Source organism: Lytechinus pictus, chromosome 7 (assembly GCF_037042905.1).
Source record: "Lytechinus pictus isolate F3 Inbred chromosome 7, Lp3.0, whole genome shotgun sequence".
In the NCBI taxonomy this organism is placed as follows: domain Eukaryota; kingdom Metazoa; phylum Echinodermata; class Echinoidea; order Temnopleuroida; family Toxopneustidae; genus Lytechinus; species Lytechinus pictus.
The window spans coordinates 4,823,143-4,955,000 of NC_087251.1; the positions used below are offsets into that span (position 1 = coordinate 4,823,143).

Below are 131,858 nucleotides of genomic sequence, written 5' to 3' on the forward strand. Positions count from 1 at the left end.
AACCACAAAACGAAAAGAAAATCGGTCATTGTAACTAGTATCCAACCTCCTTGTCAAGTGATAATTAAAGAATCATTAGAGGATGGCTTGCATATCAACATACAAAGTATACCAAAGAGAAAAACATGACAAGCGATGGGCGATTGTTGAATTAATGACCATTATCAGATATGTGGTCTAGAGGCGTGAAACAGACTGCCTAAGTTGGACCAATCATTAAAGTGAACCAATGAAAGCGATACAAAGTAAATAACATTTTGATGACTTCACTTCGATTGGACACATTACATTGAAGTTACCTTCGACGCTTCTTGCTTTTTGACTGAGCTATGCTTTGTATCCGTGTCAAGTAAGAATATCTTTTTTTTTCAAAGGCAGTTTGATTAACCAAAAATTACCTATTGCAATCATCGGCTTAATTGTGGTTACATTGGTAATTGTAGTCTCTGCATCTGTTGATAGGAAACGGATGAGCCAGGTTTTAACGCCATTATAAACCACCTGTATATCAGAAGGTATCAGATGGTATGGATGGGGGATCGCCCCCCCCCCCCACAAACGACAGTCACAACAGTGCAACCGATTCAAGATCGATCAAATTTAGTACGTTATTACCAATGACACACCATCGGTCAGGTTTAGGGTAGATTTCGTTGGTATGACTAATATCATCGTTCACATAGGAAAGGAACTATTCAAAGTGAATCTTTAAAGATATTCAATTTTTGTGACAAAGTCAGGGTGAACAAGATATTAATGGAAAATAGACATCGGCGAATAGGAAAAAGAAGAAAAGCAACACAATGGCCTAATATCTCCGTTCACAAAAAAATACCAGAGATTTTGATTTCTTTCCGATCATTTTTTTTCGCTAAATGATGAATTTGTATACCCCATTTAATTTATTTTTTATTTGAATCCGATGACTTCTCCGACCCCCTATTATTGGTCCTAGATTCCAGTCATATCCCCTCTATAAGGAATAGTGAGTGGTATAGGTAGGGGGTATCGCTATCCTCTCAATTACCCAAAGGTGTGAAAATCCTTCGCTCAGCCACATTCATAAACAGTTTTACAGATTGTAAGGCGTGGAACATGGCGCCTTTCCACTCACTCTTATAAGTCTGGCCTTAATTATCCTATAACAATGATACATGAAAAGGTAACATTATCAGATGGATCAACTTCACTGAAGGCATGTATGTTTAGGAAACGATTATGGGTTGAGTATAGGCGCCAGGGTGTCCCTGTTAATAACTTGTAAGAAAAGATGATGATAGTCGAAAATATCGTGGCGTCGAATAGAAAATCGTGTGTCATATATTACTTTAAAACTTTTAATAAATAGAGGACAATAAATGCATTAACCAAAGATCGTTAGTAGAGTCTGCTGTGAAACATTATAAAGTTGATTCATCTGGAGAGTATATCGGTGTTCTTATTCCGGTTTATATCTTTAAAAAAATCTGCATAATAGACACTTGTATAATTATGATTGTGTGTTTGTTTTGGGCTTTTTCTATCTTTCATCTGTTTGCCCCCCCCCAAAAAAAAAAAAACTTTCGTTGTTAGAACAAACCTCTAGATCTTCAAAAGTATCTGTCTAATGGTTTTGTGTCTCTCTGAAAAATATACATCAACCAAAGTTCGTTCGTAGTATGATAGATCGATTTCTAAATTCACCCTTGCATTTTCGCTGAATTGATAAATTCATAATTATAAAAACGTAGTAACCTATAATAATAAAAATACATACCTATCAATTTTTCCTTGTTTTCCTGTCAATTTCCAATACTGCTTCCTTTTTTCAAGAACTCAAATTATTTTTCTCTCTTCGTATTGCAGTGTAACAATGTCGACTTTATAATGTGTTGTATAAAATGTGTTCTTTTGATTGTTTTGTGTATATATGTATTGTGCAGGGCCCTGGTTGACAACAGTGTCTAAACCACTGAACAGGTTACCCTGGGTAAAGAAGACAAATAAAAAAATACATGGAGATCATTTTCTTTTTCATCAACAACCAAACAAATATTTCAACATTTTACTGTCATGACTTTATTTTTACATATATGCCTATTTTGCTACAGATGTATTTAAAATTAATGGAATGATAATATGCTGAAATACAATATTCATACGGATTTGGAAAGAAAAACAAATACTTAAACATGGTTCTAACTATTTTCTTGTCCAATTTGATTATAGAACAATGGCTGACTGGCATATCTCACACAAAATTATAAATAAGACGAATGTATTTCACCTAGGGAATCCTTAATTTATTTTGCTATTAGCGTGGAATCCTGCAGTAAAAAGTGTATAATCAGGATGTATGGAATGAAAATATACATTTAAAAATGTCAGTATAAAGGAGTTTCAATTACTTTTTAGGAATTTTTAAGGAACCCGAATGCGTTTAAAAGATGTGAGTCTCTTTATACTTTTTTGTAATACAATGAGAAGAGTTATTCCCCGTGTTTGATAAGAAAATTCTTTCTCATTTTTTCACGAATTTATCCATCGCATCGTTATTTGGTTTTACATCGACCCATTGTCATCTTGAAAATTCCCAAGTGAGAGGGTTGAAATCATATTTTGGATTATTCTTCGAGTGGTTCTCTTTGCGAAGTTTAGTTTCTCGGAGTGACTTGTGCTCCGTCAAAAGTGGAGACGATGACAACAAGTTGCAGTAGAGTGAATACCTATCCTAGTCAGAAGATGGCGCTCTTGATCGGCATTGGCATAATCATAGGGGTCATCCTGTATGATGCACTGACGTACATACCCATCGAATTTGAAATTCTGTGCGAGCATTACACATATAGCTCTCTAGAAAACCTTTTTGCGGTGGAGGGGGGGGGGGCGCTGTCATCTTATGTATCCATTCAAGCTAATTAGACGCCCATGCATCTTGTTATTGGTCAGACGTCCATGAATCAAGTTTAGCACCGTATAGCCTGAAACACCAAGTAGGAAAATTCCCCATACAAAATGCTATAAAAATGCAGGGAAATATGAATTATATATATATCCTTGTATTCTGTCTATTCCTGGTTTCATGCGGTGGGGGTGAAACGAATAGGAATAAAATATATTGGATAAAGAATCAAAGAAAATGATAAGAGAGGGGATAGGAGCCACATGTATAGAATTGCCGGAGTATGAAATTATGTGAATTCTAATCGTCACCATCCTCATGAACTACAAACAAGTCTGTTTAAACATATTAAATTGGAAATCCACCCCAAGAAGAAGTATATTCGAATATAAAGAGAAAACACAAACAAGCATAACACTGCAAACACGATCGAAACTGGAAGTAAAAAAAAAAAAAAGTTGACATGTATGTGGTGTGTGTGTGTTTCTGTTAATGGCTCGTATTCTGAACATTAGTTTGATTTAAACTCTGGTCTAAAGTTGTGGTTTAACTATGGATGACCAATTGTTACACAAATATCTGACAGTACAGGTCAAATTACCACCTCATTTTACTCAAATAATTCACAATTGTCCTAGAATAATGAATAATCTGTATTTAAGGCTCGGTCACACCACCCGAACTTTGTTGGAGCGTTCATTGTACGGAGAGGGGGCCGAATTTCGACAACGCTCGTCACCGCGAACAAAAAAAGGGGGGGGGGTCGAAAACACGGGCGTTGCCGTAGCGGTGCACCGCTGAAACCGACGTTGCTTTAGCGTTGGTTTAACGATAGCTAGCGGTAGCGAGCGTTGGTTTAGCGGTGACGCGAGCGCTGATAGAGCGGCGTTATGTGCATGCGGGCGTTGGCTCGGCGGGGGGTTTGCAGTTGGTTTAGCGGCATACTGCTTTTGACTACGGAGCTGAACGGATCGCTTTAAGAGCAGTTCTGATAGATTTTTTAGAGAAGTCGATAGTTGAAGTTCATAATGCCACGTGTCACGCTGATTCTGCTGCTGGACTAGCGTACCAATTTTAGCAAGTCTCCCAGCATCCATGGAAGTACAGTTATAATGTAACTTTGAGCAAATTCGATACAAAATTAATGAGGACTGCACTCAACGGCAGCTGGATTCCAAATGGGCTCCTGTCCAATTTTTCCCCGTATTTATTGCCAAATTCTGGTCCCGCTCAGACACCTCCATACCAACACCAAGCCAAAGTTCATCACCGCAATGGATCGCTGCTCCAAGGCCCGACGCCGTTCCAGCAATCCCGTGTCCGGTCGTAAAACGCTTACAACCGCTCAACCAAAGTTTGTGCAACGTTTAATCACCGCCTGGGCAAAGCTGGCGAAGCAGTGGTGGTCCTAGCGGACTCAAGCGTCCACGAACTTACGTCTAGCGGTGCCAAACTTTGACTGGGCATTGTTGGAGCGGTGGTGAACTTTGCCGGAGCGGGAAATTGCCCGCTCCTCAACGCTAGCAATATTTTGTGCAGCTCAAATCTTTCGGAGCGGTAGGAGGGACCATCAGCGGTGGCCGAGTGTATACGGCGTTGCCTTAACGGGGGCTAACTTCTGTTAAACGGTGGTGAACGGTAACGAGAGGAGATGATTTTTTCACCGCCCTAGGAACGCTCCAGCAAAGTTCTGGCGGTGTGACCAGGCCTTTAACATTGAAGCATGAGAAAAGAGCACGGTAAACGTAAAAAGGTTGCAACATAATATTCGCATTTTTAGACCATGGCCTAAGTTAAACTGAAATTTAGAACAAAGGAAACCCATATGCAGGAGAATGTCTTTGATGGGCGCGCAGGTGCGGTAGCGTGAATTGCGTACATGATTTTCAGACCAGACTCATTTTATTCATCTTTTTTTTTGTTAACTGAAAGTCGAATTTGAAAGTCAATATGGCTACATTAACTTTGACCGAATAGAAAGAAATACGGGTCGTCATAGCAATCCAATTCAGGAATTTGTTATATCGGCAGTAATTTTTTAAATGCTGAATTTAGTTATGATACTACATTACATTTCGTCACTCGTGTTGATTGAAATATAAAAATAATGATGTACTCAAGACCACCAATAATATACCTTGATTATGCATATTTTTTTTAAATGTTTCTTTAGTGTACTAGTATTTATTTCAATCACGTTCTAAAATATTCACACTCATCTTTAAACAACTGTAAAGACAATTTTGTTAAAACTATTTTAACATTATACATGTATTGTAAATACAAAAGCTTTCAACCCTTATGATCGCATTGATCGATCTATCTGTAAGCCAGAAAAAAGATAGATCGATAAATGCAATCTTATTTACTGGGTTGAAAGCCATAAATTGTAATTACAATACAATGAAACTTTCCCAGCAAACCTATTTTGGACATGATATACAGTAAAAATTACAAGATAACAGTAACACACATTGTGATAATAAAAGAGCTAATATTTACAATTTAAAGGAAGGGTATGAGAACTTCGTACATTTAAATAAGATGCATATGTCTATCTAGTAATAAATCTAGAATAGTCATGTTATTTTAAAGAAATCTTAATAGGCTTTTTAAAATTGTCATAAGAAGATGTAACAATGCAATATATTTTATGGATAGATGAAATAAGCCTTAGCAACCCATCATGATTAAGGATGAGTCTAATAACATTTCAGCTTGAAAGAGGTAGATGAGGTAGATGGTATATTATCTGCCCTAATTATGATAATACAATAAATAATCTGACTATTTGAAATTCAAAGACGCATTTCTTTCTGTTTTATCATGAAACTTACATTCATATTCATAATATTGTGTTCAAATTTTTACAAAATATATTCCTAAATTTTAAAATGTTATGGGACGTGGATGTTATCTGGGCACTTACATTGTGGATATCAGCCAACTTTGTCAACTTAGCGACCAAACAACGAATACCATCAGATTCACGTAAATATTTAATCTCAGCACTAATAGCGAAATTCCTGGCAATAATCATGACCTGTCATTGAGAACCATGGATAGGTGGCATACGGCATTCTCTATATTTTACCGATGAGGGCAGTATTATGGGAATACAGAATTAGTATAAGCAGATATTACCAATTTTTGCAAGATGTTAATTTCACTTCATAAAACATTTACCTGTTAGATGCATGCTTATTAAACTCTTAATATCAACATCCTATAGTACGAGCGCACAGTGCATTTTTTCTTGTATAATAAATAGATTGAGGCCCGCCCGTCACCTCTGGATTTGTCAATGAAATTGATTGCCAATATTAAGTCTTTAAACATTAAAGTTGTAGCTCTAGTTAAAAACCACTTTCCGGCTTTCGGTCACAACTTTGGCGAATTCGGTCGTTTACATTAACAAGGCAACCATTACTGGGCAGCGTTATACCATCTAATTAGAAAAGATCCTAAAAATGTAAAACCGTCAAAGTTAGCAAACATATTTGGCAACATTCAAACGATGAGACCTATCATAACGGCCGCTACACACTTTTAACAGAACCTAATTATTCATTGGCATACAGATGTGTGTGTGTGGGGGGGGGGGGGGGGGCTTGAGGGCCACACAAATTTCATGACCAAGAAAAAGAAAGTGATAAAAAGAAAGAAAAGGGAACGAAAATGGTGAGAAATTATACGACTTTCCGAATGATATGCCAAAATCTATAACAATATTAGGGGTTTGTACTAAAAAAAAAAAACTTTTTAGCTCGCTCGCATTTTTTAAAATGATCCCCCGTACTATGCAAACTGTAAATTGTATGCTCTTCATTTGACGATGAGAATTTGATCCAATGGTTTGCGTTTAAAATCAGGAACGGTAGCATCTTTAGCAGGGTAGCCAACGGGTAGAAGTAGTAGCACCTTTTCATTAACTGGTCTGTGTAGTAGAGCACGCAGTTTGGGTCCAGCATTCATCGGGGTGCTTGTTAGAGTAACCAAACCAGCATTCTGGAGAGAAAACAAAATATTCATAAGAAACATTTTGATGGTCAAATTACATATAAAATATGGTTTGTAACCCTGTGTACCCTTTTGATTAAAATGTTTAAATAAAAAAAAAATCCTTGTAAAATTCAATATAAAGTGATTAAAATATGCATTCAGCTTGAAAGCCATGGTCCAGGTCAAGGCCAAAGACCAGGGTCCCTTTTATAAAGATTTGTTAATAACAAATAAACTATTTCTATAACAAACTTACCATCAGCCAATCAGATTGAAAGATTTCCTATCTAAATAACGATGGCGCCGCCCCTGAGAAATGTTTTTTTTTTTCAGTCTTCGGGGGACAGTCAAGAGCATAGACTTATGTTCATACACATCAAGGCATTCCTGAACATCAATATGGTTATCATATCGAGAATACTGGCAGTCAGAACAGGCCAGTAAATTACAACATTACGTAGGTATACATAATCAGAATCACTCCCGATTTTCTTTGGTGGAAACATTTTACCTGAATAGCAGCGAGTAGGAGTCCCACAGATATGCCCGCACTCGTCTCATGGTAATAATGCGTCTTTCTTCTTCCATCAGCTCGAAACCCATATGACTGTTAAAAACAAACAAAGGTAGAAGAGGGAAATTAATAATAGCTCATTATCGTGATTATAATGTTCTTTTATAATCAAACAGTAGACATTGGCCTCCATCCCCAAAATAAATTATTCCATTGGTCAACTCTTCTGAATTCCTAAAAACGTGAATCAGTCAATCTACTTACACCAACCATTGCCAATCGTCACTACTCAACTCCTTTATTTTATGAGAACGAACAGGGGTAATATTATCCGTCTTTCATTCATACATTGTCTCTAGATAATGATAATGATGCATCTTGTCTACTTCAAAACGTAGCACTTTAATTATTCCTGGTTTTATACATTAGGACCTACTTTCAAATGATGCCTTCTATTAATTTTGACAGTTTTTACCTGGCACTTTCTATAATTTACCTGTTTGAAGACAACAATGAGATAAGGAGCAGTCTTGAGATATGGCTTCCTCCATGAAGTTCCTACGCTTTTGAGATCATCAAGCCAGGTTTGACCCATTCTTTTCTCGTAATTAATTTTTTCTTCTGCTTCAATGATCGTTGCTATCTGTTCTTTGAGATCTGTATCTTTCACAGCCACGAAGGTCCATGGTTCCGTGTGCGCCCCACTAGGACCAGTTCCTGACAAAAGTAAAGGTGTACATTATGCATGGTGACTGACGATCATGATTATGAAAATAATAAGCAGTGGCGTACAGACTCGGGGCTTGGGGCTCTTGAGCCCCCAAATCTTTCACGACCAAGATATAAAAAAGTAGAGAAAAGGGAATACAAAAGAGGGAAATGTGATATCATTTTTTAAATATCATTTCAAAAATATGCCACAAAATTTGATGTTTAAAAAAAGAAGTCGAAATTTTTGCTCGCTCGCAACTTTTTGATAACTTTTGCCCGATACGCCGTATCTAGCCCCTCAATTTTTTTTACTCATTATGCTACTGCTGGTGAATATAGGATGGACAAAATATAAGAGGCGATTTGGATGTAGGATGTGGAGGGGGGGGGGTAGTGGTGAATGTCCATCGATCGTGCCTTTGCAGGTGAGCTGTTTGTCAGTTACGCACAACATACACGGGACTGGTAACCTTTTCTTGCGCTTAAGTAGATTCTAAATAAATCAACTAAAAGCTGAAGTCAAATCTTTTAAGATTAAACGAAATGTTGTTAACAAGCGTTCGAATGCTGCTTTGTTATTTGTCAGTATTTCATTTTAATTATAGAACGCTAATTCAAATTATGAAATTCTGAGTATCTCAATTAGCATGAGAAAAGATCTCCGGTCATCTGTAACTTACAACAGCTTTATGAAATGGCCTCAGGACACTTAGGCAGATAAAATCGTCGCCACCATTTTCCTAAGATATGCTCACAAAATATACAAAATATCACAAACTTTTGCAAAGGTATGTGTTTCGTAATATTATCTGATATTAATTTCGAACACTGCCGTCGAAGATTACCGTCTGGTGTTCCGGACCCCCCCCCCCCACCGACATACTTTCCTGGATATTGCCTATCTTCCTGAATCGCACCTGCCCATATAACGATAACGTTTGTTCTGACTTTCTAGGCGAAAGCTGTTAACTGAGGAGGTCAGCGAAAAACAAAATACCAAATTATTTATTAGCAAATCTGAAAGATATCACTTTATATAAATTGGACAACAACGTTTAAAAGCGTGGAATATCATACTGACTACTACTACTACTAATGAAGATGATGGTAATAATAATGATAATAACAACAATAATAGTAATAATAATAATAGTAATGATGATGATGATAATAATAATAGTAATAATAATAATAATAATAATAATAACAATACTAATAATAAGAATGATAAACAGAAACTATAATGATAACAATCATAATCATCGTGATCAGGTGATAACGATAGTGAGTTCAATATTTATTTATATCATTAATATTTCTGCTATTACTACTACCACTGCTATTTATACTCTGATATTGGTACCGTTTCCACTTGTACATGCACTTCTACCTCTTATTAACATGTGACACAATAGTAATTCTTGAATTTGTCTCTGGGCATATTTAAAACTTCTCTGAAAATCATTGACCTGATCGTAAATGCAAATTGCATGTTCTGCCCAAACCCTTTCACATATGCATTTAGGCCTACATACCTGCAGTCCTTATAAGATTCCCAATGACCGCTGCTGGTATTGGATCTGTAGAGAACATTCGTACGGAACGCCGTTGATTCATGTCGTGGTAAAATTTCTCTGACCGCTGCGTCATCTCGTCGTCACTGTAACGCGGTAAACCATACGGTATGTGACGCCCTCCTGAGGCCAGTGCTTCCCAGTCAACGTCCACATCATTATCTGGATTAGACGAGTTGAAAATCAAGATACATAGGAGGATGAAGTGACGAAAAAATGAGGGTGAAAGACAGGAGGGAAAGGTCAGCCGCAGGAAGAAAACAGAAAAGAAAAAGAGATTCGGTATACATTACATGATGAATATTTAGTCAAATCAGCACTGTAGAAGTAAAAAAAAATTACAGCAGTAACATAAAGTTATGAAAATGGGTTTTAAATCTTAGTTGCTCCTCCATACTCTGAAATTTTTGTAGTTGCAGATCATTTTAATGATTGGGAGTACGCGCCCCTTTCCTCATCGGCTGCCGTCTCAACAGCAACAAAACGAAACAAGGAAGGAAAAAGTAGAAAAGAAGAGGGAGAGAAATAATGCAAACACGTATAACAGTGCTATAATCCATAGGCCCTGATCCACAAGGGAGTGAAAGGCTGCGACGGGACACGACGCTCGCGCCGTGACGCTCGCGTTGCCTGTTCCTATATTTTTATACAATAGGAACGGCGCTCAAAGCTTTCCGTTTTCAATAAAATACTTCTGCTCGTGCTTCGAGCTTTTCAATATTTTGTTTAGTGAAATACTCATCTTTTAGGTATGAATATCAAAGATTTATAGCTCGCGCTTCGCGTTCACATTGATGAGATGTGTATGCTCTTCAGGTCAAAATATAAAGTAAAATAGTGAGATACTCTCAATGAATTACTACAAACAATATTTAAAATGTCTCTTTTTCAATTCAGCTCGCATATCGCTCACGCAATATTTGATAAGTGGGATACTTGCTAATGATGACAAAAAAATGCTCGTCTTTTAGGTCTAAATATCAAAAGATTTTAATCGTATATACGGCTTGCGCTCGCGTTTCTTTATTATTTTTGTTCGGAGATACATGTACGTATCCTCTTTATCATGTCTCTATATGTCTAACAGTGCTTAAAACCTTCCTATTTTGGTTCAATATTACATGGAAATGATAATAACATAAACATTTTTATGAGATACGTGACACGATTAAAACAAGTCCTCAAATTGTGTCCAGGAATGAATATCAACAATTTTAGCGCTCACTTTATTGAGATGCGTTTCCTATCATGAATTTCTACGACAGTCCTTTGAAATTTTAAGTTGTTCATGCCAATATACCTAGATATCGAATGACTCACATTTTATATTTTGTGGCTCCACCCAGTGGTGAATCAAGGTAGGAGCATATCTGGCCCGTGCCCCCCCCCCCTTCAGTGCCATAACAAAATAATTATTGTTAGGGGAATATGTCGTGCATACGCAGTTGAGGCTCTTTTTTGTTTGTTTTTGCTTGTCAAATTTTTATTGACCATTGATTTTTTAATCACCATTGATTGGGAGTGACCTATTTTTTGTGGGGGTGGGGGCTTGTTATTTTTTTCTGTACAAATGCCAGTCCCCCCCCCCCCCTTGGAAAATCCTGGATCCGCCCCTGGCCCCTCCCATGCTGCGACCCATATGATACGCCTTTGGTAGCAATGTTCCATTGACGGCACTGTGCTATTGGAATTTCTGTGTTTGTATTTGGATGTGAACATTAATTTTGTCACTTGACACTTGATGCTTTGTAAGTAAGAGGAAATTGTGTTTCCAATTCCGCTCCCAAACTCTAAAAATATATTTTTAGTACTCATAAGAATAGACAGACGGATTGTCAATTATTTCTATGCATCAGATCTGAAATCATCAGTGACAGGAAATATTTAGTCAAACAGTGGCATACGTGATTCGTTTACATAGCATTCGTAGTTTAATGTTTTGTATTAGTTAAAAAAGTCACATTCTTTTTTATTTTTATTTTTAATTTATGTTTATGTTCAGATGTTATTTTAATGTTCACACCCCTCTTTGTTTCTTTTAACTTAATTTCTATTCTATGTTTTTGGCATCACTACAAAGTGCATACAGGGGCATAGAAACGGTTTTTAAGAGGGGGTGCTGCATGGTCTCTTAAAAAAACATGTTTGACAAGGAGAAAGAAAGGGTTTTCACTCCAAAGTGAAGGTGGTTTTTATCATAAAAATTGAGAAAAAAATTGCTCCCAAATCTCTACACAGCATACCAACCTTATTTCCAGACAGATCATTTGGGGTACCCCTCTTCCAAAGGCCATGAGTTCAGAGTTTACTCATATGCTGTAACTATCTAATGCTGTCACAACACATAATGACAGCTATCAATTGTGTCGTGGTTAATGAGTTTGCCATGGGTACGAATATTGCTCAGGTCATGTGATGGTGATGTATCACACGATCAACAGGCTACAGTCACACCGATGAAACCGACTTCAAACAGACCGATTGTATGTCATAGGTGACACCGTATAATAGCTTTGATCGGTCTGGTCCCGTAACACAAAGGTTAGCGATATGATCGCTAATTTGAATCAACAATATTTATTGGTTCCTAGTCAGTCTACGAAACAAAGTGCGCTTGCAACGATGATCTTGATAGGCCAATTCATTTAACGATTAATCGCTTACCTTTGTGTTACGGGGCCCAAGTCTCGATTTCACCGGTGTTACTTTGGCATTAGGCCTTGGGACATGAAAGGTGTATTCATGTTGGCATGTATGTACAGACATTGGTCCATAAGCTAGTCCTGATAAACGAGGATAATTGATTAATTATTGCCTTTTAAACATGATCAAGGTCAATTTAGTCAGGATACCCATATGGGATTCGAATTTCTAAAAAGTGGTCGTTTTTTTTTACTTTCCAGATTTATGGGCGGAGATAGTGGAAAACAAAGCCCGTTGGTATTGGTTGGTTATCATGGCCAGTCATGTAAGAACTTTTTGGATGTCGTTCCACAAGTTCTACATTCATGTAGCATCTGAGCAAAGCACACATTTTTTCTACTGTTTAAAAATTGACTGGTTTAAAGATGTTGCAATAAATAAAAGGTGTTCATTTCAAAAAGTACAGTTTCCTTCCTCATTACTAAACATGCTAAAGGGGGCACAATAAGGGGGCATAAAATGACAGTGGTGTACAACTTTGGGCTGGAAGAGGGATGTTCCCATAAACCCCTATATGGATCCGGGCCTGTGTGTCGAAGTTTGGTATATAGGTTTGTAAATCTTTGGAACACTTGATCATTGGATGAATTGGAATTTAATTAAAAATGCTCCATTATTCAATCTCGTTTAAACCCACAAGTCAATGAATATTAGATGATTTAATATGAAACCATAGTTCCGTAACAACAAGTGAGTGGATAAGTTCACAATGAGATCATGACTGATGACAAGCGAAGTGTGAGTGTGAGCCACTTTATTAACATTCGAATTTTACAGTATAGTTATTGAATTGTGTAACACAAGCTCATGAAAAGCAGTATAATGAATCTTTATTTTTTTACGTTAGTTTGAGTCGATTATAATGTTCATCTATAAATAGATATCGTATGAAATCAGTTAGCAATTTCTTAGTATGCCAAGTCAATGGGGGGGGGGGTAAAAATAGCATTTAAAAAGTTCAATTTTCTGCGTGGAAATGTTCGTCAATGTACATGTAAATTATGTATTGTATTCATGACTCACGACAGAGCAAAGATCAAATCAAAGATCGTCTCCTTTTCATGTCTGAACGATAGGACCATCCTTCATGGTTAATAGTATATTTATTTCCATTTCAATGTGAACAAAGTACAAAGTAAGATTGATTAAGCGATCGGCAGAAGAAAAAAAAATATGTCCAATGATTTGAGTTATTCCAAACCAAATTAAACATAAGTGAACTCTTAGAAAATGTAAATAGAAACACGATTGTATGCATTTTTTGGTAGATGTCTGAATTAGATGCATTATTTGACGTTTGGCTCTCTTTAACATAATGAATTGCTCTAACCTCTTCATTCACATCTTTTCATCGAAATAACAATTTAAAGTATTCACTTTAAAATGAGCACCTAGAACAAGAAATTTCCCATAAACACAATCGTTTACAGAAAACTTCCAGAGGCCAAAAGTGAATTCAACGTTGATGCAACAATTACTAACATAAAAAGGTGTGTTTCGATGTTATTTTTGTATAGACTCCTATTGTAAAGGCACGTCAAACGATAACAACCATGACAACTCGTGTGAAAATTGTTTTACTTTTCTTTCATAACCTCCGGCCAGATTCATGAGAAGTTCGCACAGGCAAGGGTCTAATGGCGTCAATCACACACAAAATTTACACGTTAGGAGAGTCATTATTTCCACATCAAACTTATATTTCAAAATATTCAATATATCTTTCCGTTTTGAGAGTTGTTCTGAATTCCCCTCTTTACAATGACATAAAAAAGACAAATATTTGTTCATGCTTGACCTAACACTGACAATTCATAACCAGAATGTTACAAAATTGATAACGGTCTTGTTGCCAAAACTGAAGGAAATTGATACAATTCAAGTAGCAGTCTGAAATTGAGTATTTACTCCCAATTGAATGTTTTACTCCTTGTATTCATGTATGATGCTGTTGGAAGTATATGTCAATTCGTTATCATGAATATATTAATAGGCCTATTATTTTTTCAGCTATTTATGCCTATTGAGTGGAATGTAAACAAGGAATGATTATGGATTTGACTGAATTATCAGTCTTTGTACTTCACGTTTTGGACTACAGAAACTTTCGAAAATGGGCAGAGAGAAAAATCAAAGAACATGTTTATTTTCTAGGGGATATTGCTTAAAGGATATCTGTTATACTGGAAAAACTATAAATTTGGCAATATTTTTCTTGACTGAATGTCTGACATGTTGATTTGATATACGTACGTTGAGTAAAATGTCCGGTCAACATGATGGTCAAATTTTCACTTAAATGACACTTAGAGTACATAATTAATCCTCAATCATGCAAATACAAATTAAAGATAAATAAAATAGTGCCACATAAATCATATATACAGCACAGGCCCCCAAAACACGAAATGTTAAATCAACAATTAAAGGTATATCATGTATATGGAGGAGTGACAACCTTTTCTAAATGTTACATTTTCCACTTAAAATTGTTCGACCAAACAATTAAATTGTTGGATTCAGCTTTATGCAAGGTTGGATATAACATTTGGAGAAGGTTGCCACTCCTCCAACCTTTCAGTTGTTAATTTAACGTTTCAGTTTTTAGAGTGGATCAGCTCATTTTGATTGTTGGTACGCCTCCTCAAATCATCGTTAAGATACAGGAAACTTTCGGTTATTTATTAATATTTCAAATATCCTGCATATTTAGAAACTTAATTTGAATAGACTTTCCAATGGTGATGCATTGTTCATTTTTCTTATGCACCGTCTATATACGCAAAACGACGACATTGGCATGTGATCTGCCCGACGACAGATAAAAAGAAAACTTCATAATTTACATATCAACTAGGTATGTGTAGTGGCTTGGTCTTTTTTCGAAATAATTTCATGAAGGTAAAAGCTTGGGGTCGACATTATTCAAGGTAAAGAAAAAGGATTTGAAAAATATAAGCATTTTTACTTCCTACAAGGTGAGAACAGGGGCGGATCCAGGATTGTCCAAAAGGGAGGCACATTTTCCCTAGAAAAATTAGACAAGCCAAAAAATAAAGGCCTTCACTTTCAAAAGGAGGGCGGGGAGCACACATCCGTTTTAACGGCATTTTTACATTACAAATTTTAATTGTGCCTCTCAAAGGGGGGGGGGCACAGCCGGCCCGTGCCCCCCCCCCCCCCCTTGAGAGGCACAATTAAAATCCACCAGTGGGTGAGATCATTAAAGGGCATTATTCCGCTGAATACTAAAAAAAATTGCAGCCTAAATGAAACTTTTACCAACCTTTTGGGGTGTAATCTTGCACCCTAAAGTGTCTTTTAAGGTGCATAATAAATGAGCACCCCAACCCCTAGGGTTCAAATTTGAATCCATATTTCTCTGTGAGTACAAATCAAACTGTCATTTTATTATACGAAACTATTGTCTTTTCAAACTATTTACATACTTGGGGGTGTGTATGTACTTTTGCATGATAAAGCGGAGCTCAAATAAACATTCCTTAATTTATGTCACGAGGGTCCAAAGTCATGATCGAGCAAAAAAAGTATCGTGGAAGGTTAAACCATGGAGCTTATCCTTCATTGAAGTTTATAAGTTATAAGGACTCCGGTATGCCAAGAAACTTCTCAATGGTCGTGCAAACGTAACATCTATTGTAACAAATAATTGTATCAATGATGGAAACAAAATGACTAGTGACATATTTTCATGCATATTGAAAAACAATTAAAAAGATATGAATTTTGAAATCTAAACATAGCATCTGAAATGAGATTTTGTACCAACCCCCCCCCCAAAAAAAAAAAATCCAGTTGGACCGATATGAACACGAAGTTTTTCCCATACCGTGATAATAAAGTATGAAAATGTATGAAACATTTTTTTTTCTCCATCAAGAAGAATTCTTTTACTATAGGCTACATATTACCCAAAATTAATTGACGAGGAAATGAGGTTGATCGCCTTATTCTCCCCAAATTAATGAACAGCATAAAATTAGCTCGAATTTTGCTAAAATGCTACCAATTTCTTTATAATTCTGCTATGTTTAAGAGAATTTTCAATTTTGAGTTATTTGTCGGGTGTAAATCAGTACTGTCCATCGGGATGTTGAAATCTCATAGTCCTTAAAAAAGGCGTGCATCTTTATTGCCTAGACCAATCTTCAAAGGGTATGACATTGTCTATACAGTATAGAGATCAAATAGAAAAAAAATCTACTAGTAAATATTGTTCGCTTCTACAGTGCGTATAAAAAAAAGTTTACACTTTGAAAAAGCCCTGGGAATTAAAAAATATACAACATGTGGGTAATTTATTCACATATAATCTTGGGTTGGGTCTCATCTATCCAATGGAAGTAAAAGTTTTGACAGAATGATATACTTGAGTGAGCACTGTCCATTTTTGTAAAGCTCGCAGAAATCTGTTTGCGCAGAAATGCTGGTTTTCACGCTGTGTCAAGGGGAAAGGGCGAAATCAAACTTACCCTGCGAAATATTTCTCATAAAATTCCCTTGCACTTTTAGTCAATTGAAATAAAACGGATACATTCAAGCATTTCGTAACAATTTTGCCACCCAAATTGAAATTTCAACACGTAGTAAGCACAACCTTTACCCTTTTTGTGCCAGCTGGATCTGAGGACTTAACTGAATCTGAACAAAAACTTATATCAGACATCTCCAGCATTTTATCACTAGGTTTTTATCATTTAAAATGGGTTTACATTTCATTTTTCATTTAATACTTGTTTCTCCACACTTTTTCCAAGCTTGACGATGATTAACAAAATGAAAATCAAGCCTTAGCCATTTCATGTAAATCACAGCTCAGTGTAAAGCAAATATCGTCACGATGGCCTCGGTGGGTGGGGGAGTGGGATGGGTTGCAATGCACTCTTCGAAGTGTTTTGGGCAAGGAAACAAGTTAAAAAGGGTAAAAGATATCTTCAAATTAATTTTATTAGCTAAATTCCACGTGTTCTTCATGATTAAGGTTACTTTTATTCACATAACTATTTCAAAGTAAGTGGTGCTCACTCAAGCGGAAATATTTTTCGACAGTTATATCGTCATTTGCTTAAATGGATCTGTACTAATTTTAGAATGTGGAAAAATCTTCAGGATATTACAAATGTACAATTTTACAGGATTTTTTCTAAGTGTAAACTTTTTTTTGATACGCACCAGTGTTGTATAGATGAATGTTTGGATTTCATCCCACATAGAAATTCTAGAAGCTCTATTTTGTCCCGTACTTAGAACCTTGTAAGATTATTTGAAGAAGAAAACGGTTCTAGTCCTTTAGAACCGCTTTATTATTTCATGTGGGGGCATCGTGGTCTAGCGGTTATGACTCTCGTCTTTAAATATTGGTTCGAATCCTAGCCATGGCGTGTTTTTCAGCAAGGAATTCACCCACATTGTGTTGCACTCAACCCAGGTGAGGTGAATGAGTACCTGATAGGAATAAATTCCTCGAATGCTCGAGTGCCTAGTATAGGTAGCCGAGCTAAAGCCGGGAGAATTGTTTTCAGAACTGAATTGGCTACCCTGGTTAAATATACCATTATTAATAGTATTGTTGTTGTTATTATTTCACAGGGAACCCTCCAGGTTCTTAATACACTTTATAGGTTCTTGGTGTAAAGAACCCTATACAAAATTGGTTGTAGTACCAAAAAAGCTCTAAAGGACATTTTACACTCTTAAAAAGGTTGGGCAAAAAAAGGCCAAATTTTTAACCATCACTTGGCAACATACTGTCCACAGGGGCCGCGGAACGGTTTTCAAAGTGGGGGGGGGGGGGGCTGACCATGCAAAAAATCACAATCATATGGTCATTTTTACGTTTTTGTAAACGGTTTTGGAAAAATTGGGGGTGGGGGCTGAAGCCACCCCAGCCCCCCGCTTCTGCGGCTCCTGGTCCACACAACTTTTGTTAAAATCTGCCCAACTTGGGTAATAAAAACTAATAATAGGGTAATATTTATGGTCAATTGGATAATAATTGCCCAGAATATATATATTTTTACCAACATACATTACCCAATAAAGTGGACAGTATGTTGCCCAACATTGCAGAACCCTTTATCGTCCTTAAAAAGTTCCAAATACGGGACAAAGGAAGGTTCTAATAAGCACTTTTTTCTAAAAGTGTATTTTTTGCGTCGGAGCCAGAAAACTCGATCTGTCTTTACGAGCATGATCTTTGGCTACGGGTGATCGCTATTTATAATAGCTAATCTTTACTACGATCATCTTACGATGTATTATAGTCTGCGATGTAGGGGACATCTAGAGGTGGCTACGAGCTCGATTTATCGTACCTGCTTTTATTTGTAAGGCCTCTTATAAAGGGACAAAGACAAGGCCATACAGAGGCTGTAATGAGATTATTAACAATCGTATGAAGGTCGTGAGGAGATGCAAGGAAGTCGTACGTTGCCTCGAGGAGGGGGAGTAATTGATGGGTCTCCGGTTTGTTCCCTCACTCCTACGCAAGCATCTAAATAGAGTAATCATGAATTTTTAATGTTGAATTATAACGTTCACCAGAGCGATAGGAGAGTCTAAAATTTGCTCGATTTTTTGTATTCTTTCTAAAAATCATTAGTAAAGAGTTGTCTTACCTCCAGTGTCGTCAACATCGGTTGGTTCGCACGATTCAAGTTTCGTTTGTGCATCGACAAGGCGATCGATGTCTCCATTCGCAACAGAGCGTAATTCAGCAACGTTGTTATTTTCTTTGACAGGGTGATCACAGTTCTTTCCCAATTGTTTGGCTGATCGGGACCCATCTCGATCACGGGTTATACGTACAAAGCTCGCTACGACGAATCCAATGATGATGGCGAGTATATGCGACCAATAGGCCGACAGGAATGGCGCGTATGTGTCAAACATGGTGTCAATCATGAGACGAAAACTGGAAAAAATAATCAGCTCCCAGACGGAATCTCTCAAATAATCGTATATTTGATGGAGGTAATATTGCGAAGATGTTGTATACTTTGTGAAGTGAAATAATGCACACGCCCAGATGTCGACTGCTTCACAGCCACGTTCGGTTTTAACTAAATTGTTCTGTTGAGAGCAAGCGGAACGAAAGATCCGTTGGCCCTTTCTCAATGCTTCCATGCAACAATAGGATTTACGGAGCACGTTATTGACTTGGTACTACTATGACGTAAGCTACAGCAGAACATCGCATGCCTCTTAATTATTGGAAGCAGAGGTGCTGGGGTGCTGAAACACCCCCAAGATTTGTCTGATTTGATTCGTTTGCCTATAATATGTATCACCCCCTGGAAATATAGGGTCAATGTGCTGAAAAGTAGAAATTTAACCAAAATCACCTTCATTTGGCATTTTCAAGCAAAACTCAGGGGAGCGTTTCATAAACATTTCCATCCGACAAGTTGTCAGATCTGATAACTTTCCTTGATTTTGATTGGCTGAGAAGCACTGTTACTATGGTAACTGTCAGATAAGACAAGACTTGTCGGATAAAACGTCTGACAAGTCCTTTCATGAAACACTCCCCAGCACCCCTCTTAAAATCGTTCCCAGGGCCCAGCGGGAGCTGAAGGGCCCCCGATAAAATTGAACCAAGATGGGGGAGGGGGGAGCAGTGTAAGATTATGATTTGACTGGAAACCAGCTAAAGTGTGAATATTTTTTTATATGCCTCAAATTGTAAAGCAGGATTTGCCTATTGTTAGAATAAGCAAGTCAAATTATCTTTAATATTGATGATCACAATAAATATAAATTATTAGAAATCAAATTTTGAAAGACTAAGAATAACTACTTGCATACAAAAATTTCCGGAATATTTCCGGGAAGTATAATCGGTTTTGAATCTTTGCCAGTCGTAAGACTGCTTATACCCAGTTCCCACTTAATCGTGGAGTAATCGTGGTGATGTTATCGTGGCTTTCGTAAAGGATCGCACGAAAGTGGAAACGAGGTATAGACCTGACTACGACTAGGTCCGATTTTAACTTCAATATTTGTAAGTAGTTCCCACTGTCGTGATTTGAGCCACGATTGAAATCGTGGTGATCGTATCAGATCACGGAGTCAGTCGTAGCAATCGTAGTGATTGTAGAAATTTTTTTGAACTATTCCATTTTTTTCTACGATCAGCACGATGAGCTGTCAATCGTGATAATCGCATCACAATGCATTTGAATGCAAGAGAACGTGACAAAATACCTCTACTCCTTGTTTTAAATCGGGGTGATCTTAGCCATCCTGAGACAAGTTTAGTGTGTATTATTTCATTTGGCGACCTATGAAGAAGGGTAATTAAGGATCCCTCAATATGTTTGTATTTTTTGTGGGGGGGGGGGGGTGACTACGTCAAAAATGTATATATACCTTTCTTTGTTTTGGAAGAGGAAAAGGATTGTTTGCAAATTAAATTTCTGATTTTCAGAAAGAATTTTGAAATTTGCATTGTTTTATCATTTTGTTTGTGGTGGTCGTGGATTTATTTATTCATTTTATTATTTATTCAATTCTGTTTTCTTCAGACAGGGTGATCTCTTCAGTACATAAAAATCTGCTTTTCGAAAGAGCCCTATATTTCATTTCTTTAATAACTATTCTTTTACGCAACCCAAAACATGTTTACGCTTGCACAATAATGGCTGGTGCATATTCGGAACCATCTTTGAGATGCTGGACATTCCATACCTAAAAGCCTACGCAAGAGACTATTATGTCTCCAGTGGATATGTTCTCAGAGTATATCTGAGACCAGGTGAGAGGGCCTGTCTAAAGTTTTCCCTCTTAATTAATGGGGCCATCCCATGGCTCATGGGAAGCGGGGGTGCTGTATAGAGTTTTAGATCAGAATATCACAAATTCTGCTTGCGCTTCGCGCTCACATTATTAATGTAAGAAGATTACAAATTATCCATCCTTTTCCTGATTTACAAAACATGAATGTGTCCCGTTTTTAGGTCTGAAATCTCAATTTTGTTTCCCCTCGTGCTTCGTGCTCGCATCATTATACCTATCCTGTTCATGATTAGAAAAGTGCTTAGAATGTCCTGTATGTTTTTAGGTCTGAAATCTCAATTTTGTTTTCCCTCGTTCAATATTCAATTTTCAGGATAGAATTCGTGAATTCTCAAAAAAAAATTAGCTCGCGCTATCTAATTATATGTCTATGTTCTTAATTTTTATAAGAATAAAGCTAAGAAGTGATCTTTGAGGAGAGATATCAGCCCATTGAAAATATCGTTCCCAGGACCACTAGCGTACCTACGGGGGGGGCAGTCTGCCCCCCCCCCCTGACGAGCTTGAAGACCTTTATTGCCCCCCCCCCCTGACGAGCTTGAAGACCCTTTTTTTTTTTTTTTTTTGCTTGTCAAATTTTTTTCTGGTACGAAATCCTTCATTTGTGATTGAAGACCTTTTTTTTTTTTTTTTTTTGGCTTGTCAAATTTTTTGGCGGATGGTTTTGCCCCCCCCCCTGTGAAAAATCCCAGGTACGCCACTGCCCAGGACATTGGGCCATCCTCTGCAAAACTTCACCCAAGAGCTGTGGTGTTAATCTTGTGTAATTCTGGAATGCTACCCGACCTTCAAGAGCCCGGAGGACTGGCCCAAATGTTCTCTGTGTGCCATGGACAACCCAAAAAAACTGCCTGACTGCAGATCTCCTGACTTTCTGTGGTTAGTGTTGCTGTTTGTTTTGCTGTCATCTTCCTACACTCCTGCCATTATGAATGATTGTAGGTCATATTATTCATTATTTACTCTATGGAAAGTCAAGAAAAGAATGAAGGCTATGGCCACTTGGATTTTATTAATATCAGTCAGTCTCCAGATGTAGCGCAATTCGTAATAACTTTCGATCCCAGTCCGCATCATTTCGTAACAAACCACAGTGGTTCGTAATGGTCGTATCCGAAAGTACATGCACGTACCAGAAAGTCCTAAATCAGGTTTTCGATCGTGATGTTCGTTCGTATCAGATCTTTACCTAACCGCGTACTCAACCAGGACTATAATGTATTCGATCATATCTGAACGAGATACCAGATCGTAGCACCTGAAAATGAACAATCGTGACCATATCCCATCCAAGCGCATTAAATCTTATCCATCAGTATTACCTCATATCTCAACGTAAAATTATAGATAATTTGACAAAAAAAATCTGCGACCAGCTACGAAAGAACATTCGTATCGCGAATCTTGACAGTGGGAACTATGTTTTGTCATAAATTAAGGGGTTTCCATGTTCAAATCAATTTTGTGTACTTCCCCTTCCCGTTAAAAATAGATTTACAAAATCAAATATCAGGTTACAATTACTGTAACTGAAGCGAGTTTTTAAATTTGAAAGAGAATAATACCGTATATCATGTATAGACACGATAGAAAGGAAACAATATTATGATATTATAACAACTGTGAATTTCACTGTCCTATTTGTGTACTGCGTGAAGAAACGATGGCTGTGACAACTTGATAAAGTGTACATGGCTAATACCACTGGCAAAGGTATTTCGTATGACTGTTGATATGAACAAGATGTGTATAATTTAATTTTACACATCTTTATCGATTAGCAGTTTTTGCTGCATGAAGAAATTTAATTCAAATTTTGGAATAATACATACCGTTATATCTCCCAATGCATTTAGCTTGAATATCATTTGAATTTAGAGAATTAAACCATCATGACCATAGTGATAACGCTGACAATAAAGGGAAATTATTCAAAGCATTGCAAATGAAATAACAAATAAACATGATAAACAAACGAACAAAAGAAAAAGTGAATAAATACAAAATTATTAAAAATTACCTGTGCAATTTATTACGATTCTATGTTTAGAAGAAATAAAAATGCGGTTCTAGATCGGTTGCTTTTCAAACGTTTTCTGCTTATTTTACAAAAGTATATTTTTTCTTTCTGATGAATTACGATTATGATTACTACCATTGACCTTCGTGCTGAAAAATATTGTAATGTTTATCTTTGCAATTGGCTATATTCAACAAGTGTTATTACAGTAAGTGGGCCCTAACAGCATGTTTTTTTCCAACAAGGTGTCATGATATTTAAATCAATTCATCATATTTCATCTTATTTTTTTTTAATTTCAGCTAACCATATAAAAGAAACGGAGCAAAATATTAATCCTCCTTCATCATCCCTTGATGATTTGACCAGGTTTAATGATGAGTGTTTCAAGTTGATCAATAGAGGGCGGCAAACCCCTTTCTATCCTGTTTTAAATTAGGCTGAAGTCAAGAAAACTGGAGGAACAAGTCAATAAAAAATAAAGAGAAATGTTGATTTTTTTTTTAATAACATGTTTTTACTATTAACATCAATATTATAATTATCATTATCATTCTCAATAAATTAAAAGGCATCAGTAGAAATTGGGATTCTTTTTAAACAAAAAAAATTAATTTCATTTATTAATTTCATTACTTAATCAAGATTATCATTCTTGTTGTCATTGTCATTGTCATCATCATCATCTTGATTATTACGACGACGACGACGATGATCATCTTTGTAATTTCCCAAGAATAGGAATCAGATATTACACATGTCAAGGCCGGATAGATGCAGAACTATCTTATCTATCATGGACGATATTTAAGCTATAATACAAACTCAGAATAATCATCAGCCGTCAACTTCCCATGCAAAGGTTAGCAGAACACCCAGGCGGTAGCCCCAAGGGCAGCTGCTACAAGAATATCCAGATCTGTAGGGATGTTCTCCTCTGTAGATACATAATTATGTATAATAGAGTTTGTTGTAGAAAAAAGGTGTATGGTGTATAATTATGTAGGGGATTTAAATAAATATATGTTTCTATCCGTTAAGAGCGATTGTATTTTTTGTAATCGGATAATGTAAGGAAATAGTTTATATTAATGAGTAATATGGGGGGCATTGTCAAAATAATTCTAAAGTTTGCTAGACATTAACTCTATATAGAGCTAAAGTGTGTAGGTATACTTTAAAAGGGTCTAAAATTTAAAAGTCGTAGTTGTGATTTGTAACCACTTCTCGAGACTACATCTCCCCAAGTGCATTTAGGAGTATTCAGTAAACTATAGGTCACACGGGCCTATTAACAACGGGAAAGAAAAATATATTAATTCGAGCCAACCCTTCTTATTAAAAAAAAATATTTTGATATAGCTGATTGACAAAGTAGAATATGATTGTCCCTCTATCACTGATTCTTTGGAGGGTAACTACTGAACTTCCTTTCCAAAATTGGGAAGAAATATCTCCAACTATGGAACTATATTTGGTGACTGGCGGAAGGATTATGGCGATTTTACTGTTTCAGGCGATGGATTTAATCCCTCAGGAGATGTCTTCATGAATGCCGATTTATTTTTAAAATCGAGGGACCCTTTTCTGGTCAGATATGGACTGTCCACAGAGATATATCTCTATGGGATTGTCAGATATTTTTTTAATCGGCTGCTCACAAAGTTAAACAATACCTTTAATCTTCCCAGAATACCCAAAATGCCTCCCAAAATCCAACCGAATTCCATCGGAATACATCCCAAATGTGGCCCGAATGAAATTTGTTGTGGTCACATTCGGGAGTATTCTGGAGGGTATTCGGCTGGTTTTGAACATTTCAAAATGAGCTGAATTCATGAATAACAATAATTATGATTACAGAGTAAATAAAACAAAAATTGTAATTACAGGATTATATCAAAACTTAGTCTACTTGCAAGATATATCTCATGACATGGAAGGTAATATAAAAAAGAAAGGGAGATAGCACTGCCGGGGAGAGGGAGAGAAAGAAAGTGATTGGGAGAAGAGGAGAGAAAGAGAGGGAGAAGGTGGAGAGAGATGTGAGAGAGAGGAGGAGTGGTACTGGAAAATAGAATGAGAAAATTGAGTAAAAGAGAAGGAGGCTGGGGAGATTGGAATGAAAACATAGACGTAAAATATATAATAGTTTATCATGATAAACAAAATACATACTAGGCACATAAATATTCTTTATAAGATACAAACAGAGATTTCCACATTGTGATGCACTCAAACCACGTGAGGTAATTGGGGTCCGGTATAGGAAGTTATTCCTCAAAAAGCTGTGCGAGCACCGGAAAGCCGGGGTAATATCATGAATATAGGAGCGCCTTGAGCATCTAACAAGGTGGATACGTGCGCTATACAAATTTTATTTATTTATTTTTAATTCTCATTAAAAACATTCAACATGAGTATCATTAATATAATCAAATATTTCAACAAGACAATAATTGCAGTCATTCTAAACTTACATGTATGTTTATACTACAGATTAACGATGGAAAGCCCAAGAATAGATTATAAAAAAAAATAGAGAAAGAGAGAGGGGTATACATAGCGAAGGGTGTACAAGAAAGTCATAGAGAGAGAAACGCGGACAGAGGGGGGGGGGGTGCACGTACACAAAGTATACTATGTATATTAAAAAGAAATGGAATAAGAAGGCATGTTGATATGGTACCACCGAGATGTTGGACCACTGGACATGTTGGAAGACAATCAAGTGACAATCGCAGTGTGTGATTAACGTAACGTTTTACTACTTTTCCAATGTCAAATCAAAATCAGTTCCCAAACTGGAAAATTATGAATACGCCCCTGACACAATAATGTAGCTATGCTATCATAATAATTGTATCCCCGAGTACGTCCAGTCCGACACGTATTTTGTGACCGATAAGGGATAATAATATACTTGTGTCTGTGAAAACTATTTGAAACAGACTTGCAGAATCTCATCCTACACAATCCTACAGTGTGAAATCGTCTTCACATTGTAAAATCTGAGCATTTCAACAGTGTGAATAACATATCCACCCGGGATATCCACATAGGCATGATAGTCGGCCATAATTATGTCAACACGCTGTGAACAGTCATACCGTCGAGGTCTCCACATTGAAAATAATTATGTTCACACTGTTGAATTTGAGCATTTTAACAGTGTGAATTAAATTTTCACATAGTCCACACTGTGAACACACTGTGATCACACTGTGTGACACTGTGTTCTATTCAGCAGAAATCACCATGAGGATTCCCACGAACGTCAAATTCTGCATTCTGCATCTGTTGTCGCCGTTTAGTGATATTTTTAATGTATCGGGAAAGACGAGTGGAGATCAAAGTGAAGAGCTCTTCTTGGAACTCTCTGAAACTGTTGACAAATGAAGACACGGCGCCAAGGCACATGTAGAGATAAGTGAAGATAAAGATCTGGAACAAAAAGAAACATATACAATTTTAGTCAATTACAGAGTGATTTTTCGTCGCTCACACCACTTCCAGAATGGATGAGTCAGATCGGATTGCTTTAAAATGATGATTTCAAAATTTGGTCTGATGGCAGCTTAACAAGATTTCTAACACACAGGCTTTATGATATTGTCTCTGGCGAAAACTGCTTCTGTATAACACCTGCAAAACAATGGACCTACTACATAGGTTCATGGCAAAACATATCCCTAACCATAATCCTAATCCACACATCTCAAACTCTAGCATAACCATGATAACCCTAATCTTAACCATATTATGTATAAATTAATACAGAAGCATCGACGTGGGAGCTTATATTGGCCATTTCTGATGGTAGGACTTCGAGTTTAAAATCACATGACCCTAACTCTGCAATAGCACTATTTCGTATTGTCCAACATCCCATGTATATAGGCCTACGTTCCTGGAGAAAAGTGTCAGAACAATCAGAAGCAGGCTTAGGTAACATCATTGGTCTAGTCACATCATTTACCCCTAAGATCAACATGACTTACTCTTAACAAATCCAGCTGAAAACCAGAAATTCCTGAGAAGTCTGGTCGAATATCTCCGAACCCTATGGTGGTCACAGTCTCAACTATATAGTAAAAACTGCTTGTGAATGTCCAGTTCTGCTGCGTGAAGTAGTATGCTAAACTGGGCGGGATGAGCATCAGTATGACGATATGATATACCAAAGTCATATCAGCAGAAACAATCCCAATTTTTGGACAGCGCTTTAGACAGATCTGTAGACTCATACTGATTCTGTTGAGGCAGAGCCTCTGGAGGATTTGACCCACTGAGCCAATTAAACTCCATGTAAGTAAGATGCCTACGACAGCGTAAGGCATGCAGAAGATCTGAGCCAGTCCCGTACGTGGAGAACAATAACCAAATCCTGAAGAAAGTATAAAGACGGATAAACAAACCCTAAAATAGTTATCATGGTTCATGAATATATATAGTTGCCTGTGGGGTGGGCATAACTCAAGTCTTATTTCATTTAAATGACAATTTGAATGAATATTAATCGCAAGGGCCCCAAATTACAACATTAAAATTTTCGGTTGACTATGTCCATAGGTTGACTGATAATAGTATACAAATAATGAATGTTTATGAGTGCAATGGACAGAATACTTCATGAGGTGAAAGATGAAATGATCCATTCAACGAGGCGTAGCCGAGTTGAATAGATCATTCATTTAATCTTTCATCGAATGAAATATTCTGTCTATTGCACGAATAGAAATAACATTCATTATTTGGTTTTTATATGACAACTAAAAAAAGATTCTTTTTCATATGAATTTTGAAGCAAAATATGCTCATGCGAGCTCGGTCTTTTGATTGTCGCGTACATGCGTGCTGCAAACACGAGTGGTCTTACTTGTAGTGCCTGCAGTCTCGTTGCGCGCGTGCAATGGACAAAATCGTATGGATTCAAAATTGCACGGTTGATGATGTCATTGTAAAATGGGATGAATGATGATATCAAACAACCAATCAAGTGACAAGGATATATATTGTAACGAAATGAAAGGTTTATTGAATGTTCAGCATGGTTTCGTAACAGTGAAGAACGTAGAATAATTTTTAATCCATGTATATAGTTGCATAGGGAAATTAAGTAATCGTTTGTAATCGATTATTTAGGTATTTTCTTTAAAATGTGTTTTTAAGCACTATTTGCTGAGAAATAACGATGTTTACAACTGTATGATTATGTTAGATATGTTTTTTAATTATTTTTCACTGGTCTGGTATTATATAGTAGTGTCAATTACCATTGCTGTAGTTGAAAAGATTTATATTACAACCTTAACTGTTTTTAAAAGATGATTAAATTTTATGGCCTGACAATCTCCCTCATCACTCGTCGGGCGTAAGTACGCTCAATTTTAAGCCCTGCAGTATGTTTGGCAGAAAGAGGTTTCTGAACGAAACTCCGTTCAATTTTCATTGGAACCTGCCGTGACAAGATGAGCACGATTTTTTTTAGTAAAGTTATCATATATCAGAACTGAATGCCTTGCTTCCTGCTCGTCGTTATTTTGTTGTATGGAGCTACAAGTATGCATTTTTCGGAAAAGCAGAAGTACAGACTAGAGGAGTGAGAATACTGACTTTACTGAGATACGGAAAATGCTGAATTTACCGAAAATAATGAATTTACCGAAAATAATGAATTTACCGAGATACTGAGAATACTGAAATTACTGAGATACCGAAATACGGAAATTTATAGGAAAACTGGACAACTGCATATCAATGTATCCAGTCCAAACGTATTATTTTAACCATGAAACTTTAGTGTGGACACCGTAATCATATCTCCTTGGTGGATTTTAAATGAACTATGTCCATTTTTAAAGTAACAGCAGTCATTTTAGAATCCGTTTTTTGGAAGCCATTTCGGATTTTCAACATACTGGATGACCACTGACCGTCCTTGTACCTAATTTCCTGACTTTTAAAACCACGGTAAAGACATCAAAATCATATGCCCATGACGGATATTACATGAACTATGTCCATTTGTAAATACCAGCGGCTAATTTTTACTATTTTTTAAGCTACCGTGGACTTTAGGACATAATTGTCCACCCATCGTCCAGGCTGATCGTCCTTGGAACTTATCCTAATGTATTGTTTGACCCATTTAACCATGGTATAGGCACAAAAACCATATTTCCGGATATTGAACAAACTATGTTTTTTTTTTTAAGAAGCAACAGTATTTTTTACTCCATTTCTGGAAGCTATCTTGGATTTTTGAACATACCAGACCACTGACTGTTGTCCCAATGTATTATTCAACCATTGAAACCATGATCTAGACACCAAAATCGCATCTCCCAGGTAGATATGATATGAGCTATGTCCATTTTAATTATTAAAAGCCATTTCAAACATAATATAGACCACAGACAAGCTACAGCAACACTAGAAACAAGGAGACAAAAGGGGCATTAGTGAATATATAGAGAAGACCAATCAGGTTAGTGAAGGGGATGAAAGAAAAGGAGTAGGCAGACACAAAGGGAAGTTCGTGTAAGTAAGGCCAGTAAAAGACCTCAAATAAAGAGGGATTAAGATAATGAGGCAGGCAACATCAAACATGATCTGGAACAAAACAGTGTTAGAGGGTATGAGGAAGAGATGAATAACAAGAGAATTAGTGAGAGGTGGGTCAAACAGGTTACAAAGAAAGGCATAATAAACTGGTGCATAAGATAATGTGCAAAAGACATATAAGTATATATGATAAAGCATTAAACAAACTAAGAGAAGAAGGTAAGTGTAAAGATGTATCTATGAGTGATATGTATATAAATATATCCAAAAAAGAAATGTATATGAACAAATATAAATACACATATGGTGTAACTGATATTGTAATCCGCTATATAGGTGTGACGGGAAAAAAACATAAGACTATATGTAGTAGGAAAAAAAAACCCTGTATATGTGAAAAAGAGGAAGCAAATTGCCTAAAAAGGTAAAAGCAAATATAGAAGAGAGGGGGTGTATTATGAAGAAACCATAGTATACATGTAAATAAGCAAATGTGGTAAATCTAAAAGAGGTGAGTGGAGAAAAAAAAATATATAATAATTATTATATCGCCTGAATAAGGAAGGAAAAATTGGAGCTGAGCTTGTATGAGATATGGGAGGAAAGTAGAGGAAGAAACTATAATGTAACTATTCAAAAGAGATGAGAGGAAAAATATATGTATATATAAATTGAAAGTGGATAGGAAAGAATAATCAGTCGTTCCTTATTTTAATTAGAAGAACAGCGTTGAGTGTGGTTTAAGTTTGAACACTCACCATTAACATAGTCAATTTCATATATCTATTTTCATTTCCGATTCTTCATTTGTTATCCGTGAGTTCACTGTATCACGCACAAATCTTTCGCCTTTTATTAAAGATTTCCGTGCAGAGGACCAATAAGATCGGAATTTAATAATTTATTTCTGCCTTGTCTTCGGATGAGGCTTACATTCATGTAACGAAATACATAATTTAAATCAAACAGCGAAGATATGGAAGATATCAATAAATATTTGTAATTAACTGCGAAATTATGTTTCAATGTTTTAAGTTACCGACCGTAATATGATGAATAACATAACAAGGTGGGTGAGGCGGCTGGCTATTTTCATTGGAGGCACACGACTTGAAGTGACGTCTTTTTTTCCTCAAGTGAATAGGGTATTATTGAGTATTATTAACGGCTCAGATCTACTCTTTACAATCATCTTTCTTCTCTTTCCCATTTTATTCGTCTTTTTATTTTATTTCAATTTTTTCTCGTCTTCCCTTGCGTTTTCACAAACTGAAAAATCACGGGGTTGGGGCAGGGTGTCACCTTTGCCACTGTAAAGTGTATCGCCGCATCTGCTACTTTTTGAACTACGCTTCTCAGCATCAGTTTGTACATTCTACATTAACTAGATTTCATGCACACACTGCCCCCTTCCAGCTCTTAAGTTAAACAGTATGGCCCATGGCACAGAGTTTTGTTTACATTCATTATGGTGATATCACACGAGTAGCCTACAACTCCCCCTTTAACACTAAAAATATACGCACATTCAAACATATTTTTTGCTCATTCTGATGATAGGACATAATTATAATCCATGATATGATGTTGAGAAATGATCTGTATTACATGTCATCTCATAAAACTGAACACTGATCTTGCGATATAGACTAGATAAAAAATGGAAATTATACACTAATTGATGGGGAGGTTGCCTTATCTTATTTGTAAGTTTAAAGCTAAAAATATATATACTTAAACATCATTCTTTAGGACTACCCCTACCTGGCCCCTACACCCGTTAAAATTCCGTCTATGGCTCTTGTCAAAAGGAATAGGATTTCTAGTAAAACGTTTGTTTAAAAATCAAAAGAAATGCTTCATTTTACTTTATTTGAAAGACTATAGAAGTCGGAGAAGAGGCCTTTTGTATATAAACGTATTTTCGTGATGTTTGAGTAAATTGCTTTGGAGTATGCTTGAAAAGTCTATGCTTTCCAGTACATTCCCTTTTCATCTTCATCTTATTGTATTTCGTTTTAATTTCATGACCATTCTTAGACTAGAGACTCAACGAGCTTGTATCATCATGAATCTTACCAACTGTAGTCACCACTGTTAATGCAAAGAAGTAAGTGTGTTTTACGCTCCATGGATGGTCAAAATAAGTTTCGTCGACCGTTCCTGTGCTGAGTTGGGAAGAATAAGGATGACCACTCGAGTATCCCCCTTCTCCTATGGCCGTGGTCACGATCCTCATCATCTCAGCAACATCGTCCTCCTCAATGCAATCATTTTCTGACGAAAGTCGTCTGAGTGCTTCGTGAAAGTCTTCATACGCCTCCAATGCAGTCTTACGCTCGAATGTGGTAAAAATGACTGCTCCAACAAACATATATGCCAACACGATTGCAAAAGTAAACCAAATTATCACCCATTTTGTCTTTTCCGGTGGCGATAATTTCCCTTTGTCTTCATCTTCATCTGAATTGTCTTCAGTCTCTCCTCCTATACCACTTTCTTTCTCCCCATTTTGACCGTCGATTATCACGATATCTGTCATTATTTCTAGTCATCATCAACTACTTACAGATCGAAATGGAAACACGAAATCACGATACAGTCCATCACCACTAGACCAAACATAAAAAGAGGTGTCAATTTATATCAACTAGCTTCTCTGTACATTATCACTTGAAATACTACCAGCGTTATTACGTAAGATCACCTAACTTCAGAGCTCATATAGAAATCCACTCCATATTATACCTCTTTTGCAACAATAATATTAATATGCTGGTGGCCTACATGTAGTTACGTATTTTCCAATATCTGTCTGATAACCAGATCAAACCGATTGGATTAAGTATATACTAGTGGTGGATCCTTGATTGACCAGGTGGACAGTCCACCTGGTCAATAAAGGATCATGGACTAAGCCAATGATCGACATCAAGGTCAACTGAATCTTTGAGTGTGAAAAATACCCACAATTGCACTGCCTCATAATCATGTAGCCATGGAGGTATTTGAAATAAGGTTTCGAAAATTTCATCTGTACAACTCTTATAGCAACATGCCTTACAGGACCGACGGCAAATATATATATATATATACATAAATATATATATATATACATATATATATATATATAATGTGTATATATATATATATATATATATATATATATATATAGAAACAAAAAAAGACTTAATAGAAACGCCGTGAGGAGACATAATCTTCCCAATTTTCGGTCATAGACCTTCTTCAGGGATGAATTTATTAAATCCAAAACAGGTTGCATCATTTGGTGATGGTACCAACGCGCAATAAATACAATGCGCAACAACATAACTAACGCGACAGGTGCATTGTTAGATGATATTCTGACGTAATGAGTAAAGTCCAGGCAACTATTATGACGTAGAGTAAAAACGGCAAAAGAGTCTATCGATCCATCGGTAAAGAAAGAAAAGTTCACTTGGTCTCAGGCATTGGGAAGGCGAGGGTCCCGAGCCGGGGTCCCGAGACTGTAGATCAGCTTCTCTTCTTTGCGATCCGTCTCACGGTCGCAAGGGATGGCAACGCATACCTGTAGATCGTTGATGAAATGTCCAGGTTTTGTCAGATTTTGGGGAAATTTATCAACACAGATTTTGGGGAATATATATATATATATATATATATATATATATATATATATATTGTAAAGAAATGGATGAAGAGAACAATGGTAGGCGTAGCTTAAATCAAGGTTCCCCAGAGCTATCTACCCTTTGGAAAAATTGGTGATGCCGAAAAAATGTCTCTGCCGGGAATCGAACCCGGGCCCCCAGCTTTGAACGCCGGTACCTTAACCACTAGACCACAGAGACGGGTTAGTGGCTAGGGCGACCCCGATCCGATTGACCGTCAGATAGACAGATTTTCGACACTATACCAATTATAATTTCCTTTGTCGGGTGAAGGTGGGTTTCGAACAATGACAAGCCGCCATGCTTCAGCTGGATCAAAGCTATTGCTTTGATACAGTACACGTATGGGAGAAAGTATACAAATGTGTAAAGTTATACATGTACAACAGCTTTGGCAACTCTTTTATTTAAATATTGTAAAGAAGTGGATGAAGAGAACAATGGTAGGCGTAGCTTAAATCAAGGTTCCCCACAGAGCTATCTACCCTATGGAAAAATTGGTGATGCCGAAAAAATGTCTCTGCCGGGAATCGAACCCGGGCCCCCAGCTTTGAACGCCGGTGCCTTAACCACTAGACCACAGAGACGGGTTAGTAGCTAGGGCGACCCCGATCCGATTGACCGTCAGATAGACAGATTTTCGACACTATACCAATTATAATTTCCTTTGTCGGGTGAAGGTGGGTTTCGAACAATGACAAGCCGCCATGCTTCAGCTGGATCAAAGCTATTGCTTTGATACAGTACACGTATAGGAGAAAGTATATAAATGTGTAAAGTTTTACAAGTCCACTCCCAAAAATGTACATACATACATAAACATGTATATGTTTATATATATATATGTATATATATATATATATATATATATATATATATATATATATATATATATATATATATATATATATATATATATATATATATATATATATATATATATATATATCACATGGGGGGGGTGGGCAAGACGACCCAAATCATTGGGGAGTTGAAGCCTTGGGGTTAGACCTGGGCGTTGGGGTTTTAGTTCTTGACCACGACATTAGTTATCTGTATGATACGATATTGGGGTTTTGCCATTTCAACCAGGGGACCGTTTCATGAAAGTTGTCAGCACTGACAAGCCTGTCTTTCTCCAACAGTTACTATAGTAACAGTCAGAGGACAGAGCTTCTCAGCCAATCAAAAGCAAGGATTTCACTGAAATAGTCAGCACTGACAATTTAGATAGTGCTGACAACTTTCATGAAACACCCCTTTTACCTTGTTCGGGGAAATGTATGGGGGTGGGGTTGGTGATTGGCCTCCTCCTCGCATTATTATTTCAATTTTAATTTGCGTTGTCTCGGACGCATTGTTCGTACGAATGGTTAGGTAGGCACTTTTGATGACAAAGTACAGCGAGGGGTGATAAAATGTCCAGCTCCTACGTCACTATCCATCCGACGGCTCGCCGATGAATATTCATTAGATCGTGGTCGTGTGCATGTGTGTGTGTACAATACCGAGAGTGAATAACCAAATAGAGTTTTCAAATGGTGTGTGTGTGCATAAAACAACGTAGGAGTTTATAGTGTAGAAAATAAGTGTTTGATGAAGTTTTTACATAAGAGGAAATAATATAAATATATGGAGGACAATGGAAGATGAGGTGAGGCAAGTGTGCAGTGAGGGTTTTTATCAGAAGAGGAGGTAATACCATGGGCGGAAATCCCAGGGGGGACAGGGGGGACGTGTCCCCCCTACTCAAAATAGTAGGGGGGACACAATATCAATTGTCCCCCCTACTATTTTTGGTCTTTTATGATTGGGACGAGTTGGGACAAGATGACCTTATATACTTTTGGGATAACCTTTTTTTATTTTGCTTGTCAAATTTTCCCGCCCCTTGTCTCCGTAGGCGGACCAGGGGGCCGAGGGGCCCGCCAGCCCCCTACCCCTCCCCACTCTTGGCGGACCGAAAAAAGAAAAAAAAAGGAAAGAAAGAAGGAATAAAGGAGGGAAAAGAGAGGAGAAAAAGAAGAGAAGGACGACGAGTGCATAAAATACAAAACACATTTCACCTCGGAAATCAAACTTTCATTATGTTGTGTGATTTACAAATTGATTTTTAAAAAGTGCTCTGTAAAAATGTCAGTTTTATGGTCTGAATATTAACATTTGCTGCTTGTGCTGCGCGTTCGCAAATTTTGATTTATCAGGTACCTATTATTTTCGTGTATTTCATAAAGTTTTCAAAATATCCCTGAATAGGTCTGATTGTTAAGACGTATCAGCTAGCGCGCTGCACGCTCGCGTTTTGATTGGCGAGTTATTATGTTTCAATATTGATTATACAACAAACTACTTAAAATCCCCTTTTCATGACAGTTTATCAAAAATTTTAGCTTGCGATTTGCGCTCGCATTAATGGTTAAAAATATATTAACTGATGCATCCTATTCATAATTACAAAAGTGAAATGTCCAGTTTTTATGCCATAATATCATCAGATTTCGCGCCCTCATTAGGCATTAATAAATATGATATTAATTTAATAATCAAATTGTCCCTTTTGTTTCATCTCGCTTAGCAAGAGGAATAGGAAGATAGAAGATAGGAAGATGTCGTAAGGATGTCCCGGTCCTATGTCAAAACTCGGAGTAATAATAATGAAAATATCAGCTCTTTTTTAAGTGCGATCCATATCCACCTTCAATTTTCTACAAAGTGCTTCAAATATAAAGCTGAAATTTTCAGATCGGAATATCAAAGTTTCATGAATTTCATGATGTATTTAGAATGCCTAGATTCTTGGTCTAAATATGAAACACGCGCGCGCATGTTTATTCAGATACTTAACTTGTTCTCTTTTTAAATCATTATCCAGTTTCAGATGACAATATCAAAATTTTTCTGCTCGCACTTTGTGCTCTTATTATTAATGTAGGAAGACCCCATATTACTCATCCTTTTTATGATTTACAAAACATGAACAGAGTGGCCCATTTTTAGGTCTAAATCTCGATTTTTTTTTCTGCTCGCGCTTCGCGCTCGCACCAATTATTAAATTATATAGCTATCCTGTTTACGATTACGTAAACTGATTAAAAATTTCCATTCTTTCTTTAGAAAGTTCAAAAATTTTCAGCTCTCGCTTCGCGCTCGCATTTTTTGATTGTTGAAATATGTAACGCCTTCATGGCTAAGTGCAAGCAGTCTTTGACAGTTACCTTTTCAACAGGTTCCAGTTCAAAACGTGTATAAAAATTTTCTGCTCGTGCTTTGCGCTCGCATTATTAATACTCATCCTTTTCATGATTTACAAAATATGAATAGAGTGTCTCGTTCAGTAAATATTATAGGACTAAATCTTGACATTTTCCGCTCGCATCAATTGTTTACTTATATACCTATTCTGCTTAAGTTACAATTCTTTAGGTGAAAATGTAAAAAAAAAAAAAAGCTCGCGCTTCGCTCTCATTATTTGATTGTAAAATGCTACTTTATAACGGGTATCTTTTCCATCAGTTCATTTCTGCTCGCGCTTTGCGTTCGTAGTAATTATTAAGTTGCATACACATCTTTTTCAGGATAACAAACATTGCCCAGAATGTTCAAATTTTAGACAAAAATACATAAAATTTCCAAAAAATTAGCTCGCGCTTCGCGCTCGCATCATATAAATAAGGATTATGATATTATATATTAATTTATAAGAATAAATCTAAGAAGTGACTAATGAGGACTACCCCTTCAAAGAAACAAACAAAAATCATCTTCGAGCTGCCGATCGGGGAAAATACGGCTGAAACAAATTTCGCCCCCCCCCCCCTCTTGGCGAAGGCTGGATCCGCCCTGTGTCCCCCCTACCTTTTGGGAGAGATTTCCGCCCCTGGATAATACAAATATATTATGGAGGACATGAAATGTAAGATGAGCAGAGGCAAGTGTACAGTGAGCTAGTTTTTCAAAAAAGGAGATAATACAAATATATATGGAGGACAATGTAAGATGAGCTGAGGCAAGTGTGCAGTGAGGTTTTTTCGAAAGAGGAGATAATACAAATATATATGGCGGAGGACAATGTAAGATGAGCTGAGGCAAGTGTGCAGTGAGGTTTTTTCGAAAGAGGAGATAATACAAATCATGTAAGATGAGGTGAGGAAAGTGTAGGCCTACGGTGATGGTTTTATAAAAAAATGTATAATAATAATAAAATATATGTAGAGGACAATGTAAGATGAGATGAGGCAAGTGTGCAGTGATGTTTTTTCAAAGATTGTATAATGATAAAATATATGTAGAGGACAATGTAAGATGAGCTGAGGCAAGTGTGCAGTGAGGTTTTTTCGAAAGAGGAGATAATACAAATCATGTAAGATGAGGTGAGGAAAGTGTGCAGTGAGTTTTTTTCGAAAGAGGAGATAATACAAATCATGTAAGATGAGGTGAGGAAAGTGTACGGTGATGGTTTTATTAAAAAATGTATAATAATAATAAAATATATGTAGAGGACAATGTAAGATGAGATGAGGCAAGTGTGTAGTGATGTTTTTTCAAAGATTGTATAATGATAAAATATATGTAGAGGACAATGTAAGATGAGATGAGGCAAGTGTAAAGTGAGGTTTTATCCGATTTTGATGAAATTTTCAGTCTCATGAACTTTAAGACAAAAATGTAATGAAAATAGGCTTATGTGGCGGTAAGGCAAGTCTCAAATCATATGGATTAATTGGGGGCCAATTTTTTTGGAATGAACTTAACATCTCGAGCCGAGTGCTTTGAAGTTTGAACCTCCTGCTTGCATGAATGAATTTTGAACCTTTCCACTCCCAAAATATATAAAATCTCTTCCCAAAAGTTGCAAATCTGATAGAAATAATTGTTTTGTCTTTTTAAAACCAGAATATGCAAAACAATTGTCTTAATATTTTTTCTTAGTCATGTTTCACCCAAGTCAGCAGGAAAACTATGGTCCCAGAAAAAATTGACCGAGGCAAATTTACGTGGGCTGGTTCAACTGTAAGTGTCGATTTTGAAAAAAATCAAAAAATAATATCTTGTCAGTTCATAATACTCATTTTGTCGATAGGAGTCCATTCAAGGTCAATAATCATAACTGATATTAAGTGGAAAGGCTATATCTTTTCCTTGCTGATCTAGCATGTCATGATCTTTACCTCTGTCATTTTTAACTCTGCCATATTTACCCGGCACCATGAAATTGAATACCAGCCCTGAACCTTATCATCATTACCATCGATCACTTTCAAATATACCTCACACCATTTACATCATCACAAACTTCAACTCTCACACTTTGAGTCAATCAACTTAACACTCTCATGCTTGATTAATAATTTTCTGTTGTAACGGGACGCACACATTATTACTACACCAAACTGTGAGAGAACAACAGCACTTGAGTCATAACATTATGCCAAAATACCACTTAGTCTTGAATTTATTAAATTAATCAAATTGAAATATATATGACATACTGTTGCACAAGTGGAAGCTACGTTGTCATGATAAGAATAGTAATAATAAAATTCAGAGTATATAATTAGCCATAGTATATTTGATTGACTTATACTTCAGGTTTATGTAGCTATACATATTTCAAGTAATTGGGTTTTTTTTTTTTGGGGGGGAGGGGGATTGTCCTCAGTGATAGTTGATACCTACTGTGTGTTTGGCCAACTTTAATTGGTAAGCATACATTGACTTAATTTGTAAATGATAAAGTATATAGACCGTGCACATGTAAAGAAATTAAGTTAAAGAATATATAAAAAAAAACGACAACAACAAACAGTATAAATGCATAACAGGTAATACAACCTATTTGAACAAAAGAACTTTCACAATTTGCAAGCACTACATTTGACAGTAAGCTGAATCAAATAGTATAATCTGATATGGGACGGAAAGAGATTATATGTCATAACGCTTGAAAGACAATCTATTTATATGTAATTAATGGTAATTACAGGACCACTAAGTTCTTCTACATCACGGCTTTATATATTGTTGATTTATCAAGTTGTGTAAGTAGGCCTACTGTTACAATATCAGTTGCCTGGTTGAGGCAAGATTAATGGTTGTTGTGATTAAATGAAATCTATAAGAGTTAGATAACAAAATAAATACAAAAAAATACCAACAGCTAGGCAACTTTTTTTTATTTTTAATTTCATACACTATGTGTGTTTTTTTTTTCTCATCAAAACTAAATGTGACCAGCCACCCAGAATCAACAATAAGTTGCCATGGAAAGTTTTTAGTAAATAAGCACAATAGTTTTTAATAAAAGAAAAAATATCAAAATTTAGTTAATCTAAAAGGGTAATTATTTTTCTTTATACTGTCCAAATTTAAGGTTGTAAAAGTTGAAGACAAAAATACAAGAGTTTCTTTGAAAACCATTGCTTAATAGTTTAAGGTTGCATATTACACATCTCACAATTGAGTGAACCCCAAATATCGAACCTTGTTTTCTCCGAATTCGTTGAAGCTCTCACCAAATTTCCTGCATTCAATCAAGTACTTAAGAGGGACATTATTGACCTCAATTGATATATCATTTTAAAGCTCATGATGTGCTTGTTCAAGATGCCATGAAAATCTTCAAATTAATATATGGCATTTATTGTTAGTTTTAGGGTGGCTGGAGACATATAGCTTGTCAATTGCATAAAACGATCAACTTTTTTTACAAGTGACCCACATTTTTCTCAAGTTTTACTTGATCATTTTATAAACTGACCAAGCCATGGTCATTTGAGAGCATAAGACTATCAAAAGAACAAGAAATCATGACCAAAGTTTAATGTGTGGTAACAGATGCATGTTAACAATGTTTCTACACCGTCTCCTAAGACTGATGTATAGGCAGCAAAATGGTTGCAAATTTTGTCTAAAATGGTATGAGGACAATTAACAAAAAAACAAAATACCAAATAAAACACTATACACTAATGGCATAGAATCTTGCATGGAATAGTTGTCACAGAATAATGATCAGCCTCAAAACTGATTACTTGATAAAACCTCACCGTACACTTGCCTCATCTCATCTTAAGGTGTCCTCTACATATATTTTATCATTATACATTTTTTTTTTTATAAAACCTCACCGTACACTTTCCTCATCTCATCTTACATTTTTCTCCACATATATTTATATTATCTCCTCTTTTGAAAAAAAACATCACCGTATACTTTCCTCACCTCATCTTACATTGTCCTCTATATATGGTTGTATTACCTTCTCTTTAAAAAAAACCTCATTGCACACTTGCCTCGGCTCATCTTACAGTAACATTGTCCTGTACCAGTGGCATACCTAGGATTTCCCCCGGGGGGGGGGGGGGGGCAAAACCGTCCGCCAAAAAATTTGACAAGCAAAAAAAAAAGTTATCAATCACAAATAAAGGATTTCGTACAAGAAAAAAAAATTGGCAAGAAAAAAAAAGGTCTTCATGCTCGTCAGGGGGGCAATAGAGGTCTTCAAGCTCGTCAGGGGGGCAAAAAGGTCTTCCAAGCTCGTCAGGGGGGCAGGGATACATCTTTTGCATGGGTGGTGGCTCATCGGGGGGGGGGGGGCAGACTGCCCCCCCCCCCCCGTAGGTACGCTAGTGTCCTATACATATATTTGTATTATCTCCTCTTTCGAAAAAAAAAAAATCACGGTACACTTGCCTCATCTCATCTTACGTTGTCCTCTACATATATTTATATTGTCTCCTCTTTTGAAAAAAACCTCAGTGCACACTTGCCTCATCTCATCTTACATTGTCCTCCACATATATTTGTATTATCTCCTCTTTTGAAAAACCTCACTGTACACTTGTCTTTTCTCATCTTACATTGTCCTCCACATATATTTGTATTATCTCCACTTTTGAAAAAACCTCACTGCACACTTGCCTCATCTCATCTTACATTGTCCTCCACATATATTTATATTATCTCCTCTTTTGGAAAAACCTCACTGCACACTTGCCTCATCTCATCTTACATTGTCCTCCACATATATTTATATTGTCTCCTCTTTTGAAAAAACCTCAGTGCACACTTGCCTCATCTCATCTTACATTGTCCTCCACATATATTTGTATTATCTCCTCTTTTGGAAATACCTTACTGCACACTTGCCTCATCTCATCTTACATTGTCCTCCACATATATTTGTATTATCTCCTCTTTTGAAAAACCTCACTGTACACTTGCCTCTTCTCATCTTACATTGTCCTCCACATATATTTGTATTATCTCCTCTTTTGAAAAAACCTCACTGCACACTTGCCTCATCTCATCTTACATTGTCCTCCACATATATTTATATTATCTCCTCTTTCGAAAAAACCTCACTGCACACTTGCCTCATCTCATCTTACATTGTCCTCCACATATATTTGTATTATCTCCTTTTTTTGAAAAACCTCACTGTACACTTGCCTCAGCTCATCTTACATTGTCCTCCATAATATATTTGTATTATGATCTCCTCTTCTGAAAAAACCCTCACTGCACACTTGCCTCACCTCATCTTCCATTGTCCTCCATATATTTATATTATTTCCTCTTATGTAAAAACTTCATCAAACACTTATATTTTCTACACTATAAACTCCTACGTTGTTTTATACACACACGCACCATTTGAAAACTCTCTTTGGTTGTTTACACTCGGTATTGTACACACACACACATGCACACGACCACGATCTAATGAATATTCATCGGCGAACCGTCGGATGGATAGTGACGTAGGAGCTGGACATTTTATCGCCCCTCGCTGTACTTTGTCATCAAAAGTGCTTACCGAATGGGTAGCCTCGCAGCATGTCCGCTTACGTGTGCAATCCCGGTGGCCGTGGTTGCTAAATAAATCTCAAAGTAAACTAAGGTCGAGTTCTGTTGATCAAGAATGGCAGAAAAGGTATTTGAATGATGTGTAGCCTACTAACGTTAACTGTGATAATACATATGTTTTGTCAAATTACTAGAATGTTCATAAGCTTCCTAGGACCTATATAAACAACAATCGACACAACTCAGTCTCAGCGCGAGCCGAGCGGCTAGCGGAGGACGCCAGCCGGTGCTGCCCTGTCCTGGTCAACGTGCGGTACCGTACCGGTGCTCGACCCGGGGCCGGGTAGCCAGGCGGCTTCTAGAGAGTAAAAATCATTTACTAACGTAAGGTCACCTTACGTTAGTAAATGATTTTTACTCTCTAGAAGCCGCCTGGCTAGGGCCGGGTAGACAGCTAGCTTCTTGTCGAGGCCCTGGGCCTGGCGGCTGCTTTCCCAAGACCCAAGCGAAGCGAATTAGGCCTGGCGCAAGCCAGGGCCTCTTGACATCTGAGCTGAAAAAAAGTGAAATATATATTCATGAGGAACGTCTTCCTAATGAATATACATGAGTCATGATAAATTACCGGTCACCTAGTTAACCAAATGTCAATGAAAAAAAGTCAAAGCTGTTTCGTCCGGGGTTCGGAATAATATTCTGCAGGGGATTCATTTAATTGTGGGACACTATAATAAAGGGGATATAACCAGCAAAAAAGCCAAAATGCTACAAGTAGTGGTACTAGTACTTAGTCTTGAGGACGCAATGATGATGACTTAAAATCCTGTCATACTTCTTCATTATTGACGTCTTGAACAGCCTCAAGGCTCAGGCGCAGGCCTTCATAATGAAGTTCATAAATCAGAATCATAGTCTATAGACATGTAAGAGAACGAAGTAAACAAAGATGGATTTCCCTAGGAAATCCATCTTTTCATAACAGAATCGCGTGAAACACGTTTATTTTATTAATTTCTACGCCTAATGTGTAGGATTTTTTTTTAGGAAGGTTTTAAAAAATGTTAGATAAAAATGTAAAAAACTAAAGGTTTCTTACGTTACCTAACTGATGCAGCGTAGACCCCTCGATCCACATGTAAACGGAAATACAATAGCGTCGACTAAAATTTATTACGTAATTATAAATAATTGGTATAATACTAAAAATTATTTATAATTACGTTATAAATTTTAGTATTTGTAAAATAATAATTTTTATCTATAAATTGTTCTTCAAAACGGCATTGCTAGCCGGAAGTACGTCATACATAAGCGGTTCAAGGGTCGACGCTATTGTATTTCCATTGTTTACATGTGGATCGAGGGGTCCACGCGGCATCAGTTAGGTAAGAAACCTTTATTTTTTTACATTTTTATCTAACATTTTTTTTTAAACCTTCCTACGCATTAGGTGTAGGAAGGTGTAGAAATTAATAAACGTATTTCACGCGATTCTGTTATGAAATGATGGATTTCCTAGGGAAATCCATCTTTGTTTACTTCGTTCTCTTACATGTCTATGAAGGCCTGTTCAAGACGTCAATGATGAAGAAGTATATGACAGGATTTTAAAAGTCATCATCATTGCGTCCTCAAGACTAACTACTAGTACTGGCCGTAACAGACCCATCACCGCCCCGAAACTGGTCAGCCGCTGGTCAGACTCGAGTCATGGGGAAGCAACTCCGCTCCAGCATTCCCTCACTGCCCAGCGGAGATCGATAATCGACGCATAGTGGAATCGCATGAAATATTAAATTTTTTCCATATCCTGTTGGTAGATTTACTAAAACATCTCGTCCTTTCAGTGCAGATTTAATTTCATTTACTTGCAAATCCTTAAATCGGTCAATATTCAGCATTTAAGAGGCATATTCAATGCTCTTTGATATTTCGTCGTCACTCTTCGCCAAGAATCCATGGGTCACCATTCAAGATGAGCTCATGAATATTCAATATGATGTCATAGCAGCCCGCGCTCTCATTGGATGATTTTCACTGACCAGTTTTGGTCGGAATATTGGTAAAACAATAAAAAACAAAAGAAAGTCTGGAAATTCGGCTCAGATGTCAAGAGGCCCTGTCTCGCAGCGCTCTGCTTCGCTAGATCGCCATGTTCGCTCGGAAAGCAGCCGACAGGGCCTCGACAAGAAGCTAGTAGACAGCTGGCAGCCGTCTGTTTTTTAACATTTTGATTTTTTTATTTCTCTCGTACACAGACGGCTCGCTATCGTGCAGCCTCCATTAGAGAGTTAACGATGCAAAATCCCCCTGACGGGGCTCATTGATTTTTGTCTTTATTTCATAAAAATATAAAAAAGAACTGTACCAAAATAAAGATTATTATTCCGTTTTGGCCTGAAATGCACCAAAACGGGAAAAAGTAAACTTAAAAGGGGGAAAAAACAGTGACTTACTTCGGCTGTCGGGCAACTTCACTTCCCTGTTTTATCCGAACTTAATACATAAACATATGGCCATTGAGTCCCTGTACAGATCGAGCTAGAACTTTGGTCTCTGTATTTGGTGAATGGAGCCAACGGAGTTCAGCAGAACAGCCAACATAACAAAGACCAAAGCTTTTGGTCTAGGCCCGGGTAGCCAGGAGGCTTCTATTTTTAATACTTAGACCAAAAGCTTCGGTCTCTCTGATATTGGTTGTTTCGCTGAACTCCGTTGGCTCCACTCACCAATTACACTACAGAGACCGAATTCTAAGTTCTAACTCAATCTGTACAGGGACTCAATGGCCATATGTTGAAGTTCGGATAAACCAGGCCAGGGAAGTGGAATTTGCGCAACAGCTGAAGTAAGTCACTGTTTTTTACTTTTAAGTTTGGCATTATCCACTCACACACTGCGAGGTTAGTATACTTTGCCGACTTCGCTTAACGCTTTGCATCGATTTACGTGTAAGATAGTTATTGTGCCTAGTCTATAAATCGAGCACCCTCTTTAGCTCAGACGAAAAATTTGGGAAGTTGCAAGCTCGCTCCGTATTTTGTCAACGAGAAGAAAAATCAACGCTTAAATGACGCTATTTGAGGGATATTCATCACATAAGGAGGAATTGACTTCACATCGTTCTGTAAGTTTCATAGGAGGACTTGATCCTGTAAATCCTCTTATTAAATTTGCTGGATTTTGTTCCAATTTTGCCTGCGCTGTGCCTTCAATTTTCCTGTACACGGCAGCAATAATGCCCACCCATGGGTGGGCATTATCCTTGGTGCAATACAGGCCAAAACAGAATAATCTTTATTTTGTTCCAGTTCTCTTTATATATTTTTATGAAATAAAGACAAAAATCGATGAGCACCGTCCGGGGGATTTTGCATTGTTAACCTTCTAATGGTGGCTGCACGATCGCTAACCCAGGGAGCTGTCAAAATTCTGACATCGAGGCACAAACTGGACCCTCACAAAAAGGAAAAGTTAGACGTGTATGTCGCGTTTGTTTTGGTATCGATCGGCCATTTTGTTTTCAATTTTGACAGAAGGAGAATTAACAAGACAGAAATTTTCCATTTTTTGAGGGTCCAGTTTGTGCCTCGATGTCAGGATTCTGTGTCTCAATCAGGGTAGGAATTAATTATTTTTTTTAGGGGCTACTTTTTTTTACATTGGGGCTACCACTGAATATCTTGGGGCTATTTTCTAATTCATGGGGCTACTTTTTTTATCGCATATCAGCAATTACCTATTGACATTCCGAGACTCAATGTGATGCCTAAAAGCTCAGAACATTTTTAACTGTAATTACTGTAGGCTACAGGCCTTACAATAAACAACAGTGATCCCACCAGAGCAGTGGCGTACCTAGGATTTTTCACAGGGGGGGCAAATTCGTCCGCCCAAAAATGTGACAAGCAACAACAAAAAAAGTCTTCAACCACAAATATAGGATTTCGTACCAATGAGCAAAAAAAAAAAAAGTGCATGGGTTGTGACTCGTCAGGGGGGGCAGCCGGCTGCCAGCTGTCTACTAATTACCTAACGTTAGACGAACGTTAGAGATTAAAGTCATTCACTAACGTGCTTAAAGGGATGGTTTAGGCTGCAGATATGTATATCTCTATAAATAGAGCAAAATTCACAAAGCAAAATGCTGAAAAACATTGGCGTGATTCAATGACATGTATGGTGTTGAAATCTGGACTGGTGTTGGAGTTGTTACAACACCGTACTTGAAATCACACCCACTCACCCCAGCATTCTAGCAATCATTATCCCATCCTTTTGACATGTACCACTGTAACAACTAAAGCTCTATTAGACTTCATCAGGTTGTTGAGTGACAAGTTTGTTGTGCCAAATCAAAAGTGAAATATTAAGAAAGACAAACTGCAATTACTGTTTACAACTAAATGGTGTGACTCTCCATATTTGAATCTTAGAAATTCAAACGTAAGTAGCCTGTATACCATACATTCTGTATTAATTTGCTCTATAACTAATTAATGATTGTGGCAACGTAATGTATAACATAATAATAATAATAATAGACAGTTCTTGTATAGCGCATAACACATTATGAATAACGTCTCTATGCGCTTCCAAAGGACTTGGATATTATTACCCTATTATTACATATTCAAGGAGACAGGATGATGGAAGTGATGCAGACAGACACATCATATTATAGTCACGTATTGTATTACCGGACACTATCATGATTCCGGACGCGCATATTACTGCGTACGAAAACAATTTTGTACCGTCAGACTTCCGCAGTTCAATTTCACAGAGCAAGGATAAAGGTGTAGAGCAAGGATAAAGGATAAAGGTGTAGAGGATGCCTGGAAGTTTTTTGTAGACACCTTGACTGAAAAAATTGAGAAATTCATACCCATGTCAAAACCAAAGCACTGCAGGAAAAAACAGAGATGGATGACAAGAGAGGCCCTTAGGAAGCAGAGCCAAAAGCACCGGGCATGGAAGGAAGCACGGAGAACAAATCATCCGGTAGACATCATGAGAGCAAAAAGATTGGCTAAAGAACTGCGAACTGTCACCAAACAGTTATGTAGAAATTATGAGAAGGAGTTGGCTCAAAATGTGAAGTCCAATCCAAAGGCTTTCTGGCGGTATGCTCATAGCAAACTGAAAACGTCCTGTAGATTAGGAGAAATTCGAGAACCGGAAGGAGACCCAATATCTTCAGACAAGGGAAAAGCAAATGCATTAAATGCATTCTTTGCCACTACATTCACTGATGAGGATATGAATTGGATTCCAAGACTCAAACCAAAGTACACAGGAGAATCATTGACATCCATATCCATTTCTGAAGATGATGTTTATAAGAAGCTTGTCAGCTTGTCAAAGTTTAAAAGTGCAGGTCCTGATGGCATCCACCCATGTGTTCTGAAGTCAACAGCTGCATCTGTCTCTGAGCCCCTTGCCCTGATCTACAATGCATCACTGAAGGAAGGCAAACTACCAGGTGCCTGGAAGGTCAGTCACGTTGTGCCGGTCCACAAAAAAGGTAGTAAGGTGGATATAAGGAATTACAGACCAATCAGCCTGACTTCTGTTCCATGCAAAATATTGGAATCACTCATTCGAGATGAGATAGTTGTTCATCTACTAAAAAATGACCTTCTATGTGATGAACAGCATGGATTCGTTCCTGGCCGCTCATGTGTGACACAGCTCCTAACAGTAATGGAGGAATGGACTAAAATGTTAGATGTAGGAGCTCCTATTGATGTGATCTATTTGGATTTTAAGAAAGCCTTTGACAGTGTTCCTCACCTTCGCCTACTCTCCAAACTTGATGCTTACGGTATAGGTGGTGAACTTAAGTCTTGGATAAAAGACTTTCTACAAGGAAGACACCAGAGAGTAAAAGTCAATGAGGAGTTATCTGACTGGACTAGGGTTAGAAGCGGCGTGCCCCAAGGTAGTGTTCTCGGCCCGACAATGTTTGTTATCTCCATAAATGATCTGCCAGAATGCCTTCAAGGGAAAGTCAGGATGTATGCTGATGACACTAAGCTCTATGGTAAAGCCTCTACCAACGATGATCTCTGTGTAATACAGAATGACCTCGATACCCTAACAGAATGGAGTAATACTTGGCAGTTGCACTTCAACTCAGAAAAGTGCAAAGTATTACATATCGGCCCAGGAAATGCTAAGCACACATATTTTCTTGGATCCGATTTACTTGAGCACACTTCAGAAGAAAGAGATCTTGGCATACTGATTGACGATGAACTTAAATTTCATAACCATGTTGCAAGTACTGTGAAAAAGGCCAACGGCGTACTCTCATGTATACGACGTAGTTTTGAATGCAGAGATAAATTTACAATCCCAAGACTCTACAAAGGACTTGTCAGACCGATCTTGGATTATGGCAACTCTATATGGTACCCCAGATTCAAGGGTGATGCTAAAGCCATAGAGAAAGTTCAAAAGAGAGCAACCAAAATGATCTATGCTATTAGGAATCACTCATACACAGAGAGACTGAAGGCACTCAACCTCCCATCTCTTCAGTACCGCAGACGTCGTGGAGACATGATCCAAGTGTACAAAATTGTTCATGGATTTGAACGCATCCCAAGTGATGCCTTCTTTGAACTTTCAGCAGGCAATACAAGAGGTCACAGTCTGAAGCTTTCTAAACCCAGATGCTTGACCAAACTGAGGCAAGATTCATTCAGCCAGCGGGTTATAAATGACTGGAACTCACTCCCTGAAGAAGTAGTTACAGCTCAGACTGTGAATAGCTTTAAGATCAGACTGGACAAAGTGTGGGCAGACCAGCGGTTCTGCTCACCATATGAGTAGCAAACATCTTATAGAAGGTAGAGATCTGAGCCAAAACGACACTGAGCAGACACCACACCAATCATTGAGACGGATGAAAATGGCACAGAACTGGAAGCCTGACTGCTGGGATCCACAGCACTCTTCCAGAATCTCGGGTAAAGGTAAAGGGTAAAATACATAGAAAAATTGCAAAAACAAGGCGAAAAAATCCAACTTTTACCTTATTTATCTCTAAAATGACAGAAAATGCTTAAAATATCATATAACATAGTTTTGCATTAACAACTGATGTATTTTCTGACGGAAATATGGGCCTGATTTGCCGAATTTCAATTTCGTCCGCTCCTTTGATCGAATGTTGAGGTGTGGTGGGTGATCGTCGACGGCGCAGCTAGTTCTCAGGGTACCGTGTGCGAGGTTTATCGTTACATCAGAGCCGTCGACGATCAACAGCGCATCGATAGAACTTGATGAGCGTCACGATACGAACGATCGAGCATAATATTGGAAAGTGCCATGGAACATGCAGTTAAAAAAAAATCAAATTGGTTAATAGCAAACACAAATTTATTACCAACATCTGCTCAGATTGGATATAAAAAAAGCAAACAAAAACTTAGAATTCATAATATGATAAAGAGAAAAAATCACACCAATCCTTTCTGACGTAATTATAATCAAGAATATCTTTACCCATCCGGCGTGCGTCCGGAATCATGATGTAATTTGTCACGCACGAAAATAATTGTTTTTCGTGGAGGCGTATGCGGCAAGTGCATTGCAAAGAAAATGGTTGGTAAATATAAAATAATTTTATCATATATATTCATAATTTTCATAATATTTGGAATAGCAAGTGCGAAATTTTCTTGATTGTTTTTCCTCTAGTTTTTATTTTTAAAGCACTGAAATAAAGGTATCCGGCAATAGGATACACTGCCATACCTTGTGAATAATAAAATGAGGTATGAGTAATTGGTTACCAGTATCTACTAGTTCTGGATGTATACGATGCGGGGCCCTCCTGGGCATAAACGCATCGGATACTTGAACTGAATTTTACTGGGACTGGCAGGTGCAATACACCGGGTGAACACCCTACTCTTTGACAAATAGTGCATTGGTTTTAATGTGCATAGGATGTGACTCTCCTATACACGGGACCAACATTTGCGTCTTTTTCCGATGGACAGAGTGTTTTCCAACTGAATTCACACCTGCACTGAATACAGTGGTGAGGCACGCTAACACACAACGCTATAGCATCAGACTTTTTGTTAGATGCGTTTCGGCATGAGCGGGACTCAAACCCCTTTTAGATCTACGATCTTATCCGAAACATGTGCTCTAAATCTAAATTGTGATCGGTGTGAACTTCTAATGATATGACAGATGCCTGTATGTGATGCCGCAATGTTTCATCTAATTTTTAAGTTTGACAATGTTTCACTTTGAAATTTATTCATTTCTAGAACACTTTAGTTTTCTGACAATTTTCAAAATTCATTTTTAAAAACCCAAATATATTAAAGGAGAATGAAACCTTTGGAACAAGATAGCTTGTATGAAAAGATAAAAATCAAAGAAACAGATCAACGAAAGTTTGAGAAAAATCGGACAAATAATGAGAAAGTTATGAGCATTTGAATATTACGATCACTAATGCTATGGAGATCCTCACATTGGCAATGCGGCAAAGATGTGTGATGTCACTTGTGAACAACTCTCCCCATTAGTTTAGTATATATTTCACTTAAACTGGCTCTTTTATCACGTCTATCAGTAGATCATGTATTTTTTTCTATAGTACTACAGATTTTCAAAGAATACATCATTGATAAAGAGTTTGTATCACCATAAAAAAAAGCAAAAAGAGACATTTTAGGGTTATTTTCTAGTCCATCAAAGGGAAAGTTGTTCACATGTGACATAACATATCCTTGTCGCATTGCCAATAGGAGGATCTCCATGGCATTAGTGATTGCAATATTCAAATACTCATAACTTTCTCATTATTTGTCCGATTTTTCTCAAACTCTCTTTGTTCTTATTCTTTGATTTTTCTGTTTCAACACAAGCCTACTTGTTCCAAAGGTTTCATTCCCCTTTAAGATTTTAGTTAGATGATAGGATTTTTTTTCCTTGAAGTTTGAAAATTTTTCCTCTTTCTTTCATTTTTTTTCTTTTCTATGATCCTTCTTTAGTCACCCTTTCCTTCCTGCTTGCCTTTTTTGTTCCATCTATCTTTATTTCCAGTCTTTATTCCTAGCTTTCTTTTCTGATCCTTTCTCTCTTTCTGTTCATTTTTCTTTCTTCCTTCTTTCTCTTACCTTCCTTCTTTTTAAAATTTCTTTTTTTATTTCCTTCATTCTTTCTTCAGGGTTCCCACAGTCATGGAAAATCCTGAAAAATTGTGGTCATGGAAAGTCAGGAAATTTGGAAAATTTGTGAAAATTCATGGAAAAATCATGGAATTTCATTTACCTCTTGGCTATGGCAGCTTTCCAGTTTGTCATGTCTCGCAACTCTCATACTATGTGATCATACGCTATTATAATTGATGATTTTCATTTTCCCAGTTTTGTGATATCCCAAATTCTACATAACTCCCAGGAAGTCATGGAAAGCAGCAATTTAGTCATGGAAAAGTCATGGAATTCTGTTTTCAAATTTCTTTGGGAACTCTGTTCTTTCCTTAAACTTTTCTTTACTTCCTTCTCCCTTTTCTTTTCGTTCTTTTTCTCCTATTGTATTCTTTCTTTTTAAAATTTTATCCTCTTTTTTTCATTCTCTCCCTTCATTCTGTCCTCCACCTCTTTCATTCATTATTTTCTTTTATTCCTCTCCCAATTCTTTTCCTTTATTCTTTCTTTCCCTTCCTCCCTTCCTGTTTTGTCTCACCTGCGAAGCAGAGTGAGACTATAGGCGCCGCTTTTCCGACGGCTGGCGGCTGGGGCATCAACACCAAATCTTAATCGAAGGTTAAGTTTTTGAAATGACAGCATAACTTAGAAAGTATATGGACCTAGTTCATGAAACTTGGCCATAAGGTTAATCAAGTATTACTGAACATCCTGCCTTAGTTTCAGGTCACGTGACCAAGGTCAAAGGTCATTTAGGGTCAATGAACTTAGACCATGTTGGGGGAATCAACATCAAAATCTTAACCTAAGGTTAAGTTTTTGAAATGTCATCATAACTTAGAAAATATATGGACCTAGTTCATGAAACTTGGACATAAGGTTAATCATTTATCACTGAACATCCTGTGCAAGTTTCAGGTCACATGATTATAGGTCAAAGGTCATTTAGGGTCAATGAACTTTGGCCAAGTTGGGGGTATTTGTTGAATTACCGTCATAACTTTGAAAGTTTATTGGTCTAGTTCATAAAACTTGGACATAAGAGTAATTAAGTATCACTGAACATCCTGTGCGAATTTCAGGTCACATGACCAACATCAGAGGTCAATGAACTTTGGCCATAATGGGGGTATCTGTTGAATTGAGTGTATTGGTCTAGTTCATAAAACATGGACATAAGAGTAACCAAGTATCACTGAACATCTTGTGCGAGTTTCAGGTCACATGACCAAGGTCAAAGGTCAATGGACTTTGGCCATGTTGGGGGTATTTGTTGAATTACCATCATAACTCTGTAAGTATATTGGTCTAGTTCATAAAACATGGACATAAGAGTAACCAAGTATCACTGAACATCTCATGCGAGTTTCAGGTCACATGACGAAAGTCAAAGGTCATTTAAGGTCATTGAACTTTGGCCATTTTAGAGGTAATTATTAGATTGCTGTCATAACTTTCAAAGTCTAGATATAGTGTATAAAATGTGGATATAGGGGTAATCAAGTGTCACTGACAAGTTTTAGGTCACATGATCAAGGTCAAATATCAATGAATGGTGTTTTTTGTGAATAATTATTTTATAGTAGTTTTCAAAGTCAGCACTGCTGCTATATTGAATCGCGTGATGCAGGTGAGACCGCCAGAGGCATTCCACTTGTTGAATGATGGAAACATTTTTCTTTCCTTCATTCTTCCTCTTTTTTTCTTACTTTATTTGTTTTCCCTTTCTTTCTTTTATTTTTTCTTTCACACATTCATTCATCTACCCTTCCTTTCTTTTTCTTTCTTTCTTTACTCATTTCAAAGAATGATGGAAACTTTTTTTCTTTCAATTTATTCTTTCTTTCATCCTTTATTCTAACTTTCTTTTATTTTTATTTTTTTTCTTTCATTTTCTTTATTCATTTTTTCTTACTTTCCTCTTAATTCATCTTTTTTCTTTCCTCTTCTTTCTCTCCTTCATTCTTTCATTCACCCTCCCTAATTCCTTTTCTTTATTTCTTTTTTTACAAGTCTAACATTGTGTAGCCTTTTTTGTTAATTTTTTTTATTAAGACCTGGCTCGGTTGATCCGCTCGTGCATCGTGGTTTGTCCATTGTTTTGCATTTCATTTTGTAAAATCTGGTCACCCTGGCCTAATTTATTTGCGCCTATCAGCAATGTCTTTGACATGTTAAAGATAAATACCAGTTGTGGTAATGATCTCAAAATGAGTTTGAACAGAATCCAATAAAATGACCACCCAAGTGTTTTTATGTATTATTAAATTGAAAAAATATATATAATTGCAAAATGGCTCTGGAAAAGAATGTGTAATTGCTGAGAAATTAGCAATTAAGCATGGAATTCCATAAAATGTCAGGTATTTTTCCAAGCAATATTAATACACTGTCTCCCGTGGCCTTTTGTGTTAGTGGTCGTCAGAATTATCAGTTTTCAGCTAAGATTTCATGATTTCACAAAGATGAGTTGATTTTAATGAACCAGATCGAGATCTATAAATATGGTGGTACTAATTAAACTTAATGTAAAGGCTTTCTCATGAAATAGTTGTTTGCTGCAATTACTTTATTTTACCTTTATGCTCCTCTGCACTGTCCTCCATACTTATAGTGTAGAGCCTTGGCGACCATTGTATGTAGTATGGAGAAATCACCACACAATTTTTACACCAACTCTCTCACTTTTCTCTTTGACGTATGCTCTAGAATTCTCATGGACTTGGTAAAAGACAGTCAGATAGTGATAAATTGGTAAGTGTTTATAAACTTGAAAACAATCTCAGGTGGTGTGAACACATGCTTTAGATGTGGATTTTTTAACCCTATCATTTTGATCAATTAATTATTTAATCTATATTTAATTCAGCTAATGTGTCCTATGGCTCATCCATTTTCATTGATTCTACCTTGGTAAATTGACATTGGCCTTTGAGGCATGTTCATAGAGATATTTTGAAAGTACATAATTAGAAAAAAATTATTTGAACAGCAGAGTGATAATTGAATATTTTCCCGATGTTTGAAAATATAAATATGACTTAATTTTTGTACAAATTACAATGATCAGCCTAAGTGTTACAAAAGAATGACTTTTATATTGTGTTTTAACAAAACAAATTTTAATTCACTCTTTATGTGTAGATCTGAGACCCAGATCTGAGATTGTGTATCTACATTGAATCCAATCTGGCAGGCGAAATTGAGTTTGAATTCTTTGTTTTTATATCTCTTAATTCAAAGATCTCATAGAATACAAAAAACAACAAATTATTCATTCACTTATCCAATGTACTATTAGTTGAATGTTGAAAAAGATTTAATGATATACTGTATCATGGGAGTAAGAGATCCACATCATGTATGGATTTCTTGGTATCACTATCAGCCTCAATGTCAAAAGTTATTTACAAAGTATAAATTTATAAATTTCACCACAGATGTTTAACGTGTGGGAACCTCTTGAGTCAAAATTGTTGGGGCCCCTGTAAAATTTGGTCTTCTATCCTTTGAAAATTGGAAGAATGATTGCATTATGGAATTGTAACATTTCTTGTAAGATTATTGTTTGAGCATATTCTTCTTGTACATGTAGTTCAGATTGGTTCACATGCTACATATATTTTTTTTTAAATCTTTTTTTAAAAACATGTGCACATGTTGGTATCAATGGTGCTCAAGGCCATGCCGGGAATAATGCCAGGTGGGTGATTCATAAAGCTGTTCGTAAAGTTACGCACAACTTTATGCATGACTGGAACATGTTCTTAGGTCATAAATCAACAATACAGGGATATCATTTAGCACAAGAAAGGATCACCATTCATGTGTAAAGTCATTCATAACTTACAAACAGCTTTATGAAACACCCACCAGGAATCAAACCCCGGACTTCCACAGTGTAGTCGGCCACTTCCCCTTCACTACAGAACAGTTTATAACTTTAAACATGAACCATTTTTTTATCCATTTTGCTTGCTTGCCATGTGTTGGTTCATAATGAAGATATTAACTACCTAACAGCAATACTTTTTTTACCTTGTTCTCTCTCTTTGTTTTCTACATTTCCATTGCAGAAAGCAATCAGAAAAGGTGGGTGCTATAATATTTATATCTTGCTTGTACATGTAGATCTCAAAATACATTAGTTTTATAGTTTCCAAGAGAATTTCAATACAACCTATTTTTTATGTTTTAGAGCCTAACTTGGTCAGTTTGAGTATTATATGTGCATTTTTCAATTTATTGATATATGGGTTCTAAATGTATATACTATACTTAGGACAGTTGAAAGATAAGGAGAATTGCTGGCCTCTCAAATCCTTCTTACTGGTATATATTAGGCCAATATGTATTGTGGACTTAATTCTTATGTCTATTGATTTCATTGTCAATCATTTTGTAACGGTTAAGAGCAGGATTTTTTAGTGAGTGGAAATGTATATCCCCGAAACCTATGCCATGGGGGTCCAGGGGGACAAATAACTAGACAGTTTTCAGGGTTTATTTCTAATTCATCCAATTGCCAACTCGTCTACTTTCATTTGGTCTACCATCAGTTTGTCCACTAATCACATGGTCAAATTGCCAATTTGTCTACTCACCATTTTGTGTAATAACTTTACGTCCAATAGCCATTTAGTCCATATACCATTTGGTCTACAGGTAATTGGACTAAGTGAATGAAAATGAAATGGATATTGGACCAACTGGTTATGAGATGAAATGGTCATAGACGAAATGGTGATTAGACAAAGTGATGATTGGACCAAATGGTTGTAAGTTGAAATGTTGATGGATGGAATGGCATTAGACTAAATGAAAGTAGACCATGTGGTGAGTGGACGAATTGGCAATTTACCATTTTCACAGCATACAGAGTTTAAAAAAAACTACAATTGCATGTTTGTAGGTGAGAAGTCATAATATGTTTCCCCCCTGTCAGTTTTAGAAAAATACTGAGCGGATGGTTGTGATAATTGCCATGAGTGGTGGTTGGAAAAAGAGCCTCTTGTACACATGGAAATGACAATCTGATCATAATTTAGTTTTATGTCAAATTTCAAATGTTGCAAGGGTCAAACATGGAAAGTGTACGTTTTCAAGATTGTGTGATGGATTACTTAAAACAGGGATCATCATGTACATGTGAGCGATTGGATTTGGTGGTCACAACTCACACTCTCAAAGGTGTTAGAGGTCATGGCTTATTATCAAGGCATATTGTCACATTTATCTATTGATTGAGTGTTTGTAATGTATTTTTAATATATGGCAATCACAGTCCTGAGTATTCATTTAATCTCATTTCTTTTATTTCTGCAATTAGAACTCTCAGAAGTCCCATTTGGTGAATTACAGAAACTGCAAGAAAAAATTGGATCCAAAAAGTGAGTCAAATATTTCAGGTTATGATTTTAGTCTAATTAACAGTAACTATCATTAAAGCAGATACGAACCAATAGCGCCATCTCGAGTCCTCAACTACTCATACCTGGCCAGTTTCCTGACCCATACTGCTAGTGTAGTCTAGTGATATAGACCCACTTGAATGATCATAACATGCTAATTAACTAAGTTTATACCGCAATAATTATGTTACCAAGTAGCAAAACAATTACTTTTCCTCTAAAAACATTTTAGTTTGTAAATACAATTATAGGTCAATTTATTCTCAGTAGTATTAGTAGATATATCTGAAAACATATACACTCGACAAAAAAAGTTCTTGGACACTTAAAAAAAGTTAAAATATTCTATATAGATATTTGATTAAAGGCCAATTATTGTATGTCAACATGACCAGACAATATTCCTCTTCCAGTATGACATGACATTTTCATGTGAACAGTCATGCACGGGTGGTTAAATGCTTTAAACAATAGCAATGTCAGTAAAATAAAATTGCAAGAAATGGATCAGTCAGTGCATGGCTGGTTACAGGCATTAAACAATAGCAATGTCAGTAAAAGAAAATTGCAAGAAAACGATCAGTCATTCTTTCAGTTGTGAAAGTTTATGTGGCATAAATATCCATTAAATGATAAAAGCAAACTTCAAAGAAGTTATTAAGCTTTGGTGAGAGTATCAATTTTCACATTTATATTTATAACAAATATCCACCAAAAATTGCAAAAAATAAAATTTCTTTGTATTTTTGTTTTTTCGAACCTTTATTTTTTCCGAGGAACTTTGACGGGACTCTTTTGCGATCATAAATAGCATAAAATGAATCTATTTGAACCAACAAAAGTAAAAAAATATTCATACATTTATGACTTTTGGTTGAAAAACACAATTTGCATTGACCTTGTACATGGAATCACGTTTTTGAACAATTTTGGGTCCGAACATGCACATACAAAATGTTGCGTAATTTCGAAACCGTGCACACAGGCATTGCAAATTTGGTCTCAAATGATGCGCAAGACTTAAAAGTAAAAAGTCAGTGAGCAGTGTAGTAAAAAAAATTCGCGTCACGGCGTAGTGACAAAATTTCTATAGGGGGTGGGGGGCTCAAATTGACCCCCCCCCCCAGTTTGATAAGGGTTAATATTGCATTAGGGGCCTACAATAGGCCTTAAATGCACACTCAGACCTAACTGATAAACCTAACAAGCATGGTATTCAATACATGTTCAGAAGAGTGTGAAATACTTTATATATTTTTTCTCATATCCAATGTTTTTCATTCATAATCATGTTTGGGGTAAGTTGGAACATGTTCCAACTAGCCCCTTCAATTTTGTTCCAACTAACCCGGAGGCCCATTTGACGTTTATAAGCTTACAGCACAAAAAAGGGACTTCACCATGGCATATTAATAACCTCATTTTGTAGCTTGGTATAAGTGTCTATTATACCCCCAAACTGGCCAACTTGATCTATAAACTTCTCTGAGATAATCAAACATTTCTGAAAGAGAAAAAAATTACTCAGAAGGTCAAAAAACAAAAATTCCTTTCTAACTTCACCAGGCTTGTTGCACATGTGTTGTCTGTAATATGTTGGATGGCTGTTGATAATGACAATAACTTGAGGGCAGTGTTGAATAAATTTATTTAAAGACGTTAAAGAAAATTACAATGTTTCAACTTACCCCGTGTTCCAACTAACCCCGGTCTCCCCTACTGTCTAAAAAACATAATTTTTAACGAAATATATCATTCAGGTTTAAAGTTTGTGTTTAATACTGTATTTTGACTTTCAAAATGGCCGCCATAGACATTGATTGTATTGTACAATGCAAAAGTTCTAGGAAATAAATTTTCACATGAGTGAGCACCATAAATGCACGTAATTGTGATCTATGAGTGAAATATTGTCTGAAAGCATAATTTCTAACAAGATATATCAGTTCTTCTGCCAGGTAGGTGATAAATACTGTATTTTGAAGGTCAAAATGGCCTTTACAGGCCCCAACAGTATTATGTACAATGTGAATGGGGACAAATGATTTTAACAGGTTTTGGCTTTGCTTGACTAGATGGTGTTGTATGAGTGAAATATTGTCTGAAAACATGATTACTAACGAAATATATCATATCATCTAAAATTTAGCTGATAAATGTTATATTTCAACATTCAAAATGGCTGCCATATGCCCTTTTGTGAAAATTATCTGTCCTCATTCAAATTGTACATAATTATCAATAAGGGCCCATGGCGGCCATTTTCCATTCCAGAATGCAGCATTTATCACCTTAAATGCACCAGATAAGATATACCTCGTTAGGAACCATGGTTTTAGGCAATATTTCACTCTTACATCACAATTATAATATGCAATACTTAATAGTCCAGCAAAGCCAAACTCTGTCAAAATTATATGTCCCAAAGTACAATGTACATAATACTTTTAGGACCTATGCAGGGTGCTACATAACTTTTTTGAAGCACTTGCCCAGTCGGGCAAGTAAATTTTCAAATAGTTGGAAAATACTTGCCCGAATATAGATTTCACTTGCCCGAAAAAATCCTTCAAAACAAAGTTTTATTGCTTCAAAACAAGTTATAGCCTTATAGTTTTACATACCATACCATTGACGGCTTTAAAAATACATTTTTCAACATGACTACTGACGTACCCTGTAGTTGTATTTCTTTTTTTTTATGATTTTTATCTTGAACATCATGACAAAATATATGGTAAATATGCTCTTCAATTAATTTCCTAATCTCATATATTTTCCATATATTTTGGAGGGGACTAGGACACACAATAAAAAAGGGGAAATCACTGAAAATAACAAGAGAAAAAAAAATATGAGAGGGGGAGAGAATGAAAGAAAAAAAAGTAACATGAAAGACAGAAAAGACGAAGAAATAAAGGAAGGAAGAAAGACTAATAAGAAATAAAGAAAGAAAGAGAGAGAGAATGGCTGCGGGGAAGAGAAAGATGAAAAGAAAGAAAGAAAGGAAGAAAGAAAGGAAAGGAGAATGGAAAGAAAAAAAAATAGAAAAAAATGAGAGGAAGAGAAAGGAAGGAAAGAAAGGAATGAATAAAAGGAAAAAAGAAAAAAAAAAGGTAAACAGAAAGGAAGGAAACAAGAGAAAGTAAAGAAGGAAAACAGGAAGAAAGAAAAGGTATAAGGATAGATGGAAGGAAGGAAAAAAGACAAAAAGAAAAGATAGATACAACGAAAGACAGAAAGAAATGAAGGAAAGAAGGCAGAAAGAAAAAATAAGGAAGAAAAGAAAGGATGGATGGAAAAAAAAAGAAAGATCAAAAGAACAAAAGACAAAAAAAAAGAAAATCAGAAAGAAAGAAGGAAGGAAAGAAAAAAAATTGAAAAAAAACTGAGGGGAAGAGAAAGGAAAGAAAGAATAGAACGAATAAAAAAAGAAAAAGAAAGAAAAAAGGTAAAAAGGAAGAAAGAAAAGAGAAAAAGAAAAGGTAAAGGATTGATGGAAGGAAGGAAAAGAGAAAGAAAGAAAATGAGAGAAAGGAAAGAAAGAAGATAAAAAAAAAGGAAAGGTATAAGGATAGATGGAAGGAAGGAAAAAAAAGATAGAACGAAAGACAGAAAGAAGTGAAGGAAGGAAAGAGATCAAAGGAAGAAAGAAAAAATAAGGAAGAAAAGAAAGGATGGATGGAAAAAAAGAAAGATCAAAAGAACGAAAGACAGAAATAAAGAAAAACAGAAAGAAAGGAGAAAGAAAGAATGAAAGACAAAAAGAAAGGAAGGAATGAAGGAAAGAAATAAAGAAAGAAAAGAAAGAAAGAATGAAAGGGATGAAGAAAGTAAGGAAGAGAAAAAGACAGGAAGAAAAGGTAAAGAATTGATGGACGGAAGGAAGACAGTAAGAAAGAAGGAAAGGAAGGGGAAAAAGAAGGAAGGATTAAAGAAATAGGTAAACAAAGGTTGGATGGAAGGAAGAAAAAAAAGAAATGAATGACCAAAAAAAACAGCTATAGTATAGTAACAGAAAAAATGAACAAAAGGAAGGAAATTTAAAGAAATAAAGAGAGATTCAAAAGAAGGAAAGAAAGGCAGAAAGAAAGAAAATAGAGAGGAAGAAAGCTCAAACTATCCAGTCATAAATAAAGAAGAAAATTTATCAATTTCCTTGGCTAAAAAAAATAGTTACGAAAGAAACCATGTTTATCAACATACACACAAATGCATATGTGGGACTGTCAAACAATGTATTTCAGTGTGTGCGATACAGACGATCATTCGAAACCCGATCTTTTTGAAGCATAACATAAGTGAAAATTTCTCCTTTTACTGCTTACAAATGACAGAGCTACCCCCAAATTTTAGGAAATATGGACACTACAAGAATTTTCATTGGTAAGAAATGCGAATTTTGACAGTTCTGTGGGAGATTTCTTCCAGAGCAAACTTCGGTTCGTGCAGCACCGTACTCTGTAGAAATTTGTAGAAAAATCGGCTGCGTGGACTATAGGCGCTAGCTAGCTAGGTATGCTAGACTGCCATTGATTCTGTGTGTGTGTGTACGTCTCTGAGCTGTGTGTTTATTGCAGAAAATGGCGCAAATTTTGCAATTCGAAAGAAGAAATTAATGATATTGCTTTTTTTTTGTCTCTTATTCTTTTCTATATTTTGATGGTGAAATATGGGGAATCTTTCTAAAATATAATTTCCACAGGAGAATTTTGCTTGCCCGATTCGGGCAAGCAGTTTTTGTCTTTGCTTCAAAACACTTGCCCGACTCTAACATTTACTTGCCCCGGGCAAGCGCTTATGTCGCACCCTGGACCTATGGCAGCCATTTTGAATTTCAAAGTACAACATTTATTACCTCCATGACCAATATGTGATGTATTTATTTAGAAATCATGTTTAAGACAATATTTTTAGTCATACATCACAGTTACATGCATTTTATGATTCTCACTTTTGTAAAAAGTAGATTCCCTATACGCATGTAACATAATTTAGTTAGGGCTTGTATCAGCTTTTTTTAAAATGTCAACGGTATTTATGCCTTACGTGCCAGAAGAAATGAGCACTGTATTTCATAAAAAATCGTGTTTTCAAATAATGTTTTATCATACAGCAGGATTTTATGGATTTCATAGTCAAGTATGTCCCCATTTACATTGTAGATAATACTCTTAGGGCCTATAGGGGCCATTTTGAATTTCACAATACAGCATTTATCTCATGCATGACAAAAGAAATGATATGTTTTGCTAGAAAACATGTTTTCAGACATTATTTCACTCGGTGATCACAATTACATGCATTTTATAGTTCTTACTCTTGTGAAAATTAATTTCTCCAATCGCATTGTACATATGTATAATGGGCCTATGGCGGCCATTTTTGAATGTCAAAATACAGCATTTATCACATAAATTGCATTTATATTTCTTTAAAATTATGTTTTTAGCCAGTATTCCACTCGCTTATCTTAATACTAGTAATATGCATTTTACATATGTATAATGGGCCTATGGCGGCCATTCTTGAATGTCAAAATACAGCATTTATCACATAAATTGCATTTATATTTCTTTAAAATTATGTTTTTAGCCAGTATTCCACTCGCTTATCTTAATACTAGTAATATGCATTTTAGTACTCATTCTTGTGATTTTCTTTTGTCCCCATTAACATTGTACATAATACTGTCAGGACATTTGGTGGCTTTTTTTATTATTAAAATGCTTCATTTATTACATACATGACATAAAGAATGATGCATTTCGTTAGCAATCATGTTTTCATCCATTATTTGACTAAAAATCACAATTACTTGCATTTAGTGCTCACTTTTGTGAAATTTAGTTGTCCCCATTCATATTGTACATAATATAGAATACAGGGGTCTATGGCGGCCATTTTGAATATCTAGAAAATAATTTTTTTGTCAAAAATCGCTTTTTCAGAGAGTATTTCACTCCTGCAACACAAATACATACATTTCATATCCAATGTGTGGGCAATTATATGATTTTCATGGGTAATTTACATATTTTGGCAGCCATATTGGATTTTGCCAATTTGCGGAAAATGCTCAAGGTTACATGAGTGGCATCATTCAGATCCGTAATCAGCACCCTCGAATTGACAAGAAACCATTAAAATATTATATATGAAAAAACAAGGTTTGGTCAAATGTGTATGGGGCCTATCCTGGACTATCAGGTTTATTTCTATGAAGGGATTACCAAACCTATCCATCTGTCTCTACAATTGATTGATCAATTAAGAGCATCCTGTTCATTGTTACACCATATACACCCTTCTTTCAAGATTTAACCATAATAGCTCTATGATTTAACTCTGTTTTATGTTTTCAGAGTGGGACTGGTCTTAGGGATTGTGATAATTCAATAAAGTCTACATTTAATAAAAGAAATGTACCACACAGAGCAAATCATTAATTCTATGGTGCCAGATCACAGAAAAAGGAGATAGATATTTTGGTCTGAAAAGGTCATTTAAAGATAAGGGGGGAATAATATGTTGCTGATTTAAAAAAATATCGGTATTTCAATGTACTTGGTTTAAAACTTGGTGGCAAAATTTCTGGTATGTTTGCACCATTTTGAAGATGAAATGCTTGCAGAGAAAAAAAAGCTGTATACAATTGCAAATGTTGCATCATGATACACTTGTGTTTATATCGGCTGTATATTAATGATAGTTTCTTTCAAAACATATTTCACAGGTACAATGAAGCCCTATTTGGCAAACAGGAGCAGAAATCCCATGATGCATCTAAACCATTCAAACGTGCCAATAAGAACAGGTTAGTGATGAGTTTAACTTTGATTTATGAGACCCTGTGATATCTATGAAAATGAAGATGGCCATTACATTACAGTATATCCATAAGATCCACGCTGACATTAGATTGCAAAAAGATTTTGTGTTATTTCATAACATGCTTTGTCCTGACATTAATTTCAAAGATTCTTTATGTATTTTCTAGACCACGCGAAGAATCTTCTAAGAAACATGTGTCAAGATTCAGGAATGTGGTAGAGGTGAAGAAACAGGTCAGTGTTCATAACCCTTTTGTCACACAAGAATGATTCGTACATTCAATGATACACAAATCATGGTCTGCTGCAAAGATAAGCTAAATAATATTTCTATAGGCCTGAGTGTTTTATGCTAAAATACCAGAATCTGTCCAATGCGATCTGAGTTCTGGCAAAGTCTTTCCAATTCTTGTCTGATGAAACAAACGACAGCAACATCATTAGGCCAATAAAGTCTATCTGAGAGTAAAATATTTGGTACCAGTATTTGTTTTAATTTAACAGGGATGTACGTCTTGGAAACATTTCAGGATTTTTATGTGAATTTTTTGCAAAGGTGCAACTTGTGCACACTTGCTCTTCCACATGTTTAAAGACCTATAATATAAATATGTTAGGAGATATGCATGTTCTGATATACATTTCAGAGTTCAGACAACAATTAGAAATATGATTAAGAGATTGCATTGTTCATCTGAATAGTCACAGAAAATTGTTTTTTAAGGAAAGATTCCATCGCAATTGATATTCATGCTGAGCCTGAGCAGCTGAAATGACTCATGTATGTGTGTGCTGACTATGATCTATGGCATGAGGACATGACACATGCACAATGTCTTGAAATGACATGAATTTATACCAGGTTACTATGGTGACCTACAATTCTAAAACTCCTTATTGTAGAATAAGTGATTTTGGATGAGGAGGTGCTACATGCTATTATCTTGCTTCATGATTTCATTGATGATAGTGTGGAAATCAAAGGGATTCCTGGATGTGGCCGAGACTAGGCATTGAGCAGTGATTTATTAAAAGCAATATTTTTTTTTCTCTCCCTGTTTATGACACATGCATGCTCTCCAATCTGTTACTCTCCATGAATTTTGCATTCATCTGGCCTTTTTTTCTCTCTTTCAGATGGCAAGAGATCCTCGGTTTGATGATCTGTCTGGAGATTTCAGGGAAGAAACATTTGAAAAGAATTATCAATTTCTTTCTGACATCAAGGAAAGGGAGAAAGGGGTGAGCATACAATTAAAGGGCCCCGTCCCCTGTTTTCAACAGCTTTAATACCAAATTTATTTTATCGTTTTTTTCATACCTTAACCAATGAATGTGGAGTTAGCTGAATACCTTGGTAAAGAACCTTTCCCGAGGCGTGTAACAGAAAGAGTGGCACTTTTGCTTTTTTGTATTCTCTGTGACAGTTGTGCCCCTCCTTCAGCTTATAGGCTCTTACTAGACATATCACGGGGGCTCATTGCTCGAAAATTAAGTTAGGGTTAAGTCTTTATTGTACAGATTGGTGTGAACTGGCCAGAAGGAAAAGCAATTATTTTCAAAATTACTTTCAAAGATTAAATACATGTATGTGACACAAAGACAGACTTATGATAATTCACATAAAAATGTTGGTAGTGGAATGTTTTGTGTATAATAATCATCATTATGATTGTATTTTTCCTCTTTTTTGATCTAATATTGTATAGGAATTGGAGAAATCAATGAAGGAAACTGATGATCCTCAGAAGCAACTCAAGATTCAAAGATATCTCTATAAATTGGTGAGTTGGATTTTCTTCCTTTGGTTGTCCATTTAATTCTCAACCGTGATTCTCAACCATGAGTGCGATTGATGGCAGGGTTCCCACAGTCATGGAAAATCCTGGAAATATTTGTGGTCATGGAAAGTCAGGGAATTTGGAAAATTTGTGGAAAGTCATGGAATTGCATTTACCTCTTGGCGATGGCAGCTTTCTAGTTTGTCGTGTCTCGCAACTCTCATACTCTGTGATCATACTCTGCTATTACAATTGGTGTTCATGATTTCCATTTTTCCCAGTTTTGTGACATCCCAAATTCTACATAACTCCTGGGATGTCATGGGAGGTCTTGCAAAGCAGCAATTTAATCAAGTAAAAGTCATGGAATTCTGTGATGGTTATTAGTGAAGCACAAGCTATATGAAATGATATATGCCTTCATAAAAATTTATGTTGGGTTATTTGTTGAATTTACCATGTTGTAGTATGCATGCAGGGAACTAGTTTAGACATGGCTTTGTCTTGGCAATATAATTAAGAAAATGTTCTGAGTTCATTTGTAGTCTTTGAAATATAAATTTTGACTTAACTCTTAATTTTCTTTTATATTGTATTTAATCCAGATTGATTCAGATATTTGGATTTCAATAAATATCTGACCAGGCTGAAAGTGATATAGATTTACACTTTATTGACATCTCTGCATTGTCAACAAACATTACAGACCTTGTCACCTATCAGAGACAAATCATTTCAAAAAATTATCTTATAAACTGTTTAGACATTGGCTAGAGCAATTTAAAGTAGTATAATTACCCAATCTGAACTTATTATAAATTGGCTGTAGGAGGGTAGGCTTATGAAGGAAACAAACATAAGAATTGATTATGAGCAAACAGATCAAAGAGGTCAAATTAATGCAATACTTGACAAGATGGTGTCATACACTACTTTGTTTTGATGTGGTGTAAGTCCCCCTCTTACTATACAATGTTATTCTCATTCGTTTAGGAACAACAAGAAAGGGCGAAGAACAAGAAAAACAGTGCCAAGGAGTTGGAAAAGAAGTACATGAGAAAAGAGAAGGAACTAGTCAAACAAGGAAAGAAACCATTCTTCCTCAAGAAATGTAAGTTGACTGGTGATTATGGATGCATGGCAGTCTACTTGATAGAGCAATATTTTCATTTAACAATGAAAGCATGTTGATATATTTTCGTTCTGTAGAAGGGCATTAATCATTGCCAGGTGTAGAGGACCTAGGCCATATGACTCTGTTCATTGATATTTATAATAGTCCTGTTCACTGATATGAATTATAATTTATATGTTTGTTATGAAGCTAGTTTGTTTATCTTTGAATCCACACTGTGTGTAATTGGATCGTTTAACAGCATGTAGCTTCTATAACAAATATAATGTTTATTTTATTAGTCTTGAATTTATTGCATATTTATGTATAATAATCCCTAGTTGTGGCAATATTATTGAGAAGGAGTTAAGCCTACAGAGAAGGAAGATTTTCTCTCTTTTTTACCAAGTGATGATTGATATTCTTCTTAAGTGTGTAATGTGCACTGCTGAGGTCTGTCAATTTGTACAAGTTCCTATTATAGTGTTGCATTTATGATATTCACTTTAATACAGCAGGGACTTGATAATATACCTGGAATCTTGATGAACAATTTACTGAAAGCCGATATTAATGACTCCATAAAAGTGGTAACATTGACGTAATTAAAGAATGTTTTCCATGTTTTTTTTTTGTCCCTTTAAAACAGCTGACAGGAGAAAGCTGGAGCTAGCAGAGAAATTCAAAGCACTGAAGAGGAGCGGGAAGGTTGATAACTACCTTGCGAAGCGGCGGAAGAAAAATGCTCAGAAGGACCGGAAAAAGATGCCTTCCCTTGTTCATGATGATAGCTGATCACTACTTGGGTTGCTCTGATGGAAGGAGAAGGTTTGTGATTCCTATCCTAACCATGTTGCATGATGGAATATGATAGAAAAGGACATTGTGAATGAAGGCACTATTCACCAAGTACGGTGCAGTACAGCAATGCATTATTCTAAGACAGCAAGCTCACATGAACTTTGGAGACCAAGAAACATTTCACAAGATAGAATCTGTATCAGTTGTAAAGATTAGATTAATGTTTGCACTACTTCAAGTTTGTTTCAAGTGGCATTGCAGACACCATTGTACACTACCACTTCAATCCAGACATAGTACTTGGGTGCCATGTGATTCTCCCTGTATTCTCTCATCATAGGTATGGGGCCTTGCCGCCTGGTAATAAGACTTACAATTATGGTAACTTTGCGGTTATATCAACTACCATGGTAACAGGGCTCAACAGCCAATCAAAATCAAGGTTTCCATGGTAGTTACCATAATGGCAAGGTTAGCGTAGTTGTAAGTCTATATTATATGAAGCAGGTCTATGGTCAGCTTATAATGACCAAGGATGATACTTCAGCATTATCTGTACATTTGACATCACATGATAGTAAGGTTTCAAGTACATAATCTATTTTAACAAGTTATTGTACTGTAACTGTTATAATACATATCTTAGAAATGAAGGTATTATACTTATAATTGTGTAGATGTTATCCAAGATCTATTGCCTTTTATTAACTTCTCTAATTTAAAGGTAGGGGAGAAATTTATTGTACAAATTATGCAAGATTGCAACATCAGCGCCCAAAGGGTTAAGAATCTGTTTCACTGACGTAAGCATATCTCTATTAATTTCAACATATGATATCATGAATTAACAGATTTTTCACAAAGTCTCCCACTCTCCTGCTGAAGTCTTGATTTCTCAGTTTTTCTTCTGATTAAGATGTATTTTCATGCTCTCAAAATGCAATTAAAATAATATGTGACATTAATCATTGTTGTCTTACTTTTGGCAGCTTTTATATATCACTTCAGTCTGTTTTTTTTTCATTCAAAGTAATCAGTTTCATATTTCAATTCAATTAAATTCGGTTTGTTATGAAAAGACATTGTAAAACAGTCCGAAGACTGACACATACAAAGTTAACAGAAAAAAAGGAAAAATACATTAAATTATATAATGTACCTACGAATTAAAAAAATATAATAAGAACATAAGAGTAAGATTAAATATTGCACTCGAGGTTCTACACATTACAGAAATATCATTAAGGGGGATAATGCTATATAAAGAGAAAATAGAATGACCGATAAAAACATATGTATTATGTTGATTGATTTCAATTCAAATTGAGGGAAAAAAAACTGTTGTAAATTATGAAAAAGGAGGTGAAGGGTGAAGGGAAGAAAACAATGTCATACTTTTACACACAAATTATATACAAACATGAACAAGGGTTGACTGTTAATGACATGGAGTTCAATGGCATATACAGAGGCAAATACATAGCAATATCCAATTTCAACATATCACAGAGCAGCATTCAATAATGCTGTGACATGAAGGATCGTTGAGTTCTTGTATCTCTGAGAATAATGTTATGAGGTTTCCTTTTTCTCAAGCTCAGAACTAGAGCACATAAGTGGATTCATTACATAAGAAATATAATGAATATAATAACCAGATCAGAAAAGGGGCTAGACTTCTTAATCACCAGATAATAATGATCAGGAACCCCTGGGGTCCGTTGCAGAAAGAGTTGCGTTTAAACACAAGTCAAGAAATCAATCGCAAGTCCCAAATGCGCGCTGTTGATTGGTTGAAAATCAAGTTGCGCATGATTTTTAGAGTTGAGATTGATTGCAACTCTTTCTGCAACGGGCCCCTGGGGCAGGGATATTGATTTTAATGTTGTTCATCTGGTATGCTTGTATTATGTAACACAATCTTACGCTACATATGGCTGACCTCACACTTGGAATTATTATTATAAAATAAATGTTTCTTTGCATGAGATCAACTACATGAAATTCATATCAAGCAAGCATATAAAAGATGCATCAGGATGATATAAAAATTACCCGTTGTAGGACTATAGAATATGAAATGTTCAAGATCATACTTTTTGTCAATAAAGAAAACTTAAACTTAAAAGTTTAATAGCAGCTTGTTCTTTTTAGCAATTATGTTCACCTATATAGTGTTCCTATTCAATCTATGTTATTCTTATGGGATGCATCATTCCCCCTTCCACACCGGCATGATGATGATTACTTTTCACAAAATTTAGGTTGGGAGGGGGGGAGAAGGAACCTGAATGGGAAGCCTGTGATGTTGTCCTTTAAAAATAAATTTATAATAATTTGTTGTATGCAAGGGTGCATAGGAATCTAGCCAGGAATATGGCCATACAAAGATTTTTATTCCCGAGGGGGGAGGGAGACATATTAACAATATTGAAAAAAAAGTGAGAGAGCACAGTGACTGAACTTATCTTTAGGGCACTTTTGCTTTTTCTAAAGTAACATTGAAGGATTTTGTGCACACTTCTGGTGAATTTTGTTAAAATATTTAGATAAAAAAATAAGTTCTCAGAGTTTCTTTTGGGGCAACTACCCCCTGCCTCTATGCTGCATAAATCCATGGTTATAAGTGCTATTTTTGAGAGGGAAACCAGACATTTCATATTTGTAATATGATTAATAAATAGGGTGTTGCTAGAAATAGGGTTTGTGACATTACCTTCCAAAATATTAATTTGAATTGTTCATCAGCAAGAGAACCCATCTACCAAGTGACAAAACTTGCAATTGTAAATAACTTGACTTTATTAACACATAACATGGTAAGCATTACATTTGGCTTATTTAAGTATTGCAAAAAACACAATGCAGGCATGAATATTTACATGTATAATGGAATATTGTTCCACACTCCAAAACTTATTCAGAGGGGCACTTACTACGTTTTTCCAAAATGAATTTTGTCAAGATGACAAGAATAACATTGAAAGGTTACTAGAATTCATGTAAGTTGACCAGAATATAGCTCAGACATATATTGATAGGGAGGGGTGGATGATCTCCAAAATAATGTATATTTCTGCCATGGATGGTGATGAATTGTATGTTTGAAGAACACTAAAATGTAAGCAAATGTGGCATGCTGTTGAGAAAGAGACAGGGGAGAAAGATAGAGAGAGAATGAGGGGGATATTAAGAGGGGTTGTAAATGAAGGTATTGAGACTAAGAGTGGAGGAGAATGAACAAGTGAAAAGTTTGTCAGGGGGGGGGATAGCATTGAACTTTATCACAAGGCCTGTTTCAGTTAGAATCTAATAATAAAGCTTTATCAGCTCAAGAGCAAGCAAAATGCTGCTTTGATCACTGGTATATTAATGGGGAGCACCGATTCCCACCCCATTAGTTCCATGATCAATAATAGATAAAAAGGAATGAAAAGGGTTAAGATAAGATGTCAAAATGTATCACAAAGTTAGATATCCATTTTAATTAATCCCTCTTTTTCAATGCTTGAAATATCTAATGGGCTGTGGTGCACTGCCCCTGAAGTATTGTATTTGCATGAAACAGTTACTGTTTTACGTGCCCAATTTGTTTCATTTGTTAGTCTGTACTGAAAGTTCAGCCCCCCCCCCCTTTCAGGCATGCAGCTAGAGAAAAAGGGGGAAACCCCCTGAATAATGTTTGATTTTTTATTTTCTCCTCATGAAAGTGGGGTTTTAGGGTTATTTGAGATGGTTGTCTTCATGGATGTTTTCTCTTATGGGGGGGGGGGGAGTATCTGCACCTACAGCATATTTTGGGGGAATCATCCTCTGGGGTTCTTTACAGGAGGCTGTGGTGTTCATAGTTGGTGGATGATTGATGTACAAAATATCAAGTTGTTCTCTGTGAGGTATTTTCATTATTCCTATTAGTTTTATTTCATATATATACTGTATATATAGAAATAGTCTGCTTCAGCATATGGAATAAAATAATCATAAATGGTTTAGAAAATGCCGTTGGGGGGGGGGGTCAGTGGTGTAAAGAGCCTAGAATTTTCAGGGGGCAGTCATTGCATAATGGGCAAAATTTATAGAAAGTTGCCAGCAAGGGAAGCAAGCAAGCAAAAAATTGACCCTTTTAATACAAAAATCTAATTTCGTGCCATTTTTTGACACGTTTAAAACTAACTGGGTTCTAAAAGAAACTTATCACACTTTACAAGTGCACTACACAAATTCCACTCAGTCAAAATGAACAAAATTTTGACAAAGGCTAGCTTCAATAAAGTTAACTAAGCACATGTCAATAATTACGAGATTGGTTTAATCACAAAGAGGCTGTAGCCCCTCGAATCAATTGGTACTGGAATCCAAAGTCACAAAATGGCAAAGGAAAGACCAATGAAAATGAGATGGGATTACACAAACTTACCAATTTATTAAAGTTCACAAATGTTTAATCGATTGCCTCAATAACTAAGAAGTTTCAGGAAGTTAAACATTTTAGACACACTTATCGAGGTGAAAGAAGCATAATGCCTGAATGGACTCAATAGCAATTAAGCAAAGAATGACCATTTGGTTTAATCCCATGTCATTTCCATTGGTCTTCAGTTTCTTTTGCCATTTTGTCACTTTGGATTCTGGAACTAATTGATTTGAGGGGCTATAGCCTCTTTGTCATTGAACCAATCTCTTATTTATTAACATGTGCTTAGTAAAGATTATTGAAGCCAGCCTGTGTCAAAATTTTGTTCATTTTAGTTCAGTTTACTCCAACGATGTAGGACTAAGCCTGTTCATCGATCAAAGTAGAATGTCTTTTGCTGCTCTCCTTCAGACAAAATTAGTTATTTTGACTTAGTGGAATTTGTGTAGTGTGCTTGTGAAGTTTTTTTGGTTCCCACATATTCCACCATTTTTGTCTCACCTGCATAGCAGAGTGAGACTATAGGCGCCGCTTTTCCGACGGCGGCGGCGACGGCGACGGCGGCGGCGGCGGCGACGGCGGCGGCGACGGCGGCGTCAACACCAAATCTTAACCTGAGGTTAAGTTTTTGAAATGACAGCATAACTTAGAAAGTATATGGACCTAGTTCATGAAACTTGGCCATAAGGTTAATCAAGTATTACTGAACATCCTGCCTGAGTTTCATGTCACATGACCAAGGTCAAAGGTCATTTAGGGTCAATGAACTTAGACCATGTTGGGGGAATCAACATCAAAATCTTAACCTAAGGTTAAGTTTTTGAAATGTCATCATAACTTAGAAAATATATGGACCTAGTTCATGAAACTTATACATAAGGTTAATCAAGTATCACTGAACATCCTGCATGAGTTTCACGTCACATGACCAAGGTCAAAGGTCATTTAGGGTCAATGAACTTTGGCCGAATTGGGGTATTTGTTGAATTACAGCCATAAATTTGAAAGTGTGTTGGTCTAGTTCATAAAACTTGGACATAATAGTAATCAAGTATCACTGAACATCCTGTGCGAGTTTCAGGTCACATGATCAAGGTCAAAGGTCATGTAAGGTCAAAGAACTTTGGCCACGTTGGGGGTATTTGTTGAATTGCCATCATATCTCTATAAGTGTATTGGTCTAGTTCATAAAACGTGGAAATAAGAGTAACCAAGTATCACTGAACATCTTGTGCGAGTTATAGTAGTTTTCAAAATCAGCACTGCTGCTATATTGAATCGCATGATGCAGGTGAGACGGCCAGAGGCATTCCACTTGTTTTTCCTTTTCTTTCTTTTTTTTTTTTTTTTTTTAGGGGGGAGGGTCCATAGAGTCCCATCAGGCCCAACATCTGTATGCCAGTGGGGGGAGTCCTTTAGACTAAAGTTTTAAGTATTTGTAAGCTTTATTTTTACAACAAGATTTGATCGATCAAAAAAGACTAGATCAATTGTATGATTTAAATATTTACCTGAAAATAAGCAATTTTGAGGCATTTGTTGGTTTTCATGGTTATTTCTTATTTTATACACTGTTTTAGTTTTCAATTCTTTTGTTTCAATTTATTTTGTATGTTCTCCACTTATTTTACATCATGAACCTGCCAGAGTAAGGAAAACTAACAAAAATTATATTTAAAGGACATGTCCACCCCATCAAAAAGTTGATTTGAATAAAAAGAGAAAAATCCAACAAGCACAACACTGAAAATTTCATCAAAATCGGATGTAAAATAAGAAAGTTATGACATTTTAAAGTTTCGCTTAATTTCACAAAACAGTTATATGCACATCCTGGCTGGTATGCAAATGAGGAGACTATGACGTCATCCACTCACTATTTCTGTTGTATTATATTATATGAAATATTCTTATTTTCTCCTCATTGTCAAGTGATACAACGATTAATTCCTCCATGAACATGTGGAATTAGCATTGTTTAATACTTTATGGTTCAGCTAGTCAAGTTGGTCCTTATTGTCAATCTGTAAAAAATGAAATATTGTATAATTCAAACAATAAAAAACAAAAGAAATAGTGAGTGATGGACATCATCGACTGACTCACCTTAATTGTTGTGCATTATCACTGTTTTGTGAAAAATAAGTGAAACTTTAAAATGTGATAACTTTCTTATTTTACATCCGATTTTGATGACATTTTCAGCATAATGCTTGTTTGAATTTTCTCTATTTATTCAAGTCAGCATTTTCCTGGGGTGGACTTGACCTTTAAAAGGGCGGGCCTACATACTAACATGAGCATACCCTATAGCTAGATCATCCTGGAATTTCTTCTTTCACTTTATCTTATTCTATCAATTTCTGAAAGGAATGGTTTCATTTGATAACAATGAAATAAGAATGTTATGAGAAAAAATGATGATCAACGTCTGTATACTTTCATCATCATGACATGAGTCATCATCTTGTACTCCCTCCTTTGTCATCATGATCATACTTCATTATAATTCAATTATTTTCGTGGGGTGGGGTGATAACACAGATCATCCCTCCCTGAGGCTCCCTCAAAAGACCACCAATTCATTCAAGAGTTCTGTCACACCCCGGGGTCACACCTTTGGGTCAGGGTCACATGGCCAGGCCACACCCATCAAAACTGGTATCCCATGAAGCACCACGGTACGGTACGGCCACGGCAACGATTTCGGCGTCCAAAATGGCCGATAAGTCTTCTGCGAACAATCGTAAATTTCGAATCAAACAACAGCCAAACTTCGTTGCTTCCGCTAGCAGTCCACCAAGTGATCACATGATTGACCAGATTCATCAGATTTCACACCAGACACGAGTTAAAATATCAAGCTTGAAGCAAGAAGTTGCAAAGAAGTGAGTAAGATCTCCGACCTCAGCGGAGGAAGAACAGAGAGAGTTGTTTATGTTTGAAGTGCCTGTGCAGTGCATGCTGTGTACGTACGTGTGTAGCTTTTCGGCAAGCCGCTGCTTCCCGATCCCGCTGGGCCAGGCCTCAACGCTCCATCCATGTATGGGGTATCACAGGCCTAACTCATTCCCCATAGACTCGTGTGTTAAATTGGCATTTTAAAAAATTCATAAAAAATAAGGATGAAATTCGGGGGTCGAATGTTTACTACCAGTGGATAGGATATATGTCTGGCAATCCATATCTGACCAGAAAAGGGTCCCTCGACCGGCTCATTTTAAAAATAAATTGGCGTGTTTGAAGATATCGTCGGGGGGAGCAGATTCATCACCTCAAACAGCAAAATAGCCCTAATCCTTCCGCCAGTCAAAATATAGTCCGAAATTGGTGATATTTCTTCCCAATTTGGGAAAAGGAAGTTCAGTAATTACCAAAAATAGAATCAGTGTTAGATGGACAATCATAATAATTAATACACTTTGTCAATCAGCCATATCAAAATAAAAAAAATAGCAATGGGTTGGCTCGAATGAATATCTATGGCCTGCCACTAGTGATTAGGCCCGTGTGGCCTGTATTATATGGCACATGAAGGTTTCTTTTTAATTTACCTTCCTGGCTTTTCTTTAAAGGAGAATGAAACCCTTGAAACTAGCTGAATCCATATCAAAGAGAAAAATCAAAGAAACATATTGTTGAAAGTTTGAGGAAGATTGAATGAATAATAAGAAAGTTATGAGCATTTGAATATTGAGATCACTAGTGCCATGTAGATCCTCCCATCGGCAATGCGACCAAGATCTGTGATATCACACACGTACAACTCCCTCATTACTTTAGTACTTATTTCAGTTATATTCTCACTTTTATAGAGTCTATCACAAGGTTAGGTGTTTTCTTTATGAGATGACAAGTACAGAGGTTTCACAACATTATATCATTGATGAATCGTTTGTCATATGATTAGAATGAGCAAAAAGAGATGTTTTGGGGTATATTTTCAGTGTCCGAATGGGAGAGTTGTACGTGTGTGACATCACAGATCTTGGTCGCATTGCCAATGGGAGGATCTCCATAGCATTAGTGATCTCGACATTCAAATGCTCATAACTCTTTTATTGCTAGTCCTATTTTACTCAAAGTTTTGTTGATCTTATTCTTTGATTTTTCTGCTTTCACAAAAGCTAACTTGCTCCAAGAGTTGCATTCTCCTTTAACATCTGTACACTCACTTTATCACAAAGAAATGCATGAAATATATAGGGCCTAGATGTGTTATGTAATGACCAATTTTAATGTTACTCCTAATGTCTAGTGCCCTATGGATTTACACACATCCTACCTGCCTATATGTAGCTCAACAATGGATGCAATGTAGGGCCCAAATCCTATAATGCAAATTGTAGATATGAATAGTGTGCATATCTGGATTCAAGATCTGCCCACAATATAAATACCAGATTCACATGAGTTAAATTAGATAACAATAAAAAGAAATGAGAATCCACATACAAGCATACTATACATTCACATCTTCCTATGACAAGGGCCCAAGCCAAGGGATGTAAGAGAGAGAGACAGGGGGTTAGATGGCTTGTATTCTAAATGGATTGGGGTTAGTCTGGCTAGAAGTCAGTAAAAGTTGAACAAGATAGCAGTAGCACTCATTCTCAGCCCCCCCCCCCAAAACATACTAACTATGCTTTTCTCTACCCCCCCCCTCCCTCTTGAATCCACCACTCTTCAGCCAAATTCTAAAGTTTTCTCTTCTCCTTCCCTTCCCCATGAACCAATTTCACAAGTGCAATTGATGCAAGGCCTATCTAATGTGTACTATATCTTGTGATGGATGCTATAGGCCTACACGATTTACAGCAGCGCTCGTCGGTATACGAAAACACACGACAACATGCAACGCAGAGACAAACACACAGCCTACACAGCCTAGCCTAGGTACACAAACACAGAGTTACTAATCACAATTTGTTACCTGTTATACCCCCTATGTAGCCTTGTATATAGCCATGAAGTTCAGTTTTGGACCTCTTGATGATTGAAACATGTATACTAGTGAAAGCAATCTGCTACTGAAGAGTTTGGGCCCCTTTTGGGCAGGTATTTCATCAACTAGGGAATTTCCTTGTAATAGGCTATGGTCAAGGCTTATAGGTATCACAGGCCTAACTCATTCCCCATAGACTCGTGTGTTAAATTGGCATTTTAAAAAATTCATAAAAAATAAGGATGAAATTCGGGGGTCAAATGTTTACTACCAGTGGATAGGATATATGTCTGGCAATCCATATCTGACCAGAAAAGGGTCCCTCGACCGGCTCATTTTAAAAATAAATTGGCGTGTTTGAAGACATCGTCGGGGGGAGCAGATTCATCACCTCAAACAGCAAAATAGCCCTAATCCTTCCGCCAGTCAAAATATAGTCCGAAATTGGTGATATTTCTTCCCAATTTGGGAAAAGGAAGTTCAGTAATTACCAAAAATAGAATCAGTGTTAGATGGACAATCATATGCATACACTTTGTCAATCAGCCATATCAAAATAAAAAAAATAGCAATGGGTTGGCTCGAATGAATATCTATGGCCTGCCACTAGTGATTAGGCCCGTGTGGCCATGGTGAGACTACCACATATCGACCACCTCTTTTGAAACCGACCACCTTGCGCGCATTAAAATTATTGCGTATTACAAGCGAGAGAGTAGGCGCAGTGTCCATAGAAACGGTAAGAATCGAATTTACGAGAAAAAAAGAAGCAACAAAAAGTAAAAATTTTGTAGAATTAATCGAAATTGTATTGATCAAACCCAAAACCCGCTGAAAAACCAAGAAATCCGATAGGAAACGGCTTTAGAACAAATATCCGTCGTCAATCGTCGAATCATGCGCCGAGCTCGCAGTGGAAGTAGTGAAGCGATCATTTAGCATGTTGACGTCATGGAACTGATTTGAAAGAGTAAAAATATTTCGCCACCGCGACAAGAATCGGCCGTAAACTTAGTGTACCGCGGGTGGTCGGTTTCAAAAGACGGGTGCAAATGAGCAAATGGAAAATCGTCGCATTCGTTGATCGTCGATATATACGCGGATTGAATCGGAGTCGCCGAGCGAAACATGGGAATCTGATCTGCTCAATTTTCTGCACAAATGAGACGAAAACTGGGTAAAATTGATGAATATTTTCGCAGATACGATGCTTAGAAGATTAGGTGGTCGATAAGGGGTAGTTCCAACCATACTCCCCGGTCCGGTTCTTCTTCTTCCTGTAATAAAGTACAGACTGCCGGTTGTGAAAGTTAACGACGTAAACTTAAAGTATGCCCTTAAAGTTAGACTGGTAATCGGCTGTTTCGGAGGAGTTTAAAAAAAAACATATGCTGATTTTTTTTCTCCTACACAGACAGATGTCTGCCATAGGCATAGGGCATAGCCATGCCATGGCATAAGCCCCCGATAGGGCTCATATTTATGCCATGGCATGGGATGGCACTCACGCGTATGGTAGTGTGACCAGTGCTTCCACTTTTCAAAACGGAACTTCCTGGAATTTACTCTGAAAGTTCTTGTATTGTAATTTTACTAAACATCCTGGAATTTTCTGAACGGTTCTCCAGTCTTCCATTATAAGTTATATAATTCTCTTCTAATATACACACACACAAAATGAAATATATTATACAATTTATAGGGCCCAGTGCCGTAATTGAGCCAAAAATGTTGAGGGGGCAAAACATGTCGTAACAGGAAAAGTTAATCAAAAGTCGCGAGCGAGCAAAAATTTTGATATTTTAATTAAAATGATCCAATTTTGTGATAGAGTTTGACATAATATTCAGATAATATGATATCATTCTCGAAAATGATATAGGCCTACTTCCTGGAATTGGAATTCCTCACTTCCTGGAATGATACTGGAAAATAGCAAAATTTCCTGGAATTTCCTGGAAGCACTGAGTGTGACCTTAAATTTCCACGTTACCTAATTTTGCGCACGGTCAAATACCTCAATATCTAATTAATATTTTGAAAAACTGATATCACCAACAGAAAGAGCGACTTAATATTACCCAGTATAGTAATTTTTTTGAAGGTAAGGTCTCTATTAATGAAAATATTGGCAAAACATCGGCAAATTTTGTTACCTTTTGCGTCTGCTCCGAGAAAATCCGACCTTCTCGACAAGCATCAAGAAATCGCCAGTTTGCAAGCTGAGGTCTCCAAATAAGTACTAGTATTTTAGTAAGTAAAATGTGATACCGACCAAATTTATGGCATTTTAACCTCCATCTGATATAATTATCTTACCTTTGTCTGCTTGATTTATTTTCTAAAGCTTTGCAAAACGATCGTGCGCAAATTTAGGTCACACTTTTTTATGACACTTTTTCAGCCATGCGCGCACTAGTCGATCGCCATGGAATTTTGAGATTGTGATACCAACAAAACCTATGACCTACTGTACAATTCTGTCAAGCGAATTTGACTTTGGGATCTTGCTTTTCGTTTGGTATTTATGATTTTTGATTAATTTTGTGTGAGCTGTGAGAAATTTTTGATTGAAAATCAACTCCATTACGATTTTTAAAATGTGCGCAAATTATGGTCACCCCATCATACCGGTATTGCGAGGTTAGAATCAGGACAACTCGGACTGTGGGCCCACCCGTTTCCTAATTTTTTTTCACAAATTTGGGAATCACGAGTTGTAGAAAAACGCCTAAAATTACACTTTTTTTTTATTTCAGCGAAAAAAAAGTAATAGGAAGTGAAGAACATTACCATCAGATAGACCATATCTCTAGAAAAATCGTTACAAGAAATTTCGAAATGACCGAAAAATAGATGCAAATTTGTGGAAAAAAAATCTTGAAATGGGTGGGACAACTCGGTCCGAGTTGTCCCGACCCCCGAGGTTAGTATACTTCGCACCACGTACGTGTTTACGCTATGGATTTTAGAGTTGTCGGTTAACATTGCTTCATGACGCGAATAATGCTTTAGCCGAAAGTCATTCCGTTACTCACCAGGGCTTTTTCTGGTGAAAAGCGTTCCATTTTCAATTTTTAATGTAAAAAGCATATAAAAAAGAGTAAAATCGCTTACCTCTGCCTGGAAAGTTGCTTCGCATGTCTCTTCGACGGAAATAGAAGGAAGGTCGTTGGTGGCGCTAATACAATTCACAACCTTAATTCAGCTTGTCGGTATTTTTTAAACTAGATTCTTGATTCATAGTATGCGCAATTCCAATGATTGTTTGATAAAATAGAAACACCAATAAATGCAATAACTTAAAAAACATACTTTTTATATTATTTTTGCTGATGATAATACTTTTTGGAAAATATTCAAAGTGATGACAAATAATACAAAAAATATAGAAAATTCTACGTACCTTGAACGAAGCGCCGCAAGTGCTACCGTTCGTTTGTCAATTAACGTTTCACCAAAGTCTTTACAGTAAAAAGATTGGACACTTTGCCGACTTCGCGTAACGCTTTGCATCGATTTACGAGTAAAATAGTTTTTGTGCGTAGTCTTTCCCTCAGCGTTGCTTTCCCTTGTAGTGTCTTTGAATGAAGATAAATTGCGCGCCCTCTTTAGCTCATTAGACAAAAAATTTGGGAAATCGCAAGCTCGCTCCGTATTTTGTCAATGAGAATTAAACTTGATGAAATTTTTCTCCATCGCTGTAGTGTAGTTACGCGTTGGTTAACACAGGGAGCTCCGGCCTGCGAAGCCCAGGACTCGTCCGTGTGTAATACTAGGCAGACGTATACTCTCCAAAATGGGGTAGAATGGGGTGGCAATAGCACTTCAAATAAAAGTGGAAAAAATAAATTATGCACTTACCTTGATTATATGGATGAAGGTCTATCGGGACACAGAATCCTGACATCGAGGCACAAACTGGACCCTCAAAAAAAAGAAAAGTTCTGTCTCGTTCGTTCTCCTTCTGTCAAAATTGAAAACAAAATGGCTGATCGATACCGAGAATGAATGCGACATATAGGTCAAACTCTTCCTTTTTTTTGAGGGTCCAACATTCCGCTCATTTGCAAACTGACTAGACCTAGAATTTCTATTACTATTTTATGAAATTAAGCAAAACTTAAAATTGTCATAACTTTCTTATTTTACATCTGATTTTGATGAAAATTTCAGTGTTATGCTTGTTGGATTTTTCTCTTTTTATTCAAATCATCTTTCTATTTGGGTGGACTTGTCCTTTAAAGGAATGGTCCGGGCTGAAAATATTTACAGCTTAATAAATAGAGTAGAATTCACTGAGCAAAATGCCGAAAATTTCCTCAAAATTGGATAACAAATAACAAAGTTATTGAAGTTTAAAGTTTAGCAATATTTTGTGAAAACAGTCCTCATGAATATTCATTAGGTGGGCTGATGATGTCACATCCCCACTGTTCTTTTGTATTTTATTATATGAAATCAGGTTTATTCAAATTTTTTCCTCCAAGAACTAGAAAAATTGGATTGAAAACTGATTTAGTGAATTAGATATTTATTGCTGCAACTTATTTCATTATAAGGGAGACATATTATTCACACAAGTATGAAATAACAAAAAAAAATATGATTTTATGAAGTAACATAAGAAAACGGAAAGTGGGGATGTGACATCATCAGCCCACCTAATGAATACCGGTATTCATGACGACTGTTTTCACAAAATATTGCTAAACTTTAAACTTCAATAACTTTATTATTTTGCTCAGTGAATTCTATTCTATGTATTAAGATATATTTTCAGCCCGGACCATCCCTTTTATCAAAGAAGGTGGGGTTGCTCACCCTTTTCCCCATAATCATAGTCCGCTGTAGTTAGCGTCTGGCCAACCACCTTCGTTATGAGTTCTACATGGCGTTTATTCTATTGAGGGGATATGGTGAAGCCAGACGAAGTCTCAGTGGAGCATATCCTGACCGAAATAGACTGATTTATTGGTCTAACATTCAATTCAATTCAATTTGGTTTATTAGATATAAAACAGAATACAATGCTGTAGACCGAAGAATAATTGTGCAATGTTTACATTGAATATTATTTACATTTGGAGATTGTATATACACTTTAAAAAATTATTCACATTTAAATGAGAAACAGTTGGTTGATTGATTTTAACATTGATACAATACAAGATTTATGTTGACAAAAATTGTTGGGATCTACCAGTGAATGAATGAGAAATGAGAATGAGAAAATGAGAAATTTAAAGAACGAAAAGGCTGTCTTGGAGCAATTAGCAGCTTTAGTAGGATGCTTATGACAACATTTACTATACATTTTTTTGTCTTCAAAGTTTCGGGGGGGGGGGATCAATTGATTTTAACATTGACGTTAACACCAACTACCGAGTTGTATGTCCAGATGGGTTGTTTGTTAGGACAAGACAGTATTGTCAGGAACTTTGCAATCAATTAATAGATCTAATCATTAAACAGTTGAAGTGATTTATCATCTTTTAGAATTAAGAGTTCAGACTCGGAGATCAGACAATATTACAAAATCAACGCATAACCTGCCTAACGATGTTTAATCTTGACTCTTCTTGCGATTGACTGCACAAATTTTGAGAAAATCCCGAGCAAAGTATGTTTTTATCTGCTGTATCTGGACAACGGGGGCCCCCCCCCCCATATGATGGGGTGTTCGAACTTTGCAAGTGCACACATTTCAAGGCTAGAATTGTTACACAAAATATTTACATTTTATACAAAACCAAATTGACAGCAAGATTGTACAATGAAATATTATTTGTTGATATCGTGATCTCGGATATTGGAATTAGATTTGGTGATCAAAATCGGTTCCTGCTGTGCAAGTTCTCTGGTAAATGTTGCCCTCTGTTTTTGTACAGTATTCCAATAAGACAGCAATAGCAAATATTTTCTGCTTTGGTCTCAGATTGAAAGTAGGGTGTGAAATATGATTTTTTTTTTGCTTCTAAAATTCCTTGTGGATAAATAACAATTACTTTTGCTCCATGTATTTATAATTAATAATTCTGAGAAATTCCAGAGCAAAAGATAATGTTTATATTTGCAACAGTGTCCTGACATCGGACTGCTAATTCTACTACTAGGCAGGGAACTATGATTCGGCATGAGATCACCTATAGGCCTATGTGTAGACCTGTATGTATACAGTGCTTGGTGATCTCATGCCGATTATATGTATATAGGCTGTAATATAGGCATGAGGAAGAGATTTTAGGGGATGAGCAAGAGTCCCTAATGTGGGACCATCAGGCCTATGGCTTGAGACTTGGTATGTCTGCCTAGAACCAACAATAGACCACTTATCTGCTGTCCACTCAGAAAATTGATTGTGTTTCATGTTAGAATTGTTTACATGACAAAAAAAGATTGAATACATAAAAGGACAAAGATGATAATTTTCCATTTAAAAAAAAGATAGTGAGTCCACCACATGTCCCCAAAAAAAAAATTGAGCTTGCACTTCGGTACTGACATTGATTAGAATGTCCCTGTTTCAGGTTGAAAAATCCCCCAAACTTTCAGCTCATGCATTGCCCTCGCATAATTTATTGAGCATGATACCTTTCCTGTTCAAAAAGTGCAAAGCATGTCCTGTTATTAGGTCTAAATCTAAAAAAAACGATTCATGTGAGTTTCTTTAGGATGTCCAGGAAAGCTGTGAAATTTAAAAATAACATGCATCAATCACTGACATTAAAAAAAGACCATCTGTTTTCTTTTCTTTTCAGGGATCAGGAGGTGAAGCGAGAGCATGCTATGAGAAAGGCAGCGGAAAGACGTGACCAGGACAAGACTTCAGAAGGTACATACATTGACCCTTATGCTGGCTCTAGTCCATCAGTGAATGAAGAATTAAAACAATGGTTGTCTCCTGGGGCTCAGCGAAAGAGATTGATGGGTACGACAACTTTACACAGATGTTCCCCTCCTTCTCATTGCTCATTTACAATTCATTAATTTACATTAATGCATTCAACATCTTCTACCTGGATCATTTCATTTTTCACCTCATGAAGTATTCTGTTATTTCTGTCCATTAAACTCATAAATATTCATTATTTGTATACCAGTAGTAATTAAATATTTTGATAAAAACATCACTTCATATCTTTCACAATCCTGGTTATATTCGCATCTCATCTTTACATGAGTATAATATATCACTTTATTGCTCTTATTTCCATTTATTTACAATTATGGATAAGAAAATACCTTATAAAGCAGACATACTGAATTTTTTTTTACATGTACTCACCGGAGTAAAATTGCCAGAATGAACATAATGCATTATGGATCACCAAATCAGAATACTCTCATTATAGAAGGTGATGAACATATCTCTTTCTAATACATATAATTTTGTTTGAAGATGGAAGTGATTTGATTTGTCCAAACAGGAAGAGGAAACTCCCCCCCTGAGAGGAAGGAAAGGACCCCAACACATAGCAGACCAAGACATCAAGGTGATGAGGCAGAAGGTCAGGAGCAGATGACGGCTGATAGCTACTACAGCTCAGAAGAAGACAGAAGGATGGGAGAGAGAAAGTCAAAGAGGCGTGGTCAAGGCAGAAAAGGTGAGGACTCATAAGACAAGGCTCCACATTAACTTTTTTTGGTGGTGGCCCGTTCGGGCCACCAAAACCATCAAATAATTTTTTTTGGTGGCCCGATATTAAAGTTTGGTGGCCCGAAAAATATAAAGAAAAACATTAAAAATGAATAAAACAAACTTCTGAAATATTAATTCTGCAGCCACTACCACTAAGTTACTTTCACTTTATACATCTTGTATGTAAACCTTGGTTGCTGTTATTTTAGTTTGCTAATTGTTTCTATCGTTGTAAAAATGAAATGATTGAAAGTGAATAAATGAATTGTATTGTTCGCAGGTTGTGTGGACTTTTTTTTAAATCTCTGTATAGAGATAATGGTAAAGTAAATAAATAGTGCATAGCAAACTCAGATAGATGTACAAAACAATGGTTTTTCCTTCCTTCCTCTTTGAATCCTAAAACCTAGATTATGCATGCCCCAAATCCAGTTTATTTCTGTTTTCTCTTTTGCAGCATATTATAGGAGAAAATCACAGAAAAATATGCTGCAAAATTAGAACAATGCATAAAAGGGGGAAACAAACGAAAATAATTTTCAAAAAGTATATTACAAAAAGAAAACAAAAATAATTTAGTGAAAGAAATTAGTGAAATAAAACAAAAGAAAGAAAATGAAGAAAGAAAAAAACAAAGAACAGGGGAAAAAAGAAAAGAAAAAAATTAGAGAGAAAAAAGGAAAGAAAATGAAAGAAAAATTAATTAAACAAAGTTAATATAAAAATGGGGAATAGGGGAAAATTAAGAAGCCATTACATATATTTTTTAACAGCTGTGGCAACAGTCTATTCTGACTGGAATATAATTAAAAGCCACGCAAATAATTTTCACTTACCTTTTGGGAATGGCACATTTCTATTTTTATATCCTTTAGTTTGTATTATTTTATTTTCAGTAGAAACATATTTTTTAATCAGGCATATTCAATGGGAAGGGGTATAAATGATTTAACCACTGTCAAAAAAAAATGAAAGAAAAAAAATAAGAAAACGGCAAAAATTATATCTGGAAAAAAAGTGTGAGAAAAGTCCTTCCCTACATTTGCCAAAATGTTGGAGAAAAAAATCACATTTCATATCAATGAAATGCCTTCCCAAAGTATTTACTTTATCAAAAGTGGTTTAAGAAGTCATTTATAAACAAGAAAGAAAGAAACTGTCTGTTTATTTTTGGCTAGAAAATACACAGCTTCGAAAGAAACCAAGTATCAACATACATAGAAATACACACGTGGGACTGTGATGTACTTGCCTATGTGTTTTATGTGTATTAATTCATGTGGAAATCGGTCTTTTTGAGTCAAAAGAGAGGTCATAATTCCTCTTCTTAATACTTGCAAATAATCAGGGTACACCAGATTTTCGTAATATAGACTGTAGAATTGCATTTCATTGGTGTAAAATGTGACTTTGACTTAGATTTTCAAAGTTCTGTGGAAGATTTCTCAGCAGCAACATTTTTTATCGCAGCTCCCTGAGTCTGAATAGGCTGAGCTAGATCTAGAGCACAGCTGTATGCAGTGGCTTCATGCAAAGCTCACGCCAGCCGGCCGGCGCGGCTGGCTGGATAATAGCTACTGTATGCTATAGCTGTAGGCCTAATATGCAAACTTTGTGTGTGTGTATTTGTGTGTAGATCAACAAAAAGGGCGCATGACGAACTGGCTTGCAATTTGAGCTGTAGAAAGTTGATAAATGCGTGCAAAATTGGGAGAAAAATTGCGCTACTTTGAAAATTATTGGTTGCCCGATTCGGGCCACCAAAACTTAACATTTTATCAATAATGGTTGCCCGAGGTGAATTTTTGGTGGCCCCGGGCCACCGGGCCACCGCTAATGTCGAGCATAAAAATAACCTTTTGATATACTGGAATGGTGACTTTAGACAAAACAGACTGAGGCAAGAAAAAAAAATCTATGATTGACCTATGACCAATGATGTTGTGCCGTAGGGTTAATCCTGATCATCCCCCCCCCAAGTTTGCAGCAATCCTTATAAATACATTAGATTTTAACACTAGATTTATTCATAAAATTCAGAGTCATGATTTTACCAAGGAATCCACAAGCATCATTTCATCTTCATGTAGAATAAACTGGGAAATGTGGGAAAGCTCCTTTGAAATACACATAGTGCCCTTTTACTCCGGCATTCCCAATTCTCGCTACCCCAAATAGCGATTTCGCCGAGATCCGGGAAAAATCCCCGTAACGTGCATTGCATTATGGGATAGCTTTTCGGTATTACAACTTCCTGTTCGGAAGTCCAATGCACTGTTTTGCCATTCAGATCAACAGTGCCGTCATCCACAACAACACAACGTCGCTTTCGCTCGGAAGTTCGTGATCACAACCCTCTCTTTCACGATACAGTTTAACGGCCTTTTCTGCTAAAGTCACTAATTCTGCCCGACGCTTTCCATTGCACGATATTCCTCTGTCAGTTAAGATTTTTTTTAAGTTCCGAAACTGATTTTTTATCCATTTTGTGGTCGACGAAAAATTGAACGGAATAAATGCTGTAGAGTGTAGTGTTCTAGCGTCTAGTCGAATACGATCGTGATGTCAGGCCGGCCGCTAAATGCAAAATTTTAAGATATTCATTTTTTGTTTTGTTTTTTTGTAACCAAATAAAAACATGAATAAAAAATATTTTCACGTGAAATATATATTTTATTTTTATTTATAATTCAAATGGAATCAAAACTGACCAAATTAAATAAAAAGTATTATAATCTGTACGTATTACGCTGATTGGCATCGATTTCAGCGTGGTGGAAAACTCAGTATCGCGTACCTCGCGCGAGCATGACTCTGAACCGGAAGTGGTGATGACGACCCGAAGGAGTGAAAATTATCTCGTTTCGCGCATTATGAGATTTTTGTTCCTATTTGGGGTAGCGAGAATTGATATTACTTTTGATACGATTAACGTCAGGATTAGTTATAAAAAGGCACTTTTGGGGACTCCTGCAGGAAAGAATCAGTATGGACTTTTGGTCATGTAAGATGCCTTTCCATTGGACTAGTGATTCTTGAGTTTTTAATTACATATAAAGTTAAAGTATAGCATACTGCATTATTTGGATATTAACTAGTTTTTCTTTTATTTTCTTTGATACCCAGACTATGGTGATGAAGAATGGGATGAAAGGTCCTCATACAGTAGAAGAAGGCATGATCCATCAGGCTGGTATGCAGAGTATGGTCCCCCTCCACCCCCACCACACCTTGCTTATACTGCTCATAACCCTTGGATCAGTCCACATCGTGTGCCTCCCATTCCATCTTATGACCCACGTCTCCTTCACACCATTGGACCAGAATACCCTTCTTATGCTATACCTCATCACGCAGCTTCTACACCGGCTCATCAGCGCAGGCACAGCTCGGGAGAACCCAATCATGCATTTACTGTCCCAACACTAGTGATTCCAACCCAGACCAAAGAGAGTGGTCAGGGAGATCACTCAAGGGGCAATGCAGACATGGTCACACTGCAACATTCTAGCCCTCAGAACCAGTCCTCAGTAGCTCCTCAACAGATCCCTGTGACAATCCAGATCCAGCAGTCTCCTAGTAGTACTCAACAAGACAGATCTCCACAACCATTCACTTCCATGACAGAATCAGCAACAAAAGGAGATTCTCGGTTGAATAAGAGTGATAGATCAGATACTGTGACCACTGGGGTAGGAACCAGTCCTCTCCAAATGCCTATAATGAATGCACACTTTGATGAAAGAGGGCTTCCAATGTTGCTAGAAGAGCTTGGAACTACTAAAGATAAGAATAAAGTAGTAAGTAATTGTGTTACTTGATGCTGTAAAACATTCATTTCTATTTTTTCAGTTGACTAGAAAGCAGGATATTGCAGTTTTCTAATATTGAGTAAGTATATATTGCCCAACATCAAAATGCCTTCACAGATACCTATTCATAAGCATAAATGTTTATTGTTTCATTTTATTAACTGACAAGCATATCTTTTCATCTGTTTGCATACTGTAACTTAAGATTGGAAGAAATCATATATCATGAGACAGGTAAACACTATAAACACGAATATCAGTATGTGGGACTAGAGTGAAATTTCAGAGCTGATTATAGGTATCTTTGGAAGAGTTTTAAAGGGTGAAGAAATAAAATATCATCATTGGTTTTAACATATTTTGTCAATATTATACTAATAATTAACATACACGAAAATCAAGTTAAAAAGATATTTGCCCAGGGGTCAAACTCAAGGTCAAATTAAAGGTTTAAGGTCACAACCTTATCAATTGTTTTGGATTTATCTCTAAATTTCCTTTTGAATGGTACCAGTTTCATTGAAATTGGTCAACTCGTTACGACACAATGGCCATTGAAACTTGATAGGTCACGCCCATTTTTGTCAAAACAAGGAGAAAAGGGCAGGCCGTAGCGCGTGAACTGATCGTAAATATTTTTTTGTTTCATGCTTGACCCATGGGTATTTTTATGTTAACCAAATTTCAACAAATTCTGAGAACGTAGGGTGCAAATTTGCATATTCATTGGGTAAATTGGCATGGAATGACCCTTTATTGGTAGAGATCAACTCTTTGGTATGGTGTTTTAATCATGTATCATTAATAAATTCACTCTACTATTTAAAAAGCATTTTGAAAAATATTGTCATTAGCAGTAATTTATCAGAAGAGGATTATAACTTGCTCTCATTGGATTTATGAGAAGAAGTTCTAGATTTAGTGGAATCAGTGGAGCTTCTAAATTACCTTTCCAGAAAAGGACATTCTACATCTCAGTCTCTAGTATTTCTGGCTTGGGAGAGTGAAATAATGACTTTACCATAATATACATGTAAAGGTAATATGAATTGTACAGTGCAGCATTTAATATTTATTCTATAATTAACACATTTCTTCAATGATTACTGTACATCTGCCTATAAATTATTTGTTTTCTTTTCTTTGATTCTTAGTTATCTGAGAAGTGTTCTGAAGCAAAGCTAGAGATTGAGTCTTTAAAAATGCAGCTTGGTGTGAAAGATGCCATGTCAGAAGCAGAAATCGCAGCCAAAGGAGCAGGTACAGTATTTTGATACATACGGTCTTGCTTAGTCTTCTAAATTAGGCATGAGCCTCCAGCATCAGGAACCCTTTGTCACATCCCTTCCTTACCCCACCCCTCCCCTCCCCCACACACCAACCACATCCTTATGTCTACATCACAGCCTGTCTCCATTTACATTATATAATAAGCCTGGCTATTAAGGACGTTCCACAGTTATGTTTGTGCGCATCATGATCTGCGCATATTTTACACTCTGCGCGCTGGCGTCACAATGGATGAACTGGTGATTTGATCAGCTGCAGGTAATGTGAGCTGATTTTTTTTCCCTATCTGCACTAACTGAAGATTTGATGTGTTTTTTAAGCTAATAAACTGGAATTATTCCATGGACCATTTTTTTTTATTCCTCTACTACCCCTTTCATAAACCCAATAAAACACAATTATGCGGCTAATAGCAGCATAATTTGGTCGTAAAATCAGAGGAGGACAAGAGTTATCCGCATTATTCTGATGCTGCTATTATCCGCATAATAGCGGCATCGGGACAAGATTTTGAGTTTATGAACGTATTTCCAAATAATGCGGATAATTGCCATGGTGCGGTCACAAGGTCACCCTTTTCCAACACAACCGCATTGGAGGGGGTGTGTCCAGTTGTCATGACGATTATCCGCCTTTTTCAGGACGGGCGCTCGTAAAAATAATTTATGGAGTTTGTGAACGCAATTTTTATTGAATTATCCGCATTACTCTTAGGCGGCTAATTGGAGGATATGTTTTATTGGGTTTATGAAAGGGGTATACAATTTCAAAATAGTTTTTCTGTAGTGCTGCAAAGTATGATGAATATGACCCCGAGTAAATGGAAGTGGTTCGGAATTTTTCCTCACGTAGATACTGCTTTTGGCGCGTTTTCGGGTGTTTTAAGAAGCAAATTTGCTCTAATAAGAGTGCTGATAGTTTGAAAACAAGCACATGAACCCATATTTTTTAATGTTTGCACCTCGTAGGTATACCTTCCTCTACAACTTTGCAAAGTTTGGTGAAAATGACATGGGTTTTTAAGAAAGTGCAGCATTTCTTTTACTTCTCAAGTTTGTTATTGAAATTTGACATTTTGAGGTTGAGTATCTTTCCCGCAATTTTTAAGAACTGAGAGTGTTAATTGTTAAACTTAAATGAGCAAACAATTGGCAGCAATATAGATAGATTATCCATCTTACGGATACAATTATTAATCATATTGCAAAATTTGATAAAATTTTCATGGATTTTGACTAAGTTATATAGGGCTTTAAACTCATTATTGTGATCTCGTGAGGTCTAAAAATGCCAAATTTGACGGTATTAACAGACTTTTGCTTGTTTTCGGCGCATTTTGGGCTGTTTCAAGCCAACTTGCAACACTTGGGACACCAATAGTTTAAAAACGAGCACATGGACCCCATATTTTTAATATTTTAACGTCTTTAGAATATATTCCTCTACAAATCTAGAGAGTATGATGAAAATGACATGGATTTTTAATGTTAGGGAGCAAAACTACGGAACCATTCGCATTTTAGACGGTATTTTTTTAGACTTTTGCACGTTTTCGGCGCATTTTAGATGGATTTCAATATTTTCAAGCCAACTCGCAACATTTTGGACACTGATAGTTTAAAAACGAGCACATTGACCCCATATTTTTAATATTTTAATGTCTTCAGAATATATTCTTCTACAAATCTGGAGAGTATGATGAAAATGTCATCGATTTTGAATGTTTGGGGGCAAAACTACGGAACCATTCGCGTTTTAGATGGCATTATTAGACTTTTGCACGTTTTGGGCGCATTTTGGGCGATTTTCATGCCAACTCGCATGACTTTAGACACACATAGTTAAAAAACGAGCACATGGACCCCATATTTTTAACTTCCCTATACCCCCGATATGCATTCCTCTACAATTTAGCAGAATTTGATGAAAATGACATGGATTTTGAAAAAAGTGCAGCTTACAAAATACTTTTTTAATTTTTGAGCAGATTCACGTCTTTGAGGATTTGTTTTTTTCCGAGTTTTTGCACCATTCTTGCCAAATGAGGGCGCTAATGACTCCAAATAGATATAGTTTTACCAATTAAAAGACTTTCTCTTACTTTGGTATACACTTTGTTATATATCTTGAAAATTTGATGAAGTTTGATGCGATATCCACTGAGTAAAGATGATTTAAACTAATTTGGTGAATTGGTGAGGTCTAAGAGAGGCATAATTCTCTTGATTGCGCAAGATTGCATATCATTCAAATACGGCGAATTTGAAGACCCGTAGAAAAAGAATAAGCACATGAACCTATATTAGTTTTTGCATTTTCATAATGCATATATACCAAAGTAACTCTGCAAAATTTTGTGAAAATGACATGGATTTCATTTTAACTGTGGAACGTCCTTAAGTCACGGTTCACTGTCTAAAAACTTCATAACTCAGATCTTTTTGTGTAATGATAAGGGTAGAAGGTCATGTGTTGTTTTAATGGCTCATTCATACAATAACTAAAGAACCATTGGACAAATCAAGAGTAAACTTGGTTCATGTTTATATATGTGTGAGAGATGATGTTCTGGGGGGCGTTTCATCAATATTTTCATCCGACAAGTTGTCAGATCTGACATCTTTCTCTGATGTTGATTGGCTGAGAGGTACTGTTACTATGGTAACTGTCGGATAAAATGGGACTTGTCGGATAAAACGTCCGACAAGTCCTTTCATGAAACGCCCCCCTGATTGTCATTAAGGGGTTATAACATCTAAGGTCAGTATCAGGTACATCCTGCATGCAATCTTTGTCCCTTCTATTAATTTTCCCACTTTCTTTTTCTCTTTCACACATACACACATTCATCTACACACACAATGTTCTTCTTTTCTTCTCTCACTATATCAGCTCTAATAGAGGAGATATACACTGCCCAGAGGGAGCATGATGAGGCCATCATGAGCCGCCTAACGCTAGCCAATGATGAGAGAGATGATGCCTTTGCCAGACTTCAGAGGTATCATTCTAAAGATGGCTTTGATTCTGGGACAGATGTCAATTCCAATGAAGAAGACAACATTCCTACTGATGGTGTAAGTATACATTATTTTAAAGCATTTCAAGTTTGAAGAGACTGCAGAGACAATTTGTTCCAGTGTCCTTGGAGCCGTAACACAAAGCTTAGTACTTGAATATAGGGTTAATCTTTTTTTTCTCTTGGTTACATTATTCATTATGTACATATCATTTGCACAACGATCCCTAAGCTTTGTGTTACAGGCCTTAGTTTTAGCTAGTCAGTGATAAGACAAGGACAAAACTAAGATGCTGTGAATTTTTGTTTTCCTTTTCAAGATGAATGAATAATGCAAGATGAAATAGGGTTATTCCCATTTGGCCAAAGATCCTTTTTGTGAATTCGTCCACATCCACATGTATTATGAAATAGAGTTCCTTTCATTTGAACATGGTACAAATCACTGTGGGATAGTAATACATGTTGGAAAGGTCATTGAACCTAGTTTAGATAAAAAGATATCATTTTGTGATGGCTTATTTCAGAATTACACTGAAATTATGAAAATCACAAGTGAGATATCAAGTGATTGTCAAAGCAGACAACCTTTATTATTACATGTATATAAATATGATTTTATTCGGCACTTTCAAAAATAAAAAACAAGACAGCATGTACAATGCAAAAATAAACATGCCCATTCCCTGTCTTCAACCCTTGTTTTGTAGACCCCATCTGCAAGGATACTGTTGAGAAATCTCATCTCTGACTGAGAAATCTCACATCTCTCAGATACATACATGTAGGATGTTAAATAAGGCACCATGTAGAGGCAAGTCATAATCTCAGCATGTTGAGAAATACATGGCCCTATGATCATAAAATTCAAAGAGTAGGGGGATCTTGATGTAGTGGTCCACCTGCATACCTCTGATCAAGTATATTGATTTTACTTTTAGTGATTCAATTTAGTTTTCACATTCCTGGCCAGGAAAAAAAATTACAGCAGGGCTCGGGGGCCAATTTTGCCCCCAAAATGATCTACAGAGCCCTGGACCATAAAGAAAGAGCCCTAGAAAATCCAAATTTATTGCTATGTTAAAGCTTATCCAATATTAGCAATAGATTGTATAAAGTAGCCACACAAAATAAGAAATTAATGTTTTGCCTGTCCCTGGTACAAGCAAAGTAGTGAGATGGACACTATTTCTGATGATATTTTAAACTGATACATATTTCTGTTTTTAACAGAAATATGGTGCGATGTAAGTGCTTTGGATCATCGTTTATTGCTTTTGTAGATAATTTGTTCTGATGCTTCCATGTTTCTCTTCATCTCACGTCTAGAGCCTCAACAATTTGCTGACAAGGTTGACAGTAGCTGATAACAGATCATCAATCAACAAGTACGGTTCAGCCATTGTTGGACGTATCTCAAAAACCAAAGGAAGGAGAGAAGAGATCACCTCAGAAGAGATGAGAGCCATTCTAAAAGAAAAGGATATTGCTGTAGCAAAGGTATGCCAGGGGATGGTTTGGGAATCTGTTCATATTTGCTCAGTTATTCTTAACTGGTACCATGGTTTTAAACCTCTTGGCATCCAACATATTGATAATTTTTATGAGGATGGTGTTCTTGGTGACAATGATTAACATTTATTAATCAGCAAAATAAGCATGCTGTCATCAGAGGGTTCTTTTAACCATTGTAGATTCCAACACATGCCAATGTATCTGAGACATCTATATCATGTTTTCTCAAAATTGATAAAGATTATATTCTGGAACGCATTCAGTTGTAAGATCAATAAAATGTAAGAAAATACGTGTTGGAAATTGAACCATCAATAAAATACCATAGAATAGATTTTGTAAACTGATATTAGTAGTGGATTTTTTTTTTTCATTTACAGTTGTTAAGAATGCTATAAAGAATATTTTTACCCAAACTTGGCATGTAAGAAGCTTTATTTAATGCTTCAGAGCAGAAAGTATGATTTCATTCTTACAGCAACTATTCAAGTATAGACAGAGCATATTCATTCTAGAATATAATATGCTGAAATATCAGTGTGTGGTACAATGTAAGACAGAAGTCCATAGTATTTTTGCCTTTAAGAGAAATTTCTGAGATAGAATGGACGTTATTCAATTTCTTTCATTTCTTTATTTAATCTTCAGTGCAAAAAGCTTGAACGCGAAGTAATTGAGTTGAAAAGAAACAAAGAAAGCTCTAAGTCAAGGAACAACAATGAAAAATCTCTGAAGGTGGGTATTCCTCATGTTTTAATTAAAGTGTAAAAATGTCAAACATTTCATTATTTGTCAGTGTACTATGCTCTTCAGCACTTTTTTTTTATCATCCTTTTCTATTTTAATCCAGTGATGGAAAAATTCTCCAGGCATTCTTTTTTTTAAACAATACTTCTGTCATTTAATGTTAAATTAATTCAAGGATCTGCAGTCATATTGAATTGAGTTTAGGATTATGAGGTCATCTTCTTCCTAACACCTATAAACAGTTCATATAAGTCCTGTCTTTGGTCAACAGCTGAATTGATACATATTTTTAATGTATAGAAGGCTATTGCTTATGTTTCCCATGTTTTTTCTGTCTGACCTAATGATTCTTACATGGCCTCACATGCTAGGATTGATAATTTTGTAAGAATTAGATGTAAATTTAAAAAAGTGCATTTTCATGTTGTATATTTTTTCATAAAATAAAAAATGTAAGCTGAAATAACATTAATAGTATACACATGAGCAATCCAGTTTGGTCACATGTTATCAAGGTAATATTCATAATAAAGAATCTTTGCTTGTTCCATGAGGAATTCAATCATGTTTGTAATTCTATACAATAATGTAAAACATGATTGAAATCCCAGTGGAACATGGATGATGATGATGATGGTGGTGGTGGTGGTGGTGATGAAAAAAAGTATAAAGATAAACCCAAACTTTTCAGACAGTCCAAACCTATCACACACCTATTATTATTGTTCCTGAAAGATTTGTCATACATGTATGTGAAGGTAATTATACTGTGAATATTTACAAATTTAAAGGTGCATCATTCTGCCCAGGTATGTGTGGTATGAAACTTCATTCACCTCTTTTCTTTTTCTTTCTTATTTTACTTACAAATTATAAAAAAGTTGAAATTGACATTCCATGTGGATGTATTTTAGTACAAATTTCAGCACATAATAAGGAAAATGGCTCCATTGCAAATGATGAGTTTTTTATTTATCAATTTGCACCAAACATCTCCATTTTTCTACAGGTATTCTGAACATTTATCATTTGGGTCAACTGGGATGTTAAATTCTCCATCGTGTGTTATTGTATGGTAGGGTGATACACTTAGAATAAAGATGAGAATTAATGTTTTTGAAAGCTTTACTAAATGGAAATATCAAAATATATAATTTTATACTAGCGCTCTTTTCTTGCTTTGCTGGTATGCAAAGTGAAATACTGCCCTCTACGACCTGCATCTATCTCCAGAGAGTGATGTTTGTCAAGAGCAAACATCATCTCAATTCACCTTGGATAAAAACACACCTCCTTAGTCACAAGCTCCACCTCTCATTTGCATTCTATTTGCATATTCATTTTGACCTCCTGACTCTGTTGCTATCAGTCCTAACTTACATTCCGAGACACTATTGCTGGCTATTCAATGTTAATAGATGTTTTCTCTGTATACTGCATATATAGCATACATAATAAGATATATTTGGGAAGTGTAGTTGGATTTATTCTCTGTAGTCCTATCATTTTGTAAACACATTGTGCTAGTCTCTCATATCAATCTTTCATCAAAGACGTCGTATAAAATGCTGAAAAATAATGTATGCACTATGATAACATGTGAATCTGCATATAAAGCTGAACTACAGAACTTTAAGACATGAATAATGCCTGCTTGACATGTTCTGGTCTTAAAAATTGCTTCCAATTTACTTCAGCCTATATTTAACTTATAAAAATAGATGGTCGATTTTAATAGGCAGACTTATTTGTGTGAATGAAAATAAATACAGGAATTTCCTTGAATTGAAGCTGATCTTTTTTTTGGGGGGGGGGGTGGGATTGGTTACACTTTTTGCTAGTAAAAACATTATTCAAATATAGTGTGATTTAGTAAAATTCAGCTATTTTTTGTTCCATATTTTGAAACATTTATTTTTAAAAGTAAGTATGTACATTGTACTCTACAGTGTGATGTGAACATTTGGTTTATCCCCTGTACAAAGCACTCTGGACAGATAAAATACATTCCATGGACCGAATGCACGGGTGCTCTAATTCTAGTCTCATTAGAAACATCTGATAATTGAAGAAATACTTTATTACATTTAAATTCTTACTTTCTTCTCAGCCCCCCCCCCCCCTTTATTCTTTCTTAGGAATAATTTTTTTTTAAATATAAGGTCTTACTTGGAATAACCTTGAAAAATGCATGGGCACACCTTTTTCGATCGAACTCATGGTCATCTGACATGAAAAGTATTGCGAATCATCTCCAAGAGATATTGCTTTTTTGTGCTCACAGTTTTTCATTTCCTTTATTCTCTTTCCGTCTTCGTCTGCCTCACAAATAGAATGTATAAGTTTTAGTTTGATGAAGCTGATGTATGACTATGCATAAGTTTTTTGAGTTGTATTGGTTGAGGTATCATTGAAGGTGAAAATGAAGAAAGAAACAGAGAATGAGAGGAATATTCCTATATGCATATCATTTCTGGCCAAACAAACATGTGTTCCTTCAGCAAACCAACAATCTCTCTTCAAACCGGTGAGAAATCCCCAAATCGCACGTACCCATCCACAATCTAATGCATTTCTTCAATTCCAATAATAATATTTCTTACCTCCTTCTTTCCATTTATATTGAATGAGAACACACATCTCAGAGGAGCTCAAATATTGACTAAACTTTTTCAGTCTCCTTTTCTCTCCCTCTCTTCCTTTTTTATTCCGCCCTCTTTTGCCGTGCCCTAAGGGTCATGCCGAATATTGCGATTTCATTTAGCGGTATTTCTGTTTCACAGCCATCTTTTTCTCAGCCCCATATCTTGATATTTATTTTGTGGTTTCAATTTTTTATTCGATTTTAAGTGCTTGTGCAAGTAGTTTTGTGTGTTTCATTATTTCCTTCAGAATGTATTTGATATAACTTGGCATGCATTACTTTGAAATCTTGTGCCATTTTCCTCCATGTTTTATTTTTCTTATAATGGATTAGTTATTTTTCAACATATATGCATTCATGCATGATATGAAATTAAAGATCAAACTACGAAATGAAATAACTTTAAGAAGACGCTACTAATCCTGTAAGGGTACTATTATGCCCATGTATACAGTATTTAGTTCTATGCATTACAGTTATGATAGGTTTTACCGGTAAAAAATGTGTATGGTATTGAAAATACCTTCAATTATACAAAGGTGTAAGAGTTCTTCTTTTTAATTTTTTATTTTAGGCTTATCAGGTATTTTTAAAGGACAAGTCCATCCCAACAAAAAGTTGATTTGAATAAAAAGAGAAAAATCCAACAAGCATTACGCTGAAAATTTCATCAAAATCGGATGTAAAAAGTTATGACATTTTAAAGTTTCGCTTAATTTCACATAACAGTTAAATGCACATTCTGGTCGCTATGCAAATCATGAAATGAGGAGACTGATGACGTCATCCACTCACTATTTCTTTAGTATTTTATTATATGAAATATGAAATATTCTAATTTTCTCCTTGTCATTGAAATAAAGTTTTATTCCTCCCTGAACATGTGGAATTAATATTGTCTAACATTTTGTGGTTCAGTCAAGTTTGTCTCATTATTGTCAAATCTGTTTAAAAAAAAAATATTGTATAATTTGAACAATAAAAAAACAAAAGAAATAGTGAGTGAGGGACATCATTGAGTGTCTCATTTGCATGCCACTGAGTTGTACATATCACCGTTTGTGAAAAAATAAGCGCAACTTTAAAATGTTATAACTTTCTCATTTTACGTCCGATTTTGATGAAATTTTCAGCGTTATGCTAGTTTGACTTTTCTCTATTTATTCAAAATCAACATTTTTCTGGGGTGTACTTGACCTTAAAAAAAAAATAAAAAATTTTATAATATCCTTGCTTACCATACCAGGTAGACGGTTCTACTGATATTTGCCATTTCAATCAACAACAAAATAAGATTTTACATTTTAATATAATATGTACTCTTAGCAGTTCTTTGATGTGTCATTTTATTGTTCGTTTTGTTTATTTTTTGCCTTATAAATCACATTATTTTTGCTTTTATCATTTTGTTATCATTATTCATATCAATTTTCATTGTTATGGTTGTTGAGTTGTTTTTGTCACCACCACCATCATCATCGCCATAATCATTATCAGCATCATTATCATCACCACCATCACCATTATCATCATAATTATTATCTTCACCATTATGATCATCATCACCATCATCATCCTCATTATTGTCATTTGTATCTGCACATCAGTTTCATCCATTCTATTTCTTAATCATACACATGCGTAGATCATGATGTACATGTAATCATTCACAGCTTCCTTGGACACATATTTCATTATCATTTATTTTCATTTTATATTATTTATTATTTTATTCTTAATATTGGCAATTGATGTAAAAAAAACATACAAGACTGTTAAATTGCAGTGGATCACCATGGTTGTTAACATTTAATGATATACTATAAATTGAATTGCACATTTTCCAACTCTGTATGATCAAGGATCACTGTAATTTCATGCATATAAAGACAACAAATTTGAACAAAATTATGAATGTAGGAACAGTCATCAGAAAAAGCTGGTGATAATTTATGTATATTTTTGTGTTAGCTGAAAGGAAATACAGAAGTACAAACAGTATTATTTGTTGATGAAATACAATATTTTCTAGTTATATTTACTCTAAATCATAATTGTTTACCAGCTGAGTGTCGATGTTTGCATGTTTGTTCTTGTTGGTTAATGAGCTGATATCACAATAACTCACAGAATAGCAGGGAATAATTTTTGAATCAACAACTAGCAATCCAATCAAACAATAAAGCATGAGCTCTTGTGTATCTGGTAGCTAATAAACCTATGGTGTTATCATTACTCTTTGTTGATTCATTACTGCAGCGATTTCCCAAATCAACATTCCAAGGCTTAATGCAATATTGACTGGAGATTCTATTGTAAAGTTTGGTTTGTCATTATTAGATTATTTAAAGCTGTTCCATGAATGATTTTAACTACCTGTTTAAACAGCACATTGCGTGAATATACCTAGCTAGCTCAGTACTTGATAAGATTCAAGCACAAAATTATATACCAGCTTGTAGATTTTAAAGTTCATTGCAAAGTTGTTTAAGTCATTCAACACAAGTTGAAAGTTAGTTGCTGCACATTCATCATAAGTAATTTTCTTTGCCAACTGGTCGGTTTAGGCATCCACTAACGCCTCTGCGAGTCACAGCTTTTAATAGCCCTCCCACTGATTAGACAGTTAAGGGGTAATCACCATCATTATGAATGCTTACCTCATTCATTTGACAACCCACCCTCCAAAAAGAACAGAAAAATTGTCCTCCAAAAAATTATTAAAATTAGGATGATGTATGTATTCTCACAGGGATCACAGAATTCTGTTGGGACCAGGGATTGCCATTTGAAATTTTGCTGTCACTGTGAGCTATAGAAAATAACTTGTCTCCTAATAATAAACTCCTGGCACTAGCACACATCATCACTTCACAATTAGTTTGTATCATTCTCTCAAATACTCTCTAAAAACATTTTTAGAAATAATTCATCTGTTTGAAAATAACTGAAAGAAATTCAAAATATTTATGACTCAAAATTTTTTTTTTTGAAGAATAAAACTGAATTTTGACCAAAGAGCCTGGAAATTCAAATGACCAAAAAGACAACACAAAATAAATCAGTATAAAAAAAACAACACAGATGTATCTGTAACCATGGAATTCAATATGGAATCGCATACAGCTTACATGAAGATTCCCTGAAAGTATGGTGAACTACGGTAAAATGGATCCATTTAACCTTTAGACCCACAGACAGACAGACAAAGACATAACTTATACCATGGAGCTATCGCTTCATGCGCATGGTGGCAAGAAAGTACATGTAAAATCCCAAACTCTATTCAATAAAACATGTATTTTCATATGCTTCATATCATAAATGTTTTATGCTACATGTATACAAATTTATAACTCGTAATGAATGGGAACAGTAATGTGCAATTTGGGAGATTTACCCAAACTTAAAACAGGCTTATATATTTTTTCAATACTAATACTTATGACACTCATCCAAACTCGCTTAATCTTGCTGTTTTACTTGTGGATGTCTGAATAGAATATATTTCTATAGACGGCGCTATATAAAAAACTATTTTGTTAGATATGTTGTTATTTTTTTAGTGTTGTATATTAATACCTTTCACATTATAAATGTGGATTTGGTGCTTTAGAAATACTTTATATTATTTTTTTTTATTTTATTAGAATTGTCTCCCTCAATCCATCAAACTATTGAGATGAGATCATCCTTATCATATGTGGATTTTAAATAGTCGTTTTCTTTTGTTCAAGATAGATGTATTGCACCTGGTATCCGATATTAGTTTCCCACTCATGTATGAAGCTGCTCTGTAATCTAACATATACACTTTGTTCAGATTTTAAAGAAAAAGCTGGAGGCATGTGTGATCACTGATTAAAATATATTTTTTTATTATAACTCAAAATGAATTTGGGTAAGATTAACATTTCACCAAAGAAGATATTACAAATCAACACTGAATGTATGACAGACATAGAACAGCATAACTGGGTGGAGCTAAAATTAATCACTTTATGCTCTTTTAATGGGAGCAAGCAGTGACCATAACACTGTATATATATCCATTACTTTTTCTGATCAGTGGAGATGTATGCGTCTGAATGGTCAGTTGGTCATACCATGAATATTTTGTCTGACTTTCATTATCAAGTTTCGGTATAAAATTTTGTCTGAACAGGTTGGTACTCTAATTTCAATCATTATCTTGTTTACTCAGTGTAATTTAATCTGCTAAAAATAAAATTCAGCTCTAGTGATGGAGATTGATACACAGCTCATTAATGAGAAAGATATCACTCCACCCAAACGCACAGTCACATATAACAGGATCTACTTTCTCACAGTCCTAAACATGATGTTCCTGCTTTTTCCAAAAGTCAATTAATGCTTTTATGCCAACAGCTGTTACATTCAGGCCATTTGTGATTATGAGTTGTTGCTGCCGTGATGAGCCTTTTATTAGATTTAGAAAGAGGTTACATATCTAATTCTTTCTCCCATCTCTTTTGCTCTTTCTGATTAATTTCATAGTCATTCTTTCCCCATATGTATTTCAGTTTATCCTTCACTTATTTTCCTACTTTATCAATTACATAATTTAAGAATGTCTTTCTGTCCACATATAGTTGCCTTTTTGGTGCTTTTCTAGTACTGTTAGTGTTATGCTATTTATTTCTACTCCTGTTTATGTTGAACCCCCCCCCCCCCCCCTTCTCCCTTCCTGTATTTTTCCCTCTAGTGGTTTTGGCTTATTCAGTTTTTTCAGTCAAGAACTATTACTACTAGAAATACATCACCAATGTTTATCGCACCTCTGTCTTTTGATAGTCTCTCTATAAACCAGTTACACAAAGCTGACTGATTGATCATAGAATTGATTTTAGCATTGATTGCATTTATCATCATGTATAATAAATCATTGATAACAGTCATACAATCAATCCAAAAGCTTTGTGAAATGAGGCCCAGCCCTAGGTCTATATATATATATATATCATATATATCCCTTGAATGTGAGGAAATATATAATGTGATTATATTGAGATAGGAGAAGATACAGAGCTGTTGGATATTAGAATAATTGGTAAACATTGGGCCATCTTAACAGGTCAACCTCATTTCATTGAGTCAATAGAAGAGATCTGGTGTGTTTGTTGTGATGATTTGAAATGCTCTTTCACAAATCTCAACTCCATCTCAGTTCTAGGTTGATAGACAGCTACAAAGAGTGAACAGCAACATACAAAATATAGGGCACCTATTTCATATACTTTTTATCCTTTTAACAGACAAGAAACACTGTTTGGTTATAATTATTTATGTATGCATAAGAATCCATGGTGCTAGTGCAACAACATACATAATGGGATAGATAGTCTTCTGAATTTAAATCACCATTGGTCATTTTTCATTTTGTCAAAATTATTGCAGGTGAACCTACCTTCTTGAATGCAGAGATGCCATTTTTCTTTGTTTTTTTAATTCAATTTTGGACAGATTTCTAAGTGCTGCTAAACAAAACATTCCTTTGCAGGCTTTGTTGTTTTAAATATATATTTCAATTATTTTAGTTCTTCATATACGAGTACCAAAGAACTATGATTTTTTTTCCTTTGGGAAGCCCCCCCCCCCCCCTCCACAAAAAATGTATGTTGGTTGTAGGCATAAATATATATGTAACATCATCAAACAGCTTGATAGAGACATATTTGCCTACTTGTCTCAAATATATTGATATGACTGTATAAATAGTTTAAAGCTTTTAATTGTCATTGGATGATTTTTAATGATAGATTTGTTTGAAAATAATTACCAACCCTCAAGAACCTTGCGATCCTCATCATGTAATCTCTTACAAATTCCAGTTGCTAAGAAATCATGCGGGGAACGGGCCTTTTCTCATGCAGGGCCAGACCTGTGAAATTCTCTTCAACAGAGTTTGAAAACCCAGACTTTAGCGACCACCTTCAAGGGCAACCTGAAAACATACCTGTTTAAGAGTGCTTTTTTATAGACATTGACTTATTGTTAAAAAAAATTTCAGACATGTTTTATATGTAAATAGCTTTTGTTGTGTTGTTAATCAAGATGGAAAGTGCGCTATACAAATCTCACGTATTATTATTATTAAAATAATTTTGTTTCGTATTTTATTTACTGGTACTTTGATACTTTCCACATAAAAACTTATTTTTTGATGTAGAGAAAATACAAATAAATTATTTTAATGCATGAACAGTGATTCCAATGTGAGGAGGTTGTAGAGGATAATAATTAGTGTAATGAGAAAAATATTTTTTGAAGCAGTTGTTGAATGAGGGGAAAAACATATTTTGATGCAACAATTCATATTGGATATGGCCTTGTCAAATTTTGACTGTAATTTTAAAATATACCATTTTCTATTTCTTTTTCTTTTCTTTTTCCTAATCAGGCACAACTTGATATCACCCGTGATGAGAGAGATATAGCCTTAGTTGCTGCCAAGAAGCTTAAGGATGAGATTGAATCATTAAAGGTCTATTACAGGTAAGATTCTTATTAGTGGTACGGTTGTGCCTAGTCCATAAATTATAGTTTTGGGGGCTTTTGGAATAATTTCATTATATTTTCAAGCTATTTGGGGTTTTCAGTAATGTGCAAAAGTTTCATAGCATAATGATTTAATTAGATTGTGGAGATTTGTATTATCATTTAATATTTGTACCTTTTTCATGATTTTGTTGTAAAAAAAAATCATATTAATGAATTGATTAATATTGTCTCAAGTTTCTGAATAATTAGTACAAGTCATATTCTTTATCTGATTAGTTTATGTTATGCATACTAAACAAGACAACATTGTCCTTTGTACCGATTCTATTTTGTTTTCTTATCTTTTTCCCCCTTTTTTCATAGATTTTACTATGAAGTTGATTGAAGTTTTATGAACATTATATCAAATATGAAGTGAAATTACATGTATGCCTTGAGGTATACAGGTATATGAATGGTAAAGATGCATCTAAAATAATAATTTGATAATAAATTTCATACTGCCTTTTACCCCTTACAATATTAATCAGCCTTCACAAGTCCCTATCTCAAGAGGCTAACCTGAGAGACCAATTCAACAACACACTAGGAAGCATTGAAGAGCAAGTAAAGACAAGGGATGAAGTCTTAGCCCGAACCCAACAGAACAACAGCCAGTTAGCTCAACAGGTCAGAGCAGCCAACGATGAACGAAACAAGATGGTTGTCCAACTTCAAAGATATGAGCAAGAGAATCAGCATCTCAAGAGTAAAACACAACAGTGAGTTACTTCATAAAATCTACTTTCTGATTATTTGAACTGTTATCTATTGGATCGTGTTGTGTCTGTGCTAAACAAAATTTGAAAGAGGTATGCCAACAAGGAATTTAGTCCGGGTTATAATTGAGCAAGGTGCCACACGGAAAAGGAGAAATTTTCATATAGTGCCTCTAGACCAGTTTTTTACGCTGAATATGAATATATGAGGTAACCAGGCTGTATCCTGAAAATTAACCCGTGAGGGCGCTTTTTTCAAAATGGCCGCCACATTTTCTGAACATTTGAATTTTCGTACATAGATTTTGACATAAATATTCCATTGCCACAAAATTAGTGTCATATGAAAGACAAATAAATTTCCTACAATTTGGTACTATTTATAGGGGATAAGTAGGTCATTTGGCTGAGATTTTAAGTAGAAAACTGCATTTTTTGTCATTTTTTCCCCAAAATTGAAAATTTTGCAAATACATGATTTTACATAATTCTAAGAAAAATGAATCAATTACCTTAAAATGTTCCAGAAAACTTTATTGATATGTTATAATTATGTGGATGAAATTCCAACTCTGTATCATTTTTTTAAGCAAAATTATAAGGTATCAAACCTGAATACTTCAATTTCAGAAATGCCACTTTTTGTATGCATTTGCATAGACTAATACATATAACATGCATAATACATGTATGTATAATGTATAGTTAAAAATTAAATGCAATTATCTACGCTTTTTAACCACTTGGAGAGTTAAGAGTAGGCTTTTCTCTATCAGCTACATATATTTAAAAAATGTTGGCACATCAAGGTCTGACCCTCTCATGGGGGTGGGGGTGTCGAAGTCAACCCCCCCCCCCTGCCCTTGGTTATATCATGTTGTATATTGCCTATTTGTTGGGAAAAAAAACTGTTTTTTGGAGCACCCATTGAGGCAACAGGCATATCTGCTATATACAGTACAGCCACTTTGATTGCTTTGAAACTACATGTACTTGGATAGGAAACAGTAGGCTTTGTTCTACTAGCTACATCTAAAGAAGTGGCACATCGAAGGCTACCCCTCTCGGGGGGGGGGGGGGGGGGGCTTTTGCTTAATATTGCCAATTTATTTGAAAATTCACAAGTTTGGACACAACATTGAGGCCATTTTATTAATTTGAAACCACTTAGAGAGGAAAGAGTAGGGTTTGTTTTACCAGCTACATATAAATAAGTGCTGGCACATCGAACCCTAGCCCTCTCAGGGGATGTCTAAGTCAACCCCCCCCCCCCCCAATATAATGTATGTTACCGATTTATTGGATATTTCACCATTTTGGGTCACCCATTGAGGCATAAGGGCGTTTCTTCTATATATCATATAGCCAGGGCTCGACACTAGCGGCGGTCCGACGGTCCCAGACCGGTAAAAATCGCCGTCGGACCAGTAGATTTTCAGAAATAGGAAGATTTACTGGTCCGACATGACCAGTAAGAAATATCATTGTCGGGCCAGTAATTTTTCCAAAAATAGCAAGATTTAAGGGTCCGACATGACCAGTAATAAAATCCATTGTTGGGCCAATAACTTTTCCAGAAATTGTCAAATTTCACTGCAAACTATTTCCCCCCGTTAAATTCTGTCATTCACACACAGAATACACACACTAGAGTAGCATCAACGATATTTCTGTGAGTAGCATACATTGTACATGTAGCCAGCCACACAACCCACGTGGTAAATTCTCTACTGGCTGCGCGAACGAAGCTTGGCTAAACTCTGGCAGAAATCTCTCACAGAACTGTCAAAATTCACGGTTCATAATTCATACTCATGAAAGGCTCTTATAATGTCCATATTTCCTGAAAATTGGAGTAACTCTGTCATTTGTAAGCAGTAAAAGGAGGAATTTTCACTTCTGTTTTGGTTCAAACAGATCGGGTTTCGGGTGATAGCGTCTGAATACATAATAGCCCCACATATGCATTTATGTGTGTGTTGATACACTTGGTTTCTGACTTTCTTTCGTAGCTATTTTAATTGAGCCAAAAAGAAACTGATAAATTATTTGATGATAGTTTTAGCTCTCTTCCTCTGTTTTCTTCCTAGCTTTCTTTCCTTCTTTCTTTTCAATCTTTCTTTGTTTCTTCCCTCTCTTCTTTCATTTTTTTTTTACTGTCTTTCTTTTTTTAATTTTCTTTTTTCTTTAATTTGTTCTTTCTTTCTTTCCTTAAAAAAAATATTTTTCTCTATTTCTTTTTTCTCTTTCTTTCTTTCTTTCTTTCTTTCTTTCTTTCTTCCTTTCTTCCTTTCTTCCTTCCTTCCTTCCTTCCTTCCTTCCTTCCTTCCTTCCTTCCTTCCTTCCTTCCTTCCTTCCTTCCTTCCTTCCTTCCTTCCTTCCTTCCTTCCTTCCTTCCTTCCTTCCTTCCTTCCTTCCTTCCTTTCTTTCTTTCTTTCTTTCTTTCTTTCTTTCTTTCTTTCTTTCTTTCTTTCTTTCTTTCTTTCTTTCTTTCTTTCTTTCTTTCTTTCTTTCTTTCTTTCTTTCTTTCTTTCTTCCTTTCTTTCTTTCTTTCTTTCTTTCTTCCTTTCTTCCTTTCTTCCTTTCTTCCCTTCTTCATTTCTTCCTCCCTTCCTCCCTCCCTCCCTTCCTTTCTCTCTTTCGTTCTTTCTTTCTTCCTTTCTTCCTTCCTTTCTTTCTTTTTGATATATTTTTTTTCTTTAATTCTTGAGTCCATCCATCCTATATTCATCTCTTCTCTCATTCCTTTCTTTCCTTCCTTCTTTTTTCCCTTTTCTTTCCTTAATTCTTTGTTACTTTCTTTGTTTCTTTCTTCCTTCCATCCATCATTTATTTACCCTTTCTTGTTTTTTTTTCTTCCTTCTTCCAGCCCTTTCTCTCTTTCTTACATTCATTCCTTCCTTTCTTCTATCTGTCTTGTTCTTTCCTTTTTCCCTTTGTTAAATCTATCCCTTTACCTTTCCTTTTTTTGACTGCTTGCTTCCTTTCTCTCCTTTATTCTTTCATTCCTTCCTTTCTTTGTCTCTCAGTCTTTCTTTTTTTCTTCCTTTCATCTATTCTTTTACCTTTTCTTTTTTATATTGCTTGATTCTTTCTTTCCTTCCCTTCCTTTATTTATTTCCTTCTATCTATCATTTTACCTTTCCTTTATTCCTTCCTTAATTCCTTTCTTCCTTCTTTCAATCCTTCCTTCCTCTCTTTCTTTTGTCCTTTCCATCTCTCCTTTGGTCCTTTCTTTTTTATTGCTTCTTCTTTCTTCCTTTACTACTTACTAGATTTGTTCTTTCTTTCTGTATTGCTTCATTTCTTTCCTTCATTTATTTTTTTTCATTTCTTTCTTTCTTTATTTTTGTTCCTTCTTTATTCCTTGCTTCCTTTCATTCTTTAGTTCTTTCTTTATTTCCTTCCTTCACATCTATCCTTTCTTTACCATTTCTTTTTTTCTTCCTTCCTTTCTTTTTCTTTTCTTTCTTCTTTCTTTCTTCGTTTCTGTCTTGCTTTCTTTTTGTCCTTCATTCCTTCATTTTATTGGGGGGGGGGAACGAAAGGCTAGAAAAATAAACTTGCGCCTTTTTTAAAATGTTTTCTTTATTTTTTGGGGACCAGTAGATTTTAGGTTCAGACCAGTAAAAATTTGAAAAACTGGGTATCTACTGGTCCGACATGAATAGGTTGGACCAGTAGAAAAAATGGGTTAGTGTGGAGCCCTGATATAGCCAATGTTATTTTTTGCAATTACTTGGAGAGGAAAGCGTAGGCTTTGCTGTATCAGCTACATAATATTATCAAAAAGCGCTGGCACATAAAAACCTACCCCTCCCAGGGGCTGTCTAAGTCAACCCCTCCCCCTCTATATCATGTATATTGCTTATTCATTGGAAATTACACCATTTTGAATCACCCATTGAGACAAAAGGGCGTTTCTTCTACATAGTACAGCCAATTTCATTTTCTTGCAATAACTTGGAGAGGAAAGAGTAGGCTTTGCTCTATCAGCTACATATAAACAAGTGCTGGCAAATAAAAGCCTACCCCTCCGGGATGCTGTTGAAATCACCCCATCCCTTTTCCATTTTTGCATATTTATTGAAAAATTCACCATTTTGAAGCCCCCATTTAGGCAAAAAGGGGTTTCTGATATATAGTTCTGCCACTTTTACTGCTTGAAACCACTTAGGGAGGAAAGAATAGGTTTGCTTTATCAGCCACATATGAAGAAGTGCTGGCAAATAATAGCCTATCCATTTCGGGAGTCTGTCGAAATTACCCCCATCCCTTTTGCATTATTGCCTATTTATTGAAAAATTCACCATTTTGAAGCCCCCAATTATGCAAAAAGGTGGTTCTGATCATCATTCTGCTGTTTTTACTGCCTTGAAACCACTTGGAGAAGAAAGAATAGGCTTTGCTCTATCAGCTACATCTAAAGAGGTGGCACATCGAAGCCTCCCCCTCTCGGGGGGAGGGGGTTTAATATTGCCAATTTATTTGAAAATTCACAATTCTGGACCCAACATTGAGGCCAAAAAGCGTTTGTGCTTTGTTGTACACCCCATTTTTGTCTCACCTGCATAGCAGAGTGAGACTATAGGCGCCGCTTTTCCGACGGCGACGGCGGCGGCGGCGACGGCGGCGTCAACACCAAATCTTAACCTGAGGTTAAGTTTTTGAAATGACAGCATAACTTAGAAAGTATATGGACCTAGTTCATGAAACTTGGCCATAAGGTTAATCAAGTATTACTGAACATCCTGTTTGAGTTTCATGTCACATGACCAAGGTCAAAGGTCATTTAGGGTCAATGAACTTAGACCATGTTGGGGGAATCAACATCAAAATCTTAACCTAAGGTTAAGTTTTTGAAATGTCATCATAACTTAGAAAATATATGGACCTAGTTCATGAAACTTATACATAAGGTTAATCAAGTATCACTGAACATCCTGCATGAGTTTCACGTCACATGACCAAGGTCAAAGGTCATTTAGGGTCAATGAACTTTGGCCGAATTGGGGGTATCTGTTGAATTACCATCATAACTTTGAAAGTTTATGGATCTGATTCATGAAACTTGGACATAATAGTAATCAAGTATTACTGAACATCCTGTGCAAGTTTCAGGTCACATGATCAAGGTCAAAGGTCATTTAGGGTCAATGAACTTTGGCCAAATTGGGGTATATGTTGAATTACAGCCATAAATTTGAAAGTGTGTTGGTCTAGTTCATAAAACTTGGACATAAGAGTAATCAAGTATCACTGAACATCCTGTGCGAGTTTCAGGTCACATGATCAAGGTCAAAGGTCATGTAAGGTCAAAGAACTTTGGCCACGGTGGGGGTATTTGTTGAATTGCCATCATATCTCTATAAGTGTATTGGTCTAGTTCATAAAACGTGGAAATACGAGTAACCAAGTATCACTGAACATCTTGTGCAAGTTATAGTAGTTTTCAAAATCAGCACTGCTGCTATATTGAATCGCGTGATGCAGGTGAGACAGCCAGAGGCATTTCACTTGTATTGATTTGAAACCACTTTAGAGAGGAAAGAGTATAGTTTTTTCTACCAGCTAAATATAAATAAGCGCTGGCACATCGAACCTTCTCATGGGCTGTCTAAATCAACCCCCCCCCCCCCTCTATGTCATGTATTTTACCGATTTATTGGATATTTCACCATTTTGGATCACCCATTCAGGCAAAAGCGCGTTTCTACTATAAAGTGATAGTACAGCCAATTTTATTTTCTTGCGATGACTTTGAGAAGAAAGTAGGCTTTGCTCTATCAGCTACATATAAAGAAGTGTTGGCAAATTGAAGCTTATCCCCTTTAAAATTTTCAGGGGGGCTGTGAAATTTACCCCATCATTTTTCGGTATTTGACTATTTGTTGAAAAGTCACCATTATGGAGCCCCAATTGCAGCAAAAAGGCGTCTCTGCCACTTTTACTGCCTTGAAACCACTTAGGGAGGAAAGAACAGGCTTTGCTCTATCAGCTACATATAAAGATGTGCTGGCAAATAAAAGCCTACCCCCTTCTGGGGGCTGTCGAAATCACCCCTCCCCCCTTTGCATTATTGCCTATCTAAATACATTCGGCCCAACATGATAAACAAACTTTTTACGTGTTTTGATATTTCTTATGATGTAGAATTCGTGTAAATTGAGCTTTTTTTTATTTGATGTTGATTGTATTTTTATGTAAATGATGGTAAAGGGTTGTGCAATTCGACTTTTCAGCCTCTATAGATACCCTTGTTGAAATAAAGTGTTTTGAATAAATAAATAAGTAAATATCTATTGGAAATTTACAATTTTTGAGCCCCCATTGAGGTAAAAAGGCATCTGATATATAGCAAAAAGGCATCTCTAACACTTTTATTGCCTTGAAAGTTGAAACCACTTAGAGAGGAAAGAACAGGCTTTGCTCTATCAGCTACCTATAAAGAAGTGCTGGCACATTGAAGCTTACCCATCTGAACGGCTGTCAAATCACCCGACCCCTTTTGCATTATTGCCTAATTATTTGAAAATTCACAATTTTTGAGCCCCCATTGAGGCAATATGCACTTCTGCTGTATTAAACACCCAATTTCATTTTCTTGAAACCAACTGGAGAGGAAAGAGTAGGTTCCCCTCTTTCAGCTGTATATAACGAATTGCTGCCATATCGAAGCCTGACCCACTTGAGGGGAATATAGATAATACCCCACCTTTTTTACGATTTTTGCCAATTCATTGGAAAACTCGCCATTTTGGAGCCCCCATTGAGGCAAAAAAGGTGTTTCTGGGATATAGTAGAGCCACTTCTTTATATGCAGCTGATAAAGGAAAGCCTACTCTTTCCTCTCCAAGTAGTTTCAAGGCGGTAATAGTGGCAGAACTATATATCAGAACCGCCTTTTTGCCTCAATGGGGGCTTCAAAATTGTGATTTTTTTCAAAAAATAGGCAATAATGCAAAAGGGATGGGGTAATTTCGACAGCCTATCGGAGGGGGTAGGCTTTTATTTGCTAGCATTTCTTTATATGTGGCTGATAAAGCAAAACCTATTCTTTCCTACCTAAGTGATTTCAAGGCAGTAAAAGTGGCAGAACTATATATCAGAAACGCCTTTTTGCCTAAATGGGGGCTTCAAAATGGTGAATTTTTCAATAAATATGCAATAATGGAAAAGGGATGGGTTGATTTCAACAGCATCCCGGAGGGGTAGGCTTTTATTTGCCAGCACTTGTTTATATGTAGCTGATAGAGCAAAGCCTACTCTTTCCTCTCCAAGTTATTGCAAGAAAATGAAATTGGCTGTACTATGTAGAAGAAACGCCCTTTTGTCTCAATGGGTGATTCAAAATGGTGTAATTTTCAATGAATAAGCAATATACATGATATAGAGGGGGAGGGGTTGACTTAGACAGCCCCTGGAAGGGGTAGGTTTTTATGTGCCAGCGCTTTTTGATAATATTATGTAGCTGATACAGCAAAGCCTACGCTTTCCTCTCCAAGTAATTGCAAAAAATAACATTGGCTATATGATATATAGAAGAAACGCCCTTATGCCTCAATGGGTGACCCAAAATGGTGAAATATCCAATAAATCGGTAACATACATTATATTGGGGGGGGGGGTTGACTTAGACATCCCCTGAGAGGGCTAGGGTTCGATGTGCCAGCACTTATTCATATGTAGCTGGTAAAACAAACCATACTCTTTCCTCTCTAAGTGGTTTCAAATCAATAAAATGGCCTCAATGTTGTGTCCAAACTTGTGAATTTTCAAATAAATTGGCAATATTAAGCAAAAGCCCCCCCCCCCCCCGAGAGGGGTAGCCTTCGATGTGCCACTTCTTTAGATGTAGCTAGTAGAACAAAGCCTACTGTTTCCTATCCAAGTACATGTAGTTTCAAAGCAATCAAAGTGGCTGTACTGTATATAGCAGATATGCCTGTTGCCTCAATGGGTGCTCCAAAAAACAGTTTTTTCCCAACAAATAGGCAATATACAACATGATATAACCAAGGGCAGGGGGGGGGGTTGGCTTCGACACCCCCACCCCCATGAGAGGGTCAGACCTTGATGTGCCAACATTTTTTAAATATATGTAGCTGATAGAGAAAAGCCTACTCTTTACTCTCCAAGTGGTTAAAAAGCGTAGATAATTGCATTTAATTTTTAACTATACATTATACATACATGTATGATGCATGTTATACGTATTAGTCTATGCAAATGCATACAAAAAGTGGCATTTCTGAAATTGAAGTATTCAGGTTTGATACCTTATAATTTTGCTAAAAATAATGATACAGAGTTGGAATTTCATCCACATAATAATAACATATCAATAAAGTTTTCTGGAACATTTTAAGGGAATTGATTAATTTTTCTTAGAATTATGTAAAATCATGTATTTGCAAAATTTTCAATTTTGTGGAAAAAATGACAAAAAATGCAGTTTTCTAATTAAAATCTCAGCCAAATGACCTACTTATCCCCTATAAATAGTACCAAATTGTAGGAAATTTATTTGTCTTTCATATGACACTAATTTGGTGGCAATGGAATGTTTATGTCGAAATCTATGTACGAAAATTCAAATGTTCAGAAAATTTGGCGGCCATTTTGAAAAAAGCGCCCTCACGGGTTAATTTTCAGGATACAGCCTGGTTACCTCATATATTCATATTCAGCGTAAAAAACTGGTCTAGAAGCACTATATGAAAATTTCTCCTTTTCCGTGTGGCACCTTGCCCAATTATAACCCGGACTAATTAGATTATGATCAGTCAGGCAGTAGAAAAAAAGTTGGAAAATAATATTCAGGCTTGCCCCCCTAATCAGAATTGAAACACCCACATACTCTACCCAACAAAGTGATTAAAACCTTTTATCTGATTGATTCCAAAATTGCTTATTAATAATATAATACAATATGAGCTTTGAAGGTTTGCATGGTGGTAAGACTGGATGATGAGACTTGCGGTTACACCATGTAAGTTAGTCCTGAAAGGACTGTTGGTTTATCTTTCTGATATTAGCTCCTATAGTTCTTTCACAGTTCTTTAAGAGCTATTGTTACAGTTCTTTTAAGAGTTTTAGTTTTTGTCTCACCTGCAAAGCAGAGGGAGACTATAGGCGTCGCTTTTCTGACGACGGCGTCAACACCAAATCTTAACCAAAGGTTAAGTTTTTGAAATGACAGCATAACTTAGAAAGTATATGGACATAGTTGATGAAACTTGGATATAAGGTTAATCAAGTATTACTGAACATTCTGCCAGAGTTTCAAGTCACATGACCAAGGTCAAAGGTCATTTAGGGTCAATGAACTTTGGCCAAGTTGGGGGTATCTGTTAAATTACCATCATAACTTTTAAAGTTTATGGATCTGATTCATGAAACTTGAACATAAGAGTAATCAAGTATCACTGAACATCCTGTGCGAGTTTCAGGTCACATGGCAAAGGTCATTTAAGGTCATTGAACTTTGGCCATTTTGGACGTAATTATTAGATTGCTGTAATAACTTTCAAAGTTTATAGATATAGTTTATAAAATGTGGATATAGGGGTAATCAAGTATTACTGACAAGTCTTAGGTTGCATGATCAAGGTCAAATGTCATTTATATGAATAGTGTTTTTGTGAACAGAGTTCGGATGATACTATGGATTTGGCCTCGTCGCGCCGCGTCCGCCGCCGCAGAGATTTCCTTGTGAGCGCTCTATCAGCTGCATTTCTTCTCCGATCATCTTCAAATTTGGCATGAAGGTCGAGTATGGTATAGCAAAGCCGCCAGTGATTTTGGTGTGGGCGGAGACATTGTTGCCATGGTAACAAGAGTTTTTGTAGAGACTGAGGGATCCAAACGTCGTCCGTCCGTCCGTCACAAACCTTATGACACATAACTCCACAACCGTAAGTCACTTTTCAACCAAACTTGAATGGTAGATGGACTTGAGGGACCTGCATGTTATGCTGTAGTGGGAGGTCACATGGTTAGGTCAAAGGTCATTTTCAGGTCAACGTTAAAGTTTACATGCAAGACTCTCTTATTACACCTTACTCTGCAACCGTAAGTCACTTTTCAACCAAACTTGGATGGTAGATGGATTTGGGGTACCTGCATGTTATGCTGTAGTCGGAGGTCACATGGTTAGGTCAAAGGTCATTTTCAGGTCAACGTTAAAGTTTACATGCAAGACTCTCTTATGACACCTAACTCCGCAACCGTAAGTCACTTTTCAACCAAACTTGGATGTTAGATGGACTTGGGGGACCTGCATGTTATGCTGCAGTCAGAGGTTACATGGTAAGGTCAAAGGTCATTTTCAGGTCAACGTTGAAGTTTACATGCAAGACTCTTTCTCCGCAACCGTAAGTCACTTTTCAACCACACTTGGATAGTAGATGGGCTTGGGGGACCTGTATGCTAAGGTCATTGTCGCCATGATAATTGTATTTATTTGTCAAATTTCAGTGTGAGCTCTATATATCGCAATGACGGATGACCCTGTGGGTTCGGGGGATACATGTGCTCGGCTGCGCAACCCGCCGAGCATCTCTAGTTTTATAGTAGTTTTCAAAGCCAGCACTGCTGCTATATTGAATCGCGCGATGCAGGTGAGACTGCCAGATGCGCTCCACTTGTTTTAAGAGCTATTTTCAGGACTAATTTACATGGTGTAACGCAAATCTCACCATCCAACATATTATAATTAATTAAAAGATGAAGTCAATTTTAACTTTGATAGTTTGATACAAGTTTTATACTAGGGAATAGCAGATTTCAAATTAAACATTACAAACACAATCTGGAGACAGTTTTGAAAATCAAAATCAGACAATCACAAAACAACAAGATCTGATAGGACTGTGTATGAACATAGATTTTTTTAAAGTAAGAAAAGGGGGAGACATGGGATTTTCTTTCATTTCTTCTTTTGTGGCTTTATTGTGGGAGGACAAGTTCTTCTTTGGTTATATCCAATGCGGCAACTTTTTAGACATTCCTGATTGGATATGTTGGATTTTATAGATGTTAACGCAGGATATTATTGCTACAAATGAAAGGTGAATATCTGAGCAGGATATTGATTATGATTTGTGGTACTTCAATCTCGATATTTGTCTTTCAAAATTTTGTATTCCAGGTTAATGAGTGAATCCCAGATTGATTATCTATTATATTCTACAAAGTAATCAAGTCAGCTTATTGTCAGTTGATCAGTCCAATGTGCAGGAAAGAGGATGGTCCATGGCAAATTTTGCAGATGAAACTTCTTCCTCGGCTTTCACCCATTGGTCATGAGTTCGCATGCACATTTTTCTAACAGCGAAGATATATGCAAATCATGATTTTTTAATGTGTCCAAAACTGGATTGTCATGGTACTGGAATATTATGGCAAAATATCAGAAAAAATCTTGGAGTATAATCCCTATTAGACTTGGCACTTATTGATCTTTGAGTGAAGACATCCAAAACATTTATTGAGAGAGTCTGAAACTGTGTTGCCATGGTAATAGCAAATTAGGGAAAATGCCATTGTCATGGGATGGGCGTAGTAATCACCTATATTACAGGGTTTGTCTGTTCATATCTCTTTCTAGTCTTCCATATAACAAAGATGATTCTTGGGATTAGTATCATGAATATTGCTAGGAAAAACATCCTACTGTCCATCAAGCATTATGAATCTCAGAATATCTTTTTCTAGTTTTCTCATTGTCTATTCATTTGGATATGATTCTTTGTCAGTCCATCTCCAGTTAATTTTCGTTCGTCTCTCTCCCTGTCTCAATGTTTATTTCTTTTGTCTTTCTAGATTGGAACGTCTTGTGGCAGTGCTCAGGAAGAAAGTAGCTGAAGGGACAGTCAAGACAGTTAGATGAGATCATTCTGCATCAACAATTCAGGCAGATAGTGAATAAGATTTAGGTAAACTTTAAAGACACATAGGCCCGTATTCTGAAGTCAGGTTTAACTTAGACCATGGTCTAACTCTGTGCTAAAATTATGGGAAGCCAAAATTCAAAAATTCTTTTTATATTACATATTTCTTATGTTTAGTATTTTGTTTCCTTTTGATTTCATATTGAAGAAAAATACCTCAATATACTTCAGTTATTATTCCCAGATAATTTGAGTGTCCGTTTGAGTTAAAAACTTGGATGTGTACTGTTAGGGTTAGGGACTTTCCATAGTTAAACCACAACTTTAAACCAGGGTTTAATTTTAATTTGAACCCGACTTCAGAATAAGGGCCATAGATTCCAGATAAAGTGTTTATGAAATATTCATTTTTTTGTCTCACCTGCATAGCAGAGTGAGACTATAGGCGCCGCTTTTCCGACGGCGGCGGCGACGGCGGCGGCGGCGTCAACACCAAATCTTAACCTGAGGTTAAGTTTTTGAAATGACAGCATTACTTAGAAAGTATATGGACCTAGATCATGAAACTTGGCCATAAGGTTAATCAAGTATTACTGAACATCCTGCCTGAGTTTCATGTCACATGACCAAGGTCAAAGGTCATTTAGGGTCAATGAACTTAGACCATGTTGGGGGAATCAACATCAAAATCTTAACCTAAGGTTAAGTTTTTGAAATGTCATCATAACTTAGAAAATATATGGACCTAGTTCATGAAACTTATACATAAGGTTAATCAAGTATCACTGAACATCCTGCATGAGTTTCACATCACATGATCAAGGTCAAAGGTCATGTAAGGTCAAAGAACTTTGGCCACGTTGGGGGTATTTGTTGAATTGCCATCATATCTCTATAAGTGTATTGGTCTAGTTCATAAAACGTGGAAATAAGAGTAACCAAGTATCACTGAACATCTTGTGCGAGTTATAGTAGTTTTCAAAATCAGCACTGCTGCTATATTGAATTGCGTGATGCAGGTGAGACGGCCAGAGGCATTCCACTTGTTTAATGTTCAGCCTAGATTTTGGTTATCATGTATATAAATATGTAGATCACATTGTCAATACCTTCACCTTTACAGTTGATTTTATACTTCTTTAAATTTTATTATGGAATCTTGTTATTTACATGTTTACTGATAAATCATGTATGTTATCTGACATGGACAATGTTAAAAGCGACTTCTATTTTAATACAGTGGTATCTAAAATATTTGTACTCCAAGTTATTATTACAAGTCAATTGAATAGCTTCATTAGTTCTTTTTATATATGCATTTGTTCATGGATGGCTCCAATGATACTATTCATTCATTTTACTCAGCCTATTACAAGTTTTAGATATTTTAAAATGATAGTCATGGGTAGGAAATACACCTGAAAATATGCAAAATAATGTATGGTATATAACATTTTAATCAGGTATACATGTTTTAAATGAAATTTTAAATGATAGTTATTTATATATAATTATTCGGTGGAAAATTTCTTTTGATGATTTATGTTTTGACTTTTGAGAAAGTTCACCTGTATGTGGAGCTCATTCTTGCAGTTTTAATTCAGTGTACAGTATATTGTTAATTTTTGAGTGATTTTGATAGAGACTGAAATCATGTCTCTAAATTCTATTCTATTACCATTCTTTAAAGTTTATATATCTTTATTCCATCCATTTCTGCACAAAGGGTAATAGCTTTGCTGGTATATTCATTATGTAAATCACCTTGATGTCTTTTAGAAATTGTATGTGTCTGTGAAAATAATTGATTGTAATCATGTGTGTATTCAATATAAGCTCATCAATCTATACACATTCTTGGGTATAAGAGGATTTTTGAAGGTTTCCATGGTGGTATGTACAATCATGGAAGAGTTTTACACTATTTTTTTTATATCCACACATGTGAAGCATACCTATATTTATCAGTCTATGGAAGAAATAGTTAATGTTTAATTAATGAATGCCAAGAAGAAATTTGCCAATACAATCATAAATTTAACCCAGGTTTGTATTATTCATTTATGTTTGAAATATGATCATAGCAAGGCTCCACACTAACTTTTTTTCTTGACGGCTAGATCGTTCCACCAAAGTCGTTAATTTCATATTTTTGTGGCCCTAAAACAATAGAAAACATTACAATTCATCAAAACTTTGGGAGACCAATCAGGCCACAAAGTGTGGGCTTCTATAGAATTTTGGTGGCCCTACATTCATTTTTAGTTGCCCTGGGCCATTGGGCCATTGCTAATGTCGAGCGCTGATTATAGGATAAAGTATAAGAATGCATGTACTTAATCATAGCTTAGACGCACATAAACTACTGCCCCCTCAGTTTTTTTGTTTAGATTTATTTCTTTGTCAACAGATATTACCTCAGTATGATGAACAATAAAATGATAAAATCTACCGTTCAACATGTTATTACCAATACCATTCTGGAACTGTGTTGTCCATTTTCAAATGTCTTATAAAATTTCAGTAAATTAGTGTACTGGTAATAATGATAAAATGTGTTTATTTAAAAAGAATTATTTACCCAGGGTAGCCATTTTAGTAACTTTACCAGCGGTTCCATGACATTTGCTCTGGTGACAATTACTCCTATGGAAAATCTTAGTGTTAAACCGAACATAAAACATAACCTCCCAAACTAAATAAACCCTATTTCTTATCTTTACATTGTTTTGAAACAAAAAACTCTATTACAATCCTAATTCTAACCCTATGTCACAGGAGCAAATGTTGTGTCACCATACCAGTGGACCCTTTATAACATCTTATTATTATTAACCTTCTGCAATATGCTGAACACCAGACTAGAAGGCAATTATTTATAAAATGAGGTGGCTTGGATTTGAACACATAATCTGCTATTCATTAGGTTACAACTGATTACTTGGTAAAACTTTACTATAATTAGAATGAATTGATCTCTTAGCAGGGAAAAAATTACACGAGGGATGGGGATGATTTAGCCCCCAAAATGCTATAAGAAAATTGGAAATCCCCATTCATTGCAATGTTAAAGCTTATCCAATGTTGCAGATTTAGGCAGTAAGTTGTGAAAATAAGCCCCTTAAATTTTTTTCAGAATCACCCGATGGACATCCATTAAAAGCTTTGGCTTTAAAATATGTCATCATATGTCAGGTATATCTTGTTTAACTGGTTTTCAAATAGGTAGCATCAAACCAGTGAATGCTTGATAACAACACTTTATTAATACTTATTTTTAGTATGACAAGTCAGTCCTTGCCATTATTGATATTCAGAAAAGGAATTGCTGCATTCATGTACAATTTTTTTTTATCAACAAGCTATCTGCTATACACAATGAACTACCAATTTCGTTTCAATGTCAGTTACATTTTACCCAGTTGTAAGCCAAAATCATTTTTTTTCCTAAGTGTTATAATTGTAATTATATTTCCTGAATACTTTAGAACATTCCACCACAGGTGCTATTGTGATCTGGTTTTCTTTTGATAGAAAGACAACCATTCAATAAAACACAGTAACGTGTGGAAGTAAATTTGGAGCTTGTGATTTGATTTTCAATCTTAGTACACACATAATATTACCTATGGTTTACCCCAGGTAACAATAGCAGAGAGAGTTGGAATCAACTCTAGAAATCAAATGCAATACGATTTTCACTAAACTAGAAGCGCATATTTAGAACTTGTGCTTGATTTTCAGAGTTTTATGTACTAAACCTGTTTTGCAATGGGAACCAGATCAGATATTGATCTTTGACCTTAGATGTTGATGTTAGTGATTGCAATATTTGTGGTGTATATGAATTGTGTGGTGCCTGTGCAGTAGTCCTGAGATAGCTAGAGTGCTGATGTAGTTTGCACAAAGAAAGAAAACACAGATTTTTTTTTAATGTATTTTTCAATGCAGTCAAATCCCTTCATGCTTCATGATTGACAATTCATTAGACTGAACAATTGACATAATTTAACCTCCGAAGTGAATTAAATGATAGCAGTTGACTTGCTGGTCAATTGGTCATAGCAGTTGACTTGGAAGTCAACTATGTCCGACGATACCTTGCAGCTTACAATGTTTAAACCTGCATTGTGACTCAGTGAAATGCATTAATTATAGCATATGAGCAAAATTGTTTTAAAGCTTCATAAGAACTTCATTAAATTTATGAAATTATGAAAATAATGTCTGTGAGGCAAAAGATAGCTTTCTATCTTCAAAAGAGAAAAGCTATAACATCCTCTATCATGTGGAGGTGTGACCTATAAATTTTTTTTGTGTGTGTTTGTCCCATTTTCATGTTTCTTTGTGGTTTTATATCATGCACAATGCTCAGTTTGGACTGTCAGAGGCCAAAGACCAACTGTCCAAGACCAAAGATGTGCCAGGCCAATTCAGACCTCTGAAGGCAGGTCACATAATTGTCTTTGATACCAAGGCCAGGCGGGTGTTTCATAAAGCTGTTTGTAAGTTAAGAGCAACTTTAAGTACGACTCGAGGATCACCATGCATGATTGATAGTTAGATTTAGTGACTTGTTACCTTGGTATTTCTTAAATATTTTCTGGCCTTTCCAGGCCAAGTAGTTCAGACCATCAAGGACTACACATTCAAAGCCAATTTCAAAGCTACATAATTGCCCTCAAGGCCGGCCTCGAGGAGAACCACATTGGAAGAACATGAAATAAACAACCAGGAATAATAATAATTTGACATTGTACATGACACTCTCTGTACTACAGTCATTAGTATAGGGATTCAGTCGGCGTTTTGGGGTCACCTTTACATGTTGGATTTATGTAGCAATTTTTCATATTTACGGTGTCATTTTAACATCATAACATATCATAATGTGCTTTATGATGAAAGTTCAATCAAATATTCCTCATTTTGAACAGATTACCCAAGGGAATTAATTTATATTTTCTGCATTTTGCGTCTCCTATTGTAAGAAATTAATATGTTTAGTCCTTATGTTCACAAAAAGACTTTGGGAATATCAAATGCCTTGAAAATAAATGAACAAGTAAAGTCGGGCTCGGAGTCAATGACATTCCAAAGTGACTGCATGACCAAACCCAATAACAATCAGTACTTTCAGGTGAGCATGCTTGGCATATGATATGCTACGAACTTTATTTTTATTATACATATTTATGGTGGTGGTTATTAAGTTAACGCCCCCGTGAGTGTGCCTTTTTAATAATTATGAACGTTGAAATGAGGCATTTTAGAGATAAAGAACATAAAACCTGCCATAAAGTGCCATTATCTGTTGGTAGCTGTTTAGTAGGTAGATCAAAGTGCATCGCTTATCATTTTGCCCTTCACTCTATCTATTACATCGTCTATTTTTGTAATCATGTAAGATGCACATTTTCGTGAAAAATCAAAAACTCATGGCTGGTACCCGTTGCAGGAAGAAAGGAGTTGCCATCAACACTACTCCAAACATCTGACGTAATTTAATTTTTGGAAAATTAGAAATGCGCGTTTTGTTTCATTATTTTTTATTTGTTTGTTATAAAAAATATTTTGTGTGTGTGTTTGTTTGATTGCAAACTTAATACTACAAAGTGCACTGGGCTTCTCACACTCAGTAATCGTCTACTATCTGGCGCCATTAAACCGTTATCTCCACCACCCCCCCCCCCTTCCATTTTCTCTCTCACCCTCTTTCCCTTCAAATCCATTCTCTCACCTCTCCCTCTGTTGCCCCTATTTCGTTCCCTCATTCTTCCCCTCAGTCCATCTTTATAATACATCTTTCTATCTCTGCTACCAATTCCCCCATCATTGCTTCTCCGTATCTTGACATCATAAGATGGATTAGTTCAATCCGTTTGTTCTTTGGTTTAAGTTCTTCTCTTTCTAGCTCTTTTCCAAACACAATTATTTACCATTCTCTGACTTTGTTTATTCTGCTATACCAACCTTTAGAACCACCGGGGCGTGTTTGTCTTTAGCATTTTTTAAAGTCACATGTAAAAGAAAAAAAAAGAGGGAAAGAAGTCATTTTAAGAAACCTCTTTTAAACCGTCAAATCCCGCTAATCAGTCAAACTAGTCAAGGTCGTGACACTCATTCATTTTGTGTTATCATTTTAGCTCAGTTCCATTCTAATTCAATCGCTGTTTGCTCAAAAAATCACTTCGGTAAATTTAATACTTTTGTTTGAAATCTCAAAACTATGCCCCACAAAAAATAACCCCGAATTTTTTTTACAGTGTTATGTATGAAATGTAGGTCGCCGACTGAAACACACCCCATATATAATGTACAGTATACAGGACGGTGTCAAGGGAAAAATGGTGAAACAAAACACTGTGCATTTCCATTGTGTTCAAGTTTAAAACAAAAATGATTTTAAAGTAATCGTAAAAGAAGTCCTAATGATTCCCGAAGAAAAAAATAGAAATGATTTTGTACAATTTTCTACGGATTTTAATGATCGTTATTTATGAACTCGAGACATGAATATGAATCAAAATTCAATGTTTTTCTATTACAATTTCATTGAAACGGAAGGGAATCAATCTCATAGGTAAATTTCATCGATAACTCGACATAAATTATGTCCCTGTGTGACTATCGTGTAATTCAATCTCCAGTCCATCTGACATTTATTTTTTCACAAACGTAACCTGATAACTATATTTATTTTACATGTGTCACGTAGTGTGAATATGTTCATATTTTCCTTCATCTGGCATAATGAATCTACAATTTTTTAGCCTTCTGAAAATATACAGCGAGTGATAAAAACATAATAGTTTATTCTATCATTAAATATATTTAGTGATTGATTTCCATTTGATTTTTTCCAACAAATGTCATACTTGGAGAGAGTACCTAAAATGAACGGTAAATGCAGAATTAATTACAGGAATATTCGGTGAAAATAAAAATGCAATGAATTAACCTTTTTACCCCAAAACTACATGTTTTTTTGTGTTATTTATTGTATTTATTTATTTACCACAATGGTACAGGGCATTGATATGAGGTTACTGCACTGTATCCAGTAGACATTGCGTCGTACCCTGCTTGCGTTGATTGTAGAACTAGAGAAGACAATATTTATTTTTTGTTTTAGTTGACACTCATCAAAATGAAGTATCAAACTTCAAGATTATCTGCAATCAAATTGTAGACAGACAAACATGTAAATGAATTGTAGTCCTACTTCATACATTAGCACTGCAATACTGGTCTTCAGTACATATATCATGTATTTGTCCTTTGTAAATGTGCGTAGCCTGTTAATAGTAAGCGCATATAATCTTTACATATTGACACTCCTTCGGTTTTACATATTTGTATATTTACAAATTAATTTACCCAGAGATAATAAGAGAGTATATATAACAAGGTACTTGTCAATATAGAGACTGTGTAAAGTAGTGGCTAATTTGTATTATCTCTTCTCAGTGCAAGTATTTGTAGAACAGTGTTGATATCTGGGCAGTCAAATGTTGAATTTCCGACGTGAATTTGTTGACATCTCGCTGTAGAATAAGCAAATTAATCAGCTATTTAATCTAGCATGAGATGTTGTCATACATAAATACACTCGACTGATGAGTGTGAAGAAGTCAATACGTAACTGAACATCAAGTGAGATATATACATGAGCATGTCCACTGTCGTTCATTAGTGGGGCGTGGATATACCCCCCCCCCCACACACACACATACGCACCCCACACACTTTTCGAAGAGGGGGTGGCCTGTACAAACACCACTTTTCACCCAAAGATATCATTTTTTTCGATTATCAAATAATCAATGTTGTTTAAACTATGTGAATTCTTTTCTAAATGCAGTTAAAATCCTCAAATATGCATAATTCTGAATTCTAAAAATGCAAACTTCTCGCTCGGTCGCTCCCCGCTCCATCACATAATCTTACCCCATGTCCATGAGGATTTTGCTGAGTTATCTCATTTTTATAAAGGGAAGTCTGGGTAGGATTTCGGGCTCTAAACGACACGTATTGTGGGCTCATGTAGAAACAATCACAATCATGTGTAACTCAATTCGATGAAGAGATGGTTCTGGGTTGTTATTATATTCATAATTATACTTATCCTTTTTTAATCATTTCATCCATTTTATACTAAATTTTGGATTAAAATAATCCGTAGCGTTCTAATATTTATTCCAAAACGGTTGGTTTACCATTAATATGGACATAAATTATTGCTAAGTGGGAAATTGAAACTTTTAATAATGGATTTACGTCAGAAGCTATTATTCGGTTAAAGTTGATATTGTTTAGTTATTGTCCTCATTACTTTTATTATACAGGTAATTACAATAATGATAATGACAACAATAGATTATCATCATTAGTAGTAGTAGTAATAACAACTTTTGTAACACGAATGATTATACACATATACCCTCTCACACTGATTCATTTAACACATACACACACACACCCTCAAACACACCACCACCACCAATACATTTAAACATGCATTCCCTCACTCCTAGATACGCGCACACACTGACTCTCGGCACACCCTCACCCCACTCATAACCTCAAACTAAACCCTCACATTTATCCACGCACCCTCACTCCAAAAGCGGATCACTCACAAATTTTTCACTCGATCAGCACACACTCATTCCCGAACCCTCACCATAAATACACATCACATAAGCTCAACACCCACATTGTCACATATTCAATAACTCACCTCCTCTACTCACGTAAGCTCAACGCTCACATATTTCCTCGAACTTATTAAATTTATTTATTTGTCACCCACCTGCTCACAAACCTTCAACCGATCCCCATCACACACACACATATATTTCTCAACTGTCATTTAACACGCATGAACTCTCAACCTTTAGCATCCACTCACCCACCCTCATTACATGTGTGTGTGTGTATCTGAGTTTTGTCAGACTTGTATCAATCAGATATGATTATTTACGTCTGGGACCGACCTTTAACGTCACCATCCGAAAGACGTGACCAGGGCTCGAACCTCTGCATCAATTTGTAACTTCCCCACTAAGCTTGGATTACAGGCGCACGCCACAACGGCTTGACACCCACATCTTAACAAGCATTCAACCAATCCTAATCATGCAAACCCTCACACACATCTCTCAATCTTATGCATCCATTTACCCACCCTCATCACCTACACACACGCACGCACACCCACATGCATATATATATATATATATATATATATATATGCACACACACACACAGCCTGTCACATACACATTCAGTACCTTCTTACCACCCACCCACACCCTCACAACCGTTTACAAACCTCTTTTCTCGCTAGTTTTGTACACGCATAGATCTACGTAATCCTCACACTTATTCACAAACTTTGTGCTCTGTAATATATACATACTGAATATTAATACTATAGGGTTTTAAAAATATATTAACACATAAATTTCCTCCAAAAGTGGGTTACAATGAAACTTAATCCATCAAGATTCAACAAACAATACAAGCCGGTAGCTGTCTATTGATTTATCAAACAGTTAATACCATCCAGATGTTCTCTTATTCTGTAGTCACTATGGTAACTTACGAGTTGATTTTCATGCATCGCATTCATAAACATAAGTGATAAATACATTAATATAATTATTGAATCGTTATTGTTTTGTATCATATTTTAGCTATTTCATGATCTTATCTTCACAAAATCGTAAATATATATTTTTGCAAATTTTCTACATTCATTTTTTTTACAATGAACTTCGATCGCCTACAGGTTTGTCCGGTATTCAGGAAAGTAAGCAAAACAAAACAAAATTGTTTATATTATGTTCTTTAATTATGTTTTCAATCGCAAATTAAAGTAACTGTTCGTCTACGACGATGTAATGGTTGATTCTTTCTCCTTTTGAAATCATGATTGTAGCACTTGAGTTGATTGCAGAATATATTCTTTAATCACAAGGTGTTCTTGTTGGGCATGCCTTAATATGGTTTCATGGTTCATAACACCCAGGGGTAAAAAAAAATCATGCAGTCATGCATTAAAAGCAAAGCAAAAAAATTAAAAAAATAAAAATGAATACATAAAGGGAAAAAAACTATAGTCTAATGTTTCTTGTGAGTTATACTGTTATTAAATATTACTGCTATGTAAACTTTTGATCTTCAACAAAGTACTTTTTGTTGAATTGACCCACACTTCACTGATGCTTTTACCCTAGCTACTCTAGATTCTACAAACTGTGATGGCATCTCACACTTTGGATTGAATTATGTGGTTTTGCTGGTTGGCCTTGGTTACATTTTTTCTCTTTTTTTGAGCATAGATGAAATTCAAGTTGACTGAGCATGATTTGAACAAGTCAACCCTACTGAATACAAATACCGCGTTTCAAGCATGCCTCCTTATACAGTGTAACGTATCATCAAGCATGAACAAAGTTGTTAAATCTTGATAAAGGTTCAGGAAGCCGTCGTAGATTTTTACTTATTCACAGAGGCGTGTCATCTTAGAATAAACAATCGCAGAATTATCGTTTTGACTTATATCTGTGTATATGATTCAACTGATTTTAGTTGATATTCAGAATTCTTGAAATTCAAGTTATATGTACGATTTTATAAGAACAAATAGAATTATTTTTATAATTGAGAAGAAATAGCGTTCCATTTGCTTCAAATCAATTACGTCATCAGTCCTTTTAACATGATTAATTTCACATTATTGAGCGTTCTAAAATAATGCCGATATTGTCCCTTTATCTTATGTTTAATTCATGTTTGTTTAATTTAAAACTGCGTCTTATTGGATTAGCTTATCTCATTTCATCAATTTGTTTTGGGTCAATAATGGATAATCATTTGAATTTGACATTTCTTGCTCTACAATATAAATTGTAATATAATGTCAACGAACATAATACATAAATTTATTCATTTCGAGTAAATATAGTGCCTTGATTACCTAACCGAGTGGATACGTGCGCTATATACATCCAATATTATAATTATGTTATTATCAAGATATAAAAATACTAGAGTAATTAGCGGTTTTATAGAAAATTAAATTTTAACAAAATAATCAAGTAAAATTAATCATGATGATCGATACATATCCTTGTGAACTTTTAATGAACTTTTAACAAAGATTCCTTATAGTTATATGGACTTGCCAACTTATGTCAAATGTCAAGATTGATATCATTCCCTCAGGCAATTTTAGAGAATTCCCTTCAACTTAACCGTGTTTGCGGATCACCATTCAATAATTCTGTTGTCAGTTATTCATATTTCCATCATAGATCAATTCCAATGTATTCTATTTTCTATTTCTACCGCAGTGACGTCACTATGATTATAGCAACATCGATTGTGTAACCACAATATGAATATTTTTACAACTTTTTTTTCTCTTGTAATTTGGATATTCATTTCGGCCTGTCATACCACAATAATTAGGGTACATGGTGTGGTTCTATGCGGACTGAAAATAGGTAAAAACTGTTTGAACTTAGAACTCATTTTGATGAAGGTAAAATGAGGGGTTTTGATTTCAGCTAGTTGTCCCCATTCAATATATCCCGAGAAAAAAGTCTGGTGATGGGGATATAGTACATCATGGGGGAATGAAATGAAAGGCAAGGTGGGGGAGAGAGAATAGAAGGCATCAAGGATCGTCAGACAAGCGTGTCGTCTACATGCAACTCAGCCCGACAGAGTCCGGGGATCTTTTGTCAGTCTCACGTACAGTATTGCTAACTCTCAGACCAACACCGCGACCTCAACAATAATGCATACCTCCTCGCCTCATACCCCCTCATCTTATTGTGCCCATATTTTGGGGTCGGAGCGCGCTAGGGGAGAGATCTTAATACATCATTTTTTTCATTGTAACCCTTATGTTTTCCTCTCGTTTTGTCCAGACTCTCTCTTTTCTTCTTCCTTTTCTTTTAAATTGAAAATCAGTAATTTCCGACTCTCCTTTTGGTGTTTTATATTGACACATGCCAATCAGGACTGGGTTCGTGGTCTGATCAAAAATTGGTTGGATTTTGAATCGCTTGGCCGTGACCGAAATGTAACTAGAAACCTTTTACCGCACAGACCTTGGATTTGGACTTAAAAATTGGGTCTCATTCGCCGAGAAGGAAGTGGTATACTCAAATTGCCAAACAATTTCACTTTAAAAAAAGGAATGCTAAAAACAGGGTCTAAGGCCACCAAATTTCAGATTTACGATAGTTCTTTTTTTTTGTAGAGAAAAGTGCCTTTCTAAACCTAAGACAAAGAACATTTAGCACATTTTTTGTGCAGCAATGTACATTGGATACTATTTTTATTCTGGAAATATAACATTCCATACTATATGCAAAATATATATATTTTATCATGAAATAACTTCAGAGTCAGTGATAATTTCACTTTTCCTTTCCGTCTGACATCATTTTAGTGAACTTTTTTTTTTCATCTTGGCCATTCTTGTTTTAAACCTTCATTGAATAATGGCCAATGGTATCAAGACAGTATCTGACCTTTTTAAAAATCAAACTTGAAACATTAAATGGAAGTTAAAGATATATATCATAATTCTCCCATATTTTATGCTTAAAACTGGATTGATTAAATGTCTTATAATTTATTATTATTGGTATATTAGCACACGCGAGTAGACATATGCCTATATATCATGATACAATTTTTTTCCCCCATAATCTATTTCCTTGAATGTTGGTGTTTTTCGACTCATATTTATTGCAGTGGGTTGCAATCTTATCTAGTTATGATAAGAAGAGGATGATAACTCATAGGATGAACTTTAAAGGTGCGTGTTCACCTTTTCGAGTGGTTTAGAGGTACACGCCCCTTTTAAGAGAGACGGATGTTGGTATTGTTAGCTGGGTTAATGGTTAACCTACTCCTATGTAGAATCAATGGTGGGCATGGTCTATGATACTCTGATAAACCTACCTATATCACGTATTGGACAAGGCTGATCGAAGTGATCAATAGTTGGATGAATTCATTATTAATTCTTTTTCCAATTTGAGAATTGGATTCAGATAATATTAATATGAATAATGAAAATTAATTTCTAAAGTGATTTAGAGTGCTCAACTAATTAAAATACTGCGCTTAAGTTGGTTTCTTGAAATCTTTCAAAGACGAATGAAACCTGTTGAATTCTGTTCTACCATGATATCCTTTTCAATTTCATCTTCCTTGGTAATCGCAGGTCATTTTGATCTGCCCGTATCGTCTTTTTTTACAATGAAATATCATTAAACATAATCATTACCAGGTCCCTCGGAGAGGGCCTTAAACACTCTGTCTCCTGGTTGCTTGCTTCCAAGCATTCCTACTTTCTTAGCAAGTAGGTAAAAAAAAATCACCACCATTTACCACTTACCATTCATTATTATTATTCTTATTATTATTATTGATATTATTATTATCATTATTATTATTATTAATAATGTCAATCATTTGTATTGTTATTATTATTATTATTGTTTTTGTAATTGTTGTTGTTATTATCATTAGCGTTATTAATATTATTATTATGGACAGATAAAGAAAAAGCTTGTTGCAAACACCCCTCAATTCCGATATAACTATTTCGTTATTTAAATTTTAACATTTTAAAATTCGATATATTGCCCTGTAATTATATACAGTGCCACTTTCATGACTGTTGACCATGATAAAAAAAATGTTTGTCCTATTCCAGCATTTTTATAGCAATTTTATTTGTAGTTGAAGTATCCTATCAAAATATGAAAAGTTGGTGCCGGGTTGTTGTTTGTTTGTTTGTTTTTGTTTTGTTTTTTATTTTTACAAATGATGCGATTTCTCCCAAGTATTTAGAATACGTTCAAGATGTATATACAATATGTATATGGGTAACTAAATTTTTCAGTAAGCCAGAACGGCAAAAACGCATGGCAAAATTGTTATGCATATAGCATGGGTGGCTAACAGAACTAAACCCTTTGTATTAAATCTTTACATTTAATATTGTCTATTTCTGAGTAACGACCCCTAATCAAATTGACCAATTGAATGGTCAGTTTAAAGTTTACTCTTGATTTAGGTCTCTCCACCCCTCCATTCGACTTGGTAATTTGTGGCTTTCAAGCAACAATAAGCTTTCAAGTCTCCTTTTGTTAGTAGCTAGACAAAACCAATTACATCATTAGTATTCTCTTAATTGAAGGCATCTACTACGTGTTTCATAATAGCTAGTGTCTTCGTAGTCACTCAATTCTTTTCGTAAAAGCAGGCGGTACAGCTTTCGCAAACAACGTCTTTTTAATAGCTTTTTCCGAGCTCTCCATCCATTTAAACTTAAAATACTGGTATCAGCTGGCGTATTATCGATCTTAACTGCACGTATGTTACATTTTTTTTTCAAATTAAACTATATGATTATTATATTAACCTCAATTTGTTGAATTACTTACACATTAAACACTCCCCTCTGTTTCATGAAATGGAAATTTTTGTATACAAATAAACCTTTATTGAAATAACTTTTTTTTTATTGTAATTCGACAAAATATAACAGCAAAAAGACATTAGCAGGGACAAACCAAATGTGTCATGGATACTGTATCACACACAATTTAAGCATCGAACATGATGAAAGCGAGGCAAAGAATGCAATCAATTCCTTCTATTCTAAGATAAATTTCAGTTGGCTTCTTATAGAAAGAATCTACAAAAATTCAAGGTATGGCATATCACTTTTAAAATGATATAAAACACAAAAAAGAAAGACAAAACTCATGTTGGAAATTATAGACCTATTAGCGTGTTAAGTATAGTGTTGAAAATTTTAGAGAAATGCGTGTATTCTCAAATTGAGAAATACTTTAAAGAATACAAAATCATTTATGAATTTCAATCTGGTTTTAGGAATGGTTATTCTACTGAAACATGTTTCATTCACTTGTTGGATTTTGTTAGGAATGAAATTTCTGAAGGCCGTTATGTTGGGATGATTCTTCTTTTCTTACAAAAATAATTCAAAATAGGATTGTTAGATTTATTAATTGCTTACACCCAAGGACACGTGTTAGGAAGCAATGAAATTGAAAAAGTTGGCCTTTGTCGCATAGACCAGTGATGGCAACAACTTATTCTTCACCATGTTTATAAAATTTTCTTTTCAAACGAATATCATTACATATCAAAATATTTTACTCAGCCATCTAGTATTCATGGTCATGAAACAAAAA

General features: G+C 35.8%; 4 protein-coding genes and 1 non-coding gene across 7 annotated transcripts; 3 read left to right on the forward strand and 2 right to left on the reverse strand.

Annotated features, from left to right (window-relative positions):
* Nucleotides 1–4,804: 4,804 nt before the first annotated feature.
* Nucleotides 4,805–19,530, reverse strand: LOC129265107 (iodotyrosine deiodinase-like). Its single transcript, XM_054903099.2, has 5 exons — nucleotides 19,024–19,530; nucleotides 9,644–9,844; nucleotides 7,894–8,114; nucleotides 7,395–7,490; nucleotides 4,805–6,889 (listed from the first exon to the last, which is right to left on the reverse strand). The coding sequence occupies exons 1-5, from the start codon at nucleotides 19,307–19,309 to the stop codon at nucleotides 6,707–6,709; spliced, it is 987 nt and encodes a 328-aa protein (XP_054759074.2). The 5' UTR covers nucleotides 19,310–19,530; the 3' UTR covers nucleotides 4,805–6,706.
* A 3,446-nt stretch (nucleotides 19,531–22,976) lies between these two features.
* LOC129264046 (potassium channel subfamily K member 2-like) lies at nucleotides 22,977–32,457 on the reverse strand. The gene is made up of 3 exons (XM_054901921.2): nucleotides 31,869–32,457; nucleotides 27,224–27,609; nucleotides 22,977–26,666 (listed from the first exon to the last, which is right to left on the reverse strand). Exons 1-3 carry the CDS (start codon nucleotides 32,329–32,331, stop codon nucleotides 26,466–26,468), a joined length of 1,050 nt encoding a protein of 349 aa, XP_054757896.2. The 5' UTR covers nucleotides 32,332–32,457; the 3' UTR covers nucleotides 22,977–26,465.
* Nucleotides 30,601–30,719, forward strand: LOC129266076 (U5 spliceosomal RNA). Its single transcript, XR_008585042.1, has one exon. It is a non-coding gene; the product is annotated as a U5 spliceosomal RNA (small nuclear RNA).
* A 21,706-nt stretch (nucleotides 32,458–54,163) lies between the features above and the next one.
* Nucleotides 54,164–69,530, forward strand: LOC129265586 (ribosomal RNA processing protein 36 homolog). Of its 2 annotated transcripts, XM_064101727.1 has the most exons (9): nucleotides 54,164–54,210; nucleotides 54,601–55,548; nucleotides 56,786–56,846; nucleotides 63,604–63,684; nucleotides 63,868–63,934; nucleotides 64,838–64,942; nucleotides 65,410–65,484; nucleotides 66,475–66,592; nucleotides 67,245–69,530. In XM_064101727.1, the coding sequence occupies exons 6-9, from the start codon at nucleotides 64,838–64,840 to the stop codon at nucleotides 67,388–67,390; spliced, it is 444 nt and encodes a 147-aa protein (XP_063957797.1). In that variant the 5' UTR covers nucleotides 54,164–54,210; nucleotides 54,601–55,548; nucleotides 56,786–56,846; nucleotides 63,604–63,684; nucleotides 63,868–63,934; the 3' UTR covers nucleotides 67,391–69,530. The 2 variants fall into 2 exon arrangements, with proteins under 2 accessions (XP_063957797.1, XP_063957798.1); XM_064101728.1 differs by lacking the exon at nucleotides 54,601–55,548.
* Nucleotides 69,531–74,460: 4,930 nt separating this feature from the next.
* Nucleotides 74,461–120,175, forward strand: LOC129265106 (serine/arginine repetitive matrix protein 1-like). 2 transcript variants are annotated; one of them, XM_064101729.1, is made up of 11 exons: nucleotides 74,461–74,698; nucleotides 83,517–83,686; nucleotides 84,186–84,362; nucleotides 87,524–88,197; nucleotides 89,364–89,469; nucleotides 92,392–92,576; nucleotides 93,848–94,018; nucleotides 94,682–94,768; nucleotides 103,846–103,940; nucleotides 104,477–104,707; nucleotides 116,531–120,175. In XM_064101729.1, the coding sequence occupies exons 1-11, from the start codon at nucleotides 74,529–74,531 to the stop codon at nucleotides 116,595–116,597; spliced, it is 2,133 nt and encodes a 710-aa protein (XP_063957799.1). In that variant the 5' UTR covers nucleotides 74,461–74,528; the 3' UTR covers nucleotides 116,598–120,175. The 2 variants fall into 2 exon arrangements, with proteins under 2 accessions (XP_063957799.1, XP_063957800.1); XM_064101730.1 differs by having other exon boundaries at nucleotides 74,467–74,698; nucleotides 83,517–83,590.
* The last annotated feature ends 11,683 nt before the right edge of the window (nucleotides 120,176–131,858 follow it).

Bases quoted from the DNA above. Each gene is read 5' to 3' on its own strand.
- LOC129265107 (XM_054903099.2), bottom strand. From the start codon at position 19,309: ATGATTGACACCATGTTTGACACATACGCGCCATTCCTGTCGGCCTAT. The intron at 9,845-19,023 runs GTAAGACAACTC...CGTCTAATCCAG, and splicing joins CGATGTTGACGACACTGGAG to ATAATGATGTGGACGTTGAC. The intron at 8,115-9,643 runs GTATGTAGGCCT...TACTTTTGTCAG, and splicing joins GAATCTTATAAGGACTGCAG to GAACTGGTCCTAGTGGGGCG.
- LOC129264046 (XM_054901921.2), bottom strand. From the start codon at position 32,331: ATGACAGATATCGTGATAATCGACGGTCAAAATGGGGAGAAAGAAAGT. The intron at 27,610-31,868 runs GTAAGATTCATG...TACTTTCTTCAG, and splicing joins AACAGTGGTGACTACAGTTG to GATTTGGTTATTGTTCTCCA. The intron at 26,667-27,223 runs GTAAGTCATGTT...TTTTTGTTCCAG, and splicing joins TTCAGCTGGATTTGTTAAGA to ATCTTTATCTTCACTTATCT.
- LOC129265586 (XM_064101727.1), top strand. From the start codon at position 64,838: ATGGCAAGAGATCCTCGGTTTGATGATCTGTCTGGAGATTTCAGGGAA. The intron at 65,485-66,474 runs GTGAGTTGGATT...TCATTCGTTTAG, and splicing joins AAAGATATCTCTATAAATTG to GAACAACAAGAAAGGGCGAA. The intron at 66,593-67,244 runs GTAAGTTGACTG...CCTTTAAAACAG, and splicing joins ACCATTCTTCCTCAAGAAAT to CTGACAGGAGAAAGCTGGAG.
- LOC129265106 (XM_064101729.1), top strand. From the start codon at position 74,529: ATGGCCGATAAGTCTTCTGCGAACAATCGTAAATTTCGAATCAAACAA. The intron at 84,363-87,523 runs GTGAGGACTCAT...TTTGATACCCAG, and splicing joins GCGTGGTCAAGGCAGAAAAG to ACTATGGTGATGAAGAATGG. The intron at 88,198-89,363 runs GTAAGTAATTGT...TTTGATTCTTAG, and splicing joins CTAAAGATAAGAATAAAGTA to TTATCTGAGAAGTGTTCTGA.